This window comes from Crotalus tigris, unplaced genomic scaffold, assembly GCF_016545835.1.
Source record: "Crotalus tigris isolate CLP2741 ecotype Arizona unplaced genomic scaffold, ASM1654583v1 scf7180000018806.1695572, whole genome shotgun sequence".
NCBI lineage: Eukaryota > Metazoa > Chordata > Lepidosauria > Squamata > Viperidae > Crotalus > Crotalus tigris.
The window spans coordinates 931,502-1,075,680 of NW_024097205.1; the positions used below are offsets into that span (position 1 = coordinate 931,502).

At 39.0% G+C, this 144,179-nt stretch overlaps 3 protein-coding genes and 1 long non-coding RNA gene across 7 annotated transcripts; 3 read left to right on the plus strand and 1 right to left on the minus strand.

Moving 5' to 3' along the window:
• Window positions 1-601: 601 nt before the first annotated feature.
• Window positions 602-4,699, plus strand: LOC120313856 (GSK3B interacting protein). Its single transcript, XM_039356209.1, has 3 exons — window positions 602-819; window positions 2,435-2,687; window positions 3,041-4,699. Exons 1-3 carry the CDS (start codon window positions 767-769, stop codon window positions 3,200-3,202), a joined length of 468 nt encoding a protein of 155 aa, XP_039212143.1. The 5' UTR covers window positions 602-766; the 3' UTR covers window positions 3,203-4,699.
• Window positions 4,700-4,853: 154 nt separating this feature from the next.
• On the plus strand, window positions 4,854-35,406 carry AK7 (adenylate kinase 7). 4 transcript variants are annotated; one of them, XM_039356203.1, is made up of 20 exons: window positions 4,854-5,409; window positions 8,556-8,741; window positions 9,849-9,957; window positions 10,652-10,746; window positions 11,008-11,118; window positions 12,343-12,426; window positions 13,378-13,466; window positions 15,124-15,214; window positions 15,852-15,929; window positions 16,163-16,189; window positions 17,269-17,418; window positions 18,745-18,873; window positions 19,868-20,015; window positions 20,936-21,064; window positions 25,088-25,156; window positions 26,856-27,053; window positions 29,803-30,023; window positions 32,031-32,189; window positions 32,600-32,702; window positions 33,422-35,406. In XM_039356203.1, the coding sequence occupies exons 1-20, from the start codon at window positions 5,008-5,010 to the stop codon at window positions 33,442-33,444; spliced, it is 2,601 nt and encodes an 866-aa protein (XP_039212137.1). In that variant the 5' UTR covers window positions 4,854-5,007; the 3' UTR covers window positions 33,445-35,406. The 4 variants fall into 4 exon arrangements, with proteins under 4 accessions (XP_039212137.1, XP_039212139.1, XP_039212138.1 ...); XM_039356205.1 differs by lacking the exon at window positions 32,600-32,702; XM_039356204.1 differs by lacking the exon at window positions 16,163-16,189.
• Window positions 5,473-38,552, minus strand: LOC120313857. The gene is made up of 3 exons (XR_005558269.1): window positions 38,480-38,552; window positions 8,521-8,652; window positions 5,473-5,556 (listed from the first exon to the last, which is right to left on the minus strand). It is a non-coding gene; the product is annotated as an uncharacterized LOC120313857 (long non-coding RNA).
• Window positions 38,553-38,680: 128 nt separating this feature from the next.
• On the plus strand, window positions 38,681-97,900 carry PAPOLA (poly(A) polymerase alpha). Its single transcript, XM_039356208.1, has 22 exons — window positions 38,681-39,017; window positions 61,120-61,293; window positions 61,831-61,897; window positions 62,555-62,636; window positions 63,744-63,853; window positions 65,147-65,200; window positions 66,986-67,097; window positions 67,863-67,952; window positions 68,052-68,190; window positions 69,559-69,631; window positions 71,078-71,198; window positions 71,910-71,994; window positions 75,365-75,418; window positions 78,452-78,571; window positions 79,778-79,887; window positions 86,608-86,729; window positions 88,516-88,658; window positions 89,302-89,402; window positions 90,326-90,546; window positions 91,825-91,887; window positions 95,044-95,121; window positions 95,736-97,900. Exons 1-22 carry the CDS (start codon window positions 39,010-39,012, stop codon window positions 95,829-95,831), a joined length of 2,223 nt encoding a protein of 740 aa, XP_039212142.1. The 5' UTR covers window positions 38,681-39,009; the 3' UTR covers window positions 95,832-97,900.
• The last annotated feature ends 46,279 nt before the right edge of the window (window positions 97,901-144,179 follow it).

Genomic DNA, 144,179 nt, shown 5'->3' on the forward strand with positions numbered 1-144,179 from the left:
GAATTGGGTATGTCTAGTTTAATGAAAAGAAGGATTAGGGGTGACATGATAGCAGTGTTCCAATATCTCAGGGGCTGTCACAAAGAAGAGGGAGTCAAGCTATTATCCAAAGCACCTGAAGGCAGGACAAGAAGCAACGGGTGGAAACTAATCAAGGAGAGAAGCAACCTAGAACTAAGGAGAAATTTCCTGACAGAAGGATTAATCAATGGAACAACCTGCCTCCAGAAGTTGTAAATGCTCCAACACTGGAAGTTTTTAAGAGACTGCATAACCATTTGTCTGAAATGGTATAGGGTTTTCTGCAGGGAGTTGGACTAGAAGACTGGAAGGGTCCTTCTAACTCTGTCGTTCCGTTAAATACGTATAAAGACAACACTAAATGAAAAGTGGAGATTAATGCAAGTGTTAGTTTATAACGGCTATTTGTTTTAAAGTTTTTAAATGCAATGAAATATGCAGTAAAATCATCATGTACTTAGGTTATCCTTAATTAAATACATTCCTAGCTCCTCTCCATACGAATTCTCGTCTCTGCGGTCCTAGAATTCCCCTCCTAAACCACGTGGAAGCGCCATTGGCACCGGAAGTGCCGTTGTTGTTTTCCAGGCCAACAGTCGTTAGTGACCGTGGCACGTGACAGCTTGGAGAGTGGGAACAGGCGAGCAGAGTCGCCTTGCGATTTACCGGCTTTCCGTGGAGGGGTTAGCTGTTCGGAGCGGAGAGGCTTATCATCTCCGTAGTGAAGGGGCCAGGAGCAATTCTCATGCAAGACCGATTCGACGAGCAGACGCCGAAGGAGAATGGATATGCATATGGGTAGATATGCCGTCGCGATAGGAGCGCGCGCGCGGGGGGGAAATCATCTGGAGGGGGGTGGTGGTTACACGGGAGACCGCGGGGATGGCGATGCAACGGTTCAGTGCAATGTCGGAGAGAAAGGAGCATCCGCTGCCGGCATCTGCCCTGCGTTAGTCACTCTCCACCTGGGATCTTCCAGAGATGTTGGGACTACAACTTTCACGATTTCTAGAGAAAAAGGGAAGTTTCTCCGCCTCATTTGTGGTGTGTCGGCCCGAGAGTGTCCTTTATGCATTCGTATAGATGCTTTGCAACTGTACATGTGTTGCCAATGTATGAATATTCTCATTTAGTTTACCGACGCTTCACTGATAGTGTTACCTCCCTAGCTGGGTAATAAAACATCGGCAAGTCAACAACCAAGTTCAGAAAGCACCAGAGGCTCCCCCTGTTCAACCTTACTTACATATATTCCATTGTTCTCAGGTTGCATGGGGAGCGGGAGTTGTGCCAGGCAAGAAATGCTGAGAAAGGGTTATGGGGTTGATGAGAAATATGGGCCTCTGGATTGTAGGATATCAGCAGCTCTTGGAGAGTGATAATAATAATGATAGAGTTGGAAGGGACCTCGGAGGTCATCTAGTCCAACCCCCTGCTCAGGCAGGAAACCCTATACCATTTCGGACAAATGGCTGTCCAGTTTCTTCTTAAAAACTTCCAGTGTTGGTGCATTCACCGCTTCTGAGGCAGGTTGTTCCACTGGTTAATTGTTCTAATTGTCAGGAAGTTTCTCCTTAGTTCTAGGTTGCTTCTCTCTTTGGTTAGTTTCCACCCATTGCTCCTTGTCCTGCCTTCAAGCACTTTGGAAAATAGCTTGACTCCCTCTTCTCTGTGGCAGCCCCTGAGATATTGGAACACTGCTATCATGTCCCCCCTCGTCCTTCTCTTCGTTAAACTAGATATACCCAATTCCAGCAACTGTTCCTTATATGTTTTAGCCTCCAGTCCCCTAATCATCTTTGTTGCTCTTCTCTGTACTCTTTCTAGAGTCTCAACATCTTTTTTACATCTTGGTGACCAAAACTGGATGCAGTATTCCAAGTGTGGCCTTACCAAGGCATTATAAAGTGGTATTAATACTTCACGTGATCTTGATTCTGTCCCTCTGTTAATGCAGCCTAGCACTGTGTTGGCTTTTTTTGGCAGCTGCAGCACACTGCTGGCTCATAAGGGAGTGGCCTATAAAACAGAAGGTTGCAAACATGCCTGTACAGGAAATAGTAATAAACGATGAGGTTAAATAGAAGAAAGAGGAGGTAGCCTACTCTGTGTTGAATACACTGTTGGCTGATTAATTTGTTCAGAACCAATGAGTGCACCAAAAGCTTGCACTTTGAAATCATGAAATTAAAATTTAAGTGATTATTTCAAAACTTTAAAAAACTTTTTTTTAAAAAAAATCTGTGAGCTATTTGGAATATCATGTTGCCTAAATATTGTTGAATTATAATTAAAGTTCTAGATTTTCTGAAAATTCACATCACATTTAGAAATGTATTAAACGTTCTGGCTGAATAAATGCAAGAGGTCTTTAGATTTGTACTAAATATTATACATATATTTTTGTGTGCAGAATGGAGACTGATTATAATTCCATGGATGAATCCAATAACAGTGAGACTGAGAACCAGTCTGAATTCAAGGATTTTGAAGATGTGAAGGACATGAGAATAGAAGCAGAAGCTGTTGTGAATGATGTTTTGTTTGCTGTGAGCAACATGTTTGTCTCTAAAAGTCTCCCATGTGTTGAAGATGTAGCATACATCAATGTGGAAACTAGGGAAAAGAACAGATATTGCCTGGAGCTAACAGAAGCAGGACTCAGGGTAATGTTCCTTTTGCATATATATTTTTAAGTATTTGCTGCAGACTAGTAAACAATAGTACATTGTTACAAAAGCAGTCTACTTCCTTTTCCTTAAGTTCCAAATATTTTATATAGAAAATTTCCAGTAATCAGTAATTTGATGCAAATTACCCCATTTACTGTAGCTATAAAAATCCATGAAATATATCTTTAGTATTAGTCAGTTCTTGAGAATTCCGTGTTATTGGTTGTCTTTTAAATATCCAAAGGGGAAAAAAGCTCAGTAGAACATTTTATGTCATTTTACTTTATCCACGTGTTTATATTGTGTTGGATCCTTTCTTACTTTTGAAATGTATTTTTCTTTTGTAGGTGGTTGCTTATGATTTTGACCAAGTGGATGACAGTTTACAGAATCCCTACCATGAGACTGTCTACTCTTTGTTAGACTCAGTTAGTCCAGCATATCGAGAAGCTTTTGGAAATGCATTACTTCAAAGACTAGAAGCTTTGGAAAGTGATGGGCAGTCCTGATTGAATCTACAACCCAAAAATGTTGTAACTGAGAATTTTGAACAGCTTATACTGAGAACTGGCAAAGGAATACTTTATCTTGCATTTCTTGCTTTTAAAATACTTGTTCTACTAGTTGTAAAGGCACTACCTTCGTAATTGATGTTGTTCTCAGTAAATAAGTCAATTTGTTCTCAAAATTTCAAACAAAGTTATAGTTCTTGGTTAATTTTTTTTCAAGTGGTTGAATAACGTTTCAGTTTTAATCTGTATTAAATCAGTTCTTAATTTTATTAATAACTGCAGTTGACATTAAATATTTGTAACAAGATAATGCTTATTCAAAATTTGCACAATAGTGTTTTCCAAGACTAACTAGTTTTATGAAGAACAGAAAATTGCCTTGCCAAACTTAGTAAAATAGATTTTTCATTTACAATATTTATTTCAAATTTGTTGTGCATTCTCTAACTCACTAGGATATCATAATGAATGCTCTTAAATTGTATAATAAGATACACTCATAAACATTTTAAGTCCAATACTTATTAGCAGTAAAAAGCAGTGTTTATTGTATGGGTTGCAAACTGAATACTGAACAGAAGCTGAATTGTTGGCATAATGAATGTATTCATCAGTTGAAATACAAATGGTATAAGCACAAAGATAAGGAACTAAAAAAGTGCATTCTTCATAAAGCTCCATCTTTCTTACAGTTTTTGCTAAAATGGAATACATATTTACAGTTTAAATGTTTACATAATGTACAGTATATTGGAAAGTATTTTGCACGCCTTAATATATTCCCAGTTACTAAATATTTCTATATTACCTTTAAGTATTTTAGCCATTGTTTTAAATTAATGTACAAAACAATATTAACTCAAAACCAAAGAGTCAAGTTGGATTTGAATTGAGAGAACAATTAGGTACCTAAATATGAAATTTGCTAACAGTGCTGCTGTAATGTTTTGTTTTTAATTTTTACTGCTTACAAAAAAGGCCTGTTTTTAAATGAAAGTTTATGTATAACATAGTAGCACTGTGCAGCGATACATTTTGCTATATAATGATAACATTCCTAGTTCTCAGACAGATGAACTTCATAGTTTGAAGGACTTAAATGTCTTGCGCCTTTGAATCTATTTGGGTGTTAGATATCTTAGCTGAGAATTAGTCCAGGAATTTACATTTTTAATTGTTATAATGCTGTATTTCATTTTGTACATTTGTTTAAAAATATGAAGTGCACAAATGAGTACATATATGCTCACATTTAGATTTATAGGAGGAAATGTACTTTACATAGCTGACTTTGTTTTCCTTTGTGAATAACCTAGCCATGTTTATTGTTTACTTATTTATGTTAGAGGCTGTACATTTAAATAAAGGCACATAAATGATCTGTACAATGGGTCTTGTACTCTTAGGACCCCTTCCCTCTTTTAAAAATTGAGCTTTTGTTTGTATAGGTTATATTTATCAATATTTACGATATTAAAAATTACAATTGATGCATTCACTGCCTCTATCATTTCTCATAATAATTAGAAGGGATTTTAATACTGAATTATTTTTCAAAATAGACTGGCAAATAATTTTGATTTTGAGGACCTCTGAGAAGGGTGCTAAGATTAAGAAAAATTGATAACAGAGTAATAAATGTAGCCAGTGTTTCTGATTAGATGTACATACAAGGGTTGGACAGATGGATGGCTGAGCTTGTTTCTTCCCAATTATTATCCCTCTGTTTCCCTACATGCTAAAATCTGCACCCAAAATTAAGTTGGATTGATGTTTCAGAAGGATGCTCTTAGCTCTCGAGGATGGTTGGACTGCAGCTTTCGACCCTGGGCGTTCGGACTGCGATTGAGGAACGGTGCGGTCCATCGAGATATGATAGTTACCTGATTCCCCAACTCCGACACGCCGACTTGTTATCGAGGAGACCCCGCTTTGGAGGCTGGCGTAGCGGAGGACAGAGGTCCTTCCGTTTCAGTCTGAAGCCCCGCCCACTTCTCGTCTTTCGCTACTTGCCCTTTGCTCTTCCTCCCATTCCTTTGCCGATGCCAGCGCGTGACTCGGTTGCCCAGCAACCTCCGGGCACTTTGTCAACGGCAACCATGTCGGACGAAGAGGAGGCGGTGGCGGAGGCAGAAGAGATCATTCGCAGCCAGAGGATCTTCCTCAACCATTTGGACAGCTATGGCGGCAGAAACATTGGGAAGGTGGGGGCGCAAGGATGCATTGCTCAGAAACGGGAGGGGGGGGTGGTCGTCCGCTTCGGGGCACGCCGCGGACCCGCCAGATGCATCTCCATCGCAGCAAAGTTACGGGAAAGTCTCACTCGACTGAATGGATGACATCATCATTACCTGTAGAGAGGGTTGGAAAGGAGAGGAAGCACTGGGGAAAGAGTCCACTCGGCTTTTTTCTAGTCATGATATATAAGTTATCACTCTTTCAATAGGTTGATTGTATGGGAAGGAGTGAGAAAGGAAATGAGAGATGTCTGAATATTTGTTGGACTTTGATAGTTGATGGCATAAGTTCAATACAAAATATCCTACTTTTCCTATAGTCATTCAAAGTAGCCAATTTTTCCAATCCCCAATATTCAGTGAGATAGTCTGTAGTAATAAGATTAGGGATTGGGCTGACAGCATTCAAGGATCTTCCCAATGTTTTAATCTCTAAATCCCACTGTCTCTGTATTTGAAGTAAAATATTTATCTTCAAAACAGTTTACTAAGTGATTATATATCAATTAGAGTTTTACATGTTTTGGGAGCCCTCCATCTGCTGTTTATCTGCAGGAAGTCAGTTAGTCATCATGAACCCTGTATATTCTGCTCTAGGGGATAAGCAATTCTTATGAAGAGTGTAATTGTTTGATATGAATCAAAAAAGAGCAATGAAAAGAAAAAATCAACGTTAGACATCATATTTTCTACCCAAATTAGGCCTTTCTCTTATGTTGCTTTTAACCAAATACAGTATTTTCATGGCTTTTTCTTTTATCTCCTGCCAAATCCCTAGATCTTATTTCATTCTTAAAAACTTATTTATTAAATTTCATTCTTAAAAACTTATTTATTAAATGTATATGCTGGCCATCTTGCTGTCATATAACTCTGAGCTGCTTACAACTTAACAAAAATAGTATTGCGAAACATTAAAACAGTAAGGATAAAAACAGAATTAACACAGTTAACTAAGTCAAAAGGGTATACAATGGGTTAAAGGTGGAACCTTCTATTTAGTCCAATAACCACTTCCAAAATGGCACACCCATATCTGGACCACAGAACAACCTGTAAGCCATATTTTAAGGCCTTTTTGGAAGGCTAAAGAAGGTGGAGATGGATCTCATATTAAGAGGTACAGTGTTCCAAAGGGTGGGAGCCAGGATAGAAAAGGCTCTCCTCTAAGACTCTGCCAACCATATATTGTGAAGGAGATTAAACCTTGTGGCTTTTTCATATTCATATCTATATCATTGTGTTTCCCCCCCCCCCTTCTGGGACAGGATTTTAATTATTTGTATCTTTTATTTTTCACATTTTTGAATTGCCCATGTCTCTCAATATATAACATACTTGCAATGATTTATTCAATTAATTCATCAAAAGTTCTAGTGTTAATCCACACCCATTGACTAAAAACAGGGGAGTTTGCACAAGATTATAAGCTAAAATGTGGTTATCTAGCTTCTCATGCAAACATGCTATCCTATATATTCTCCAATACTTCATTAAAGCCAGGACTCAACTCCCCCTTAACAATGTACATAACTGAACGTGGTAGTGTAGGTAGCTGCAAGTTAGTGAAGATATAATTGTACAATGAAACACAGGTCATTCAGTTTCTTACATTACGGCAACAACATGATTGGAGGGAGTTTGATTGTGAAGGGGGGGGGTTTCTGTAATCAGGAACTGTTACTGAGATACTGTGATATGAATAGCTATTTGTTGAATTGGGCTATAGCTTGGGATATTGCTTTTGCACCAATTCTTGCTCCATATTCTTTTCTGAATTTCTGGAACTGATACTTAGGCTCAAAATACAGAATTTCCACTGTTGGGGAATTCTACCCTTCCTGTCTAGAGGTTGGTTCTTAGGAGTTCATGTCTTCCATGAGCTTATCTCAAATAATGTCAGGCCTATCACATGTAGTGGTCATATAGCCCTTTTTTTTCTGAACAGTTGTGTGATCTAGAGATGTTTTCTATCACCCCATTTACATCCTGATCATTTGCAATTGCTGGTCACCTGTGACTTTCATGGAGTGATGGCATTTATTCAGATAGTCTGATAGATCCATTTAATTTTCAAAGAGATGCTTGGGGATTTTCCCAACCTTCTGGTGAACAACCAAGATCTGGACATTATTGCCTTCAAATGACTTCTTTTTGGGATTCAGTTGGTTGATGCTTTGATTCACTGAGGCCTTCCAGGAAATGAAAAACCAGAAACAATGGCTAGAGTATGCCTACTCCAAAACAGCATTGGCCAAACCTATCACAACATCCAGGGAGAAGCTATGTATACAGTCACATTTGTCAGAGCTTTGGGAGAACTTAATTAGAAGATGCTGATTTTTTGGGACAATTACAGTGTTTTGGAACAGCCTCCCAACTGAGGTCGGGCTATCTTCTTTACTTCTACAAAAATGTTGAAGATGGAAGTATTTTGAAGACAGTTGCAATAATAATTATAATTGCTTTTAATCAGATTGTGGAATTTCAACATCTTATTTTCTCTATACAGTAGGCCATTCAGAAAAATTGATTACAGCAGGGTAGAGGTTTACAAATGATGGCTGAAGGCTTAATGTTTTTTTTATTGAACAAGAATAGATAGCAAAAAGAGAAAATAAGAGTGCATAAGATCTCGTATCAACTTGTTCTTTTGAGAGAGAGAGAGAGAGAGAGGGAGGGAGAGAGAATTTATTATTTTAACAAGGTTGCCCAGTTTATATATCATAACTCTGAGTGACTTACAGTAAAATAACTAAAACATAAAAGGAGGAAATATGTAAAAAGAAATCTTACGAAACAACACCTGGGACTCTAAAATACCATTCTGAAATAGAAAACAATTGTTGGGCTCCAATCAGACCCTACCCCAGTGTTCCAGGGAAAAGCCAGCTGTTTAAGTCTTTCTGGAAGGCTAGAAGGGTGATGCCTGCCAGACCTCAGGGAGAGTGTGGGAGGCACACTCCTAGGTTACAGCACTGAGAAAGGTAGGTAGGTAGATAGATAGATAGATAGATAGATAGATAGATAGATAGATAGATAGATAGATAGATGAAATAATGAATAACACTGAATTACCTTTCACCATCTTATTATTTATTGTACATTGTAAGTATCTGGCCAATTGTATTGTTGGAGCCTCCTTGGAAGAAATACCAGAGGAAGAGGAAGAAGATGAGGAAGGAAAATCAGTTGTTGAAACTGGGCCTCCTAAACCAAAAGAAGGAATATATCAAATAGTGGGAACTCTTTCACAGGCAGAGAATACAAAACCAGATTTTGCCACGGAAGTATATACAGTAAGTATTCAATTTGTTGAATAAAATTCTGGATGTGCATTTGATTCACATAGAATTTTTTTTAATTGCAGGATCTTACAATATAAAGCAGCAAAAGAAAGTATATGGTGAATATAGGTATTCTTGGGTAGGGAAAGGAGTAACAAATGATAAACAGTGTATTATGATAATACAGATTTCAGCCATTTTTTACATACACTTCAATATTACATGTCAATGAAAACCAGAGGGTAGAGTTTGTGTTGCAATTGCAAGCTTCATTCTGACAATTCTCCTGATTCAATGGACACTTGGCCATAAAGTCCTTATCGCCTGGTCAGTGCAAGGATTCAAATTTAAGTATCACATATATATGACTGCATCAGTGAAGAGGTACCCAGTTCCTTGATCTAGTGAATAATCCCTCTGCTGAACTGCTCTAATTGTTAGAGAGTTTCCCAAATGTTCAATTTTCCTAACGTTTTCCTAATGTTCAATATACTTTCTGTAGTTTAAGGCCTTAAACTTAAAACTTTTTAAGTTTAAGGCCATTATTCTGGATTTTGCTCTTTGAGACAATAGAAAACAGATCTTCACCTTATTTATGACAACAAGACAGGGTCTTAAAAGTGCCATTACATCATCTTCACAATCTGTTCTTTGCTCTTAGGAGGAGGGTGTTGGTGCCTTGAGTTTTATATAAAATATATATTAAAAGGTGGAAAATAAATAAATAAATAAATAAATAATGTGCTTTGCCAGTGGAATTATTATTTTTGGAAACTATATTGCACTTATACATGTTCAGACAATACATGTCTTTTCAGAAGTTGTTTCATATACAGCTTATTCATATGCTTATTTTATATGCATGCTGTGTTATGAAATTTTTAAAAATCCTGTAATTTGCATTCCATACCTCTGCAATGCTTTCCTTGTTGCATTCCATTTTATATTTCATACTGATTTGATGATAAATCACTGAAAAACTACAGTTTTAAAGCTAGCCATAATTATGCCAAATTTTATCTTTGGTAGTTAAATTCAGTTAGGCAATGAGAGATTTATATCAGATGAATATCAATGGGAAAAATCCACAATAACCTAAGATAAATTGCTTATTTTTAGACAACTTCTCGAGATGAGTTGCTAGCTCGCATGTTAGAATGTGATATCATTATTTATAACATTTCTGAAGACCCAAAAGAAATTGAGGAGGCAACCTGGGCAGCAACAGGTCAGTCAATTTGTTCTTTAAATAGTAGGGAAAATGTAATAATCTCATATTAGCAAACTTGTTTAGCTAATCTAGTTTAGCAAATAAAGCATTAAATTATAAAAAATTTCCTTAAATCCTTCAGAAATTCACTTGGGCGTATCTTGCTGTTCTTTTTCCTTATTTTTTAATTTGTGCTAAATGTATAGTATCTTAAGACATTAATACTGAGTGACTATTTGTCCAGTGACACTGCTGGATTAAATGGCTTGATTCAAGTGCACAGGTGAACTTTAGCAGTGCTTATCATAATGCTTAAATTGGAATGCATAGGATAAGTTCCTTGTGATGTGATAGAGGATTATCATATGCTACTTAAGTCATAGGTTTTCAAACTCACTCCAGCTTCAAAATTATCCTGTATAATCATATGAAGTACTGTAAGCAGAAAGCAGTCAAGTGTGAAATACTGATATGTGTGTATCATAGTCTTCGTGAATGGATTACAATATGTCTTCTGCAATAAAGCACTCTTCATATATAGCTACATTGACCCCACCAACAAGTGATGGGTGAGCATTATAGGAATTTGACAATACATTATTTAGTACAGTAATGCTATTCTTTGTGTAGTACTGGGGAAAGATAAAGCCCATCGATATTTGTGATAAGGTATAAATTTAAACATTTTCTATTTATATTAACCTATAAACAGCATTACACGCAGAATCAAAACACTTTGAAAAGCAGAAATTATTTATTCTTCTATCAACAATAATGACATGGGCACGAAGCAAGCCTCTTGATCCGGTGAGTGATGGAAAAAACAAACAAATAATACAATATAATTAATTTTACTGATTTGTTTTCTACCGACCTGAAAACTCAGATTAATTATTGCTATCACATACCATCTTTCAGATAAGCCACTGAGAGGTCTTGATAGTATTGAGCTTAAATATTTCTCCCCATTAAGATTTGAAAATCCTTCAGATGAAATGTATTAAAAACATGAGAGATTTTCAATGTTCACATTAAGAAAATCATCCTCTGTCTATGTATTCCATCCAGGAAGATCCAGAAATACCTTTTACTGAAGAAGACTATCGTAGAAGAAAACCCCATCTTAATTTTATGGAACACATCAATGCTGAAAAAACCATTATCAAACTTGGGAAAACAGTAAGCATTAACACAAAAGGTTGTATATTTCCAAGCTTTATAGAATCCAAGTCCAAGGATTCCATTGCCTCTAGAGCTGGGGTGTCAAACTCAATTTCACTGAGGGCCACATCAGCATTGCGGTTGCCCTGGGGGGGTCAGGTGGGTGTGGCCAGAGTGGGTGTGGCCTACTGGGTGGGTGTGGCCAGTTCTACATCATTCGCGTCAAGGGTGCCTATGGGGCCCTGGGCAGGAGTGGGACAGATCTGAGGGTCTCTCACAGAAGGGGGTGGGACCGGGGCAAGTGCCAAGGCATGGTCCACTGGGGCAAGTGCCAAAATAGCCACCATAAATTTGTACATTGGCTCCCAGCTAGCCTGGGCCAAGGCCAAGGCAGCGGGGGCCGTTCCCTCACTGTTTCCAGGATGGCTTCGCGGGCCACATGAAACCACTTCGCGGGCCGCATCCGGCCCCCGGGCTTGTGTTTGACATGTCTGCTCTAGAGGCTCTTTCTGACTCTTTCACTTAGAAAGAATAAATGCTATAAATATTTTATCTTCTGCAAGTAGATCAAGGGTCCAAACTTTGCAGTATCATGATCCCCTAAAATAGTAAATGGATGTGATCATCATGAATAAAACTATCAATTTCACTAAGATTAGGATTAGATAATGTATATAGCTTTTAATAATTAAATGGTTCCCAAACTTTCTGGTAGTAGGAACTATCCACTTACCCTCATGCATGTACAATTTTTCAAAGTCATCCTTGCAAAGTTCAAGACAGAAGTACTGTCAAAGGATTTAGTTTTGTAAGCTCCCTCTGATGTTCACAACTCCCTGCAAGACTGAGACCAATAATCTGAGAACCTCTAAAGAAGTCCCCCCCCCCAAAAAAAATACTGTGCAGTGATAGCACCATCCTTTCATTGGCTAACAAGAATAGAGGCTATTGAAAGTAAGGAACTGTCAGGAAGTAAAAATGATTGAAGTTATCTACTGAAATATCTGGTTATTTTGAAGATTGGCCTGACTATTAGCCCTTGCCTCTTAAATTGAACATTTTAAATTTCTAAACAGGACTTTTTTTTTCTTCTCAGCCCAAGTACTTCTTTTATCTCCATCCAGTTTGCTGTTCTAATTTATTCTCTTCTACCTTATTACATGGGTTGTTAAAGTAGAAATGAATTCAATTACTTTTCTAAATTTCTTTGAATAGAGACATTTTTTTAATCTTTCTCCCCAGAACAAAAACAAATTTGGCACATATGTTGTTGCTTCAGGTGTTCAGTATGGAGCTGAAGAAAGACTTCTCCACTACTTTTTTAAGGTAATGTATTACAAAATTAATATTGTACAACTTATCCAGAAAGAACATATCTAACCTAACAGATTAGAATGACTAGTTAATCCCAGCACAGCCTTCTAATGGAGCTTTTTTAAACCAGCAGATGGCAATAGCTATAGAGTGCATTCCCTGAAACTGCAGCCTCCTTCATCATTAAATGGAACCCTAGAGCAGTGGTTCTCAATCTTTTTAGACTGGCGACCCCGGTCATAAGCAGGCGGCGCGCATGCGCGGCGCCCCCCCTGCGCAGCACACATGCACGGCGCCCCTCCCTGCGTGGCGTGCATGCGCGGCGGTGCCCCATGCGCTCCCCCTGCACGGCGTGCATGCGTGGTGGCGCCCCCCTGCGCAGCGCGCATGCACGGCGCCGCCCCCTGCGCCGGCTGAGAAAAAAATGGCGGATCGCATTGTTTGGCGACCCCCGTGAAATGGTCGTTCCACCCCAAATGGGGTCGCGACCCACAGGTCGAGAACCGCTGCCCTAGAGGCTTTCAGAAATGTATTTATTATTACATTACATGTAGTTTTAATCACATTAAAACATTTATTTCTATCCTGGCTAAATCTATTTATTTTGGCTTACCTACTTTTGAAATATGGTCCATGACAAGTCATTCAATACCGAAGTGCTGCCTTCAACCCAAAACAGTTTTGTACTCCTTGTCTAAGGTATTCCCATTCATGGTTCCTAATCTACCTCACCCACCATAAAAAAGCCAAGATACATTTTGCAATCATGCATTTTCTCTATCATTTGTAGTTGTAATTTCTTGTCATTTAATGGCTGTTTATAATACAGCCAGACATAGTATTCAAGTTCTACAAACCTGTCATTAATGTGGTCCTTTTCATTGCTAAGCTACCTTAAGGGAATGATACAAAAATGTACTACTATATATATGGTAGATTAAGCCACTTTGTAAATATTTGCAGTTATCTTGGCTTGGGGAGACTCCTATAATACCATGTTTTGGAGATGGACGAAATGTGGTTCCAACCATTCATATTACTGACTTAGCAGCGTAAGTATACTTTTTTTCTTTTTTGCTGTACAGGTAGTTGTTGACTTACAACCATTCATTTAGTGACAGTTCAAAGATACACTGTTGTAGCATCCCTCTAGTCTTGTGATCAAAATTTGAGCACTTGACAACTGGCATGTATTTATGACAGTTGCACTGTCCTGGGGTCATATGATCATCATTTTGAATTTCCCAGTTGTCTTCTGTCAAGCAAAGTCAAGGGGAGAACCCAAATTCACTTAACAACTGATTCACTTAGCAACTGCAGTGATTTACTTAACAACTATTGTAAAATAGTATGGTATGGGAGCAGCTCTGTAGCAGACAAAAAAGCTCTTCAGAGAATTATTAAAACTGCCCAGAATATTATCGGACTCCAGCTACCAGCCCTGGACAACATCTTCGAATCTTGCTGTTTGAGGAAGTTGCATAACATTCTCAGAGACTCTTCCCACCCTGCTTACAATCTCTTTGGACCGATGCCTTCTGGCAGAAGATATAGAACATTTAAAACTTGGACCACACGTTTTCTGAATAGTTTTTATCCCAGAGCTATAATTGCACTTAATAATGAACTAAAAGGCCACCATTAGTGGACCGAGTATTACTTGGTCTGTTGGGTGGATGTTTGGGCGGTTTTAGGGGTGGGGAATTGTGGTGGGTGGGAGTGTGTTTGGGGATTATGTGTGTGGGACCTGGTCTTTGGGTATCACGTAAACTTTGTTGTACGTGTATACTGTGTATACACATACAATGACAATAAAGTTTATTATTATTATTATTATTAAAAAAGGTCATAGAATAGGGCACCAGTCACTTAACAACTGTCTTGCTTAGCAACAAAAATTTTATGGCCGTAAGTCAAGGGCTATCTGTATCCCAGAACTTCAGAATTTTGCTGATGTCTTCCTTGTGGCACTATTGAAACTAATAACATGTTCCCTTCATTCATGGTAGTGAATCAGTTACGATGTTCTTCACCTTGAGTTATGTGTAAAAATAATAAAGACGAGATACAAATAAATAAAATATAAACAAGCTTTAAGCCTTTTTGTAAGTTTCCAAATTGATTTATTTTAATTTACAGATCCCTGCACTTTAAAAACATCCATGAAAAAGAATGTTGCCTAATGCCAAATACTTCACAAAAGTAAAACTTTTATGTCTTTGGTTAAGACCTAAACTTGGATGAAATGATGCAATTGATTATCTGATTTAATTATCTATGAGAAATAGTAGAGAGCCAGTCAGATACAGTGGTTAAGTTATGATATTAGAAAATTAGAGACCCTGCCTTTGGCACAAAGCCAGCTTGGAGACCTTGGGTTAGTTACTTTCTCTCAGCCTTAGGAAGGAGGCAATGGCAACCAATTGTAAGAAATCTGCAGGAACTTGTCCAGGCAGTCTCTGAAAATTGGACTCAATTGAACAGAAAAAAAAGCAATAGTTACAGAGTGCTAATAAGGAAGGGATATCTTTAATTACTTTGGGTCAACTCCCCTCCCCAACACTGCACCATTACTCTTTTAAATTTACAAACACTATTGAATCAATTTTTCAGGAGTTATGTGGAAAAAACTAAATTATTGTTCCTTTACTTTTATATATTCATTGTATACTATAATCACTGTACATTCTGTGTATCCATTCACATCAGAGTGTTGCAGAATATAGCAGATCATAGACCACGGACCAATTACTTAATTGCAGTGGATGAATCAACACAAACCCTGGGTGAAATTGTGAAGGTAAAGTAGTTGAAGAATTTTAATTTGTCAGATTTATTTTCATGGTACACAACACATTTTCAAAATCTCTGTTCTAAGTACAATTAACAAGATGTTGCAAATAGAAGACAAATGAAATATATAATAACCACAATTTATAGAGCTAAAGGGGAGAATTTGCTATTACCAGAGGAATCAGAAGGTCACACCTACCTTTTTCAATTCTCCCCTGCCTGAAATGGGTTAGAGATTAAAATAATATATTAAACCTGAAACCAAATAAGAAAGAAATGATTATTGTCCTAGGATCACAATCCTTGAAAGATGATAAATCTCTTGAATAGAGTTATGCCTGTCCAAAAAGCAGATTTACAATTTAGGGATGTCTCTGGATCACATCTCTAACGAAAAATATAGAAAGAGGTTGCTTAGGTTACAGCTTCTACAATCTGCAGCAGTTCTATATGGAATTGCAGGGGTAGCACTGAGCAAAAAAAAAAAAAAAAATGGCAGATTATGCTTTGTTTCTTAGCACCATTGATTCAATATTAAGTGTTAATATTATAGCTTTATGGCTTAAAAATAATAAACAATACTTTGCACTTTTAATGATTGGCTATTTATGGTAGATTTAAAACTTTTTTTTTTTTCCCATAAGTGCATCAGCAAAAATGTGGGCCCAGGAAAAATGCAGAAGATTCCAAGAGAAAATGCTTTCCTGAGTAAAGATTTAACGGTACTATTACCTTTCTGAATAGTTTCTGCTAGAAAGAATAATATCTAGCAATAGATCATTTGAAAAAGAGATTTGTATCGCTCCCATATTGACTTCATTTAAATAAGGCCTTAAAATGTTTAGCTAGGTTAGGTCGTGGGTTGTTGGAATGTTATTATGTCAGATGGGGTGTTCGTTGTTCTATTTTGGATATTCTTCTCATTGTATATCTATTTCAATCTTTCTTTTAATAGTTTATGTTGCCCAGAATCGTCATGGAGGTGGGTAGACTTGTAAATTTGATAAAGTTCAACTGGTTGCAGTTTCCTTCTCATGTCATATAGCAGTTTTGGGCAGAGGTTGATCAAGGTGGAAGGATTACAACTGGCATTTACAGTGAAAGAAAAAGGAGTGTACTGCCATTTAAAAATAAGTTTTGGTGTTGCTCAGGTTATCCAATGTGGTCAACCTCTCAGACTGCTAACAGAAAAGGAGTGGAGGGTGGGGGGGGGAGATCAGTTTGAGAAAATGTGAATAATCAGTTAAATGTATAAGCAACACTTTCCATCTTTTATACTGATATTCCATTTATTCATGTATTACAAATCTCAAAATTATCAATCTTGTGTCTTGATAACGGTCATGTTGATATATTGTAATGGGTTTTGTCATAGCAGGTGCAGTTCCCAGCTAACTCTAAAGGGTCTCTAGATTAGTTTTAAATTATTCAGAAGGGGGGGAAAAAATCACCAGGAGTTTCCAGGGATTTAAGATAAATTAAGAAGTTGAAAAAACAGTGTCCAAAAGCAATAGCAAACCACTTCTGTAATGTTGCCAAAAATTAAAATGAAGGTATGCATGGATATAGTTTGTAAGCCTAAGTTAGTACATCGATAACATTGTTTGTTTGAGTTACAGAGAAAATACCCCACTGTAAAATATTCATTGGGTTCAGTTGAAACTTCTTTTTAAAAATTCATATACTCTAGCTGAAATTCTGAAACCCAAATGTCAGAAGCAATTATTGTTCTTTATATTATTCACTGTTTCATCCTGCCATGAGTTTAAGAACTGCCTGTGACATCTTGCATAAGTTCCATCCTGCTCTGAAGAAAGAGACATCTGCACTTAGTAGAACTTTTATCAGTTATAGCCTGGAGAAGGCTCGTGATTTTTTTCTGATCCCCAGATTAAGATATTTATAATTCATTGAGAATTTAGAAAAGTGTTATTTCACCTTTTTTGTTATTTATTTGTATTTTAAAATTTAATTTTAATTATGAAGTATGCTACTATATTATACTATGTGGAAAGATAGTTTAGAAATACAGCTAATAACAGTTTCTTGCACTTCCTTCAGCAAACATACTTGGATGAATTGTTTGTGAATCTACGAATGGAAGCTGTATTCTTGAAAGAGAACTTCAACATAAGATGGGTTGCTCAAGGAGGGATAGTAGATAATATCGAACAAGTTGTCAATGAGTATAAACTAACTCGCGGATTATTGGTAATAATAATGGAAATATATACTTACAATGAATGAGTGAATTGTGAACTATTATTTTCTGTACAATTTAGAGAAAACATGTATTTATATATCAGTTTGGAAACAGCCAAAGTCAATCAGCAGAAACTTGCCAACATTTAAAGCCATCTGCAAAAGAAACTTAATGACATTTGAAACTGCTGACCTTGTAGACAAAAAAAAAAAAAAAAAAAAAAAAAGAGTAGACTGGAACTATTACTATCATAGAGCAAATTGTGTTTGTCCAGACAAAGTATGAGCCTAAAGGCTTACATTCAAATCCAACTTCACACATGAGAGGTTCCTTACCACCTAAACATGTTTAATTCAAGAATATTGTGTGAATCAATTGTGTAGGCCCTCTATGGATTAACTGGTCCATTGAAGATCACCGTTTCTTGTAATTTGTGTGACCAACCTCTAATATTTACACCATTTTGTTCAATGGTCCAGCCCTTATAAATAGTTTCTTGGCCCTTCCTCTCTCCCAGCTATAAACTGAGTGTGACATATACATGTCTCAAAAATTATATAAATATGGGAAATCATGGCTGCATTGTCTATTATAATTGCCTTTTAAAAATATTTCTTTTAATCCACGGTCTTGATTTAAATTGTGAAGAATGTACTTAAACACTTCCTATTCCCTTTTTATGCAGATGGGAATGCCCTTTGTCCCTATCTTCTATTAAGTAAAATTCTGTTTTGTGTAAACTTTGATCCTATAGTATGTTTTTTTTATTAAAAAGTTTTATAAAAATTATAATATAAACCAAAATCAATCTATAGTATGGTTTTCCAACTATATCTGAGACAGGATTTTATTTATCAACAGAAATTGAGTGGGACCTCATCCAGTGGGGGGTAGGACTTGCTGCAGTTTTCTTCTTCTTTTTAACCATGAAAAGCCTTTTCTAAGGCTAGCACTGTACCTTCTTGTGTTTTCTATGCCCAGTGGGAACACTACATTATTTCCAGCAATTATCAGCAATCATGAAAGTCCTCCAAGGGCTACAAAAGTAGAGCTTGGCATACATGTGGTCCTTGGGCAAAAGTCGCTGAATTATACTATATCCTATGCTATCTTACAGCCATGGATGGACTAAATCAGTATGGGTAGTTATGAAGTATTCAGTGTTTTGCCAACCAATCTGCTATGATGGAGACAAGCCTATAATTGCACCCACAAAGAATTTTTCTAAACCATATCCTTCAGCCTTTAGAACCTGAGTAAAGATAATATATTTTTTTCATTTTAATTTTGGTCATGGTGCATGAAGAATTATTAATATACCCGTTTCCTTTTAGCCAGTTAAAATTTGCATACTTGGTCCTCCTGGAGTAGGGAAAACTTCAATTGCAGAAGAGCTATGCAAATATTACAAAGTGCATCACATTAAAATAAAGGAAGTGATCACTAAAGCCATAGAAAATCTGGTAAGTAGATCACTGATGTTGTGAGCTGTTATAAAAGATTATAAAAGTATGAGTAGAATTAAAAATAAGCCATACAATAATAGATTTAAGAATAAAAATGTCCTGCATTGTATGTTATCAGATTATGCATTTTATCTTTTCAGTCATGTCTGAAATAATTCATTTTGCATTCAAAACATGTACTTTATAACTTAGGTTCGTTCCATTCTCTGCTTCAAAATATTTCAATAGAAAAACTGGAACATGTATAGTTCTACTGTTAAATATTGTATTTCAGTATGGGTAGACTTCTGTGTATATTTCTCTTAAATATTTCTTTAAATTTAACATAGAAGTTTAAACTTAAAAAATCAGTTTAAAGTTTATTGGCACAATTTGTACAAAGTCTAAATCAACTGCATGATCATGGACTAAGGGCAATACAAACATGACAATTGATTTCCAGTTCAGGATGCAAAACCAAGCAGGGAATAGGAATTCAAAGTTTCTTTGATAATGTCAAGTTTCTAATGAAGATTTAGCTTTGCAGCATGATATACTGAATGAAAAGAAAAATATTTACTTGCTAAGCTTGTAGATTATTATAATTATTAATTACATCAAGGATGTCAAATCTAAAATTTGTCCAGTCTGCAAATCTTAGGAATAATAAATAATGAAGTTCAGGATAATTGATCATGAAGATCAGATATTCTTAATGACATATTTAGTGGTAAATTATTGAACAATTTGTTTCCACATAGATGCATTGAAAGACAACATACCACAGTGCATTATGATGATGGAGAAGAGACAAACTGAAATATTTTTCAGAAGGATATGTCTTTTTAAAAGCAAAATTTATTTAATACTTCTTACAATGTCTACTTTCTTGCAACCTTCACTCAAATATATCATAGACTGTAGAACAAACAGGGCAACATTGTTTTAATTTTTCTACAGCTGAACCAAAATTTAGTCCAAATTTTCTTGGCATTTTATTTTAACTCCTCAGGAGAAAATAGTTGCTCCTCGAGAGGGAACAGAGTCTGTGGATGAAGGGGAGGAAGATGAGGAAGAGGAGGAAGAAGAACAAGGAGATAATGTAGAAGAAGCACAGGAAATGTTAGATGCAGTTAAAGAAAACATGGAGCAAAATTCGGGTAAATGAAAAATTAGCAAAAATTTCCTTTTCGAAAGTAAATGCAGTGGTTTGCTTATAGTGCTTCTTCCACTTAGTTGGATTGGATTCACAAAAATATGGAACTATAACTGGTTTTATTGATTTTGTGTAAACATATTTTTTGGCTTGCAAATCATAATTTCAATATTTTCTAATCTCAACCATTTGTGGTTGATTCTATTTGCCATGCCATTAGATGATACAGTACATGAATCCAGTCATCATCTCCCAGCTTCATCAGTCTCATTTAGATTACTGTTAACACTTCAGAGGAAAATCAGACACAAGCATGAGATGAAATATGAATAAGAAATGATGAGAAGGAAAGAAATGATAGAAGTAATTGAAATAATATTGTTGTAAAGGACAAGCCACCAGATCTTGGCTACTGATAGCCTACATTCACACAATAGGCTGAATTGCAGGCATCTGTTAGAAGCTATGAAGACATAGAATGTGGCATGCACCATAACTTGCCCCTCCCTATTTATTTATTTGTTTGTTTGTTTGACTTGTAAAGCTGCCCATCCTAAGAAGCAGAACTCTGGGTAGAGTCACAATAGCAATAAAAGCCAAACAATAAAAAAAACCTTGACACCCAGCCTTCTCCTCCAGTGTAACTTCCCCAGCAAATGCTTATTAGCTAGCTATAAATCCATCCCATTGACTGGTTTGTGTAACAAACTGAGTCACAAACTAGCAAACCATGTTTTAGTGCAGCTTGTGAATTGCCAATCTTTGCAGTTTGTTTAGTGATCAGTTTAACTGAGCTAATTCAGCAAGCTATAAGTATGTAATTCTAATACACTGCAGGTGTATTAAGTATGTGTCCAGACAATAGTAATTTCAGTTTTGACCACTCAACTCTGCCTCAACTAATACTTCTCCCATTACAATTAGGTCGTCTAGATGATCACTATGTGATTCGGTTCATGAAGGAAATGCTAATGTCTATGCCTTGTAAAAACCAAGGATATATTTTGGATGGGTTTCCAAAAGTCTATGACCTGGCAAAAGATCTATTTAACAGTAAGTATTTGTAGATTGCTCTGTTAGATGTTAATGTACATTGCATTGCATTATAGCTACTTACTTGTGGCTAATTTCACAATAACAGATTTCTCATAACTTGTAAATTATGCTGAAATAAAGTATTCATCTTATAGCACCCATGTTCTAGTCACAATCAGCATTACTTTGGGTAGCTAACAGGCCCAGAACATGGCATATGATAAGAAAAGCTACTGCTGAGAAATTCTAAATGGTAATCTATTCTGCACAGAGGGCAACATCCAACAGTTTTACCCTATTTTCAGTTGAAAATATTAGCATGCACTTATCATAATATATAGTAACTCTCTATGCATAAATGTATTTGTTTATAGTCTGTATATGTATCTTTCTTCATCTATATAAAATGTAAGTGTTCGTTTGTTCAAAATCTTAAATCTCCGAAAGGTCTTCACCAATTGCTTTGAAATTTTGACACAACGTTGCATTTGAATACGCGTGTGTTTTTATATACCTATATTATATAGATGTCACACCTGTGACAGGTAAAACATGTTTTTTTGAAAAACAGCACCATCTGTTGGACGTAAAAGCAACACACACTACGATTTCAGACAATCTCTATATCTGCACAGACAATGGAACAATAAAAAATATTATATACCCACAAGCATTGTGAAATTAAACATATTACAAACGTGTGCTTTCTCTTTTCTTTCTTTTCCATTTAACCAGACTGAGCCACAGCAACGCGTGGCTGGGTACAGCTAGTATAGAATAAATAATAATACATTCAGATTTACAGCTACTATTATTGGCCATGCAGGTACAAAGATAGCCAGGGAAATGATTGAAGCCTGGGAAACGGGTCCCTTGTCAATAAACAGGACTGCTGATTGACCATCAGCTTATCAGGTATTTAGGAGTTGAGGACTTGGCAGCACAAGGAAACAACAGCCAATTGCCAGCCATCAACACAACAATCAACCAATAGGAAGGCAACATATAATACAACACATAGAATAGCCCCAAACATATATTCCCTGAGGATAGGCTCCAGCATGAGTCTGAAAACTCGGAAGAGTAATCCTCTGGTCCTGGTAACCAACCCAGATTGGATCTTGCAATAAATAGTAATTTCATGAGGCTGATGAAATAGGCAGAAATTTGTGTTTCTCAGCTCAGTTCATATCTTTTCCATTGTAGCTGCAGGAGATCTAATGATAGATATATTGTTTAACACAGTTTTGGAAACAGTTTGTTCTGAGCAAAAAATTTCAGAGTGCTGAGATCCATATGGATTGGCTCTGTTCCACTGCAAAATTAATCTCTTCACCTTACTTAATGGGGAAAGAAGCTACCCAAAATTCAAAGAACTTAACCCCTAATTTAGAGCTGGGCAACCATTTGTAACCGCTACCCATCAAATTTCAGAAGTACAAGAAGATTACATAATCAGTTTTGGTGGTAAAATGTTGAATTTAATTAGTATTTAGCATTCATTTGGGGACTGTGATTCTACTTTTGGGGGAGAAAGATGGGAAGAGGCTGTGTCTAAGAGTCTTCTCTTTCACATCCATATTTTAAGGTCTACAAAAAATGGGCCAATAACAGTTTAATCAGGGTATAGACTATATCAAGAACCATACAACTCTCCTATAGCAGTATTTAACTATTTAATGCTTAGGAATTATAGCAATCTAAAAGGAAAATGGAATACCTCCAAGGAATTTAGAAAGCAGTCATGTCTAACATAGGCAATAGTGGATTTCCATTTACATCCTTTATGTAATAGTCAGTTACATAAGGACTCAGAGGATGGTTTTATAAACAGTTATTTGCCAACCCTTTAGTTATGTATGGGGAATAAATTCATTCTGAATTGCAAATAGTTCATTTGTTGAAATTCTTGTAATATTGTCCCTTTCATCTTAGTAAATCTTGTCAAATTTTTGACTGGAATACTTTCAGTTAAGTCAATTGCCAAGAGCTTGACATAAAGAGTTAAATATACTCAGACCTTTCAATGATCCTCCTTTGGTGACTGCCCTATTTAGTGACTGTTCAAAGTTATGACACTACTGAAAAAATAACTTTATGACCAGTTCTTGAACTTAACAACCAGAGCAGCATCCTGAAGATATGTGATCGAGATTTGAGTTCCATGCAACTGGCAGCTGTTTACAACAATTGCAGTATCCTGTGGTCACGATTACTATTGGTGTGTGTCACAGCTGGTTTCTGACAAGCAACAGAGAAGCTGACAGTAAAATCAGGCAGTAGAAAGCAGGATGCCATGAGCCATGAAAGCCAGCTGGTTGACTTTGGGCCAGTTACTCTCTCTCAGCCCAACCCAGCTCACACGGCTGTTGTTATATGGAAAGTAAGAGGAAGGTGTATTGGACACGTTCACCACTTTGAGTTATTTGTAAAAATAATAAAGGTGGGATATAGATAAATAAATAAAAGTATAAATTAAAAATAGCAAGTTGTAGTCATGTGATATCCCACTTAATGACTGCAGGTGAATCACTTAGCGACTGGGGTAGAAATGAGGTCATAAGTGTGTCATGGTCATGTGAAGTCTCGCTTAACCCTGGAGCTATTGATCCCAATTTTGGTCGTTAAGCTAGGACCTCTCACCTTTATCAGCATCACTGGGGCACATCTTTGTAAAAATAAACTATACTGTATTTCACACAAATATTATGCTCTTGTGACCTGCAAACTGGGACATAGGAAAGCCTTTGGTACAGAAATCATGCATTCAAAGAAATGTAATTTCTTGCTTCACTGTTAAACTATGTAGCAGTATTAAAAATGAAGAAATGTAGAACATTTACATTTAGGAATGCCAAGATGGTATATATTTTTTTCTTCCTAGTGTTTTTCTGCAAGTGTATGATCTGCTGTTTTGGGATCAGCCTAGTATTGATCCATTTGATTGCAACAAGAATTAACTCACCTATTTGTCTTCAGAGCCCAAAGTAGGCTAAGAGAAACTGACCAGTCAGCTTTCAGCTAAATGCTGAGTTTGCTTGTTTTGGCTTAGCACAGAGATGTCCAACCCGTAGCCCAAGGGTTGCATGTGGCCTGGACAGCTAGTAATGTGGCCCCACAAGCTCATAAACCATTAGTATGTGATTTATATATATTAATTATATTGTACATTTTATATACAATAAAATATTATATATTTTGTATTCCTCTTCATTCAATGCAGCTCAGGCAAACCAAAAGGTTGGGTTGGACACCCATGGCGTAGCATGTTGTATGAATCCCATCACATGGTTTATGGCATACATGTTTCATGAATACAGCCCGGCTTTTTCATAAGCTGTGGTTAAGGAATCTATGGATTGATATGTTGGGGAACTCAGCCATAGAAATGGAATACTGTATGTATTTAGTCAAAATATGATACACAATCGGTTATCAAGACAATTTGTCTCCTGTTTTTTTTCACAGCCTAATATTTAATGTCAAACCTATTGAAATGCTAGGTGAAAACATTTTTCTAACCATACAGTATGGTTATGTAATTGTGAGAACCCATAGCCTCATACAGTTTTTCATCCTATCATTTCCATGCAACATCTGCCTCCCCTTTTAATTTTTGAGGCTGATAATGGGATGGAATTAGATCAATGATAACTGGTCAACTAAGACCCTAATTTTATGTATCTATAAATGAATTATACTGTATCAGAAATGCAAAAAATTAAACAAATACAGTATGGAAATAAAAACAGAAAAATGTCTTTCCTGCCTTCTAATGACTGTCTTAATTTTTTCAGCCTAGATACAGAAGGCCTAGAAAGATTGTATACATAACGTTATAACATGATTATCTACAAAAATGAAATGGAGAGAAGCAGGAGTAAGAGGAAGACTGGAGAATATATAACATGGCAGCTTAAGAGCTAGGGCAATAATTATATTTGGATTAAGCCTAAATATACTTATTAATACTAGACAATTGCAAACTGCAAGATACTAGTTGTTATTAGAACCTTGTTAATGTATTTCTTTTTAAATTAGTTGAAGAGGAGGAGGAGGAAGATGATATGAGAGGCAAAATGCATCGCTATGACAAATTAATAACTCCTGGTAAGTTTACTTGAAATATTTATTTCAATTCTATATATTTAAACCCAAATCTTTTGTAGTCATATGGACATTGAGAAAATGTGGATAGTTCCATAATAAAAATGTAAGTCATACTGTTCTCTGCCTTTAATTTTCCCACATTCTCTTCTGTTAACCCATATTTTTCATCTATGGCATTTATGGTGTGAGAGCTTAGCTGAAGATACAAATATTTGAGGAAAAGGAAGTTTTGATTTCCCCCATTCATAGTTTACACCAGTATATCTTGCTAGTCAGTTCCGCAAAAAATAATTGCAAGCTTAATGATTTCATTCCCCCAAATCCCAATATTTTAAACATTGATCAGTATAAAAAATTGGTGAGAAATAGAAGTATCAAGCCAGTACAGTTCTGTATCTACTATTCATTGAAAAATTGTCCAACAACATAAGGGGGTATGAAAACCAGATTGGAAATAGAGTAAAAATGTCTAAGAAGCTACGTCACACTCCAAAGTCTAATCACAGAATTGCTAACTGGACATTGATAAATTTAAAATTGTTCAAATGAAAGGGTCAAAATATTTCTTCAATAGTCTTAAATGCCTCTACCTTCAATACAATCGGGACAATACCTATCCTAAAAAAGACATTGGCAATCAAACTTAAAACTCAATATTGGCCAATTTCAGTAACCAGTGGCCAACAGCTATGGAATATATAAAATACTAAAATCAAATAACTTGGTTAAACACTTTTTAAATTCATGATTAGCTTACTGTATAACTGTCAAGTCATTTCCTTAGCAGGAGAATGGATTTCTAATAAACTTGAAGGCCAGAAAATGCTGAACATTCAGTGGAGAATAAAATGAAGGAGGATATGGCTGTTTGAAATTAAAATAGTTGTTTATGCTGCAACATTGTGGCTGAAATTATTAAAACGTGTGAATGGTTTGCATATTCAGTAAATACAATAGTAATTTATTAAAACTATCATAAATTATTAATTATAATTAATAATTCAACTGTAAATAATCTTTATTTTCAGACAGATAAAAAGGATTATATATCTAATGATAAATAAATAACAAAGAGTTTTGACTGATCAACTTCATATAATGGTTAGTTATCTATATTTGAATCCAGCCAGCATGGTTTGTAAAACATACTTTGTAGATTATCATGTGTGATTCTAGCTAACTCTGGATCCTTCAACACACTCAGCATCATCTGCAACAAACTACAATGATGCCAAGTAACAGACACACAATGATGTCATCATGCAACTGTCCATTATATAATTGTGTCCTGAAGTATGTATAGTATTTAAGTGATGAAATACTATTTCCTGTCACCCTATTAATGCTATGTAACAAACTATGACTGAGCAAATTATATCTTGAATAGCACAATATGTGAATTCAATCTTTCAGAAATGATTTATTCACTTTGATATTTTGTCGATGAATATATAAGATATTTTGAATGTAAATTTAATTATGTAAAGTAGGACGTCTGCTTGGTGGTTTCAAATCAATTTTGCCTCCATGTAAGCCATATTTCAGCAATCTTGTAATCTTTATATACATTTCTGTATTCTTTTAAACAAGATCTCAATACTACTAATTCATCATTATTCACAGAAAAGCAATTCAAAAGATAAACTAAGCAAGGCACTCTAATACCATTGTAATATCGGAAATGTATTTTACTTTGTAGACTATGTTGTTTCTTTGAATGCTTCTGATGAATTCTTGAAAAACCGAATCATGAATCTTCCTGAAAGCATTGTTGCTGGAACACATTACGCCCAGGATCGATACTTAAGATCCCTCAGTCTTTTTAGGGATTTAAACACTGAGGATGAAACAGTTCTCAACTATTTTGATGAAATAGAAATACATCCACAATATATTGGTATGATATAAAATACATTTAATTCCTTCATTCCATTTCATCTACTATTATGATATTTTGTGTCATTTTCATGTACTATTAATTTGTAAATTTAGATAACAAATAATTAAAAAATTACAACATGCACAGTATTATACATCAAATCTTGTTAACTTGAGCCAACTTGAAAATAGCAAATGAAGGGAAACAAGAAAATAGCTTAATTATTTTAATTATGCCTTCTGGTCTCAATTTCCCATACCGAGCCAATTTTCTCAACATGTGAAAAGGAAGTCATAAAAGAGAATTAAAATATAGAAAGGGATTATTGCCCTGCACAGTCAGTTTAATGTAACCTCAGCTGCATTGTGAGGTAATTAAGGAAACCAACACTTCTACAAAATCCAGACAGCATTTGTTTCACCACAACAATAATCACTAAATTATAAAAATAAAACTAGCATCAGATCAAATGATATGCTATTACTAGCAATGAGATAAATTTGGGTGACTTTTTTCATATGGAAGGCCACATTGATGATTGGAGAAGTGTTTAGTTATGACTGAGGAAACCAGCAAAAGATGAGGTAACAGTGGGAATAGGTTCCAGACTGGCAGAACTACATCTACTTTAGACCCTACCTGTTCATACATTTTTCCACAAGACATATTCTTTTTTCACATGTGAACCTATTCACACTTGTCAAGTGAATCTCTGAGCTGCCTTTGGAGAATCTTTTCACAAAATCAGGTACAGTTCAGATAGTCTTTCTAAATTATCTAATTATATGCTGCTAAACACTTTATTCAGATATATGGCAGTTGATTAAGTTATAGTTACCCTTATTTCTTTTACTATAGGTAGTCCTCAACTTATAACAAATTTTCCATTACTAAGCAAGGCAGCTGTTAAATGAGTTTTGCTCCATTTTATAATCTTTCTTGTCACAGTTGTTAAGTGAATCTGTTAGTAACACAATTGTTAAGTGAATCTGGTTTTCTCGTTGTTTTTGCTTGCTAGGTCACAAAAGCTGATCACATGACCATGGGGATGCTGCAGCAGTCATGTGAAACATGTTCATAACTCACTTTTTTCAGTGGCATTGCAACTTCGAATGGTCACTAAACAAATGGCTTTAAGTCAAGGACTACCTATATTAAAAGACTATTTGTTTATTGGTAAAAGTGGTAGACCAGAGAAGAGTAGGCCTGATTCAAGTCCCTCCTCAATTATGCAGTCTCAATGTGTGGTACAAATAAGTGTCTCAGCCCAAACTACCTCTTATCAGTGGATAGTGGGAATCCTTGCTGGTAAACTGCTTCCAAGGGTTCCTCAGTTACTGATGTTTATGATAGGATGCCACCAATCAAGATGGACCTCCTGATGCATCTTAATTGTCCATCCTGAATTCTTTAATGCTCAGTCAAGGCTTTCCCATATTAACCTACTATAGGAAAAAGAGAAAACATGTAACTCAAAACACAGAACGACATGTTGCATGTGGCAAAGGTTTTAATGAGAAATTCCACTATTAAACCAAATCTATAGAAACAAAAAATGGAATATGCTTACTTAGACTTTGGTTCTCTCTGAATTTGGTTGGGTTTTTTTGCAGACATTTCTTTACCCAATTAGGTAATATTGTTAGTTAATTACATGTGTTTGTTTACATCTGTATGCTGACCATTTACAATTTCCTTTATTGAGAAAAATTGATTATAGGAAAAAAAAGTTTCTTTCTCTGTCACAAACACAGGATTCCAAATAAAAACAATAGTTAGCTTATGTAAAATTGTTATTGAATAGAATCCTGAATTCCAGCACATGCTATAAAGAAGTATGGAGTGGCCTTGAAAAAGGAATTTAGTAGCCATTAAGTGAATGCCACCTTAGCCTTGGAAGGGAGGATGGAGTAAAAAAAAATTCAAGATTATTCACCTGGATTAGGGCAAGAGAGAATTTCTGTTCAGGCTTTCAAGATTGTTTTAATTAATAATTAATACATTGATAAATAAATTAATAACTTTACTGATAGAATTCCAATAGTTCTTCTGATATCTGTTTCCTGGCCTGGTCAATCTCGAAAGAAAAGTACCTATTCAGAATTTATTGGAGAGGATAGTTGGAAAAAGATTGTGTGTGTCTTCTGCTTGAGTGTTGTTAGGCAGGATCCTTTCCTCATTTCTTTTTCTCCTCAGAACTGTACATACCAAAATCAATTGATCACATTATTTCACAAGATAGTTATTATGGAAGAAAATTAGAGAAAGAATTATATATGTTGCCTAGAGGTCCTGGAGGAAAGATGTGATATAAATATGATGAGCAAATGAATTAAGTGACAGCTTAAATTTAAAGCTATCATAGTAGAATTTTCACAATTTTATATTTTCTTGTTGTTATGGATAACAGTTATAGAACCATAGATGTTTCATGTCTACATTTTTAAACTGTTTTAATGAATAGTTTTGTACATTTGACAAATTTTATTACTTTTGCTTCAAACATGCATTATTCTGGCTTGTATTATACAAAAATATACGGCCCCCTCAAATATCACAACACTATACATTTGCCTATATTAATTAATTATATTAATTAATTAATTAATATTGCTTTGGTGCCATTCATTTGGCACAATTTTTGCTCAATTTGCAAGGAGGCATTTTTAATAGTGAAAGAACTGGGTTGTTTATAAAAACTAAAAAGTAATAACACAATCTAATTTTATGTCACAATTTTTTTCTATCCTGCCTTCACACTTGAAAGATGTTTCAAAATTTGAGGGCCTGGAAAACAGAGTTATAACAAAAGAAATAATCAAAAACATTGGTGAACCTAGAAATTATGGTATGACGGAAGAAGAAAAGGAAGAATTTGAACGGAAACTAGCAGAAGAACGGCTTGCTAGAGAAGCGAAAGAAAAGGCTGACTTGGAGAAACAGGAGTTGGAAGAAAGGGCCCAAAAAATAGCAAATTGGGAAGAATGGGTAAGTTAATCCTAAATATAAAAAAAGCATATTTACAGATTTCTTACCAAAGGAGAAGAGACAAAAAATCTGTTTCAAAAAGCAGTATACAGATAGTCCTTGACTTACAAGAGTCAAAATTATGACACTGAAAAAAAATACTTATGAACATTTTTAACACTTATGACAGGGGTGTCAAATTGCTGGCCCGTGGGCCGGATGCGTCATGCTGAAACCGCGCCCACCCCATTGCCGGCAATGGAAAAAAAGTTGCGATATGTCGCGACACGTCACGTGACGCTGCAAGTTTGACACCCCTGACTTATGACCATTGCAGTATCTCCCTGGTCACGTGATCAAGATTCAGATGCTTGGCAACTGGTTCATATTTATGATATTTTGTGACCTTCTGGCAGGCAAAGACAATGGGAAAGTCAGATTCACTTAACAACCGTGTTACTAACTTAACAACTGCAATTATTCATTTAACAATTGTGTCGTAAAAGTTTTTCATCCCCCACTCTCTTGTATCTCCTATATCCCATTTACCTCCTATATATCTTAACACCAAATAACCAACCAGCACTTTAGATCCTTGCTCAGCATTCTGTTCAACCACCATTACATAACTGAAGAAGTTATGCTATTTTATATTAAAATAAACTGTTGAGAATAATTCTGATAACTATTCTTTAGAAACTGAGAATAATAGAATGTTTAAGCCTCACTGGAAAGCTTTTGTAACAAAAATAGTGTTGAGAAATCCAGCATTTGTCTACAAGCATGCTAGAAACAGAAAGCTTAAACGAGATGTGATTTTGCTCTTTGTATTAATTATTGGACAGGGAAAGAGATTTCCTTCTCCCAAAAGAACATTCTATGGTATTAAGAGTCACCAGAGTGCATTGCTTACTTTACAATGAGGTCATCAGAGACCGACTGGCATTTTGTAACTTTTATAACTAGAGGCATTTGCAGGAGAGGCCGTAGGGGCTCATGGTGAAAGCAGCTCTGCATCATCACTGTAAAACTTCAGCCTCTTTTCTATGTGCATCATGTTATAATTTGGGCTACATTTTGACAAAAGCATTGAGTAATGCGGATGTTGATTATAATTTACAAATACGCAGGTTGAGCATACTTCAGCCTCAAATGAATTGACAAAACTAGACATACTGTTTTAGTCATATCTTTTCTGTGTTCATTTGACATGTTGGTAAGAAACAATAACTAGAAAAGGAACATGACTCACTAATAGCTGTTGCACTTATAGCTATTATTAATTAACAAACTGTAGGTATACTGAACTTCAGACAAATCACCTCCATAAATATAATAGTTTCTTGTGCTAAAATTTGTGATGTGAAGTCCTCATACATTCAAAAATAAATAAAATGATACTAAATCAAGTCATTAAAAAACAAACGAATGGAAACTTCTGCATAAAAGAGAATTGCTCCTAGCTCTTTAGATGATTTCAACTTTCATAGTAGGATAAATAGTTTGGATTTGATATTGTACACAGCCAATGCTATGTACTTTTCATAATGTCTTTACTGTTTTATTGAGTCTTTGTGTCTGAAGAAACAAATTCTTGCAGCATCTTTCCTTCCTAGCCAGAGAGGCCTGATATATGATATCCTCTGGGTTTTTTGAGAAATAAATTTATACTGGGCAATTATATGCATTTTTTTGTCACCTGATATCACAATTACGATTGCCATCACTTCCTTTGCTTTAAAAATCTACAGAGTATATATGCATGTATATCTAAAACATGCCCAGCTGTTTTAGATATGATTTATATAGAAAGATATGTACAGGAAACATCACAGTAGACATTTTTTCTTGGGTGTAGGCATGATATGTACTGTAGGCTATACAAACTTTGCTACATTTTCATAACGAGTGGATGTAGATTTCAAGAGACTAAAGTCAGCTATATGATCTAAAAAGAAATTGAATGAATCAGTTTTTTATATTAATGCTTATGTCTATATACAATGTCATATATTTGTCTGTGTTTAGAATAAGCGTTTAGAAGAAGTTAAGAGGCAAGAACAAGAACTTTTGGAAGCCCAGTCAATTCCACTGAGAAACTACTTAATGAAGCATGTGATGCCAACACTTATGCAGGGCTTAAATCAATGTTGCATGGTTAGGCCGGATGACCCGGTTGACTTTCTGGTAAGGGAATCTCTCTCTCTCTCTCTCTCTCTCTCTCTCATCTATCTATCTATCTATCTATCTATCTATCTATCTATCTATCTATCTATCTATCTATCTATCTATCTATCTATCTTCTTATGTAGGAGACAAAAACAATCTTCTTTTATTACTTATTTGTAAACCTTAGTTGTGCATCTAACTCACCAATACCCCATAACTTTTTGTAATTTGGCCTCTTATTTCTATTCATCATGCTAAAGATGATACATATTCTGTTATCCTTTAAGCTGTTTTCTAACCGTCAAGTATAGTCATAAGCATTCTTTACAGTCCTAAAAACAGACTGTTGGTTGATTTTAGCTGTTGAGTCAGTCTTATTGGTATGCATAGAATATTATTTCTCTTATAGCAACATATTTTCCTCCCAGGTTTTATTATATACCTCAATTTGTAACTGCCTTCTACCATGGACAGTGCAATTCTATCTATTTAACATTACATCCCATTATGCAAAGGATTGCTTACTGCCAGGTATATATGGATATTTTTTTCTATTTGGAGACATGAAATGGGCAAGCATTAGCATATACAAGAAAATGATACAGACTTTTGTAACGCAGACTGGGCCCATATCAATAAAAAATAAAAATTAGAAAAGGGGCTGAGATGAAATATTAAGTCTAATTTAGTTTATTATGTTATCAACATAGAATAACAAGGGAAGGGGGACAAGCTTATTTAGCTGGCATATAGTTTACAAACATTTCAGAAAGGTTCAACAATAATGAAAACAGGGTTGAAAGTGTGAAACTTAGAAAAGATATAGGTAGAGATGTCAGGAATATTATTAGAAGTCGCTGAACCAGTAGAAGCAAGATATTTTGGGTTTTCACGTTTAGACTTTGATGATGAGATCCTTGTTTATGACCTTTCAACCACTATGCAGTATAGCCAAATTACAAGACAAGGTAATGTTGAAAATCACTGTACTAGCAATAATCTGTTATGAATAGACCAGTTCTAAGTGTATTTTTCTCCAATAGATCATAAATTTTGAATCAAGGATGTTATAGCTGAAGTAATATCCAAAGTATCTGGGATATTGGATCCCACCTTTAACCATTCCAAAAACAGGATGTAAACCTAACAATAATTCAGTCCATTTCCATTAATTTTAGGAAATGCAACGCTAGCTTTAACCTATAGAGACTGAACATATCTTTTTACATGGATGTTTTTTTAATCAACAGGCAGAATATCTCTTCAAGAATAATCCAGAATTTGACTAGGAAGTCTAAACAGTTGCCCTTATGCCTTGTTACATTTAATGTTAATGATTGTTGTGTAATATTCTTGTAAAATATACATTCACTTTTGATTTTTTTTTCAAAATTAAGAAATCTAAATTGTAAGGGTACATACATTTATCTACAATGAATGACAACTTACAAACTACCTGGTGAAGTGCAGGAAGTTCCTTTAAAATATTTAAAGAAACACCTTCAAAATTATTGTTCCTGTAAAAGTAAATATCTAGGTTATCTACTTTATGACAACATGTACTTAAATTGTGCAGTGAAGGAAAAGACTATTGGTCCTTGTTCAGTTAACACCAAAAGTCCTTTTACAATGCTGCTATATGGAAGATTATTCAGTTATTTCTCTGCAATTAATTCAGCATATATTGACAGAATAGAATTATAGTTTTAAGCCATTTTTTCCATGATATAGTATCATCTAGATATCCTTGAGGTAACATAAAGCAATAATGAGATCATGCTTTGTATCACCTCTGATAGCTGGGTGATACTATAATATGAGGATTGAATGAAAAGCAATGGTACAAGTGGCCAACAATTGACAGTACTGGCATGCTAGAAGCTTTCACATCTCCTTTAATATCTATTCTTTATTTTCATTTGTTGAGAAGTTGCTATGAACAAAACTTATATTGTTATTGCTTATGAAAAGGAAGCTACTAAGCCACTAAGTGTACTTCAATGATTAATTGAATTTTTGACTGCTAATGGAATATCTCCGTTTCTCTCCCCCCCCCCGCCGCCCCCCATTATATTCACCACCAAATTCAAGGTGTTTGGGTGATAACTGTGTTGATGTGAATACTGAGTAGCTAGACCAAAAAATGTAAAACAATGAACTGGGAAGAATTGATTTATAATATCAAAAATGAGGTGGACAACCTATTTTACAGCAAATGATGAGGTTGTTGAACTGATTAAGGACAATTGATGAAACCAAAGAAAATTGCTGTCAGGCTTGGCTTTTCATAGGAATATGTGGATCATATTAATAATATTCTCCAATATTGTCAGCCCTCTATTGTCAAAATCCAAGTTTTGCTTAGAGGCAGTCTTTGCTTACTGCAACCATTTGAAACTACAATGTTGCTATAAAAGGACACTTACAATTAATGCTCAAAGTTCCCATGGTCACATGATCACAATCTGGACTCTTGGCAACCAGCTCACATAATAGTTACAGCATCCTACAGTCATGTGATCACCATTCTCTACCTTCTGTGCCAGCTTCCCACAAGCAAAGACAATGGGGAAACTGACAGCGGTCACAAGTCACGCTGTTGAGCTGCTTGCATCCTTCCCCTGCCTAGCAGCACATACTCAGCAGCACTACATTGTGTTGTGACTTACCTATCTGCTGGCTATATACAAACAGCCAAGGACTCAATTTATGATGGCAATGGGGCATGCCAGGATTGTTGTCACTAAGTGATGTGGTCACATGACATCATGCTTTAAACCGCACCACTTGGTGATGAAATTTCAGTCCTAATTATTGTCGTTAACTGCCTGTACATATTTGTTGGGATGCAGATAATATTTATTCACATGATCTAAATCTGGCAAAACTACCATCCAAAGTGCTACTTTTTTAACAATACTTTGAAACAACAATCTGAAGGAAGGAAATGTTGCTGCATCTTGACAACCCCAGGCCTCAATCCTAATGACATATCCAAGAGGCAACTGTAAAATTAGATTTCACTGTCTTATCCTATCTGTCATACTAGGATTCATGTGATTTTCACCTGTTCCTCTAGCAAAGGGATATTTTAGTAGGCAACTGTTTGATTCAAATGAACAGATAAAAACAACTCTCAACCTGGTTGAAGGGATAAAGCATGCATTTCTTTCATGATGGTCTTAAGAATAGAGATAATTACTGTATGTGGAGAAATAAACAGATGGCAAAAGGACTCATAGTTTCATTTCAATTATTAAAATAACCCTATTTAAACTGAAGTTATGGAGGTGGAAGCATTACATTACTTCATTATATATTCTTAGTCACTAATGGAGAAATGCCCTGAGTTTTGCATTGCCTTTAACACTGATTGACAAAGTGCCATTGGGAAGCTCAGAAAGATGTAGTGTGTCACTTATTAGCCTTTGAATCTGGAAACAAAAATGATGTAGTTGGCCATCCATCTCACACCAATGACTCCAGATAGTGTGCAAGGATTAAAACAACTGTTACCAGCCATTACCCCCATAAACCTATCTGGAACCAGTGCTACTCAGAGAGCAATGGTTACATGGATGTATTGGGAAAAAACAAAAATTACTCATGCCAACACATTTTAGACCAGTTGCAGTTACCAAATACTCTTCAAGGTCAGTCCCATGCAGAATGTGTTAAAGTAAACCAAATGTAATCACTTTATTAACTTATTATGACTTTGATATGAGTCACTAGGAACAATGTCCAGAAATGGATGAAATTGGTACACAAAGCAACCTGTACAAAGACTCCTCCAGCCATGGGTGCCATCTACTCATCAAGCAGAATTCATGAGTTCAGGAGGACTCCCAAATTTCACACCCTCACTGGTGAAGTGCATCCTCCAGCCAAAATTAAATCTCTGGAATCAGGAAGGAGGGTCAATATCTGAAGCCAATCAATCTAGTCAGTGTTTTGAGCTAGAGCCCGTTCATAATATCACACCCACATGAACAAATGACTTCATTAGTTGCTTCATTTAGATCTTAAACAGGAGTGCCAAGAGAGTAGAAACCTCTCAAAGTAGAATTTGACCTCTCCTCCTTCCAACTCCAATTGGACTGAAATCCAAACAAAGGAGATCCACAATAACACAGTGCCTCCCAGTTCTCTAAGATGGGCCAGAAGAAATCCATGGTCAATGTTATCAAAGGCTGCAGAGAAATCAAGAAGGCAGGATGGACTCTACCGCCATATCGGTCTACCAGAGATAATCCACATTATCATTGCTGTCTCAGTTTATAACCAAGAAGGGTTCAGATAATTTGCTTCTTTCAGAACTGTATACCATCCACCTTCTCAGCTGGAGATTGGATAAAAATTGTCCAGATTCATTGGGTATGAAACTGGCAGAAATTGTCTGTTCATTGGGGTGGAAGCGCAAGACCAGACAACTGCCTCCTTCAAGGCAGATAGAATTATGCCCTTCTGCAAAGAAACATTCACCATTACCTGACCCAACCATCACAGAAGATTTCAATAGGTGATAGAAATCTAAAATACAGGAGATTGAACTCAAACTGCTGAGAACGCTGTCGACTTCATCATTGATGACTGGCTTGAACTCTTCTAAGATAACTGGGCTAAATTTTACCTTAGGCAACTTCAACAGATCTGTATAGCCAGATTTTGAATCCAAGTGATTTGATACAATAGATGCCTAAAATGGTTCTTATAGGGGGCCTGCAAGCATTCCTGTGAGCCATACTTACCCAGGAGGGACCATAAGCCCATCAATTGGCACTCTGTAGACACAATAAAGGCAGAAAAAGGTTGCACTGCCCTTATTGCTCCATAGTAAGCTGAGTGTTCAGTCAGGTCACTTTTGATTCAGATCTGAAGATCTTAGTTAGTTTCCACTGATAAGACTATTTTTCAGGAATCTGTCTCATCAGAAATAAAACTCACATAACTGCCTAAGTAAATGGGAATAACACTTTGGACAACGTCCATATTCTGTGGTCTTTCCCACTGTTTGAATATTAAAAAATACATTATCGTGAAGTTTAATAATACTTTATGAATCAATCATGCATAATACAAAGATTCTAGCCTTTTCGGTGGTATGACATCTTATTGAGGTGGGATAACTGGGATTTATATAAAGGATTCTCTGAGGATTTTAAATGTCTTTCCTTGATAATTTAAGATGTCTTTATAGTGTCACTCAAAATCCTGATTTCAAGTCTCATCAACATTTTTGGTGTGCTCCATTATTCAATTCTTGTACTTAGAATGGCACAATCTGAATGGGTTCAGATGTAGCCTAGAAAATAGGATTGAAAACATGCAGCTCTCCTGATACTGTTGATCTACAGCAGGGGTCCCAACCCCTGGTCTGTGGACCGGCACCGGGCTGTGGCATACCAGCAACTGGGCCACGCAAACAAGTGAAGCCCCATCCACTGGATGCAGGCAGCACACGAAACCACACCCCCTCTGGTCCACGGAAAAATCTTTCTCCACAGAACCGGACCCTGGTCCCCAAAAGGTTGGGGGCCTCTGACTAGAGTACAGATCCCAGAATTTTCTACCACCAGCTATGATAAGACTTTGAGGTTCAGACTTGCAAGCAATATTTTTTTCCCAGTGTTATCTGGTGAAACACATGATTTAAACTCTAAATATTTGGTTCTGCTCTAATATTAAACTACAGCCTTTGGTACACATTTCAAATATGAGTGTATGCCTCTCTAACTCATCCTCTTTATCTTATCCTCAGGATATAATGATTATGTTGTCCAACTCTTGGTGATTCTATGGGCCAGGTTTTTCTACATCTTCTGATCCCTCAAATATAAACATAAATATTTCATTTGGACATTATGGGCAATAACTATATACAGACATTTTGATAATTTTTCTTAGAAAATCCTGGCTTTTGTACATTTAAATAGTCTGCTCTTTTTATCCTTCTGTTCAGGCAGCTTATCTTCCCTTAATTACACAAGACTGGGTTCAATACTAATTTGTAAGCCATAAATGATTTGTTTGGTTTTAACTTAGTATGTTGCATAAATATATCTACTAGTATGTATTGTACAGCATATTTCCAATTCTAGTTTATTCACAAATCATGGGTAATAAAATAATGGCTCAAATATATATGAACCAAAGAAGACATTAACGAACCATAATTTATACAACATTCTAAGGAAAAACAGATTACTATGAAGTGCAAACTTTACCTATAAGTGCAAATGGGAGATTTCTCTTTCAATCTCCTCCCGTTGCCCCTTTCACAAATAGTAAAGGGAAAAAAGAATTACCCTATAAACAAGCATCTCTTGCAACACCAATCAAGACGACTAACTTCCGTCCCTTTCCATGGCGCATGCTCAGTCAATGCAGGAACCGTTATCATTAAACTTTAGTTCATTCAACTTCAAACGCCCGAATCGCCTGGAGGACTACATTACCCACAAACCATTGTAAAGAGGCGGCATTCAAGCGCATTACCCTGAGTCCTCTTTTGTCACTTGACGCAGAGGGTGGGAAACGCCGTTGCGTGAGCACGTCTACTGGCCTCTGCACCGCTGCCCCTCCTTCTCCTTCCCATCTCCAGAACGTTGCTGTGGTAGCGCCTCGGCGCCATGTTAGGAGGCCGGAGGGGAAGAGGAAGAATTAGAAGCGGCGGCAACAACAGCAGCAACTAGCAGGCCTAGTGAGAGGTTCTTTACCCTCTCTGAGAGGGCCCCAGCCAGGCCCATATCATGCTCACGGGGCCCGTTTTTCAGGGGCGGAAAGAGTGACTATTCCAGAAAAGAAGAGACGGCGTTTAACCATAGCCGGAGAGACGATGCCGTTGTAAGTTGAGGCCCGCCAAAAGAGGGAGAGGGGCTGTCTCGGGCATACTCGTGAGGCCTCGCAGGAGCCTTGGGAGGCAACCTGAGTGAGCGCTTCCGGGCCGTGCCGAGTTCGCGGCCATTTGACCGGCCGGCCGGCTTCTCGTGTCCACATTTCAGCCTTCCTTTTCTTTGCTCGCGAACTCACGCCGGCCTTTTAATTGCATCTTATTAGCCCGGACGGCATCTTCCCTCAGCCGAATCCATTTCCTCTTGCACAAGAGATGGAATCGGGCCGGGAGTCTCATTTAATCTCTCTTTTTCCTTCTCCCTCTTGCGACTTAACCGCACACCTTTGGGAGTCGAGATAGCTGGCGCTTTCTAGTCGCTGGCCGGGCCTCGGCCACAGAACAGGCAGCAACCCGTTCCCTGCGCCGTTGGTGGCACTCAAGTGGCGGGTTGTTGCCCCTACTCACGTGGTGTCTGAAGCCGTTCCTCTGTGGGGACTGACTGGGAGGAGGGCGTCTGGGTACAAAGCTCTTGGGTGGCTTGGTCTTGTGGCGACCCGGACGTTCCGGGCATCCATGCTGCCTTCTTGGCTGAATGGGCTGCTTGTTGTGACTCCGAGGGTGCTTGGCACCATCTCCGCCGCTTATGAAAGTTGCTCGCGGATTTCTAATGCAAGAAACATTCGGCAAGGGAGATTTTAATGTTATCTCTTAAAGAACGTTGGCTTACAGCTTCCCATAACATAGATCCTTACATTGAATTGTATGTGGTATTGAAGAATGGCAACTTACTCCTACCCCATCCTCTTTTCTCGCTTACTTCTGTTTGTCATTGGCGTAGTATGGCCTCAGACTACAGGCTTTCGGTAAATTTTGTAGTTTTGTTTTCCTCTATTGTGATATTTGTAATGTTTTGGTACGTTTAGGAATATTAAGATTTGAAAGTGCAACAACTTAAAACGAGTTGATTGACATGAGAATTTTCTTGGGGCTACTTTTTTAAAGTAGTTTCCAAGCAAGAATATTTTTGCTATCTTCTATACTTAAAATACATACAGATGTATAAACTGTAATACTCATATATGCTCGTAGAGCCTATGTAAAAATAGCATTAGGAAACAATTGTATGATTTTTAATAAATATTTTGCAACAATTTAAATTGCAGTTGCAATTTAAATTCAGTACTTCAGACTGGATTTAAAAAAAAGTGCATTGGAATGCCTTTGGTTGAGCACCTGCCATCTGTATGTATGGAGCTTCTTAAAGCAGCTTTAAGTTGTTGCAGATAAATGCTCTGCTTGGATCTCCATGCATTCCAAAGCATCTTTTTGGGAGCAAATTCAGAAGACTGACTTTGAGTTAAGGAAAGTATCACAATTATGACTAAAACTCTTGTTAGGTTTACTGAAAAATAACTGAAATTAGCTTGCTCTGTAAAGGTGGAAGAATTTGTCAATATCATTTCTTTTTCTTACTGAGCATTCCAAAATCTTCTATTTTTCCAAGTATAAAAGAGGTTATAACAAATAATAATTTGTGAAATAAATATAACATGCTCAACTATTTATTCATGGGCAATTAAAAAGGAAATGATTGTGAGCCATGGGTTATGGTTCACCATTTCTGTTGGTTTTTATCATTATCTTTATATTGGCAGGCTGGCTGATACTTCCTGTATCTTTTTAATGTTTTGATAATTTTGTTTAGGCTAATGGCCAGTCATGATTTCATATGAAATTGGATAACTGAAATCTTTTCCAGTGTCATTCAGGATAGCAGAGATGCTGCAGTTGGAGTGGCCCAATATCAGAACTACTTCTTTTCCATCTCTTTGCCTGGATGCCAGAAGAAGAAATTAATTGTAGTGAACTTGCATGTCTGTGGTTTGGGTTACGTGCAATACTCTCATTCATTCATATAGGATTTGTGGTTATTCTCTAGTAAATGGGAAATTTATCTCCTTAATAACTGGAGATATGGACGAATCTTTTGCTCAGGGCCTTTATCTAATTTATTTGCTGCCCATGTCACAGTTAAAGACAATGCTTTACATTGGACCTGGGCATTTTGCAATCTATGGGCTGTGTGTAGTCCCTGTCCATTTTACGGCATCAGTGTTGGGCAGGGTGATGGCAGCATTGGGGGTGGGGGGCAGCAGGGGCAGTCCTCCACAACAGTCTCAGTTTCTCATGTGGCTCCTTGAAAAATTAATTGCCCAGCCCTGTTTTACATGTTTCAAGCTAGAAATTTTTAATAATTATACCTGCCAGCTAATTTAGAAAACTAATCGGTATAAAAGTGGGATTTGATGATGGCTTAGTAGCTTGTAAATAGATGTGTCATTTATCTAACATAAGAGTTGTTGCATTATTGTGATGACATCATATAAGTATTATAAACCAACTCAAAGGCAGAATTCGTATGATATCATTTTGGAAATCCTGAAGATGCCTTACTCTCTCTCTCTTCAGTAATAGATGGACTGTCACCAAAATTAATCATTAATACAAGGTTGCGCTGTAGTTATTTTTAGTATGTGGTTTCTTAAAATCACATCTTCCTTTCCCCAATTATTGGATATGATATTACATGTATCGTAGTGATAAGAGTGTTACCCAGTTTTTTTTAAAAAGAAGACAGTCAAAGATTGGAAGATTTCCCCTCTTTCTCTTCTCCAGAGCAATGTATTTCATTTCTTAAAATAATTGTTTAATTTTATTTATTTTAATAATTTCATTTTCAAAATTATTTGGGACAAATATAGCCTTCAATGGCGAATGCACGTTCCTCATGAATTGTGGCATTTTTAGAAATACTTATTTTAGGAAAAGAATGACAGCTATTATTATACATTTTTCTAAATATTAATGTTTATAACAGTAATAATTATTGGAGAAAATTGTAGCAAGAAAAAAGAAAAACTTAATTGGGTATTTATTTTTCCTATTGAAGCATCTCTAAATTTAGGAGAATCCTAGAGTTCTTTAGTATATCAAAAGCCATTGCCATACTAGGAAGTAACAATCTGGTAATAAGGCCTTCAGGCATGTTAATTTACTTCTCTTTTTGTGAACTCTGGGTAATAGCCATAGCTACATAACATCTCCTTTATTTATTTATTAGATTTATATTTTCCCTTAATTTTATACAGCTCCAGCCAGCGTATGCTTTTATTTTTTCCATCATAATTACCTTGAGTTGTGGGTTGGATTTAGAGAAAGATTTCTCCGAGATCACCCAGTTTGCTTCCATGCTTAAGAGAGAACTCACAGTATCCTGGGTTTTGGTCCAGCATCTTAACTATATTCCAAACTGGCTCGTATGGGACCACAAAGAGTAGGGTAGCCTGTACAATAAAGGAAACTAGCAACAGAACATTTTAGCCTTCCACTGTCTATAAGCTGTGGAAATGATAACCAATGTCCAGGTTGCTTTGGTAGGTAATTAATAGTTCTTCTTTCCTGTTCCCCATGCTTCCTCTGAAAGGGGGTAGGAGGCTCTGAAACAATTAAACTAATTGAGCCCTTTACATTTTGAAGGGGAAGGGACCACCATTTTCCCCCAAAATAGTTTCTAAAGAATGCCATATACAAGATAGATGCCATTCTTCCACAGAGACAGGAAAGGCAAATTATTCAACTGTTGACAACAGATTTGTAGATCTTAGAAATGTTGATCCAAGGTTTGAGCTTAGCATTCATTAGGTTTCTTCACTTAATTCTTCTCTCAGATCCTACTAAAAAGAAAAAGAAACAGATCATAGGCATGTTTCCTTAAAAGAAAGCAGGCACACTAGTGTCATTAGTTGGGAAGTATTCAGACTCCTGTTCAAACTTTAGCTCTAAAAAAGAACAAGGGCCAGCTAAAATTTAAAATTTTCACCTAAAATTTATAAACTGAAACAGAACACTGTTGATGCTGCATGGCAATACTGAGATCGAGAAAGGAGATGAATTAGCATTCTTCACTTGTAGAAGGCATACTTACATATCCCCGTTCATCTGGCCTGAAAAAATTCCTGGGTTCAAACAGAGTATGTTAGCAGTATAAATATTCCTTTTGAACTAACTTTAGTCCCTATGAGTATTGATAAAGGTGGTCCTGGCCCATTGGACTTGTTCAGATCCCAAGGCCTATCTATCTATCTGTCTGTCTGTCTGAGCAAACTGCTATTTCCTGTCTCTATCACAAAATAGAAGTGTGCAATTAATGGTCAGAACCACCCAGGACTTGTACTTATTAGTCAGGAAGCAAAACATCCCATTGACCTTATTGTACAGACTGCAACATTTAGGTTCCATCCTAAAGCAGAAAATGACTGTACAAAGGAAATCTCTTTTATGGTAGTCCTTTAGTCTAGTCACCTGAAGGATAATAATTGTATATAGTTGGCAAGGTTCAATCACAACCATTGCAGTGGATACTGTTACCCTTCCACAGCCTTACAGAAAGTTGTAGAGGTATTTGCCAATCACAGTAAAGAAAAACATTATCTCAGATGGTGCTTCTTTACAGCAGTGCCCCCCCAGCCTTTTGGGCAGTGGACTGGTTCAATGAAGAGAGATTTTTCTGCAGACCAGAGGGGCATGATTTTGTGTGTTACCTGCATCTGGTGGATGTAGCTTCACTTGTTTGCATGGCCCTGTTTCTGGCATGTCATAGACTGGTGCCGGTCCACGAACCAGGGGATGGAGCTCTCTATTCTACAGCATTATTGGAATGTTAAACATTTATGGTCTTCTACTAATCCAGCTTCAGTGTAGAGTGTCTTGCCTAAGTGGAGAATCTCGGAAAGTCTGGCTAACTAGTGAAGTAAAGTGAAGCACTGCTTTCTTAGAAATGAGAGCAGCTTGACTAGTGCTACAAAAATACAGTGTGAATTAAAAAAACTAGAGTGCCATATTATTAGTATATATTAGGATAACAAGGATTGTATATAAGGTTGAGAAAGAGGACATAGATTATACGCACTCCTTAAAGAAGCAGTTATATATGAGCTGAGCTACATATGATCTCTCTTTTCTGTTTGGGCATAACAGTGGAATTAACAACTGAGAGTACAGTAGCCACAAAGGCTTAGATTCAGGCAAATGAAGTCTGGATCAAAATCTGTATTACATGATTCAGAATGCAGAAATCAACCTAGTAGTAAAAAGACAACTGCAAGGTGAAATGCTTACCATATTTCCCTAGGAAAGGGGCAGGGGTAGATAATGTCCTCCCAACAGGGACCTAGCAGTGTTTGGTGCCTCTTTCTGCTCCTGCTGATTCTCACTCTATTTTACCTAACAAAGGAACAGAACATAGAATTGGATGACCCTCAAATACTCAGGTCTGTCCATATAATTACTGTCCCAGTAGAATTTTATATTTGAGATCCTTGCTATTTAGAATTGTGTTTCTGAAGAGTGAAGAGAACCAGCTAGGTTATGCCTAATAACTACTGAAAATCATCTCACAGACTCACTCTACAAAATCAGACCTAGGAAGAAAGAAAAAATGTTAACATTTACTTAAGCTCTGATAATACCCCAAGCTCTGACCTCCCTAGAGTTGGGACAGTATAGCACCTAAAGAAAGGAGTGTGGTTCTTAGTCCCAATCAGTAATTGCAGAGGCCCACTTTTGCATAATAAGAATTCAAGTTAGCAAGTCCCCTGTACCTATGGTACTGACGGTTGCACTGCTTTCCCATCTGGTACTTAAACTAATCAAGGCATTAAGATACTCACACGTTAAATCTTTATGTACCATATCCTTCCTAATATCTGTCACCGGCCTTGGAGATTGGAACTTCTACTATGAGGAGCAACGCATCACATAATAGATATTTTAAATGGGTACCACTTTAATGCCAGAGATGAACTGTATAGTTCACCACGATCAAGAGTTTATTTTCTAGTCACTTGAGCCAAATGGAAGTTAGAGAAGGAATGGATAAGTTACATGTATGCTGGACCATTAAAAAAAATACCTAGATAGTTCATGCTCACAGACTATCTAGTATTCTTCTAATAGGTGTCCCTGAGACACATAGTCTCTTCAGCCATTAGGACAAGGTAGATCAAAGCTTCCACTTAAACTAATCTATGGGGGATAGCTTACATTATTGTAGTCACCTCATTCACCTTCAGTATAAATATTCCATTGGGGGAACGTATGCGAAGTGGGCACATGGTCATCCATCGTATCTTTATCAGTATTATATCCTTTAGCTGAAGCATTTTGTATCTATCAGGAGAGTACAAAACAAAGGTGTATCTCTAGGAATTAAATATAATAATAACAATGATAATAATAAAGTTAGAAGGAACCTTGGAGGTCATCTAGTCCAACCCCCTGCTCAGGTAGGAAACCCTGTACCATTTCAGACAAATGGCTGTCCAGTCTCTCCTTAAAAACTTCCAGTGTTGGAGCATTCACAGCTTCTGGAGGCACTGATTAACTGTTCTAACTGTCAGGAAATTTCTCCTTAGTTCTAGATTGCTTCTCTCTTTGGTTAGTTTCCATCCATTGCTTCTTGTCCTGCCTTCAGGCACTTTGGAGAATAGCTTGACTCCCTCTTCTTTGTCGCAGCCCCTGAGATATTGGAACACTGCTATCATGTCCTTCTCTTCATTAGACTAGACATACCCAATTTCAGCAACCGTTCCTTATATGTTTTAGTCTCCAGTCCCCTGATCATCTTTGTTGACTAAGATATTCCCCAAAGAGCAATTTCTTTATTATTGATTATGTGCTATCAAGTCTTTTTCATCTCCTACTGGCCACATTACTCCATGATGGTCTGTCTCTAATCTGTTCTTTCAGCTGTCCCAATGGTCATGGACTCTGTTACAATACTCATTGCATTGTAATTAATTCATCCAGCTTGCAACTGGACATTCTTTTCTTCTCTTTTGTTTCACCTTTCTCAGCATTCAAGTCTTCTCCTGAGAGCTAGGTCTTCACATAATAGGATAAATAGGATAATTTTAGCCTCATCATTTGTGCCTTGAATGAGAATTCTGGGTTGATTTGTTCAGTGAGCTATCAGTTTGTTTTTTTGACTTTTTTTAGTTTGCTCAAGACTCTTCTCCAAAACCAAAATTCAAAGACATCAGTGTTGTTCCTTTTCTGCTTTTTTAAAGTCCAACTTTCACTTCTATAGAGTCATAGGGAATACAATGACTTGTATGGTTCTGATTTTTGTATATATAGACACAGCATTTGAATATTTTTCCCAAGGTTTTCATAGCTACTGTACCAAGTGCTAGTCTGTGGCATATTTCTTGACTGCTTGTTCATTTATTGTTAATGGTTGATCCTAAAGGGCAAAAGCTATCACCACTTCAGTATCTTCATTGTCAGTTCTAAGCCTGGTTGTTATACTTGTTATTATTAGTTTGCTTTTCTTTATATTTAATTTTAGTCTCATTTTTTTTTACTGTGCTCTTTGATTTTTATACTAAAGTTTTCAGATCCTTTGCATTTTTGGCTATCGGGGTAGTGTCGTCAGCTTAGAACAGGTTATTGATGCTTCTTCCTCCAGTTTTAAAATCATTTTCTTCCAATTCAGCTTACCTCAATATATATATTCAGCATAAATGTTAAATAAATAAAGGGAGAATATGCAGTCTTGTCACCCTTCTTTGCAAAGCTGGAGCCAGTGTTTTTCGCCATATTCTGTCTATACTGTAGTGTCCTGAGCTCTATGTAAGTTTCTCCTGAGGACAATGAAATGTTCAGAGATACCAATTTTTCTGAGCACTTGATGTGATTGATGCAATCAAGCAATCAAAGGTGTTTCTATAATCCATGAAGCATCTATCAAATTTCTTATTATATTATCTACAATAATATGCTCTTAATTAATTAACCATCAGACCTATAAGAAAGAAGATAATATCTGGTTCTGCTTATAGATCAAGAGGGAGGAAAATATCCAGTGTTGCATGTCCTCTCTTTTTTATAGGTGTAGAGTCAAAAGTTCAATTTAATTAAGTTTAGTTTGATTCCTTTCAACAGTTTAATAGTAGTGTAAATGCAGGTATTTATCTGATTTTGAATGTGTATCCTCCATTACTTCTAAATATAAACAAATCATTTTTGTCTCAGATTTACATAACCAGTGGATAGCTGTTTAATTAGAAATTTATTCTAAATTTAACAGAAAGCTATTCTTTATAATGCACAAGTATTCTGAATTTCTTTTAAAACATAAAATCTTACTTATGAAATATGTTAGATTGAGATGTACCACGGGTTGAACTTTTTCTTAATGTTTGTGCTTTTAGATCAGGCATGTCAAACTCGTGACATTGCGCGACATATCGGAGCTTTTTCGCCATTGCCGGCAATGGTGTGGGCGCAGCTCCGGTATGATGAAACCGGCCCATGGGCCGGCAGTTTGATACCCCTGTTTTAGATCAACAGCAACTTCCAGTTTGATATTCTAAAATAGTGTTTTTGGCATGAGCTGATTTGAGGGAGACTGCCAAATAAAATAACATACAGGTAGTCTGGGTTACTACAGTATAACATTTGGAATTGAGATTGCCATTGGTAACCAATGTTTTTGTAAAGAGCAAAACATTGTCGTTTAGCAATGACAATCCCAGCAGTTCAAGTTGCTGTTGTAACCTAAGATGTGCAGGTTGTTAAAAGTACCAGGGAAAGCAGTGAAAGTACCAGTAAGTAGTGGGAATGCCACAGGGGGTTGAGAGAGGCCTTGGGGGGGCTAGCTGGGTATGGTTTAGGGAAGAGCTTGGGCAGGTTGCATACGAGCATTGGAAAGCTGGGAAATGGATGACAGGAAACTTCAGGAAGCTTTGCTTAGGTGACTTGTGTCTTTCCCTGCCTGCTTTCCCATTTACTGCTTGTGGAAAATTGGCAGGCAAGATCACAAATGGCAATCATGTGATTGCAGGATGCTGTAATTATCATAAATGGGAACTAGTTGCCAAGCATCCATATCATGATCACATGATCCCAGAGGTGCTGCAAAGGCTAGAACTTTGAGGGCTGGCCATATGTTCAGCACCGTCACAATTTCAACCAGTCACTGAACAAGTGATCAGTAAGCAAAGATTACCTATGTCAGTGGTGGCGAACCTATGGCACAGGTGGCACGCAGAGCCATCCCTGTGGGCACGCGTGCCATCGCTCCAGAGGGAGGCGGAGTCAGGTTGCTCCCCTCCCCCTCTCCACGTGCGCCAGCGCTTTTGCTCGCGGTGCAAAGATAGAGATGTTGAGCTCAAGGGCCAGGGAGGGAATGGAGAAAAAGATCACTCTTGCCACGATCTCTCTTCTGCTGGCCACCGCACAGATCGCTTGCTGCCGCTGGCGTTTCCCCCTACCCCTTGCACGGATTGCTTGCTGCCGGTATTTTCCCTCCCACCCCCTGCACAGATCACTTGCTGCCGCCAGCATTTCCCTCCCTGTATGGATTGCCTCACTGCCGCCAGCATTTCCCCCCCCCCACCCCTGCACGGATCGCTTGCTGCTACCGGCGTTTCCCTCCCCGTACGGATTGCCTCACTGTCACTGGCGTTCCCCCCCCCCCCCGCATGATCACTTGCTTCTGCTGGCGTTTCCTTCCCCGTACGGATTGCTTCGCTGCCGTTTTCCCCCACCCCTGCATGGATCGCTTGCTGCCGCTGGCGTTTCCCTCCCCTCATGGATTGCTTTGCTGATGCTGGCGTTTTCCCCCCACCCCCTGCACGGATCGCTTGCTGCTGGTGGTGTTCTTCAGCAGGATGGATGTAGAATCCACCGATGGGTAATTTCAGTCTTCCTGCTCAGACGAGACTAAGACAGAGATTTAGCCACGCCTCTCTCTGGGTGTGTCGTCCCAGTTTTTGTCTTAGTCTCAGCTCAGTAGGGCGCAAAAATTTTAGGTTCCATAGCTAGACTAGATTTATTCAGACTTGATTGGATTTTCAACTTTTAAATTCCTAAATTGCTTTAACTTATTGGATTTGGCTTAAATTGTCCTTTTAAACATTTAGAGCTCTTTTGGGCTCGGGGGTTGGAGGCTGCAGGCCTCAATTGGGTGGGGGCTCCCATCCCGACTGATTGAAGCTCTCCACGATTCAACTGATCAGCTGGTCAGCAGAGGACGGACGGTCTCTCCGGAGTGGCCACCGGTGTTTTCCTTTTACTGCGAGCGTCGAAATCACGAAGTTTTTTTTCCTGCAGCCACAACCGGATCATAGCGGAGGCTGCGCAACGAACTGCAAGTGATTTTTGCAAATGGGGAAACAGGGATTGTCCTGTTTAACCGTTTAATTGCTGGATTTATGTATTTCTCTGCCCTTCTTTTGCTAAAACTTGGTTCTTCGCTTCTTGGGAGGCTCAGAAGGGAGCACAGCTGCCATTTTGACTGCATGGTCATAGCACGGCCGCCATTTTCAGAGGCCCACAAGGCAGACGCCATATTGTTGGGACCTATTGTGCTACATAGCAACCTCTGATTTTGCCTTAGTGCCTTGGCCTGCGAGTCAGGCCCAAACCGGGGGGTAAAATAATTCTCATACACCCACAGCAAGTGTGGTAGAACTCTAGGGTGTTATCCCAAATTTCATGAGGCTTTGCCTCACCTTAAGTGTATCATTGTGTTAACTACTTATTGAGGAACAGACTCAAATTCTTTAAGACCTGTGTAAGTGGAGTGAAGAGGTAATCTTTCTGACCACCTGTTTCAAATAGTCAGTAGCCTTTAGCCACAGGGCCTAGACAGGCAGTATTAGAAGGCTATCTGACTGTTCTTGCCATTGCCATTGTTCAGAGCGAAGATTGGTTTTCCATCTCTGACTACTTGATCTGCGTGCTTGGGTTCCCCCCACTTCTAGATATCCCTGACCAGGATTATCTAGACTGCAATGGCAGACAGTTCCTCGCCCCAGGCAACTCAAGGTTCCGGTATCTCCCCTGCGCAAACAAAACGCAGATCAGATGAATTGGAAGTGGGGGGGGAAGCCAAAACAAAACATTTATCAGTCAAGGAGACTTCTAAAGCAGCCGAGAGAGAAGCCACGAGGAGACATCTGGCACTGGAGAAAGAATTCTCAAAGGCTCAAGTCCAGTGAGACTGAAGTGGTTTCCCCTGTCTCATTGGACACTCCCACGTTTGAGCCACCCTTTGCTTCTTCACAGGATGCCCCACGGGCATGGTCTCCTCAGGGGGAAACTGAGCAGGTTGGTCCTCTTCGCTCCTCTTCTTCCTCTTCACACCAGGGAACTGAGAGCAGACGTGCCCCAACGGAGGTTGGGGCCAGTTCTAGGGAGCAAGGAGAGATGTGGTCCTAAAGCCAATTCCAGGTATTCATGCATCATGCCTTTAAGCAATTTATGTCCTCCTCTAGGAGTAGTCAGGGGCCTTCACATCCTCCCCCTCCCCCATCTATTCCTCCTTCCCAGGTGGAACATGACACGAGACCCGGTTTCGGTGTCTCTGAGACCTCCCAACTAGGCGAGGAGGGATCAATAGACGTGGAAATAGCCGACACGCCCATGTCAGAAGATGAGGAGGCAGCACCTGAGCAGGTGGCTACTTCGGGCCTTTTTGACCCTTCTCTTTTCAGATCTCTTCTCTTAAAGGCCTGCGCCACGGCCAACCTGACATTGGCCCAGGAGGACAAACCATCCACCTCCACTAGCCAGGAGTCGAACCCCTTATTTGCGGAGAAGGTCGTAGAGGATAAACAAATTCCCTGTCTGCTAGTTTTTCAGACTACAGTAGAGAAGCAGTGGTCATCCCTGGCCACCACACCTTCTCCAAGCAGTATGGAAAAGAAACTCTGTAATGTCTCTTCTTCCTTTGCCTCTCTCTTAGAGGTGCTGGCCGTGGACGCTCCTTTAACCTCTCTGTTCTCCACCACTGCTATTCCAGGGGACATGGCTGAATTCCTGAAAGCGGAGGACAAAAAGTTTGAGTTCTCCCTTTGTAGAGCTCACCAGTCTTCGGCATGGGCAATCAAGGCGGCAACCTCATCATCTTTCTTTGCAAGATCATCAATAATGTGGCTCCAGGATCTTCAGGCGCTCATCCCGCCAGACCAGGTTAGGGCACACCAGACACTGGGGAAGCTTGTGGCAGCCTCAAAGTACATCGCTGACGCATCTCTTCATTTGGCTAGGTGCTCTGCCAGATCTATTGCTGCCACAGTTGCCTCTCGTAGGATGCTGTGGTTGAAACAGTGGCGAACTGACTTAAAGTCAAAGAGGCGCCTATCAACCTCCAAGTATAGTGGAACACACTTATTTGGTGCAGTCCTGGAACCACATGTCATTGAGGGCAAGGACAAGTGTAAGGTCCTGGCGCACCCCTCTAAAAAATTGGATAGGCGGCCCTAGCAGGAATACCGCAGACAGCCATTCTGTCCCAGTGGACCCTGGGAGTGGAAGCAGCCCTTTCAGGCAGGGCAGTACTGGGATTGGCCCAGAAGCTCACGATCTTATCCCCCCAGGCAGGATCGTCAACAGGACCGCCAGAATAGTGGAGCCAGGGGTCAGTTCCAAGTCAAACGTCCCTTCAGGGGATCAGGCAGTTATCCATATACGCGGTCCAAGTGATGCCAACGAGGACTACCCCATAGGGGGTCGCCTGGCACTGTTTTATGACGTCTGGGAGGGCACAACCACGACTCTTGGGTCAGAGAAACCATAAGACAAGGTCTCTCTCTAGAGTTTCAATCTTCTCCCCCAGATCGTTTCATACAGTGCCCGGTTTCAAGAAACACGACAAAAACACAATTAGTCACCACAGCCATCGCCCACTTACTAGACATCAGGGCCATAGAACTGGTACCACAGGACCAGATAGGAGAGGGGTTCTACTCCATCCTATTCGTAGTTCCCAAGACCTCAGGAGGATGGAGGGCGATACTGGACTTAAAGGGTCTAAATTATTTCTTAACCTACAGAAGGTTCAAGATGCAGACCTAAAGTCCATCTTGGCCAGCATCAGGAAGGGGTACTTCCTTTCCTCCATCGACCTGACAGAGGCATACCTTCACATCCCGATTCTACCAGACCACCGCAGGTTCCTGCGGTTCTGTTACTCGCACCGGCACTACCAGTACAGGGCCCTCCCCTTTGGACTCTCTTCAGCCCTGAGGGTCTTCACAAAAATCTTGGCCGTACTGGTGGCCCATCTAAGGATGATGCCAGTGCACTTACAGTGTTATTTGGACGACGTACTAGTGCAGTCCAGATCCTTCCAGTCAGCTCAGTCAGATCTGGAAGTCACGATTTGGACACTTCAGGATCACGGGTTCTCCATCAATTTCAAAAAGAGTCACACAACACCTACAAAACGTCTGCTCCACCTGGGAGCATTGATAGATTCGGGTCTATGCAAGGTCTATCTCTCTCAGGAGCGTCGGATCAGCATCCGAAAACTGGTCCAACAAGTTCGGAGGGAGAAGGTGGTACCCCTGGTATAACTATCCCAACTGCTGGGAAAGATGATCTCTTGCATGGGCATCGTTCCGTGGGCCAGGCTTCACTCCAGGAACCTTCAGTGGTTCCTTCTTCCCTTCCATAGATGGAATATCAGCGCTTCTAACAAGTACGTTAGGGTTCCTCATCACACACTGTCATCACTCCTATGGTGGGCTTTGCCCACCATGACCAAGGGCACCATTTTCAAGGAGCCCCCCAGGATCACCTTGACCACAGATGCCAGTCTGTTCGGTTGGGGGGCCCATCTTCAGACCCACCTGGCCCAGGGTCAGTGGTCCAGGTCAGACCTGGCTCACAACATAAATTGGCTTGAGCTCAGGGCCATTTACCTAGCTCTCCAAAGGTTCTCCTCCCTTGTGTCAGGGAAATACGTCTTGATCCTGACAGACAACATTGCAGCCGAGGCTCATGTCAACAAGCAGGGAGGGACCCGCTCCTGGTCATTCATGCAGGAAGCCCTGACCATAGGGCTTTGGGCAGAGTCTACTCTGAGCGCCATCAGAGCGGATCACATATCGGGGGAGGCAAATCGACAGGCAGACTCCCTGAGCAGGGCCACAGTGGACCACTCGGAGTGGAGACGGGACCCAAAACTGTTCAGGGAAATATTGTACAGATTCGGCCATCCATGTCTAGATCTCTTCGCCTCCCCGGGGAACGCACAGCTCCCCAGATTCTTCACCAGGTTTCCAGAAAGGGGGGGCGGAGGGAATGGACACCCTCCGGTGCAGGTGACCGGAGGGCGTGCTTTATGCCTTCCCTCCCCTCCTGTTGCTGCAAGCAACCAGACACAAGCTGATCCAAGAGCAGGCGGAGATAATCTTAATTGCTCCATACTGGCCAAGGCGTCCGTGGTTTGCCGACCTTGTGGATCTGTTGCTCTCGCCACCGTGGAGGATTCCCCCGGATCGAGTGGCTCTCAGCCAAGGGAATCTCCAACATCTGGATCCACAGTGGCTCCAATTAGCTGCCTGGCACTTGAGCGGGAGAATCTGACTAAGCAATCCTATTCCTCCGGGTGATCTCAATGATCCAAGCCTCAAGGCGCCCCTCGACTAATAGGATTTATGATGCCACATGGAGAAACTTCTGCTCATGGTGCAACAGGCAGCGGCTCTCGCCGCTCTCTATAACCATACCGGACATATTGGAGTATTTACTGGAAGGGCTAAATAAGGGTTTGTCACCCAGTACCATACGCAGGCAGGTAGCGGCATTATTGACGGTTCTCACCTGTGACAACCTAGTTCCCTTGTCACAACACCTAGCAGTCAATGCCTTTCTCAAGGGTGTGATCAACGCTAGGCCACCTATGGTACATTGTTTCCCGTCTTGGGATTTATCCAAGGTGCTGCAGGTCTTAACTTCTCATCCATTTGAACCGCTTAGCACTTGTTCCCTTCAATTTCTTTCCTTGAAGGTAGCCTTCCTAGTGGCTATCACGTCGGCCAGAAGGATCTCAGAATTGGCCACACTATCGGTTAGAGATGACCTATGTACCTTCCATGAGGATAGGGTGGTTCTCAGATTAGATCCTTCCTTTATCCTGAAGGTTAATACAGGTTTTCATAGATTCCAGGACTTTGTCCTCCCTAACTTCTGCCCTAATCCTTCACATCGTCTGGAAAGACAGTGGCATAAGTTGGACGTGCGCAGGGCTCTGCGCCATTACATTAAGCGGATCTCGGTTTTTCGAAAGTCGGAGACCTTGTTCGTGTCTTTTCAGCCCGCCGCGATGGGTAGGAAAGTCTCTTCTTCCACCATTGGCAGATGGATTCAGGCTTGCATTTCTAGGGCTTACCTTTCCCAGTCCCTTCTGGTTCCTTCACACATTACGGCTCACTCAACACATAGTGCAGCGGCTTCAGCGGCCTGGTCTACCCAGGCTTCAATTGAGATTTATAGGGCTGCGACGTGGTCCTCTCCCTCTTCCTTCATCAAGCATTATAGGATTGATCAGTTTGCAGTGGCGGAGGCTGCTTTTGGTAGGCGAGTCTACAGCAAGTGGTTACTTCTCAGGGGACACAGGCCTAGACTTCCCCTCCCTATAGGGACATCAGCGGCTTTGGTATGTCCCATCGGTGGATTCTACATCCATCCTGCTGGAGAAGGGGTGTTGTCTTACCTGAACGCCTTTTCTCAGCAGGATGGTGTAGAATCTACACTCTCCCTATTCAGTAGTCTAGGCATGTGTATTAACTTTTTGTTTGGAGCCTTGCGTCAGAGATACTTCGTCTCGACAAAAACTGGGAAGACACACCCAGAGGGAGGCGTGGTAAAGCTCTGTCTTAGTCTCATCTGAGCAGGAAGGCTGAAATTACCCATCAGTGGATTCTATACCATCCTGCTGAGAAAAGGCGTTCAGGTAAGACGACGCCCCTTTCCTTCTCTGTACAGATCGCCTCACTGCTGCTGGCATTTCCCCCCCACCCGCTGCATGGATTGCTTGCTGCTGCTGGCGTTTCCCTCACTTCTGATCAGCTGCAATCAGGCTCTTCATGGCGTGCTGCAGCTGGTTGATACGGGCAAGGCAGCGATGGGGTTAGGATTGCTGCAGCTGATCAGAAGCATCACTGAAAACAGGAGAGTCTGTGCGCGTCTGCTATGTGCTCACCTGTCAGCCGTGCTCTCCATGCTTCAGATCAGCTGCAGCGCGCTGTGGAGAGCAAGACTAATGCAAGCTAAGCAGGCTCGCAAAGAGACTCCACTTTTTTCGGCGGGGCTTCGGTGCCTGGCCGGCTCGGCCAATTTCCCTTTTTTATCCCCATTCCTCCTGCTTTTTTGACAGTGGTGGGGTTTGGGAGATGATCAATCCCCATTTGTGGCGTGGCTGCCAACCAATCACCGTGCCCTCTCAGGAGGGCAACACCAGCAGCCAATGCTGCAGCAGGAAAAGCAGAAGGCAACGCCGCCCACCAGACCCGCCTGGCGGCTCAGTAACTGCACTTCTCCTTAGCTCCAAGAAGCTTGTACAATGGAAACTGGATGGTGAGAGCAATGGGGCGGTTGCTGAGGGAGTTGCTGCTGGTAATGGAGCCGGGAAAGTGGGCTGGGTGGGGGGAGCTGCCAATGCCACTGCCCTGAGGCTTGGCAAATCCCCCCCCCCAGCAGCCATTATTCCTCCTCCCCAGCCAGCCAGCCACCATCCCCTGACTTACTCCTTGCCTGCCCGGCCGGCTGGCTCAAAACCTCACTACTCTTCTGCTTGGCGGTGGCAGCCTAATGGACCTGAGCAAGCTGCTGGTTGCGCCGACCTGAGGCACAGGGGGCAGGAGGAGAGGGAGGCAGGCAGTGCAGCAGCTTGGGTACCTCGACTCTATCCAAGTTGAAAGCAGAGGCACAACAGCAGGATTGCTCTCAAACAATAACAGCCGGGTGCGTTGCTCACTCCTGTGCACCCGCCTTATTGAGAGCAATCCCACTGTGGTGCCTTTGCTTTCTTCAATTCGGATGGAGCCCAGGAGCTGCTGGTGGCTACTTGAGTGGGGAGGATGAGCTTGGCTGCTGTCGCTGGACTGCGGTAGGGCACTCCGTCCTGGGGGGAAAGCAGCTGCATCCTAACCCTAATCCCCACCCTGCCTCTCCCTCGCCTCGCCTCACCCTGCAGGACAAACCTGCCCACCGCCGTACCTGCCAGGGACCCCCTGGATCTCCCCCGGCCTGGCCCCCACAGGCATCCATCTCCAGGAGCAACATCAAGGTGGCCATGCCCACCCTGGCCACGCCCACCCAGCCTGCTGTGACTGCTATAGCCACACCCACCCAGTGGACCACGCCTACCCGGCACCCAGCGATACATAAGTGGGTTTTGGTTTGCAGTTTGGGCACTCGGTCTCTAAAAGGTTTGCCACCACTGACCGATGTAAAACGGCTACAATTTTAAACTATCCATGATACTCAGATCTCAACTATATTAAATATCTCTATGGCAGGAATAATTTAGTAGGATACAAGACAGTGTTTTATGCTTGACATATATTGGAAAGAATAAGTTGACTGGCAAATGAAACAAAATTAATGAATATTTCTTAGCTAGTATATGCTTGTACTTTATTTTCCCTCCAAAACCATTTCATTAACAAGTATCAGTTACTAAATACATAAGCTTTATGAGCATATACCTGTAGGAGAGATTCTAACAGATAGATTCCAGTGGCTTAAATTTTCAATATATAGATGATAAAATCTTTGATTTTAGATAGTGCCTTTATCTCTGTTTCCCCAAAAATTTCTTCTGAGACTGTATGGAGTTATGGAAGAAGAATCAGCCAAGGGATTGTTAGATCTCATGGGTCACAGGTTGGAAACCATCTCCAAATCTTTTTAAACTGGCTATAACTGATATGGACTTGTGTCAAAATATGGTACAGCATCCAGCTGGACACAATCTGAATGGCATGGTTAGGGTGATAAAAAAAACTCATAGTAGGATGTGTTTATATTTACATTAATCTGTTTAAAAATAAGATGTTTTTGAATAAAGCATTGGACCGATACTAATAGGAATTATTTTAGAGGATGTACCCTGGTGGTGTGCTTAAAATTTGAAGTTACTCAAAGCTTGGTTTGGAACATTCATCCTTAGTGTCTGATTTGTGTTGTTTGGCATGTTAATTAAATATACTTAAATCTTCTGTGGAAACAGAAGGTCATATAAATTGAAACTACCCCTTTAGCTGTTGTTTTAATTGCCTTGGAAATTAAGAATGTATGGGTCATTCTGTATTTGGTCAATTTCAGTTTTGCATGCATTATGTTTTGTATGGTTGGGTTTTTTTTTTTTTTTTTGTATATGCGCCATCCAGTCAGTGTTGAGTCTTGGCAACTGTTTGAACTAATCCTTTCCATTTCATTGTCAAGATTTTTGAAAGTGGTGTGCCATTGTTTCCTTCCTATGACTGAAAGTGAATGACTCACTGATGTTACCCAGCTGGCTTCATACCTAAGGCAGGACTAGAACTCATGGTCTCCTACTTCCTATCCTGGTACCTTAACCACTAAACTGACTCTTGTGTATTGTGCTATTTTTCTAGAAAAATTCTGTAATATTTCATGAATTTTGTTTTTATTGTTTTGTTGTCTTTCGTCCTAATATATGGCTGTATGCAATTGCTAAGTTAAGAACTGCAATACAACACTCAGAGAATTCCAAAATTTGAAAAAAAAAATCTGATTAGAAATACTAAATTATATCACATTATTTAAAAATGCTGATCAACTATTGTGCAAATTCCACCATCTATATTGAGAACCAGGAAAAAAGAACTGTGACCTAATAATTAGTTTCAGGCTTCTCAAAAACTTTTGAAGGAAACATTAGAATGAAAGGAAAATATAAGTGGGTAGATATATTGTTAATCATACTGAAAATGTTTGATTCCCCAAAATGTTTTCATTTACAAAATGAAGTCAGTAGTACACTTTTGGTGTATTTCCAGATTATTAAATCCCAATGAACTGCAACCATTTTCTCCCTCCCTCCCTCCCTCCCTCCCCCCCTCTCTCTCATATATATATATATATATGTATGTATGTATGTATGTATGTATATGTATATGTATATGTCTTTGGTTATTCGGGTTTTCTCCAGCGTAAAATTGGAAGTGTCTTGGTGACATTTCGACGAAGTCTTATTCGTCATCTTCAGGCTTGTGTTTTCGGCTTCGTGCTTCTAGGAGCAATGTGTGATCGTAGCTGTTTCTCCCTTTTAACTGTCAGTGGGGGTATGAACGATTGGATGAAAGCTTGGCTGTGTTCTGATTGGATGGAGGTGTGTTCTGATTGGTTAGGAGCTTGGGTGTGCTCTGATTGGATGGGGGGTTGGCTGTGCTCTGATTGGTTGGGGGAGTGTTCTGTTTGGATGTGCTCAGGTTAGTCTGAGTTGCACGGGGATGTGAGATGGTGAACTGCATTGCTATTGTTTGGCTTCGCATTCGTGGTCGTGTCTCATCTTCGTGGTGGGTGTCAGTTTGCTTCATGTATGGATTGGAGGGATTTAAAGTGGCTAATGATGCATCTGTGGTTTGGCTTCTGGTTTGTGGTCGTGCCTCATCATCGGTGTGGTTTGGGTTTGCTTTTTGCGTGGACGTGTGGTGGTGACATCCTGTGTGGCTTTTGTGAGTGTGGGTCTGGTGTCATTCATTGTGTTAGGGACTCGTTTGTCAATAAGGGTGGGTTTCCAAATGGCTGGTAGGCGGGAGGTATCATCTCGTTTGTTCATGCTGTGTGGGAGTTTTTCTATCTCGATGGCTTCTCTGATTATTCTGTTATTAAAGTGTTCAGTTTTGGTGATAGTTCTGATCTTTTTAAAGTCAATTTCATGTCCTGTGATTTTAAGGTGTTGGACCAGGGAAGAAGTTGGTTCCTCTTTTTTGACTGAGTTCTTATGTTCTTCAATACGTGCACTTATTCTTCTGTTGGTTTGTCTGATGTATGTGGTGGGACAAGCGGTGCATGGGATTTCATATACTCCTTGATTTTCTAACTCAATTCTGTCTTTGGGGTTTCTTAGGATGGTGGATATTTTTCTGTTTGTGCAGAATGCTGTCTTAATGTTGTGTTTGTGGAGGATCTTACTGATTCTGTCTGTTTTGCCTTTTATGTAAGGGAGGAGGGCTTTGCCGTTTTCTTGTTCTCTGTCTTGGATTTTAGTGGGGGTTTCTTTTTGGATTAGTTTGGTAATCTTATTTCTTTGGAATCCATTGGATGTAAGTACATTAGTGAGAGTGTGTAGTTCGGTTTTTAAGTGTTGTTCATCAGCTAAGCGTTTTGTTCTAGAGATGAGTGTCTTGGCTACAGAGTTGATCTGTGCTGGGTGGTGGTGTGAGAGAGCGTGCAGATAGCGGTTTGTGTGTGTTTTCTTCTGGTAGATGGTGTGTCCTAGGGAGCCATTGGATTTCTTGTAGACTAAGACATCCAGGAAGGGAAGTTGGTTGTTAGCTTCTGTTTCCATGGTGAACTGTATTTTGGGGTGTAGGCTGTTGAGGTGTGTGAGGAAGTTGTCCAGTTTTTCTTTCCCATGTGGCCAGATTATGAAGGTGTCATCTACGTATCTGAGCCAGAGTTTGGGTTTGTGATCCGATTTTTCTAGAGCTTGGGTTTCAAAGTGTTCCATGTAGAGGTTGGCAATGACAGGTGAGAGGGGTGATCCCATGGGTGCTCCTTCTGTTTGTTTGTATTTTTGTCCATTATAGATGAAGTATGTGTTGGATAGGCAGTGGTTGGTCAGATCTAAGATGTGTTTGGGGGGGTTATATTTGTTTTGGATAGCTGTCAAGGCTTCTTTGATAGGCACTTGGGTGAAGAGAGATATGACATCGAAGCTCACAAGTAGGTCACTGGGCTGTAAGTTTTGTTTCTTTATGATCTCTATAAACTGGAATGAATTTTTTACGTGTGAGGTGATGGATTCTGCATAGGGCTGTAGTTGTTTGGCGAGAAATTTGGCTAGGTTTTGTAGAGGTGAGCCTATGGAGCTGACTATGGATCTGAGTGGGGTTCCTTCATTGTGTATCTTGGGGAGACCATAGAGTTTGGGGCATCTGGATGATTTCTTTCTGGGAATGATTCTTTGCTGGATCTCTTCGCTAATGGGGGAGGCTTTTATTTTGGATCTGGTGGTTTTTTCCAGGTAGGTGGTGGGATCTGTGTTTAGGGGTTTGTATGTGGAGTCTTGGAGTAGGTTGGTTAATTTGGTTTGGTAGTCAGATGTGTTCATAACCACTGTGGCGTTGCCCTTGTCTGCTGGTAGGATTATTATGCTGGTGTCTTCTTTCAGGTTACGTAGTGCTCTCTGTTCTTCTTTGGGTAAGTTGCTTTTGGGTGGCTTGCTGGTGCAGAGGATGTTGGTGATTTCGAGTCTGATTGTGTTAGCGTTGTCGGGGTTGATTTTGGTCAGGCTGGTTTCAATATATATATATCCGAGTGTGCTCTTAGCAAAGCATTATAAAGCAGTATTAACACTTCTCGTGACCTTGCTTCTATCCCTCTGATGATGCAGTCTAGGACTGTGCTGGCTTTTTGGCAGCTGAAGCATACTACTGGCTCATATTTAAGTGGTTGTCCCCTAGGACTTCTAGATCCCTCTCACAGTTATTGCCATTGAGCCAGGTACCACCTATTCTATACTTGTGCATTTGACGTAAAACTTTACTTTTCTTATTACCGATTTGCATTTTGTTGGATAGTGTTCAAGTCTGTCAAGGTCCTTCTGGATCTTGAATCTGTTTTCTAATCTAAAGCATTGGCTGTTCCCACCAGCTTGTTGTCTGCAAATTTGATGAGATCCCCTTTTATCCCTTCATCTAAATTGTTTATGAAGATGTTGAAAAAATTTGGGGCTAAGATTAAACTTTGAGATACCCCATTACATGCTTTCCTCCATGTAGACATACTTCCATTAAGGACTACATATTGAGTGTGGTTTGTTGGTTTATTTTAGTTTTATCTTACAGTATATTAATAATCTTTCTTAAGAACAAGCAAGGGTTGATGATGAACATAAAGAATATACTAAGTGAAATAAGTTACTTAATATAGGGGTGGTTTCATGTTTATTTTGTCATTAACTGTTTACAAATTTCTAGCTTTCTTCAGTTTATTTGTTTCTGTTGAGTATAGTAATTACTTCTTGTTAAAATGTTATTTTAATTTTGTTTTGCTTGCTTGCAGTCCAGTTACAACCCAGGGATCACAACAAACACAACAGCCGCAGAAACATTATGGCATTACCTCACCAATCAGTTTAGCTTCCCCTAAAGAGAATGACTGTATACTTACCCAGAAGCTAATTGAAACCCTAAAACCCTTTGGTGTCTTTGAAGAGGAGGAAGAACTGCAACGAAGGTGAATACAACTCTTTAGTTTTCTTGTGGAAATTTTCTCAGGAAAAATGAAAATTCATAACTGAAGCAACATAGAACAAAAATGTTCTTCCAATTGTCTCAGGCACCAGTTGTTGAAAATTTAAATTTCTGAACAGCATCTCAGTATTAGTTTAAAAAGTTTAGTTTTATGAAATTTACATTCATTATTTGATTTTTATTCTTGCAGTATAGCTATTTCTATCACATAGACATTTTCTGGTCATGCTAGTCACATATAGGAGGAGTACAATGGGAATTATATCTATTGCAGAGTTTTCAGCACAAAATTAACATAAAATATGTGCTAAGTTGTTAGCAAAATGGGAGTATTTTGTGTATTACCTTTCAAATGTAATGATATTTAGTACTTAGAGACTTTTTTTTACACGTGGGAGTCCTAAAATAGCTAACAACCTAGCAGAAAAACATCAATAACAGATTAATTGTAATGATGACGATGATAGTAACATTAGCAAATTATATAGATGTAATAATTATGTGTATGTTTTATCAACAGAATTCTAATTTTGGGAAAACTAAATAACTTAGTAAAGGAATGGATACGAGAAATCAGTGAAATTAAGGTATGAATATTTTTATTCATTTAAAAATGACAAAGCTTAAAAAGATCATCACATGTATTATGGTGTAAACTTGTAAGTCATGTCCACCAGATGGATAAAAGATATATTGAGAGGAATAAAGCAGGGAATAGTAAAGAGTTTCAAGGGGAAAAAGTAGACTTTCAGACATTTGTCCCTGCAGATTACTTTAAAAACTTTTTTAGCTCTATACAAGTCTTATTATCTCCAGTAGATAGAGCTTATGGATTCCCTAAAATGAAAGTAACCAAGGGTGATTGAATGTTGTAATGATTTTATTTGCAATTCTCAATTTGTTAATATTTCTGTTTCTTGTGATCCTCTAGTGGATTTTCAGTATATAAAGGAAAAACTTTTTATAATTTCTAATTAGATACATTAATGTATATATAATGTTCATATTGAAGTATGCTCAGTATTTCAGTATAGTTCTGTTGAGATTATAATTGGTGGGATTTTATATAGAGATGAATTTATTCTATATGTCTGAGCAATAAGCTACTGATTGGAGCTCAGAATACATGATAGCTAGTGTGTTGTCTACATGATAGCTAGCTTCTTTTCTCTATCCTTCAATACTGTGTTGGCTGCATGGTTTACAAAATTGAAAAAAACTCATTGTATTTTATCTTTCTTCAGAATCTTCCACAATCTGTAATAGAAAACGTTGGAGGGAAAATTTTTACATTTGGCTCATATCGATTAGGTGTGCACACAAAAGGTAATTTGTTATGTGTGGGATGGATGGACAGACAGAGAATGATGGGCCAGAAAATTTTTCATGGGGCCACTGAGTAATGTTAGCCCTATAATGTTAATAATTCCTATTTCAATTAAATAAACTAAAACTTTTCTGGTCAACTCAAATCTCTGTAATTATGTCTTACAATGAAGTATACAGTAATTTTTAGTCTTCGGTATTTTTGCCATCAGAACAATGAAGACTGTTGACCTATTGTAAAGATGATGTGTTCTTCAAAAATCAGCCTGGGAATTCTTCCATGTCTAGGTGACAGTTAAATATTTGTATATTACCCAAACTTTGGCTGTTTGGAGTCTGAAAATTAGCAGCATGATTTTGGGGGATTTTTCATGTTTTGGAGATTTCTCGAGGATTTCTCTTAATCAAAGAGCTCTCCTATTCCCATTTTTAAAATCTACAAAAAGATCTGCAAAAGTTGAGCCCTTCTTCCTTTGATGTCAGTGCAGCAGTCTGTGATCAGTCCAGAGCTTCAGGAAGCTCTGAAGCAGCTTTTGATACTTCCAATTTTAACTAGCCCTAACTGTTAGTTCTGCCTAGTTAATTTTATATGTGAATAGCACTTAGCATTAAATCTATATAAAAATATATAAACTTCATTAATTTAAAAATCTACTCTGTTTAAAATACTGTGTATTCGGAGAATGAAAAATATATCTTATTTTAGTTAAATAAACATAGTACCAAGCAGTGGGAATGTAGCTTTCTGTTTGGGCCATGTGGTATGAATATTATGAAACATTTGCTTAAATGTTGAATTAAAAATAACCATTTTTCACTAGAAGAAATGAGGTGCAAAATTATAGAGAATTTTAAATATCATGTTTTGAATTGATTATCTTAAGTTTGGGGGAATTAGAAATGTAACTGACAATTAGATTATTCGGGATGATTGTAAATGGAAGACTTGAAAGTATGCGTTCAAATTAACAAGAAAAACATGGTGAATATTGCCCAATGTATTTGAATATATTACACTAGAGAATATTGCCATTGAAAGTAGATGTTATAGCCTTGACATTTTGGCAGCTTATGTGATATTTAACAGTTTATGATTGCTTGCTTTAGGTGCAGACATAGATGCATTATGTGTGGCGCCAAGGCATGTTGACAGGAGTGATTTTTTCACCTCATTTTATGAAAAACTGAAATTACAGGAAGAAGTTAAAGACTTACGGGTATGCAGATTCCCTTTGAATGTATAAACTTTAGTTTATGAATCCAAACCAAACAATCCAAAATGTTGATTCTGTAGTGTATGATAAAGAAGTAACGCTAGTTTTCCAGTGTCCTCCAATAGTGCAGTTCTGTTTCTGTTGTGAATGCTTATTGTTTTATTGATATTTATGATAGAATTAGAAACAGTAGGAATCAAAAACAATTGTATCCATCCATTCTGATGATTCTGTTGCTTTTGTTAAGCTAATTCCACCAATTGTTAGCTAAGGACTACTCTAATCCAAGCCATTCTTGGCTTAGTCCTTCTCATCCCTGAGCCTTGGTAAAGTAAGGAACTGCCTCCAACTCCTCCCCCTCTCCCCCAGCTGTCTTTCCTCTGTCTCTTTCCTTTTGGCAACCCTAAACCTTGCCTTGTGATTCAGCAAGCAGTCACACAATTTCATGGCTCTGGAGTTGCTTGCCACATTCTGGCTCAACGGCTTCTTTTGCACTGAGGCTCTGGGACTTCAAGAAGCCTCCGAGCCACAGGACAGTGCAAAACCATACCTGTCACTGAAAGTTCAATTGTCACAGTCCAGCCCAGCAGCGTGGTGCACATTTGCCATGTCCTAGGAAGTCCCAGCAGCATGGTGCAACGTTGCTACATCTTAAGAAACCCCAGTAGCATGGTACAGATCTGCCACAGCCCAGGAACCAAGCAGCAGCACAAAGTCACTATATCCTGAAAAGCGCCAGCTGCTGCAGCCCAGTCCTTTGCTACCCTGTGCTTCGAGAACCTTCTGTCCTGCACTCCACTTCCTCAGCTGAACTTCTTGCTCCTACCGCTGACAATGCATGCCCACTCTGACTCTTCACAAGGAAACCATGTGAGTCCATCTTCCCCAGGAAACTGCCATGTGTGATCTTGGGAAGAAAGCCTTGTGTGGCTACCTCCTGAAGGACCAGGCTAGGCATAATTGGTCAGTAGCCGGAATAGGAAGATGGTAAAAATCATCTAGGGTATCGGGCCACAGAGTGCAGGGGACCAAAAGGGCATAGATGAGAAAGAGATAGGGGGAAGGAGGAGAGTTGAAGCACCACTGTAGTTGTAAGGGTGGACAGGCAGCCAGGTACCCAAATTTTGAACATGTGATTTGGGAGAAACTGCAACAATCATAACTTTGGAGACTGGTTATAAGTTCCTTCAGCAGTGTCATAACTTGAAATGGTCACTGAACAAAGGGTTGTAAGTGTAGGACAATCTGAAGCTGTTTCTGCATAATAGTTCTCATTGCAAAATGCTTATTTTTCAGGCTGTTGAAGAAGCATTTGTTCCTGTTATTAAATTGTGTTTTGATGGAATAGAGGTAAGATAAAATCCTTTTTTTCTTATATGTTACACACCCGCTCTTTAGAAAAGAATGAAGTCACACTTGGGTGCTCTCAAAGGAGTCCACAACTCTTCCCAGTTTAGTGGAATCATTGAATTAGAAGACAAGACCTAGGTCTCAAGGAACCAGAACTTTCCACTATTATGGATCTCATAATAGGCCCATTGATGGGAGAGGTGTTACTAGTAACTAATCATCTCAATTCCTTTTTCTGTTTCCTAAGACCTTTAACAAAGCCTCCAAGGCAGAATGCGGGATTTTAACTTTCAACGGTTAAAGAAGCTTTAGCTCTTTGTAAGACTTCCATGGATGGAGATTCTATATGGCAGAATACGTTGTGGCTTCAGTTATAAGAATCCATCCATCCAGTTTATATGGCTGGCCATCAGTCCAAGAACTCTGGACAGTAAGGAAACAAAAGCAGAGAATTATATTAAAACCACACCAACTAAAACTGCATCAAGATTAATTAAAAACAAATTATTGGATATATACACTCATGCCAAAGCTCCCAAACTAACATCTCACTTGCAAATGTCTAGATTTTTATGGCTTTGCAAAAGGTCAATAGAGTAGGTTGTGTTTATATTTCAAGAGGGGAGCTGTTCCACAGGCCATGTGATAAGGCACACTTTCTTGGACTTGCTAGATGACATTGTTTTTTCACTAGTCCCGGAACATGCCAATTCTGCCAAATCTGATGGGGTGAGCAGAGAAGCAGTCCTTTAAATAACCTGGTCCCATACTATGTAGTGCTCTAAAAACAACAAGCAGTACCAAGCCTACCAAAATGTTCAGATTGTCAGGGACACACACCTTAATATGGGATAAATTCATTTGATAGGAAATCTGTTTATTTACTGAAGTAGTAAGGGATGAAATCTCTTTCATTATTCAAGACTTTCTTCATGTATAATTTTACTTGCAATCAACATGTGAATTAAACTGCAAAGCTTCTTGAATTTTACCTTGCAATTACAATATCCAAATGCACTATTCAGAGGACATGAGAGAAGAAAGCAGTGTCACAAGACTGATTTGAAACAGAAAAGGTAGTAAGTAAAGGGTAATGAAAGATAGAATGGAAAAATGTGAGCAGCTACCTCTCAGAGGACCAATCTAAGCATGCTTGGTCAGGAGTGGGAGCAAGAAGACAGCAAAGGTCAGCCAGGGAGTCAGGCTGCAGAGTGTAGGAACCCAAAAGGGCATATTAGGCAGGTAGAGGAGTTGCAGTAGCCATAAATGCAGGCAGGCTACTAAGTGGCCAAATTTTGATCATGTGATCATGGTAATGTTGCAACAGTCATAACTTCAGACATCAGTTGTAACTCTCTTTATTTAGTGCTACTATAACTTCAAACGGCCAGTAAATGAATGGTTGTAAGTTGAGGACTCCCTGTATATTCAATAAGCCTGTTGTAAGGCTGATTGCCAAGACCCCAGATTATAATCACATGATCATGAAGGCGCTGCCATGGCCATAACTTGTAGTAAATTTTGAGGGTCATTGAATGAATGGTGCTTAAGCAAGGATTACATGTATCAGGTTTTATTGAGAAATAATGAAAGTATCTACTGTTTAGATTTCTACCTCATTTAAGCTGCAGAATGCACTATGGAAACTACTGATTATTCTGGTTGAGAGAACCTTGTAATAAAATTGTATTAACGTGCCTTTAAAAACTACAGCTTTGTAATATTTTCTCAGCAAATGGGATAATATGATTGAGAGCTTATTCTACCTTATTTATTTTTGTTTAGATTGATATCTTGTTTGCCAGGTTAGCACTGCAAACTATTCCTGAAGACCTAGACCTTCGAGATGATAGTCTACTTAAAAATTTAGACATTAGATGCATACGAAGTCTTAATGGTGAGTTTATTTTAATCAGATTTGTGTAATCAAAGCAAAAGATAATCCTTAGTTTTTAAGCAAGTGTGTGACTTTTCATAAGGATTTCTGCTCTTAATTGCATAAATGTTTTTCACAGTTCATTCGTCAGCCAAATAGGACATTAAATTACTTCTCATTCTCCTAAATATTGGAGTTACCTTAAATATAAAACAGTTGCGTAACCTGTTGTGAAAAGCCATGTGGCAGAACATTTTAAAAAGTTGGGACCATTTGTTTCTTGTCCCCACCCAACTCATTTTTAGCAAATTGAAAAAGATTTTTTTAGATGACATGGCTTGGGGTATGAAAATGGTAAACAGTCCTTTGAAGAGTAGCAGCTCTCTGCTGGAATGTTGGCTTATTATTTTAGCTTGCAAAATAATGCACATTTGTCTTGTCGGTTAAGAAGTAGTACATTTTGGAGAAATAACTTCTGGGAAATATGTTTCTTGCCCCAACTACTGCACATCTCTGTATTATAACTGGTACTTTTATTTAGGCTTTATTTATCATACGTTTTACCTGCCCAATAACAAAATTACTTGGGTTTGTGTTTAATAGTTTCCATTTGAACTTAAGAACTTCCAACTTGAAATTGAGTATCAGTTTGTGTATTATTTTGTCAACATGTGCATTAGATTACAAATATAAAATCTTACAGCTAGATATTAGAGTTGAGTGTTATTTTTGATTAATTTCCAAATATTGGAAAGAAAAATAAGATTCTGATGTTCTGTGTTTCAGGTTGCAGAGTAACGGATGAAATTCTCCATCTAGTACCAAACATTGACAATTTCAGGTTAACACTGAGAGCTATCAAACTGTGGGCCAAACGTAAGTGGAGTCTTATGAAACTAGATTTTAAAAAAGGATACTGTACTATCGAATGAAAGAAACTAAACTTATCTGTCTCTTTTCCCTTCTAAACAACAGGGCACAACATCTATTCCAATATACTAGGTTTCCTTGGTGGAGTTTCCTGGGCTATGCTAGTAGCAAGAACTTGCCAGCTTTATCCAAATGCAATAGCATCAACTCTTGTACATAAATTTTTCTTGGTATTTTCTAAATGGTATGTCTCTTTAGATTACACTAAAATAAAAATTATTATAGACCCTGCATTTTAGTGTTGTTTCTATGGCATTTATTCAGATGGTGTCAGGTTAAGAGTTTCACTTAAAGGAGCATTTATTCTCCCAAGAGATTGCAAAACACTCTAGCAGAGATGTACAGTTGCTAAACTTTATAGCTGCCAGTATAGAGCTTCTATTTACATTGAATAAGGCATTTAAACTAAACCGAACGTGGCTTTTGTGAGTCTAGAAGCTCGTGTCTTATAATGTCGTTCATTTTACTTTTAACTAATTAGGGGGTACACAAACATATGTAGCCAAAATGGTTTGATGCAGTAGTGTGGAAAACCTTAAAGATAGTTTAAGGGATAGTTAATCCACAATAACCATGCATGAGGTAATTTCCATGCTACGTATTTCATGGAATAATTGAGATGCTTAATGGTGCTCTGAATGCTTTTTAAGCCTTCCCCCTCAAAGATATTTTTGCAGGAGGGTGAGACTGAAATAATTCCAGGTACCATTTGGAAACAATTTCATTATTTCTTCATAAAAAGAAGGTTCTATGATAAAAAAACCATCACTGTTTTCATGGTCATTCTTAAAGTTGGATTTGATTTTTATAGTATTGTTTGAACTGGAATGACAGATAATACCTCTATTGGTTAGAAAATTAAACATAATCTTTGTGGTACTTTACACATATGCACCATTACCTTATGCTGGGGACTTTATAAATATTGAGTAATATGGATAGAATGGTGTGCATAAAATATGTGGCTTTTCAGATTTGTGTTGAAATTTGTTTCTTAGAAGAAACACTTTTGACTGAGTAGAATAAAAGAATTATTAAGGCTAGTTAACTCATTAAAACATAACGATATATTGGATAATTTACATATTAAATTCATTTTGAAATGATCAAGGTACTCTTCTGTGAGGATACAACTAACAGACAAAATGCTGAGTTCATTTGCCAAGTAATGTCAAATATTCGTACTATTCATACTCTTTACCGATGGCAATTCTTATCCATTCGGGCATGAGAAATGGAATATAAATGTTAAAATAATGTTCTCCATAACTAATAGTATAACTATATACCTCCACAAGGGCCCTTTAAATATGAATATTAATTGGGGGAGGAGTGATTTATTTAAAATAGCTTTTGCTGACTCTGAGGCCTGATAATGTTTTTAATTAAGAAAAGAACATTCCTTAATAAAAAATAAAAGTAGAGAGATTTCTTTTGAAAAAAAGCTTCAGCTAACACTGCATCTGTATAAAATAAAGGCTCACATTCAAACATGTTTGTTTGCTTTTTAATAAGTGCTTTTCTTACTCAGTGCTACAATCTCTCTAAACAGGGAATGGCCCAATCCAGTGCTATTGAAACAGCCAGAAGAATGCAATCTTAATTTGCCTGTATGGGATCCAAGGGTTAGTGTATTATTTTTTCCCCATATAAGTTCAAACTGTAAAGTAAAGCAAAGTGATGAAACCCCTGAGAACCTATTCATTACAATTCAAATATTAAGTAGTTTATCAGAACTTCCTGCTCTTTGTAACATACAGATTATGGTTACTTTTTGTCCTGAATTACACTTCAAGTCTGCTATAAAGTCTCTCATCAGTTGGTAAAAATTCACCAGTGATAAGCCTTAAAATGTAACTGTGCTTCAGGTTTAAAGTTATTTCAGTTCATTCACCATACAATTTGAGAATTAAGTGTTAACATTCCATAGCTTTACTAAAAATAATAGTTCTATGAGGGGCCAGTATTGTACACTTATGTCACACATGCCTGCTAATGGGCAGTTGCTTACAGTATCTTTTTTTCTGTGGATGATTGTGAGCATGGTTTTCTACTCCTCAGTTATTCCATTAGAAAACTCAGAGTGACTTTCATGGGACCCCCCAGTGATTTTTTTTTACTCAGTCCTAACCAGCTCCACATCCCTTAGTTCAGCAGTGCTGTAGGCTGGTGTACCCTTGAACAATTTATTGGGTTTTTCTATGGCTTACACAAGAGGTTAAAAAGAATAGAATATTTTTCTCCCTACTGTATGTGGCTATCTCATTTGAATTTGGGGCTTGCTGAAATCCCAGCTGGATTTAAGACCTATATCTACAGAGCACATGGAATCGGAGCTCGTTTGGTTCACCAAAACAAGCAAAATGAGTGTATATGAAGACTGTACAGTTTTTGTTTACAATAAATAGTTTACTTTAATAAAAGCCCTCATTAAATGTTATGTTATGCTTACCATTCCTATTGCCTTGTTACCTTTTGGCACAATAACAATGTGTACTCTAATAGATAAATAAAACAAATGTAAGGAAATAATAGGATTTAAAGTCTAAAAATGAAACTTTAAAAATATTGAAATGCATTTGCTATTCCTTCATCAAACAAACTGTTCTAAATAAAAGATACGTTATAAAAACATATGATCCTGTGGGTGCTTAGTCTTTTTTTGTTTGTGTTTTTTTTTAAAAAAAATAAAATTGGCCTTTTTCTTAATTTATACTACAATAAAATTTGGACCACGTATTACAAAGCAGATTCAAGTAGTAATGTGCCACCAGGTTTATCAATATTGTACTGCCTGGATTAATACCAGGTAATTTCAACATTCCTCAGTATTATTTAAGTACTTCAGTTTTATAATCATAAGAACATAGCAGGTTTTTTTTATTGCTAAAAGCAAAATACATTTTGTTGGCCATTTTTTATCTTTGAAATTGTTTAACCATTTAATATGATTCACAGTTACTAGTTCTTACCAGAATAATCATTTTGAAGTTTTTTTTTTCAATGGACAGATCCAAATTTTTTTACTTGAATGTGATTGAAGAAAACTGATTGGCTGTTGTTATGTATAGGTAAATCCCAGTGATAGGTACCATCTTATGCCTATAATTACACCAGCATATCCCCAGCAGAACTCTACCTACAATGTGTCTGTTTCTACACGTATGGTCATGGTTGAAGAATTTAAGCAAGGTAAGTAATTCTGAACATCTGTTCCTGAAAGTTTTAAATTCTGCCCTACTTCATATATGCTGTAAATGGATAACAGCCATGATGCACTCAATGAATAGTAGTAAGTTATGAATTTATGGATTTCCCAAATACTAAAACTTAGGAAGAACATTTCCCAAATGGAAAGTAATTGAGTATGGTATTTTATCCAGTCCTTGCTTTCTAAAATATCCTGAGAGCTCCTACCTACAGCTGGTATGTTTTCAGGTATAGTAGTAATTATATACCACAACATATATCCTAAGAAGAGTAAACTTTCAACTGTGAACTGGAAAAGTTGATAAAGATTGAATATTAGCAAATTATGCTTTCAGTTAATTATTATAGCCATAGTACAATTTGGTTTCTAAATACCTGATCATATATAACTCCTACCTAGCTTAATGACATGAAAACATAATTACACCAAGTTTGATCCCTATGTTTTCTGATTTTCAAGAGCTTGAGTGACAAAGCAGTTTTTGTTGAAATCTTAAACAGCAAACTGAGTAAAGTATATGCTTGTTAGTACAGAGTTCTGATACTTTGTTAAGTTTAAATAATAAACTGAAAAAGGTCCTCATAATGAATATATTTAATTGAGTAACTGTAGTCTTAGCCCTTGTAAATTGCAAATTGATGTTCAAACAGATACAATGTGTAAAAGGCTGAATATGTGTTTTTGTAATTCAGGTCTTGCTATCACAGATGAAATTTTGCTGAGTAAGGCAGAGTGGTCCAAACTTTTTGAAGCTCCAAACTTCTTTCAAAAATACAAGTATGTATTTTATGGTATGAAATATGCTTTCTAAATATATTAATCTCTAACATTCTTATGCTTAGTGCTATGATTTCAACTGGCAAATTGACTAGCATTGCTGTAATGGGCAAATGCTGAATTGATCACACACTTTGATTAAAATAAATTTCACCTAGGAGAAATAGGAATTGATTGTGTTCTAATAATTAGCAAATCACCTCTATAGTTACCTGGAGGATTTTTGGGGCTTTGCAAATAAGTTATTAGAAATTGAAATAGTATAATGGAGAATAGTTGGATTAGTTGAATAGTCAGAAGCCCTGATGGCGCAGTGGTTAGAATGCAGTATTGCAAGCTAACTCTGCCCACAATCTGGAGTTTGATCTTGACTGCCTCAAGGTTGACTTAGGCTTTCATCCTTCCAAGGTCAATAAAATGAGAACCCAAATAGTTGGAAGCAATATGCTGACTCTAAACTGCTCACAGAATGCTGTAAAGCAAGGATCCCCAATGTATGGTCCGCGGCCCGGTACCGGGCCATAGCCTCTTGGCCACTGGGTCCTGGGAATAGCTGGTGAGTCCCCCCACTCGTAGCACCACCTCGCAAGTGTTAGCGGCCCCATTTGCGCAAGTGTGCATGGGGTTACGTGTGCGCACATTTCCCTACTATCCCTTTCCTTCCGGGCTGCCAAGCCGGAAAGGTTGGGGAGCTCTGCTGTAAAGCAGTATGGAGTAGTATATAAATCTAGGTGTGATTGCTGTTTTTGTAGAAAAGATATAGCTTATTTAAAAAAAATTTTTTTAAAAAAAATGTGTATATTTTTATGTACAGATGCTCCCCATTCCCAGCAGTAAACTTTTTTTTTTTGTCTGTGCTTCATACCTAAAGCTTAAATTAATGCAATCCCTCCCACAATTAAAAGACTGGCCAGAGTTGCTTTTCAAAAGGCAACTAACTGGACTTTCTTTTCTTTTTTTTTTTTTCCTTGAAGAAATTTGGCTTCTCATCCAAGAAGCTTCTTCGGGTCTGGTTGAGTGGTGGGGAATGAAAGGATTTACATCCCTTAGTCATTATCTGGTCTTTAGCACTCTAAAGGTCAGTCGTTACCTCTCTGAGAGTAGTACCTCAAAGACTCAAGAGAGTTGACTGCTGAGGAATATAAATCCTTCCATTCCTCATCATTCAGCCAGAACTGAAGAAACTTCTTGAATGAGAAGCAAAACATCTTCAAAGAAAAAAAAAAGTAAGTTCAATTGCATTTTGAAAAGTACCTTAGGGACAAAAATGACCTGGATGATTGAGAATCTCCATAGACTTTTAATGAATAAGATATAAATTAGATACAAGATATAGAAATAAAAAAAATCATAGAATTCTACAAAATTCCATATATTGCATAATATTGTATACTGTATATGCCAGCGTATTAGGCGACCCAGCGTATAAGACGACCCCCGTCTTTGTCGCCGAGCTGCATTCCTAGAACGTCGTCTTATACGCCGGAAACTACGGCGTATAAGACGACTCAGCGTATAAGATGACCCCCATCTTTGGCGCTGAGTTTAGCGCTTGCGGAAGTCGTCTTATATGCCGGCATATACGGTATATTGTTTTGCTACTTAACAGCTTTGATTGTTCTGTTGCCAATTCAGAGACCTCCTATAGGCATATTCCTCCCTGCTTACCAAGTAAAGAATGAATAGTAATTTGGAGGGGAAAATGACTTACCTGAATAATCAAGCATGCTCTCTTTTATGAAAAGTTCTGTGTAAAACTGGGTTTGAGTAAAACACAGATGTTGTAGGTTCCCAAGAATGTTTTGATAAAGGTTGATTCCCCAAAATCTAAAATGCTTAGATTAAGCAAAATTCACCAGAAAATAGCATCTGTCCTTCAGATATAAATTATGCTAAGAAAATGCTGGAAAAAAACACGAGCTTAAGGTACAGTTGATTGTTAAAAAGAGTTTTCATTTCATTTGAAATAGCTTGGATGCTCAGTTTACTATTAATAAGCTTAAACAAATTAGAGACTATAACCTAAAATTTATAAGAATTGTAAAACAATTAAAATCAAACATCTATAATGTAGTATTATCTTGGACTAGTTTTGTGAATGATTTTACTGGAAAAGAAATTTGAACAAATTCTAACATTTGGGAAAGTTCATTTTAATATTATTTGCAGACCATCAAGAATAAATGATGCTTCTAGTTTTATTTTGCCTAGCGGTAATAATAAAGAGCAGAGTTTGGAGAGGACAATTAGATAGCAGATTACACCATTCTACATTGTTCATTCCCTATATCACTCAATACAATTTTCCAAGTCTGTTCTGGAAGTCAGAAATACTGTGATTTGCATATGTTGTTTATCTTTTTTTGTACTTGTAGTGATTCTAATCAAATTTCTATGTGCTGTACGACTTTGGCATATAGCTATACTGGCCACATGACCATGGAAAAAGTCTGACAACACTGGCTCCCTCGGTCAAGAAAAAGAGATGAACACCACGCCCTAGAGCAGGCGTGTCAAACTGCCGGCGCATGAGCCGGATGCCCATGTCGAAACCGCGCCCCACCCCATTGCCGGCAATGGGGAAAAAGTTGTGATACGTTGCGCGACATAAAGTGATGTTGTGAGTTTGACATGCCTGCCCTAGAGTCACACACAACTGGACAGGGAAATCTTTACTTTTATACGTGTGTGCACTCACCCACTGTAGATATTCACATCAAGAAATTGTTGACTTACAGTATGTTAAACGATCACATCTATCACAGAACTTCCAATAGACAAGGCAAAGGATGCCCACAAAATAATTCACTTCAGTAGAGGCAGATAATTGCTGTGAATTTTTCTTGGCACAGTTGCTGGTTTGTTTTTTTTCAGAAGCAGTTCTGCACACTCATCAAAGCACATAGTTCTGGATTGAGGCCATTATATTTAGCAGAGTTTTTTTGTAGAAGTTCAAATGGTTTGCTGAGCACATAAATGTAAAATATTTCAGAATTACCTTGAACATATTCCATGCTATCAGTATAGATATGGGAAGATGGCTCTGTTTTAGAAGTCAATTTCAGAATAACGGACTTCTAGAATACTATCTTTTTCAACTAAAGATAAATTTCTTACTTCTAATAATTTTTTTTAGTACATAACCTGAATCTCATTTTATCTCAACTTAAAGGACTTTGTTTTGCCAAGTGTACTGATTTTGTTAATATTGGTTTGACTGACAAAATTAACCACTATACGGTCTGGGAAGATTTTTAAAATAGTTACAGCAAATACTGGTGTTAATATATGAAGATACAATAAATGTTGTAAAATAGGATACAAAGCAAACTTTTAAAAGAAAATTATTATATTGTTTTTATTTTCAAAGGCATTATATTGTACTTCTAGCAAGTGCACCAACAGAAAAACAGCGATTAGAATGGTGAGTCACATTCTCCATATTGTCATCTTTTAGCATTTGAATATGATCCTTCTCTGATTATGGGCATATTTGTGGTTTAAGCAGAAAACTGCAAATGAATATGCTATACATAACATGGTAACCCACATCTGTGACTGTTACTTTTTTCTCCAATTGAGGAGTGAATGATCAATAAAGGAGAAACTCAGAAACAACTAATTTCTTCATTGTTTGGCTGATAAGCACATATTCTAAAAATGTGTTATGCAGAACTGGGTAAATCATTCTTTGGGATCATTTGATAACTATCTTTATTTCTGTTTTTCACTAATCAAAGTTAATAAAACTAAGCCTAACAAGTGGGATTAATATCATTTTAAACCCTCATCTCACTTTATTCAGGCTACCAACTGAACAAATTTGCTCAATTAAGGGAAAATACAACTAAAAAGAAAAACGAGGAAAAAATCCATGTAAAACCAGAGCACTTGATACTTATTTTTGTGGAATCTTGATGCTCTCTGAACTTGTTGTTTGTTAGCAGACATTTCATTACTTGAATATGTAACATCATTAGTACTAGTGAAGCTTGCCCTGCCAATGTTGATGGGGGTGTGTTTACTGCTTGGTATTTTCTTGATTGGGAGTAGGATATTGTTTTCTGCTTGATTGGAGTTTGTCTAGTGCAGGGGTAGGCAACCCAAAACACTCAAAGAGCCACTTGAACCCGTTTCCCACCAAAAACAAAACACCGGGAGCCGCAAAATCCTTTTGATATCTAAAATGAAGATAACACTGCATATATCCTTTTTTATCTTTATTATAGGTGTGTGTGTGTGTGTGTGTGTGTGTGAGAGAGAGAGAGAGAGAGAGAGAGTGTTTGTGTATGTGTGTGTGTGTATACACACACACACACACATACACACACACACGTTAAAAATAAAAGTAAAAATATGACTCTTGGGAATATCCATACTATTAAAACAATGATCACCGAGAGAATGCTTTAAGAGAATAAAATTACATACACACACAGGTAAAAAAAGGATATATGCAGTGTTATCTTCATTTTAGATGTCAAAAGGGTCTCTCTCTGTGTGTCTCTCTCCCTCCCTCCCTCTCTGCCCTTGGTCTGCCACTCCTCTTCCCCCACTCTCTTTCTTTCTCTCTCTTTCCCTCTCTCTCTCTCTCTTTCTCTCTCTCTCTTTCTCCCCCCTCCCCATCTGCTGCTCACCTGGCAAGCTTCAAGTTGTTCTCCAACAATCTCAGGGGTAGGCAACCTCGTGTCTTTTATGACTCATGGACTTCAACTCCCAGAATTCCTGAGTCAGCCTAGCTGGGCTAGCTAGCTCTCTCCTGCCCTTCCTGCTTCCTGCAGAGACGCAGCAAAGGGAGGAGCTCTGCCCAGTAAGCTTTTCAGCTCCTCGGAGAACAATGTGAGTGCACTCTCTTTTACACATACACACACACACACACACACACACACACAGAGAGAGAAGCAGGGAAGCGCAATTGCCTCTCTCTGTCTCTGTCTCTCTCTGCAAAGGCAGAGGAGGCTGGGAGCCACAAGGGAAGGCTCAAAGAGCCGCATGCGGCTCCGGAGCCGCAGGTTGCCGACCTGTGGTCTAGTGATTATCCCTGCTTATCTGGCTTTTGGCTGCTGACAAAATGTGTTTTGATCTTTCTGTTTCCTTCTTAGCTTTTTTACTGTCTCTTTGAATGGTGTATAAATGTGGTTTATCTCTATTTCGATTGATTGCTGATTTGTCTGTCTGCCAGGCTTCACACAACTTATTCTAATCAACTTATTCTTGTCTCTGTTTGATAGGGCTCTAAATAAACTTTAGAAAACTAGCATTACCAGATAATGCTACAATTAGAGTTTGATAGCTTCTTAAGCAAATAATCAGTATGTTTGATTACCTGACTACATGTCACAATCATATTGAGGTAACTTTACAGAAAACAATCATTCCTCCATAAGTATGCATAATTTTTCTTCTTTGATTATTGTATTCATTTACTTCCTAAAATCTGAATGTTACTCAGTTCTAAAAAGGCTATGACCACCTTACAAATGATAGAAAAATAAAAAGATTTAACATAACATTTGCTCCAGTGGTTAAGTCATCAGGCTAGAAATCAAGAGACTGTGAGTATAAGTCCCACCTTGACAGTGAAAGCCAGCTGGCTGACCTTGGGCCAGTTCCTCTCATCCCAACTTGCCTCAAAGGGTTGTGGGGGAAGTAAGATGAGGAAAGTATGCGGGATATCTGCACCTTATTTTAAAAATAATGAAGGTTGGGATATAAATAAATAAAATGTAAAATTCCAAACAACCAACTTCGTAGCTATTAGCACACTGAGAACAATAGCCCTAGCCCCAGAGTATTATTAGTCTCCAAAACAGTGGTTCTCAACCTTTTTATACCGGCGACCCCGGTCATAAGGATGCGCCGCGCATGGGGGCCGGTGGCACGCATGTGCTCTGCCGGCCCCCATGCGCAGCGCGTATGTGCTCCGCCGGCCCCCATGCTCCGCCGGCCCCCCATGCTCACGACCCACAGGTTGAGAACCGCTGCTCCAAAAGCTTCCTAAAACAGCTGGGTCCTGGAAATAACAGATTTTTCCCATGTAGAACTAAGATATTCAGCAAGAGATTCCAGTGGAGAAAAGAACTAGAATCTTTACCTTGCCTGTGGTTGAATAAATCTTTAATAATCGGTGATGGGGAAATTAGCCTGGAAAATTAGATGCCATAAATCTAAATCAGCATTTTCTAAAAATTATGAATTGTGAAATAGATATGTTTATGCTCTTTTGTGCACTGGAATCTCTTGTGAAGAAGACTATTTTTGCTGAACTTCCACAACTCTATTTTGCAACCCATGTATTTGTGGAAGGTTCTGCAGTCCTCCTGAGAAATAAAGGATGAAGGGGAACATGACATTGATAGAAATATTCTGTGAAATTTCATTCACAAGCAATTATGTTTTTAACTTATTCCAGTTGACTTACTATTTGTATTATTCAATATTACTTGTTCTCTTTTAGGGTTGGCTTAGTAGAGTCAAAAATCCGTATCTTGGTTGGAAGCTTGGAGAAGAATGAATTCATTACACTGGCTCATGTAAATCCTCAGTCATTCCCAGCACCCAAAGAAAATCCTGACAAGTAAGGCACTTAAATATTAATAAAACTACTGGAAGAAATGTTATTAAAAAGAAAGAAGGCAGTTTTTCCTATTAACTTTGTCAGAAGTTTGGCAGTTTAATTTAGGTCATGACTTGGAAGAAAATACGTTTCTTGTTATCCACAGGAAATGTAGAAAAACTGACAGAAAAAGATTAAAATTAGGATAATATATGCAGATGCAGCTCAGATTTAAAGTACCTTTACTGTACTACAAAAACTGAAGGTGGATCTGGAGGTGTACTTGCAAAAAACATTCTAACAGTTGTCTTGTATTCCACAAACATTGTGTGCTGATGTTTGCAAAATCATGTCTAAGATTTTGCCTTGCATTATTGTACATCTTGACATATTCTGTGAGACTTTGCACAAATGGACATTTACTTTTGAATTTACCCACAGAAGGTTTTTGCACAGTCTTCTATACATAGGATTGCGCCTCTGTATGCAAACTCCTATTCAGTGAATAAGATGTAAACAAAAGTAAACAAGACAATTACTATTAAACCTGCAATAGACCATGGAATAGGATCTCAAACTTAAACAGCTTACTTAAAGAAGAGACAAAGTAGTTGAAGTAGTTGTTTGGTACTATTTATAAGCCAAAATTTGTTGCATTTGACAGCCATTAAATGTTGAACAGGTAGAGTGCAGTCCTAATTCAAAGATGCACTTAGATGAAGTAGGTCTGTGTTGGCAGAAATGCATTTCTGTTAAGCTATTATTTATTTTTAAGAGGAGTTGAAAAAGTCTTGGTAGGTGGGCTAGGCACAGGAGAAAACAGGTTTGCCATACCCAAACCGGACTTGGTTTGCCTTCCTCACATAGTTAGGAGGGTTGAAATCAATGTAAGCTAATGTTTATTTGATTTGATGGGAACTTAAAAATCCATAATTTTCTGTTGCTATCATGAAGTGGTTGAAATTAGGCTAGAGCACAACTTTACTTACCCTGTTTTGGCAACAAGCCTGTGACTGTTTTAGCCTCTTGGGACTGAGCAATAGTTTCTGAGAATTCCAAGATCTTTATATAATTCTAAAATCACTGAACTGTTGTAACTCTGTTGAATATTTTATAACATTTTATACAAATGTTTCCATGTCCGATGTTGGAAATAGTTATTTACCAAAAGTTATATTTTAGGATTCTTTCTATTGTCCTTTTGATATATTATTATTATTCCCTCAGGGAAGAGTTTCGTACAATGTGGGTGATTGGATTAGTGTTTAAGAAAACAGAGAATTCTGAAAATCTGAGTGTTGATCTTACATTTGACATTCAGTCTTTTACTGATACTGGTAAGTTTGACTGATTGAAATTGTTCTGTTCCAACCTCTCTCCCAAGCTTTGTTAGTTGGGTAACTGCTCTTGCTTTGGATTATAGAAATATACTTTGGGAGTACTGGCAACTGTTAGCGAAATATTGGCCTTCATATTTATAAATTTGCCTCTCTCCAAGTTTTAAATATAAATGCTATAGTCTTCTGACTAGCATCAGCAGTAATTGTAATAGTACACCCAATCACACTGTTATATTTCCATAACAGCCTATACTTTTGTCTATAAAACACAGTAACATTCCACAAGAGTGATAAATGAATAAGAACAAAAGTTTATATAATCCAGCATTCTGGACTCATAGAGGGTGACCAGATGAATCCCAGAATCTCAAAAGTTAGCAACTGGCATTTAAGAATGCCATATTTGGTTTAGGAGGTAGTAAAAAGCTTTGTAATTCTATTTTTCATGAATTTTTCAGGATCTCTTTTAAATCTCTTAAATGGTGGCTGTTTCTATATCTAATAGCAGTTTATGCTTTGGTTTAATTATTTATAGTTTAAAGGTGTGCGTCCTTTTTGATTCTTTTCAGTTTACCTTCATTAGATAAACTTCAGTTCTCATTACGTTCTATCCCACATATGATGCTTCTGTCATATTCCTTTTTTTATTGGTGCCCAGGCACTATGGCCTTTCTTTTTATATAAATATTTTATTAGATTTTATAAGGATAATGGGAAAGTGGAGTCAGTGGGGGTATAACAAGGGGTGACAAACAAAAAGGGTTAGACCAGGGGAAGGGATAGGTATAATAGTGGGGTTATCCCCATAATAAATCAACGCTTTAGCAAGTAACCCTGTCTGGATATACATATTTACCTCATAATAATTAATATAAAATAACCATACTTAATATAATATTACTAATATATTGCTAACTAATCATTAAGATATTGATGTATTACTTATTAGTTATAATTACTTGTTATTAAAATCACAAATAGAAAGGGGAAGAAGAATTCATAACAATAAACATAGAATTTAAATACAAAATAACAACTATCCCATTAAATTCCATAAGCTTTTCTCATTCTATCGTGTTGCTGTCCATTGGCCTTTCTTTATAAAGAGCCTACTCTAGTTTTCTAATCATTTTGCTTATCCATTTGTGGTGATTAAATATTTTGGAATACAACTAAATTTAGTAACACTGAAAGGAGCATTTTAGAAATCTGTACACAGGTTGTTTACTTGGTTAACCAATTGTATTTGAACCTTCACCACTGTCTCGGCGATATTCCTTAAAAAGGGGTAGGTTGAAGACCGAACAATAAGAACACATAAATATCATATTATGCAGGCAACTTATGGATTGCCCTGCATACTTCAATGCTGCCAGGATACTATCAACTCTATCGTCTTCAGCAAGGCTCTAAACTACAATCACATTCATTCAGACCTACTTGACAGACATTTGCAATTGAAATTATATCAGGCATTCAAAAGACTGAGCTGCATGGGATAAACCACGGGTCGGCAACCCGCGGCTCCGGAGCCGCATGCGGCTCTTTGAGCCATCTCCTGCGGCTCCGGAGCCTCCCCTCCCCCCTCCTTCCTCCTGCTGCCCCCCCCCCAGGCTTCAGTCCGGGCTGGGGCGGCAGGAACATCACTTCCTGGGCCGTCGAGCCGGCCACGTGTCTGCCCGGGCCAGGTGGCAGTCCTGGCTGGGGCGGCGGCCACGTCTCCCAGGCTGGGCTGGGTGGCAGGGGGACATTGCTTCCTGTGCCGTCCCTGGGCCACTCACCCGGCCATATGTCTCCCTGGGCCAGGCAGGCTGCAGCAGGGGGGCATCACTTCCTGGGCCGTCCCCAGGCCGTTCCCTAGGCAGCCGAGCTCACCATGCATCTACCCGGGCTGGTCCGTGGGGTCCCGGGCACCTTTCAGCGACTTTTACCGCCTCCTGCCTCCGTCCCCTCCCTGCCCCTTTGGCGCCGTCTGCCTTTCTCTCTCTCTCTCTCCTCATCTGGAGAGAGGGGGGGGCAGAGGAAAGAGAGAGAAAGAGAGAGGGTGACTTGTTCGGGCAAAGAACCAGTGGGGGACAAGGCGAGCTAAGTCAAAAGACACGGAACTTTCGTGCTAGCTTCTCCCGAACCCTTGTTATCCCTGCCACAAACTCAGCTCATCCGCCCTCACTCTCTCCTCTCCTCTCTGCGAACGAGGCTGCTTGCTTCAAATGGCTTGCTACCGAGGTCCGGGAGCCAGGCAGGCGGGTAAGTCTCGATCGCAGTATTTTGTTGCTGTTGTTTTGCGCACGCGTGGCGCTGGCTGGGAACAGAGCCGAGCAAGCTCTATGGTTGGAAGTGCCTGCAGCTTAGGAGCCAGGATTTCCCCCCTCTCAGTCCCAAATCCTAAGCAGGATTCACCACTTTGGGATTGGAAGTGAGCTGCGAGGAGACGGTCTGTCTCTTTTCCTCCCCTGCTCCCTTCCGAGCCGGCTACTGAGGCTCCCTGCTGGGTCCAGTCAGCTTGAAGCGGAGGAGGGGGAGGGGCCTTTCAAAGCGTGACATTGCAATGGATGGGACAGCCTTTCAGGAGGGTGCGGATGAACTGTAGCTCTCCAGATATTGCTAACATACAGCGTTTGCTGTCCCTGCAGCAGAATTGATGAGAGGTGCTGGCATTTCTCTTGGTCAGAATGTGGTAAATCCACATTGCCCATCTCTAAAGGAGGAAGTTAAACGTTTTGGTAGGTGAACTGGTTCTGTGAGTAAAGGGGGGGGAGGTGAAGAGAAAAAGAGAGGGAGAGAGAGAGGAAAGAGGGAGGAAAGAAAGAGAAAGAGGAAAGAGGAAGAAAGAGAAAGGGAGAGGAAAGAGAGGGAGAGGGGAGAGAAAGGAAAGAAAGAGAAAGAGGGAGAAAGAGAAAGGGAGATGAAAGGGAGAGGGGGAGAGAGAAAAGAGGAAGTGAGGGGGAGAGAGGAAAGAGAAAGAGGAAAGGGAGAAAGGAAAGAAGGAGAAAGAGGAAGAAAGAAAGGGAGAGGGGGAGAGAGGAAAGAAATAGAAAGGGAGAAAGGGAGAAAGAGGAAAGGAAAGAGGAGAGAAAGGGAGAGGGGGAGAGAGGAAAGGAAAGAGGAAAGAGAGAAAGGGAGAAAGAGGAAAGGAAAGAAAAAGGAAAGGAGAGAAAGGATAGAAAGGGAGAAAGAGGAAAGAAAGAAAGGGAGAGGGAGAGGGAGAGGAAAGGGGGAGAGAGGAAAGAGGAAAAAGGGAGAAAGAGAGGAAAGAGAAAGGGAGAAGAAATAGGAAAGAGAAAGGGAGGTAGAGGAAAGGGAGGGGAAAGAGAAAGAGGGAGGGGGAGAGAGGAAAGAAAGGAAAGAGGAAAGAAAGAAAGCGAGAAAGAGAAAAGAGAAAGGGAGATGAAAGAAAGGGAGAGGGGGGAGAGAGGAAAGAAATAGAAAGAGGGAGAAAGGAAAGAAAGAAAGGAAGAAAAGAGAAAGGGAAAGGAAAGAGAAGGGGAGGGGGAGAGAGAGGAAAGAGGAAAGGAAGGGAGAAAGAGAAAAGAGAAAGGGAGATGAAAGAAGGTGAGGGAGAGGAAAGAAATAGAAAGGGAGACAGGAAAGAAAGGGAGAAAGGAAAAGAAGAAAGAGGAAAGAAAGGGAGGGGAGAGAGGAAAGAGGAAAGAAAGGGAGAAAGAGAAAGGGAGATGAAAGAAAGGGAGACGAGGAGAGGAAAGAAATAGAAAGGGAGAAAGAGAGGAAAGAGGAAGAAAAGAAAGGGAAAGGAAAGGAAAGAGGGAGAAAGAAAAGAAAGGGAGATGAAAGAAGGGGAGGGAGAGAGGAGGGAAAGAAATAGAAAGGGGGAAAGAGGGAGAAAGGAAAAAAGGGAGAGAGGAAAGAAAGGAAAGAGGAAAGAGGGAGAAAGGAAAGGAAAGAGGAGAGAAAGGGAGAAAGGAAAGAAAGGGAGAAAGAGGAAGGAAAGAAAGGGAAAGGGAGAGGAAAGGGGGAGAGAGTAAATAGAGGGAGAAAGAGGAAAAAGAAAAGGAGAAGAAAGAGGAAAGAGAAAGGGAGGGAGAGGAAAGAAAGGGAGAGAAGAAAGAGGGAGAGGAAAGAGAGAAAGGGGGGGAAGCGCAAGTGCCCCCCCCTCACACACACAGGGGGAAGAAGACTAGCAGACCAAGGGCAGAAAGAGGGAGAGGGAGAGAGAGAGAGAGAGATCCTTTTGACATCTAAAATGAAGATAAGACTGCATATATCCATATATATATGGATATATGCAGTCTTATCTTCATTTTAGATATCCAAAGGGTTTTGCGGCTCCCTGTGTTTTGTTTTCAGTGGGAAACGGGTCCAAGTGGCTCTTTGAGTATTTTGGGTTGCCTACCCCTGGGATAAACAATCAGATCAATACAGGTAGTTCTCAGTTAACAATAGTAATTGGAATTGGAATTTCTGTTGCTAAGCAATGCAGTTGTAAAATACAGTGTCACATGATCATGCTGCTTAGTGACAGTGGTTCTGGCAATCCCTTATAAATATTGTTAAACAAGGATCACACAGGTCATAAAGTGAGGATCTCATGTGGCTGCGACTTCTGATTTCCTGCCGGCTTCCATAATGAGTTTACCTGTGGGAAGCTGACAGGGAAGTTTCTTACATCATACTACTTGTTCAGTGCCATTGCAAGTTTGAATGGTTGCTGAACAAATGGTCATTAAATGAGGATGCCTGTAGAGCCAGATCGATTCCCAAGAAGTATCTATTAAAAGACAAACAGAACAATAGAAACAGAACAATAGAGCATTACTAATTGTCACCTGCAGCTCAGAGCTCAAATACATGAACTCACATACATCAAAAGCAGGGGTCTTCAAACTTGGCTCTTTTATGACTTGTGGACTTCAACTCCCAGAATTCCTCAGCTAGGCACGCTGGCTGAGGAATTCTGGGAGTTGAAATCCACAAGTTATAAAAGGGCCAAGTTTGAAGACCCCTGATCAAAAGATTCCAGGCAAAATCAGAAGGTCTCAGACACAATAGGTTTTTAAACATTACAGCTGTTAATTGATTATATACTTGCAATCTGTCTCACATATAAACTATATCTGTATGATCAACCAGTCATCGCCTCCATTCTCTTTCATGTAAATCCTATATCAGTCCAGTAACTCTGAACATCCAATATTGGAGTGCTATGTCTTTTACTAAAATTTGTTACTCAAGAGGTACCACAGGATCTTGATTTCTGTTTTTTTGGGGGGGTGGGGTGGGGTGGGAATCAGAGAAAATCTCTTTAAGAAAACTATTTAAATGAAATATTTGATGTAAATGGCAAAGTGAATAATGTTTGGTGAGGCTGTTTGCATAGTGAATTTAGCTCTGTGTGTAATAACTACACAGCCCAACCTTCTCAGCTATTTTCCCACTAGCAAAATCATTGGGGAAGCTGGCAGGAAAGGTCACAAGTGGTTCGGGTGGTTCTCTCTGCCCAACAGCCTTTCTTTGGTTGCATGCATCATGTCCTTATTTCTCCCCTTTGCCCCCTCTTTCCTTTGTCCAATTGCCTTTTTCTCTCATCTTGCTTTAGATTCCCTATTCCCCTTCATCTTACTCCCCCAGTGCAATTATCCATCTTGGCATATATCTCTCCCACTTTTCTGTTTTTCTGTTCTCTGCTAGGAGCAGGAAGAATGATAATGTGAAAGGTGACTTTAATTTATGTAATCAATTATTTTCTAAATAGGTAACATTTATTTTAAAGCAATTTTTAGTTATTAATTCAATTATTGTAATTTTTTTGGGACTCCTGGCCCTGTCATTTCTTTGGAGCGTGAGTCCTGACAGGTGTATATATACACTCATACATATAAGCATACCCATATACATGTGTCATGCACACATTTATTGATTGAAAGGAAAAAATCTTTAGGATTCGAATTGGTAGATTTTGCAAACTGGGCTCTATGCACTAAAGTAGGGGTTTGCCTATACTTCTTATAATTCTTTTTATCTACTATTTAAGATCAATGCTGTCTTCCTTTTGGGTAGATATAATTCTCTCCTAAATTACATAAGAAGAAATATTCTGTAGTTTTTAGAACAATTGTTTCCTTTCATATATGTCCAGAACTGTTTAAAGCAGTGAGTGCTGCAAAAAGGAGGGATGGTAAGTTTTTATAAGCTCATGTTCCTTCGATTCTTCCCATTATTTCTCTGAATTTTTTTTTTAAAGAAAAATAGAGGTTCTATTTGAAGCATATACATGCTGGAAGGTAGAGAAAGAAGAAATAATGTTTGAACCCCATTTGTTCCTTCTTTATGTGAAAAGGTTCTAATAAATTCTGGTTCTTTCCACAGACAGAAGAGAACATTTTGTTTTGTGGATGGGCAAACTAGATTAAATTCCAGGTTTTGGTTATAATATTAGGATTTATTTATTATTGAGTCAAATTTATATTAGCCATCCATTTCACAATGCGCAACACTGGATGCCATATGACAATTGGAACAGCAAATATAAAAACAGGAAACATAAAAAATATAAAATCCAGATTAAAAATAAATATTATAAATATATACATACCTCAGCAAAGGGAGGATAAGAATGGTATTGGGAATAACAATGATATTGTATTTTCTGAGAATTATGATTTTCCTTCTTGAATAAATATATGCGCAGAATTAAATTTATTTCAGGGGAAGTTTCAGTTTTCCAAAACAAAATATCTTCATTTTATTCTAATTACATAGTTTATAGGCAAGCAATAAACAGCAAGATGTTTGAAATGGATATGAAAATTGCTGCAATGCATGTTAGGAAAAAACAACTTCATCAATTGCTACCTAGTCATGTCCTTCAGAAAAAGAAAAAGGTAACATTTGAATTAATTGATATTGTGATAAACTCTCCCTTGCTCTCTTTGTATGTTCCAGTGCTGTGTTGTTTTTTTTATAATTAATTATTTTATGTATGTACTGCTTTCCTCCCCCCCAAAAAGTATTCTTACGCATGAATAAGAAATGAATCCATTTACATTTATCCCATCTACTGTCTTCCTGGTTTAATTTTAACTTTTAGTTTTGGGATGATATTTATTCAGATGTAATTATTGGTATTTTAAATAGTTTGCATTGGTTAATAGGAGTAATAATAAACATTTGTACTCGAGTATCACAGTTTAATGTCTGTTAAAGATGCTACAGTATTAAAACTACCAAATTTATGAAAAATAAGTTATCACGATTTTGTTTTCTTAAAGCACTACCCTGGTTTTGCACCCTTTTTTACTAAAGCAGGAGGCAGGTAATGGAGAAGAGACAAAAAAGGTACAGGTAGTCCTCAAGTTATGTTCATTCATTCAGTTACCAAAGTTAGGATGGGGCTGAATGAAGGGACTTATGGTCCTCGAACTTCTGGCCATTGCAACATTTCCATAGTCTCATCAACAAAATCTGGGCACTTGGCAACCAGCTCACACTTAGGACTGGTTCCATTGTCAGTCAAGTGACCACCATTTGCAACCTTCTCAGCTATTTTCCCACTAGCAAAATCATTGGGGAAGCTGGCAGGAAAGGTCACAAGTGGTTTGGGTGGTTCTCTCTGCCCAACCGCCTTTTATGGCTGCATGCATCATGTCCTTATTTCTCCCCTTTGCCCCCTCTTTTCCTGGCCTCTCTTTGCTTGCATGCACCCTCTTTCTCTAGCCTCTTGTGCTCATACACACCTCATGCCTTCTTTCCTTGGCATTCCTGCACTTGCATGCACCCCATACTCTCTGCAACTTCCCTTTGCTCCCATTCATTTCATGCCTTCTTTTCCTGACCTCCCTGCATTTGTATGCATGCAGCTCATGTCCTCTTTCCCCAGCCTTCCTGTGCTCACATGACCCCTGTACCCTCTTTCCCTGGTGTTTCTGGTTTTACACTTCACCACAGCACCATCCTCCCCCCAATCACACACAGTCTACACTGGGTCTCATAGAATCGTACCCCACACTCCTTACCGGGGACTCCCTCCACTTCCTGCTTAATGGCCTATGACCCACACATTTGCAAATGGGACTGCCCTGATTGCCATCACTAAGCGTTGCAGTCCTGTGAAATTGTTCTTCACGACTACATCATTTAGCAATCCCAGTCCCAATTGCAGTTGTAATTTGAGGACTAGCTGTATATAAGGCCCACTGCTGCACAGCAAAAGTGGATTATGTTATTTCTATTTTCTAAAATTAGTACTCTGCTCTTCTGTAATTTCTGACTGGCTAACTACAAATAATACAGGAATGTAGCATTAGCAATGTTTAGATGTTAATTATAAAAAACAAAGCTTGTAGAAGTTTAGGATTTTCTATATCACTTTTATACCTCATAACATAATTGTAAGAAAACAGTAAATATTTATTTAGTATGCTTATTTTGAAAGCAATATATTTGCAGTGCATGAATGTAGTCTAGAACATCCAGAAAGAATGAGAATTTGTTAGGCAGATGTTTCACTTAACTATGATATTTTTTTTTATCAGAATTTACTTTTCCTGCTGGTGTCCCTGAACAAACTATAAAATGTTAATACTTGATAGTGCTTTGTTTTTGTATTACAATATGTATTTTTTAGTTCTTCTGAATTGCTTCTGTGATACATTATCTTCTTGGTTGTAGCATTCAACAGAAGGAGTCAGGTTGACAGCGCTGAATGACAACAGCCTAGACTTATCTATGGATAGTGATAACAGCACTTCTGTGCCTTCTCCTACCAGTGCTATGAAGACAAGTCCTTTGAACAGTTCTGGAAGCTCTCAGGGGTATTTGTCTCCAATGCTTACCTTAATATTCAGAGCATTATTAATATCTATAATTCTTACTGTAATATTTACACAGAGAATTTTTTAACTTTATATAACATATAATTTGTTTCAGATTTTAAAGCACTATAAATTTACAAGTTATCTTATTTCTTACTTCAAACTTGGATCTTTACAAAGATTTTGTACTGTACCCTACCATACTACTATACATATCCTAATAAATGATATTATTTAATAGATGGGCAGGAATCTATGTCATACACTATGCCATGATGGGCTTTAAAGGTAATTTCCTGCACTTTGAATTTCATTGAGAAGCTCAGTAGTAACCAGGGCAGCTTATGAAGCTGTAGTGACACATGGGCATACCAAATCAAGCCTGTCACTGCCTATGTACCTCTCTAAGCCTTTGAGCAGAATTCTTGATGGAGTTGATGCATCGTGCTGTTAATTTAGACATGCAAACTAGTAATCCGCCTAACTTACTGTAGTTATCAGTCATGTGTTCTACTTCATCTGGCCCATCTTTGCCTTTCTGAGAGGTAGTAAACCTCAAAGGTGTTAGGTGGAGGAGAGAGGGAAGAAATCTTGGTAGTAATGTCTTCCTATAATTCCTGTTCTCTGTTTAAAAATATTTTAGCAGAAGCAGTCCTGCTCCAGCTGTGACAGCAGCATCTGTGACCAACATACAAGCTTCTGAAGTCACTGTGCCACAAATAAATTCAAGTGAAAGCTCAGGGGGTAAGAAACCCACATGAATCTTCAAATTTGTTCCTAGATTATTGAAATCCATTTGTCGTGGTTAGATTTACAGTAGCAATTTATTTGAAGTGTAGGGTTAACCTATCATTTGCAACTTCAGTTCATTGAAATAACTAACAAAGCAGCAATAATTATTTAATATTTTTTTTTACTAGTAATTTATTTGCATGTTGCTTGGTATTACTGACTTTAGCTATGCACAGGCTTTGAGTGAAAGTATGTAAACTAAAACTTGAAAAAGGCAAGAGGGAGTACAAACCAGTCTTTCTTTGCTTGATTAATTCTAAGTAGGACTTGCATATAAGACAACACTAGAGGGTGGGGCTTAAATGTATGGCCATATCCCTTTCTCACTTGTATTGAGTTCACATATGCTCATTTAAGCACATGTTGATGTTTCTCCAATTCAGTTCAGTTTATTCAGACTATACTTTGCAAATAACTCTGTTTTTTTTTCAGCCTTAATATAGACTTGGTATTTTCTACATTTCTTCTATACAGAATACAGAATATGTGGACTATAATGTAGACCTGCTTTATCGTATAGTTATTATTTGGTCATCATTTTTTAGTTTTGTTCAGCATTGTGCTGATATGTGTATTCCAGATTTTTTAAATTTAGAACAAAAACCAAAGCCACTCTTGGGTAATGTCATAAATTTGGTGCTCGCAATTCTCCTTTGCAGTTTTTGATAGTAAACCTTGCAGAATAAATTACGTCAAATAAGAAGAAATCATATATTTTGATTAATTTACTACAATTAGTCATAAAATGTAACTGCCCTTAGTGAAGAATATGATTTGCTTGAAGAAAAGAATTCAAATGTTACTTTGCTTTTTGCCCATGAAGTCATAAATTAAAAATTGGATGACATTGTAAATAGTAAATTATATTTTGATAGGTACTTCAAGTGAAAGCATTCCTCAAACTGCCACACAGCCAGCCATCTCTCCACCACCAAAGCCTACCATCTCTAGAGTAGTTTCTTCAACCCGTCTTGTCAACCAACCACAGAGACCTTCAGGAAACACTGCAACTAAAGTAACTAGCCCAGTAGCAGGTGTGAAGAGGACATCATCTCCCCATAAAGAAGAATCTCCTAAAAAAATAAAGACTGATGAGGTATTTCTATTTCTTTGTTGGGGAAGCAGAACATTTTCTTCATTTTGGTGCTCTGAGATCTTGGTCAAGAAAAGACTGCCCATTCTTGAGAGGGAGAGAGAGATAATAAAAGAGTTAAAGAAATATTAAACAACATTAATAGCTTATTGCATGTTTACATTATAAATAAGACAGTTAATCACACCTAACATTCTTTCAAAAAGCATTTAAAGGTAAATTAGAAATTTAAAAAAACTATTAATAACTAGTCATAATCTCTGTTTTTCCATAATGAGAGATAGTATATATTTTGATGTTGTAACACACACACTTCTTCTTCTTGTGCCATATCCGTTATCAGACGTTGGCGATCATATTGGCGATCCTGTTTTATCAGCAGCCGCACGAAGAAGTGCTGCTGAGTTTTGTGCAAACCACTTCCTTAGATTTTGAAGCCATGATATTCTTCTTCTGCCTGGACCTCGTTTGCCTTTAATCTTTCCCTGGAGGATTAAATGGAGTATGCCGTATTTTTCTGGGTGTTGCATCACATGTCTGAAATATTCTAACTTTCATTTTTTAATTGTTTTGATGATTTCCCTTGGCTTTCCCAAGTGACTTTATCACCTCCTCATTTCTGATCTTGTCAACCCAGCTTATACATAGCACACACCCACAAAAATGTTTTATATATAACATTTTCTCAAAATAACACAAAAGTATTAAAGATGATTAAGAACCTGTTACATTAAAGCATAATGCAAACACAAAATGCAGCATTGCAAGCTAACTCTGCCAACAGCTTGGAGTTTGATCTTAACCGGCTTGAGGTTGACTCAGCCTTCCATCCCTCTGAGGTTGGTAAAATGCGGACTCAGATTGTTGGAGGCCATATGCTGACACTGTAAACTGCTCAGAGAAGGCTGTAAAGCACTGTGGAGTGGTATATAAGTCTAAGTGCTATTGCTATAAAATAGACCAGTATGTTGTAGAGGAATGAGTCAGAACTCAATACCTGAAATAAATGTTATACAGATGATTGGCTATTTATGCAATTATTTGAGCATGTAAAACCATGATAGCTGCAATTGAATGCTGATACAATTTCACAATGATGCATTTATGAACACTGATTATGTTAATTTCCTTCATATTTGTTATGCTCAAGCTTTATGGATCCTTATGCTCTTAACAGGTCTATACATACAACATAATTGCGATTAAATTCTGGATAGACACTTTATTTTTGTATCTTGGGCAGGTATTCTATTTCCTTGTGGTTATTCTGCTTTATTACAGGATGAAATGAATGAAGATGTTAGTTGCATTGATATGAGTGATCATGATAAAATGGAAACTAAGGTACTTTTCTTATACTATATAGCGGCTATATGTATTGAACATCCTCAGTTTTTAAAACTAAGATTTCATTTTTACTCCAGCTGTATATATTGTGAATCTACTCTTTGACTGAAGACATTCTAATACACATAAGCCCAATAGACCAAATTAATTGTCCATCTTGTTTGAAAATTCACCTTCACCAAGTCCAAACACATACATACCTTTGGGAATCAACAATGAAATCATAAAACTATTTCCTCCACTTGCTTCCTGCCCTTCAAAATGTATTAAGAGATATGATATCTCTTAGTAAGAGAGATTTGACAAAGATAGGGAAATCAGCCTCCAAAGTTTGAATCAAATTGACTAATTTATTTCTTTATAAAATTTATTGGCTGCCCATCTTATCATAGGGTAATTTTGGGTGGCTTACAATTACATCTTAGTTAAAACAAAAATATTAAAATCAAACCTTAAAACCAAAGGCACATGGGGAGGGCGGAGGTGCAGTGGGAGAGGGGTAAGTGGGATCTGTTATCAATCAACCACATCCATTGTGCTGATCCCCTGCTGGTGCCCCAAGTCAACTGGCACAGCCATGTTTTACAGAAAGGGTTGGGACCAACCTCATATTGGGGATCAAGATGTTCCAGAAGGAAAGAGCAACAGCAAAGAAGGCCCTCCTCCTGGACCCCGCCAGCTGGAATACTTGGGCTGCTTTTTTCCTCCTCTGCTGGCACAAGTGGTACGGGCCAATCCCAATGGGGTGAGGCAGTGCCTCAAGTAGCCTGGACCCATACCATGAATGCTCCATGATTATAGGAGTTAGTGTTGCTTGGAAAAGGGCTTCAACAGCATCAGGAAATCTACGGTTTCCCTACCATTTGCTTTTAATTTCTGTATGCTCTAAATCAGTGGTTCTTAACCTGTTTGAACAAATCGCCACCTTGAGCCAGTGAGGAAGTTGTCATCGCCCCCTCCCCCAACATAACCTCTCAATCACAACATAGGAAATAATTCTTCAATTTATGCAAACACTTTTTTTTTCTTTAAAATTGTCATCAGGACATATCGATGCAAATAGTTTATTTCCAGTCTTTTTCCCATATCTCAACTGTGTGAAAAATTTTAGTGCCACCCGGCACTTTATTCCCAAACTTCATAATACATGTATTTCATTATTATCTTATTTATTCAAGACACTTAAATGTAATGACCACTGAAAACAAAATTCAGTTGCAAGAAAGTGAAATGCCCGAAAAGAAAAACAGTAACATTTAATGATTGAAATTTAAGACGCAAAAAGAAATATAAAAAGGGCATAAGAACAAACCGCAATGCAGGAACTAAGAATTTCAAGATGAAAACTCTGAAATTAAATTAAGATTTGAGGAAAATATATATAGTCCCGCACACTGTAAAAAGGATTAAAAAGACGCAAAGAAAATATAATATCAAACTGGAGTGCACGCTAAAAGTACAATACAAAGAGACACACAAAATGTTTTACAGAGCACAACAAAAATTAGAAAACGAAGCTGAAAACTCAAACTGTGACATCAACATTACAACTGCGTCACAGGGGATAGCCACTCAGCATGTGATGTTTTGAAAGAAGCGCTCTCCCCTCCATCACTGCCCATTCTGGCCAATGGCCACTGTGGGTAGAGGCTGCTGCACAACGCGCATGAAGATAAGCGATGCGTATTCACATATGTACTGAAGCTAGCTGGAGGAACATTTGAAAACACAATTCAAACCACTAATAGCGAGCGATCTGATGTTTTTGTACAACATACACAGCGATTCACTGTACAAAAAAGTCTCAAAAGTGTCCCCAAAACATCTTGCTCCATCGCCCCCATATTGCCCCCTTTTTGTTCCTTCGCCCCCCTGAAAAACAGAATTGCCCCCTGGGGGCAATATCGCCCAGGTTAAGAACCACTGCTCTAAATGATTAATATTTGTTGATAGCTTAATGATCTAAAAATAATAAATAAAAATAAAGTAGTGATAATCAGGGATGTGCCAGGTTCTTTGGCTCAGGGGATTTTTCTGGTGTTTCCTGGAGTTTTATCATTGGAACACAGTTTTACATTCAGTTATAGATCATGCATCATGACAATTTCTTAGTAGCAGAATATAAAAACAGTCTTATATTCTAAACTGACATTAACAGCAACTGAAAACAATTATAATAGTTTAAAATTAAAATACATTTTAGTCTTAAAAAATCCAGGACAATAAAAGGCTCTTTAGTTGCAGCTGAAAAGACTACAGCATAGTCTTTAGACAAGTCTTGGTAGGCAGCTGTTGGTTGTTACTTGGCAGAAGCACTGAAAAAGGAACCTACAAAAGGGAACTCAACAATGTGAATCCAGTTCTTACTTTCTGCAAAGGACTTTTTCAACTTGTGGATGGCCAGTAGAACAGTTTTAGTCCATTAGAGCAACCAAAAAAGACAAGTTCAATATACCAGAAAATAACAGAATCTTGGTAACCACCTTAACCTCAATTACTTCACCCCTTACTTTGCAACCAGAGTATCCTTTGAAATATGCTTGGGACAGCTACAGATCCTCCAAGGAAAGTGGGATTGGTGAAATACCCCCTCATTCTCAGTGACTTCAACAGAATCAACCTCAAGGAGTTACACAACTGGGGCAAATTGTATTCAACCCTATGAAATCATTTTTTCAGGGCTCTGAAAATAGATGTTAGGATGTGCAATGAAATACAGGTAGCCCTCGACTTAAAACAGTTCATTTAGTGACTGTTCAAAGCTACAACGGCACTGAAAAATGTGACTTATGACCATTTTTCATAGTTACGACCTTTGTAGCATCCCCAGGATCATGTGATCACCTTTTGAGACCTTCTGATAGGCAAAGTCAATTGGGAAACCAGATTCATTTAACAACCGGTTTACTAACTTATCAACTGCAGTGATTCACTTAACAACTGTGGCAAGAAAAGTCATAAAATGGGGCAGAACTCACTTAACAACAAAAAATGTAAATTGAGGACTATCTGTAATTGTGTTTGAACTACTCCAGATTCTTTTCTTTCAAATAAATTTAATAAACTTTGTTAATATTGAAATGTTAAGATTCCAAATAACTCATAATTGAATTACAGCAATCTACTAAGAAATGTTGGCATACTTCTTTTCAGGAACTTTTTGATACAGAATCAGATACGGCCTCTCAGCAGGAAACTCTTCAGACCACAGTATCTCTACAAGCTCCTCAGGTACTAGAATGAATCTATTTCGGCATTTTGTAGAAATAAAAGCCTTCAACTTCAAATTGACTCCTGACAACTACATCTTTGCATTTTCTTGGGAGCACAATAGAAGCGGTTGTGTTCTCTCTTAGATACTACTTTGCAGTCTAGCCAACCAACTTGAATTAAGGTCAACCCTGCTTAGTTGCCAAGGTAGGCAAGACATTGCCGCCCCCTGAGGTATAAAGCTCTGATCTCCATTCTGAAATGTGGATTGATACAGATTTCTTTGCCTTCTGTCCCCTCATAGTGAATTCTGTGTAGTAGCTTCTACAGCTTTTTGACATAATTGAAGATTAATTACATTTCTTGAAAATAGCAGATTAGAATGGGAGTTATGGAATAACTCAGACAACAGTTAGTGAAGAAGCAGAGGAACATGAATTTGTTGTTCTGTGTAAGTTTTCAGAAATCAATGTTAAGTTTATTAGCATCATTCTGAAATAAATTGGCACTAACTAAAATTGGGAGGAAACTAAGATTTGAAACAATTACAACAAATGGAAAGTTTCACGTTTAACTTTTTAATAATGTATAATCAAAATTTTATCTAATATTTCTTCCTTTTTCTCTCTACCCAGAAAATGCCCAGTACCGATCTTTCAGATATCCCTGCTCTCCCTGCAAATCCTATTCCAGTTATCAAAAATTCAATAAAACTAAGATTGAATCGGTAAAACCAACCTCAGGGGTCCATAAACAGTATCTGCCAATTTAACCTGTTGTCTTCTAATACTGGAAAGGAGAACAAGGTGCAAGACGAGAATGTGAACACAGATGGATTTAGGTATATTTTGTGCACTTCTCTTGCTGGGCTATAATCACTTGATCTGGAAGTCCAGGTTCGTATTTGTGGAGCCAGGAGTACTATTAATGTGTTAGCAACAGTTACATTAAATTCTTTAAAGGATTACTGCCTATAAAAAGGAATGGGAATACTATTTCTAGCCATATTTGATGTACTGATTGGGTTTGTGTTGATGCATTGTTTGGAAGAAAAGAAATTCAGCTAAAACTGGCAAAAGAATTCCTTAAATGCACTTTTATGTACTTTTTTATTGGAATATGACTAATTTTAGTGCTTCAGCTTGATAGATTTTATTTTTATTAAAAAAATTCTTCAAAATCTGCGACCTTCAAATTAGAAAATGGCTTGATATATTGTATACTGAAGGTAAAAGTATGCATTGTATCTAGCTCAGTCACCATTAGGATGCAGCAAGCCCTTATAAGAAAATGACAAATCTTGAAGTTCTAAGTTTGGGAAAATACATTTAAAATATTTGACGGGGCATGATTAAGAAATTGACTATTTTTTATTTTGGGAGTTATTTTATGGTGCATACAAATCAGCTATCAAAAAGCAAATAATTGATTCTTTCAGTTTAATCAAGCCTTCTCCTTATTACCTTCCCATTCCTATTACCATATTTTTTGGAGAGGAAAAAGAAATGTTTGCATTTAACTCATGTTTTGTTTGTATGCACAAAATTGGACTATTGTTGTCAGTGAAATACTGGTAGTTTTTTTTTTTTAAAGCTCTGTAGCCCTTAGCTACAGATGCTACTTTCTCCCAGAAATGAAATACAGTAAATAAAGCGTGCCTGTGAAGCATAGTCCTGTTTTGACTGCTTTTTCATCATTAAGTATAAAAGTTTTGTATACTCCAGAGGAGTCCTGTCTGCATTACAAAAATTACATATTTTAAGGCAGATCTTACCTACTCTAGGGTTTTAACAGTTTTATTTTTAGGTAGCTCATCTGAAAGTAGCTTTACATTCTGAATGTTTAATTTTTTTAGAATCACATTTCTAGCAGGCACTTAAATGATCTGATAAAGCTCTCCTTAACCAGTTGTTTTTGCTTTGTTCTGTAGAGCTATAAAATTATTAGCAGCAAGTTTGTTTAAAAATGGAAATCTCTCATGACTAAACAGAAAGTGTCGAATGCCAGTGATTATCAGATAGAGATAACAAACTACACGTAACCTTGATTTCAGCAAAATTAAGTGGGATGGTTAAACTGCCCTTCCCATTTTTTCTGATCAGCATGTTTAATAACTTCCTTCCCTGCATTGTGCTCAATCCTTCTACATGTGCATTTCCATCTTAAAGAAAAATTAATTGCTCTTTCCCTTTTCCCTATAAGTTAATTTTCCAAAGTCAAGAGAATGTAGCTTACTCCCTACCTATCTCCTCAGCCACGCAGTAACCGAGATCTTTATTTTCTGCCATTTTGTCTATGATGTCTAGTATAAAAAAATTCTTATCCCTGCCCTCTTCTGCCTCCAGTGATCCAGCTTCCACCCTCTTAAATTTTCCCACACCCTCCTTGCTCCTTCTCTTTCTCCTGCTGCCCAAACAAGAAGGGTATCAGTTGAAGTGTACAAGCTATCTGTGCATTTTGTGTAGCTATGGAGTTTAAATCGAACTTGCCAGGCACAAATTTAGTCTTGTTTACACATCAGGACATCTTTTTTCCCCCTTCATTTTATTAAACGTTTCATGTATCTGCACCAAGTTTTGCCAAGCTGGAAACTTGGAATCTTTCCTGTATAGTGACTTTTTAATTCTAGTTTTCATAACCTGGAGATCAGACTGTTGCTTTCGCATGATGTACGTAGGTGTCTCATGACTGGAGTTGCTTTGTTTTATAGTATCTGTACTCCTTGTATTTTTCAAGAGCTATTTTGTAAACAGATGATGTATTTCTCCATGGAAAACAATAAAAAAAAAACAGCACAATCCCACAGTTGCTTGGTTTCTTTTGAATGCATAAATAGTGGTATTCCACAATTACTAAATTAGTTTAAATGTCTTTTTCTAAATAAGAAAACTTAGATGTGAATACAACACTGCTAAAAGTAAAAGAAGCTGATTTAAAACCATCCACTAATAATATATATAGTTGGAATCTGTATTTTAAAAAAAGTGAAATATTACTTCCTGGCTTTTATTTTTCAAAGGACCAAAGGGTATCCGTTATTTAATGTTGCATATTATTGATCTAAGTATGGAAGTATGGAATAATGAGAATTTAATTCACTTAGGGAAGAGTATGGAATTTAAGCTTGAAACTGTTAATAATTTGAGATGTGTTTGTATATTAGAAACTCTGATTGGTCAAAATAACAGTCCAACTGTTAATAACATAGCTGTGTTTGTTATTGAACTGATCACCATATCATATTTACAAAAAAAATGTAAGTTAATAGTTCAGCCAGGAGATGGCACTGTTTTTTCATTTCAGTGATTAAAACTTGCACAATAACAAAGACATACCAAAATTCATGTACCACTTAATATTTTTGTAGCTTTGTAATTGGAACAAAACCATTGAAAAGTCTCAATTTTATCTACTCACTTTTATTTCAGATTTGAAAAAGCAGTCTTGACTTAAATAGATGATTATTTACATATCTATTTGGAATGTAGTTACAGTTTAAATTAAACATAATAGTTTATAGCAAGTTATTAAGAGTTGCATTAGCTTCTGATCTTTAGTTAGAAAGTGGTATGTTTCAAATATGATGCATTTTCCGGAAATTTTAGAATTTGCCCAGGTGCCACTGTTTGTGTAGTATCAGAAGCCACTGTGAAACTTAGGTAAGCAGTATAAAAGTCAAAGGGAACTTAATGCAAGTAGAAACTCCTGACTTTTCAAGAAACTTCTATCTGATGTTCTGAGTATATGAGTCCATCTTTAAATGACTAACGAAATCAGTTTTTAACTGAGAAAATACCATTCTTCATATATTTCTTGATATGTCCATGTATTTTATTTTGTATTTTTATTACATTTCTACATATCTAGAAATTTGGAGATTTCTTCACATCCTAGTTAAGAAAACTGAATCAGCTTGATGTGTTGTATTCATTTTTATTGCTAATTTAATAATATAAAAAACAAAAAACAAAGCAAGCAAAAAGTATGTTGCACATGTACTAGAACAGAACTTTATTAATTATTTTTGCTTGATTTAATCTTCAAAGCATTAGTTCATTATTCAGCAGAATCAGTGTATACAAATTTTGTTGATGGGAGCAGATGCAATGTGGAAGGGTTAAATGAATATTTAAAATCTATAGGCATCAAACACCTGTCACTATTATCACCAAAAGAGTGCTAAGTTTGCTATCAAACTTCGGAGTCAGGGTGTTGTTATAAAAAAGATATCACAATGAACCATTGCTGAATATTCCATCTGTTTTGGTTGATATTTAGAACCTTAATGGCTTTCAAGTGATGTTTAGTATGTTATATTGTTGATACTAAATTCCACAATGTTTGGCGATCATATTTAGATGAGGGTTGAATCATGATAAGCAGTCTATATTCCTTTTTCTATCCATGTTCACAATATTTATAGTGCTAAAGAGAACTGATTTTAATTTGCTTTAAGCACATTAGGAATTCCCATCATTGTTTCAATAAAGATAAGCAAAATAAACTCTAAAGCAAAGTGCAAAGAAGCTGAATTCAGATAGAATTGTTTAGTAACCAATTGAAAAGCTGTGCATTAATTAATCTATAGGGGCAAACATTAAAATGCCGCTTTTAAATAAGTGTTTCTACCCAATGAAGAGCTTTTTTTCAGTAAAAGTGGGTGGATAATTTTCTAACACAACAGCAGTATATAGGGGTGGGTTTTTTGGTTTTTTTTTTACTATAATTGCTCTGTAGGACAAATAGCATATGACCTCAAATTCCACCTTCCTACAAATTGAGAGATGTGTATTTTGTGTAATGAATATAACAGTATTACTTTGTTTATGACAGGCACCAGATTGAACATCTTACAGAAAATAGTTAAACATGCACATAAAAGGCACATTTTATGTGCACATTTGTAATAAAAATGTTTTTATATAATAGCAGTCATGTTTTTAAATGCAGGCGTTATATGTATGCATATAAAAGTGGCAGTTTGGAGTCATAATACTGTAGATACAAGTGAGTTACAGATACCTGAGTGTTACAAATGCCATAGTTGATAGTAGTGTTTGATTTTTAAAAAGCAAATATAAAGCATCTCTCCTAGAAAGAGTGTGTATAATATACTGGAAAACTAGTGTACTCCAAGATACCTACCCCCGCCTGTGTGTGTGTGTGTGTGTGTGTGTGTGTGTGTGTGTGTGTGTGATTGATTTTATTTGTTTCAAGTCAGTATTGAATCTTTGTGACTGTCTACACAGGTCCATGCAATTCACTTGGCAAGATTTTTCAGAAGTGATTAGCTGATGTAGGCTGAGAATATCTGGCCCAAGGTCACTCAGCTGGCTCTGCTTATGGCAGGACTAAAACATGGGGCTTCCCAGTTTCTAGTCCAGTGCCTTAACTACTATACCAAACAGATACTCTCAAGATATACTTCCCGCTTGTACAGCTACGGCAGGGGTGTCAAACTCGCAACGTCACGTGATGTGTCGCGACATATTGCACCTTTTTTCCCATTGCCGGCAATGGGGTGGGCGTGGTTTCGGCATGACACATCCGGCCTGCAGGCTGGCAGTTTGACACCCCTGGTCTACAGAGATTCTCAATCATCTGGGTAAAAAGCAGCTTTGGTATTCCCACTTGTACATTTAATAGGAGGCTTAAAAACTTGAAACCCTGAAAATTTGTATACTTGAAACCATGGCACATATGAGAGTGGACTTGTGGGGATTATATATTTTTCAGATTTCTATATTTGGTAAATCCATAGGTTGATGGTTTAGAATTTCTGTATTACCACTTTGTCTTATGTTGGAGGAAAAAATGTTTTTAAAAAGTTTGGCTCTTTCATTTTATGTACTGTGGTCCAATGTTAAATTCTATCCCGTGGGTGCCTAGTATAATATGCACTTCCTGGAATCTTCAATACAGATAATCCTTGACTTACAACAGTTCATTTAGTGACCATTCAAAGTTATAATGGCACTGGAAAATGACTTATGGCTGTTTTTCACACTTATGACCTTTGTAGCATTCCCCATGATCATGTGACCAAAATTCAAATGCTCGGTAACTGACTCATACTTAGGACTGTTGCTGTGTCCTAGGTCATGTGATCCTCTTTTGCAACCTTTTCACAAGCAAAATCAATGGGGAAGCCAGTTTCACCTTAACTGTGTTACTAACTTAGCAACTTAACTGTGTTACTAACTTAGCCACTTAAAAACTTAACAACTGTGGCAAGAAAACTCATAAAGTGGGGCAAAACTCACTTAACAAATGTCTCACTTAACAACAGAAATTTTGGGCTCAGTTATTGCAATTCGAGGACTACCTGTATCAGTTGCATCTGCATTTAGTCCATATTGGAATTGTTAGCAAAAAAAATGGTACTGAAATAGTCAAAAAAGTGACAGTTGGGAAAGTGTTCCCCACCAGTGGCAGAGAGCATGTTTTATTGTCACAGCCAAGAAGAATACTGTCCCCAACAGAGAAGTGACTTTGCTTAGATATTATGTGAAGGTTATCAGTAATGTGGAGGCTTTCAGAGCTTCCATAATAGTAATACTGTATCTTTTATTATTGCAGGTTGTTTTGGTTTTATACTGGTATTTCTTTTTAAGTAGGATTTGGATTAGGATTAGCTTCCTTGATCCAGGGGAAAGGAAATGTGAGTTTCATTATGAGCTCTGTGGCCTATTCATAATAAATTTATTAAATACTCAAAGATTCCCTGGCCTAAACGTTTATGAACATTTTATACTGAAATACTGTACATGTCTGCTTAACATTTAGGAAAATAAATGCTTAACCTTTGAGAAAATAAAGTTTTGTCATTTTGTTTTATGCTGGTGCTTGTTTTTAATGTAAGATTTGGATTACAGTTAGCTTCCTTGTATCTAGAAATCAAAATTTTGTTCTAAAAATCTCAGATCCATTATCTTTTCACTAAAATATTGCTGTAATGTATAATTCTTTAATTCTTTTAATGAGGAAATAAATTATTTTAATTGACTTATGTTGGGCGAAATACTTTTCTAGGATGAGGAATTGAAATAATTTTCAAAATTATTTCTCCCTTTAAGAATTTTAGTAAATACAAAAACAATTGTGCAAAATTAGGAACTGCTTAAATCATGATTAGAAATAATCTGTTTTTAATATTATTTCTAAATACTCTAGACCAGTGGTGGCGAACCTATGGCACACGTGACACGTGCCATAGGTGGCACTCAGAGCCCTCTCTGTGGGCACGTGCACTATGCCCCGTACATGGCAGCCGTCCCTCTTCAATCAGCTGTCCGCTGTCAAGCCCTGCGGGGCTTGCCATTCACTGGTGGGGGGAATTCGGAAACCAGTCTATTGCTGCCGAACATAACCGCGACGCTGCACAGCCCCCGCATCGGCCGGCACCAGGGAAACCCCCCCCTCGCCACGTCGCCAGCCAGCTGGATGTTGGAGGCCGGCAGAATACCGCTGAGCCCAGCTGGCTGTCACCCGGAAATCCCAAGCCTCACTGCTCCGCCGCCCAGCTGATTGTCGGACGGCCTGCGGCCGTTGCGAAGCCCAGCCAACATGCACAGATCGGCAGAAGGCCGGAACCGGGCGAGGGGCCCTTCTCAACAACGCAAACGGCCAATACGACAGCTGGACAAAGGGGGGAGGTGGAGAGCCAGGAGCCACGCAGCACAGAGCACTCACTGTTACCAGGAGAAATACCGACCAGGAGAAATACCGGTGGCAGAGCACGGGGCCTCGGAGGAGTCTGGAAGCAGCGCGTCAGCAGAAAGCACCATCTTGAACGGACAAGAGGCAGGGCAGAGGGGTGGAGTGAAGCTGGGGGAGGGCCAGGGCTGGACAAACAGACTTTTGAGGACAGCTGGGCGAATGGTGGTTAGTGGTTGGAGGGTGGGGTTGTGAGTGTGGCACTGTTATATGAAGCACTGGGAGCAAGCGATTCCCAGTGCTGACTTTATTTGTTAGGGATTAAAATACCTGACTTGCACTTCGTTCCTGCGTACCTGCATTTATTCCATCGGGATGACGATGGACAACGGGACAGTAAGTCAGCATTCAGGAGGCTGCAGTTACAAGAGAGGGGGGAGTGGTGGCAGAACCCTGCTTTGACTTCCTTGGATACCGGCCGGCCCTGCAATCCCCCAGCCAGATCATCTCTCATGAGTTGGAGGGAGAGGCGAGTGACGGGATGAAGATGAGTGGAGCTACTCGACCACCCCAGGCGAGTATACCATGGATGTGCTACGTGATTGCTTTGGGGAGGCCAGGTACCATGGGGTGTTGCCACAGCAGCGGACGGAGGAGCCTTCTGGACGCACAGAGACCTCCCGTTTCCGGCTTAGTAGTCCAAGGCTTCGATTGCCACTGTCGATGGGCATTGCTACAACGGGAGCCTCTGGGACTGGATCAACAGGTACACAGTCTCAGATAGCATGGCTGGGTGGTCCAGGGGGTGACGTCTGGGGACCACCCTCAGGCAGAACACCACGGGGCCAGGGTGCTGGGCCCGGACCTAGAGGCTCAAGCACTCCAGATGGGGTTGGCGGCGCGGGGCAACCTGTGGCCCAATGGGGGCCGGGACTTACATGGGGTCCACCACCCATACCCATCTCTTTCGATGGGAACCCTGACAGACTGGCCATGTTCCTGAGCCATGTGATCAGTCTTCTCAATCGTTATGCCCATATGTATTCCTCCCAGTGGGCAATGGTGGTGGTGGTCACAGCGGGGTTACAGGGAGAGGCAGCGGCGTGGGCTGCTGACCTCTACAGTGACCATGCCCAGGAATTGGGTAACATGGGAATGTTCCTGGAAGCACTTCATGCTCGGTTTGAAGATGTGTCACGGCTCCAGCAGGCAGAGGCGGAACTCCTATCGCTGAAGCAGCACGGCTGGACCGTAGCAGAATACGTCCGCAACTTCTGCAGACTGGCGGGCTGACTCAGCTCGTCATGACCAGCGAGGTTGTTGGTCCATCAGTTCCGGGCGGGGCTCGACCAGGAGCTACACCAAGCATGCATCTACAGAGGCGTACCAAACTGCCTTCGGGAGTGGTTCCGTGTGGTGGTAGATCTGGACACAGGCCTTAGAGGGTTCTGGAAAGGTCGGGACACCAATCGTTCTTGGCAACCAGTGGGGAAGCCACCAGAAGGTGGCCAGAGACAGCCGGTCAGCTAACTCGGGGTTTCCGGTCCCTCCAGCGCCCCTCTTCCGATGCAATCAGCCAGGCCACTGGGCGGCCGAATGCCCAGCCCCTACCCCACAGGGTTCGGGAACACCTGGAGGAGTCACTCCAACACCGAAAAAAGGGCCCGAATCATCAAGGGCGGCGAAGCAGCCGATGACACTGGCATTTCAACGAGTACTGCCAACAGACCAGGACGCCATGGCTGTGTCATGGTATCATCCAGCCGACGGTGACAGCGAGGACGATGTGGTGGATGAACCGATGGTGAGTGAGCCCGTGGCCCCCTTCGTCCTTCCCATAGTGTTAACAAGTCCACAGACCGTTTTGAGCAGGTCGACGGGTCCCTATTGGGAGGGGCCCCGGCTACCCATATCACGGAACCAGTCCGGCTGGAGCTTGGAGGCCTTTGGGAAGTCCTCCGTTTTGTTGTTGCTCCAGCTATGACTGAGGCAGTGATCCTTGGCCTAACATGGTTGGATAAGTGGGAACCCACCATTTGGTGGGAGGGTGGGTACCGTAAAGTACGCCTTGAGGTTGGGCCCCAACCACCTGGGCCGAGCCCGACGAAGCAGGTCCTGTTGTGTGGTCACAGAGGGGGGAAGCGCCTTTCCCTTCCAATGACCTGGATGAGGTGTTTAGCGAGAAAGAGTGCAATCAGCTACCACCTCACCATGGGACGGATTGTGCAATTGAAATCGAACCGGGAGCCAAACTACCGAAGCCCCGAATGTACGCCATGGCACCCAGGGAGCTCGAGGAATTACGGCGGTTTATTGATCTGAACCTGGCGAGGAGGTTCATTCAACCAGCCCGTTCCCGGGTCGCTGCCCCAGTCTTATTCCGGGAAAAGAAAGACGGGTCATTTCGTCTGTGTGTCGATTTCCGAGTCCTTAACGCCGTTTGTGTTGAACATCAATACCCCCTCCCGCTCATGAAGGATCTACTAGCCCAGTTGGGAAAGGGGCGAGTATTTACCAAACTGGACCTCCGGGAGGCGTATTACAGGGTACGGATACGGTACGGAGACGAATGGAAGACAGCATTTAACTGCCCACTCGGCAGTTTCCAATACTGGGTGATGCCGTTTGGGTTACAGGGAGCCCCCGCGGTGTTCATGCAGTTGATCAACCAGGTGTTGCATGAGCACCTCTATCGGGGGGTCTTGGTTTATCTCAACGACATCCTCATTTACACTGCCACCCTGGAGGAACATGTTTGCTTAGTACGACAGGTATTACAAAAACTCCTTGCTGCTAAGTTGTATGTAAAGCTATCAAACTGTGAGTTTCACCGGGACCATCTAGACTACTTTGAATACCGGATATTGGGAGGCGGGGTGGAGATGGACCCTCACAAGGTACAGGCAGTATTGGACTGGCAGGCCCCCAGCACTTGTCGACAGCTACAGAGCTTTTTGCGGTTCGCTAACTTCTACCGGCAATTCATCCCCTCATTTGCTGCCGTAGCTCACCCCCTAACAGTTGTTATGGACAAAACACTTGAAAAGCAAACCACGACCAATGGGATGACCATGGCCTGCCAGAGAGCCTTCGAAGAACTCAAAGCTCTTTTTCCCAAAGAACCTGTGTTACTCCATCCAAACCCCGATGCCCCTTTTGTGGTACAAGCCGGCGCCAGCGACGTGGCTGTGGGGGCCATGTTGCTACAACAGAATCACCAGGGCACATTGCAACCCTGTGCATACATGTCCCGGAAATTCACCACAACGGAAAGAGGGTGGGCTATTTGGGAAAAAGAGGTGTTCGCTGTAAAATGGGCACTTGTGACATGGCGCCATTTACTGGAGGGTGCTACGCAGCCATTTGAGGTATGGACCGATCACCGGAACCTCGAGGCATTACAAAAGCCACGGCGCCTGTCGCCTAAACATGTTAGGTGGGCTCAGTACTTTGCTCACTTCCGCTTTACTCTGAAGTACGTACCGGGGGGGAGGTAAGAACTTTCTTGCTGACGCTCTGTCTCGCCTGCCTCAATACCACAGTAGCAGGGAGGAGGTGGTACAGGTGATTATACCCCCCTGTACCCAGAGGGTAGCCCACATAACAACCAGTGGGTTGATGCTTCTGGAGCTACGGACTGCTGTAGCAGATGACAAGTGGTTACAGGACCATCCAGGCCTGTTGACACGGAGGGAGGGACTGGCCTGGAAAGGTGATAAACTCTATGCGGCAGACCGTCCTCCAGAGGTGTCATGACGCTAAAGAAGCTGGGCATTTCAGGTTCCTAAAGACTCTACACCTGGTGCGGCGACAATTCTGGTGGCCCCGGATGAAACCAGAAGTGGAGACATACGTAAAGAACCTGTGCCACTGCAAAACCACGGGTGGGTAAGCCAATGGGATTGTTGCAGAAAGTAGCTGATCTGACCCATCCCTGGGAAGAAATCGCTATGGACTTCATAGTCGAACTACCCCGGAGTTGGGGCTACACCGTGATATGGACAGTTATCGATCTCTTCTCGAAGCAGGCTCACTTTGTTCCCTGCAAGAAGTTACCGTCGGCTCGGCGACTGGCCAGGCTCTTCATACAGCACATCGACTGTCTTCATGGGGTGCCCCGACGTGTAATCTCGGACCGGGGGGTTGCAGTTCACGGCACACTTTTGGCGTACATTCCTTCAGTGGTAGGGTCGTCTCAGGGCCTCAGCTCCGCATACCACCCCTGTACTAAAGGGGCCGCGGAGCGAGCAAACGCCATGATAGAATGCTACCTTCGCAGCTACGTCACCTACCAGCAAACTGACTGGTAGACTTTTTGCCGTTTGCTGAGGTGGCGTACAATAATACGGTGCACAGTAGCACCAGGTTTGCCCCTTTCCAGGTGGTAAATGGAGTGAATTTTGTCCCCATCCCAGAATGGTCTCAAGAAGAGGGCATACCACACCCCCCCAGGCATGGATGTCACAAGTAGCGGGGTTGTGGGGACGAGTAAAGGATGCTCTAACCCAGGCTGAGGCAGCTGTAAAAGCTCAGGCTGACAAAAAGCAGATCACAAGCCTTTCCGGGTAGGGGACTGGGTGTACCTATCCACAAAGTACCTCCGGTTGCAACTTCCCTGTAAGAAACTCGGCCCCAAGTACATAGGACCTTTCCTGATAGTCCAGGTGATCAACCCAGTGACGGTACGGCTATGATTGCCTCCGTTATTGGGAAAGGTTTATCCTGTTTTTCATGGCAGTTTGTTAAAGCCGGTTCACGGGGCCCCAGGGGGCTGTACGCCACCGGGACCAGTAAACGGGTCACAATATGAGATTCAAGAGGTTCTTGACTCATGGATCCGCCACGGTAAACTGCAGTATCTTGTCCAGTGGAAGGGGTACCCACTCTCTGAGGCTTCCTGGGTTGGGGTGGCGGATGTACATGCTCCTCGGCTCCTACGGGCATTCCACCATCGTTGTCCGGGAAAGCCGAGTAGTGGAAGCTGTGGGATAATGGACTCACCCATTTCTCCTTACCTTCCAGGTAAAGACATGGTAGAGGGGGCCGCATGTCAAGCCCTGCGGGGCTTGCCATTCACTGGTGGGAATTTGGAAACCAGTCCATTGCTGCCGAACACAACCACGACGCTGCACAGCCCCTCGCATCGGCCGGCACCAAGGAACCCCCCCCCCTCGCCGCCTTGCCAGCCAGCTGGATGTCGGAGGCCCGCAGAACACCACTGAGCCCAGCTGGCCGTCACCCGGAAACCCCAAGCCTCACTGCTCCACCGCCCAGCTGATCGTCGGACGGCCTGCGGCCATTGCAAAGCCCAGCCAACATGCGCAGATCGGTAGAAGGCCGGAACCGGGCAAGGGACCCTTCTCAACAGCGCAAACGGCCAATATGACAGCTGGACAAAGGGGGAGAGGTGCAGATCCAGGAGCCATGCAGCACAGAGTACTCACTGTTACCAGGAGAAATACCGGTGGCAGAGCAAGGGGCCTCGGAGGAGTCTGGAAGCAGCGCGTCAGCAGAAAGCACCATCTTGAACGGACAGGAGGCAGGGCAGAGGGGTAGAGTGCAGCTGGGGGAGGGCCAGGGCCAGACAAACGGACTTTTGAGGACAGCTGGGCGGATGGTGGTTGGAGGGTGGGGTTGTGGGTTTGGCACTGTTATATGAAGCACTGGGAGCAAGCCACTCCCAGTGCTGACTTTGTTTGTTAGGGATTAAAATACCTGACTTGCACTTTGTTCCTGCGTACCTGCATTTATTCCATCGGGACGACGACGGACAGCGTGACACCCGCTAACTCGCTGAGGTCCCACATGGCCGGATGCATCCCAGCATGGCAGGTTTCCCTCCCCCCTGTTCCATCCCTCCTGGCCTCGCATGCTCTGCTTTTTCCGGGCATGACCCACTGCATCTATGTTTCTCTGAACTACTGGCAGCGGGCTGCGAAGACCCAGAGTGCGCTGGTCAAGGGGCCAGCAGGCTGTGGCTACTGATGGACAGCGTTGGCCCCCATGTGCTCGTTGCCCTCTATGTGCAAGGGCCGATAGTGTCAGGCAGCAGCTGCCCTGGCCCCTGGCCCGCATTGCCCTGCAGCAATGGCACCCCTGCCCTGCCTCTCTTTGCCTTGTCTCACCCCGCAGGGCGAGCCTCCTGCCCACGGCCCCACCTGCCAGAGACCTCCTGGATCTCCCCCAACCCTGTCCGACCCTCACAGGCGTCCCTCCCCATGAGCAACATCGAGGTGACACCCACCTTGGCCATACCCACCCAGTCTGCCATGACCACAGCCATACCCACCCAGTGGGCCATGCCCACCTGGCACCCGGCAATAAATAACTGGGTTTTGGGTTGCAGTTTGGGCACTCGGTCTCTAAAAGGTTCACCGTCACTGCTCTAGACCAGATATTATTTTTTTCTCATAGGATAGAAATATTTCTTTTCCATTGTCACTTAATAAAAGAGGGATTATTTTATCTTCAGAATATTTTGTAAGTAGTTTAAGAAGCAATTAATCTCACCAAGTATTTTTAATAGAAAGCATTTCAAAAGAACAAAATACATAAATATACATTTTTTAAAAAAGGCAAAAATAACAGCTATGCCAAAAGCACAAAAAAGGCCTGAAAATCATTCATTTCAGTTTGTGCATTTTATATTCCAAATCTTGAATAACAACACAGAAAGTTGCTCATCCCAATTCCTCGTTTGACTGGAGAGGACAAAGGAGAGGCACCCCCAACACAAAGGATTTCCCAAAGAAATATCGAGATAGCCTGTCAAGAGAGGAAGCAGTTGTGAGATTAAAATTCACACTCTTGTTTGGTCATGAAGTTTTTGGGGTGAACTTTGGTTAGTCTTGCATCTCATCAGTGGAGGTGAAACACATGATGAAAGCAACATTGTGCCTATGAGGTACAGGCTGGAACCCTTTTGTGTGTCCATTGTGACCTCATACATACAAATGGAGTGAGCTTACATTACAGCCGTAGGATACTGCCTCTATCATTCTGATGAAAGTCCTGGATCCTGATGATGCGCCTAAGCTCAAAGGTACAGAAATCTACATAACACATGGTAATAACAGCTCTGAGTCGCATGTGTGTGTTAGGGTAGAGGGGAGGATGCCTTAGAATGGAGGAGTCATAACATTGGGCTTTGGTCCAACTGCTGCTACCCCACATTCCTCTCCAGTCTGTTTATTAGGAAGTTGTATTGCTAACTGTCAGACAAATGGACAGGCTTGAGCCCTTTACCTAATTTTCTTTCCATTATTTTGTTTGGTTGGAAGGAACTAAATTATAATTATAATGTGAACATATATCCTGTCTTTGGAGACTTAAGGCAGCTTATGTGTGGATGTTCTTTAATTTTATTGTACCAGTTACAATAATGGGAAAAGTTTGGAGACACTTAAGATTTCTAAAATCTGAATTCCTTTATATTTAAACTTTAATTTCCTTTTTGCTGCTTAATATGGCAGTATTAGAAATACCTGACGTATAACACATTCGGCTTTTTGCTAAAGGTTATATGTAAAAAAAAGAAAAAGAAGCATTTTATTGCTTTAAATTCTGAAAGGTTTTGCTTGTTATTTGTGCTAGATGTTTGTCCACAGAGGATACAAGGTATGTAAAGCAGATTTTATTTACAACACAATGCTTAAGGTCTGATAGCTGATATTTTGCTGTTTGGTAGCTCTGTTTTCAAATCATATAAATATAGTCAACTGGTTCTATGTACAGCTGAATATGTTTGAGTCCTTATTTAAAGAACTTTGGATATTTTTAATTGATGAATTAGAAACTGAAATAAAGGTGGCCCTGATAATAGAAGCTATTTGGTCCAATTAAACTTTCTGGCACTTAGCCAAAATGTCCATCCACTGCCTCCCCAAAACACCTTCATTGTCTTTGTTATATTTTGAACTTTGTATAAGCACTTTCAATCATCTGATCTCAAAGCTTTTGGCAAACATTAATTAAGCTTCATAACAAACCTAGAAGCTAAATAAATATTGGGCCATAGGAGTTAGATTCATATTAGATGGATAAAGGAAGACAGAAAGGTTGCAATTTAACCAAGGTCACCCAGGGAGTCAGCAGCAGGGCTGAAAGATGCTTAATGATGGACATGGAATCTCTAATTCGGGATTCCTTCCCTCCCTCACTGTCCCTGGTTTCTTGATGGTGCATATGAATGATTAGGATGAAGTCATGTGCAAAATATTGAATAAGAGACAAATGCAGTAGAATATAACAGACACAAAAGTCACTTGATAATAATATCACTAATAGTCTGCAGGTGGGGTTAAATGGGAGGGTATGCAATTTGATACACTTTTAATTATAAGCTTATTTGCAGATATATATTGAAACTAGGGAGTTGTGGCCACTAGGCATCAGAAAAGCTGGATTTTGTGGGAGATGGTAAACACAGAAGTATTTTGGGAAGCAATGCCAAGGATTGAAATGTACTTTTAATATATTTATTTGGCATGTTTTTGGCACGTATAATTAAACTTAAAGGTTAATGGAAATCAACTGTCATGTCAGAAGATAGAGGTATTATTAAATAACATTTTTATTGTTAAAACCTTCAGGCTTCTTTTCTGCATGATTAATCAAAGTAAAACCAAATATGTGGTCTGCAACCAAATGTTTCAGTGTGGAGTTGTCCAGCTTGCTGTTCCATCATCCAGCCATGGCCTCCTCCATAATACACCATGTCATTCCTCCTTATTGTCGATTTGATAGCTCCTGAATATTATTATTTTACAGTAGTAAGTGATTTTGTGGGTCTTCTTTCCATTCTTTCTTTTGAACTGCACAGATGTTTTTTTTTTTTTCAGAAGCATGTTTTACCTAGTTGTATGCTTAATTTTTTATAAGTACCAAAGACCATGATTACCATTTCTAATAGTTCTGATCAGGAGCTGTCGCTAGACCCTGAGGACTAGATAATATTATCTCTTAAGATAAAAGCACCTTTGATTTCATCTCAGCTCATCTGGTGATGACTACATGGGCACAGTTCTGCAATTTGCTTGACAGTAGTACCACATTAGGTTGGTGCCATCATTTTTTGAGAAGGTTTCTGTATTCTCAGTCTAGCTACAGCCTAGGAATTCTCTGATGATCGCCTACCCAGGTATTAACCTTTGCTTTTCAGCTCTGACATAACTAACTAGGTGCTGAGATATATTAGGCTAAGGCCTTTTTCAGGGAGTGAATGAGCATTAAGCCTCTTTCCTAAACAAATATATTGTTTACATAGGTGTTTAAGCTTCTCAAGACTGAAATTCACTCCTCAAGAATTGCAATTAAAGAAGCTGTTGATTTCTAAAACTGTGTAATATTTCAAAGGGCTGTGCAAGTGAAAACTAAGTTTAATGAAGACAAAGAAGGTGCTGCCATTTAGTGAAAAGTCATCAGGGATGAAGAACACAACCTATATTAGACTTCTTTAATCCAACCACATCTGTAGGATCACAATTTACTCCTACCATGATTTTTTATTACAAAATGTTAGTATGGATTACATGTGAACATAGACAAATAGTTATTACTTTGAGACCTGTCCTCCTTTCTTGTTATATATTTATAGTATTTTCTCCCTTTGTTTATTTTATATGTTTTACAATGAAGCCAACAAGACTTTCAGTTGTATATAGCAATCTGTTTTATAGTCATGTTATGGGTGTCCTTGCATATAATATTGTGAAGTTTATGCTTCCAAAATGCAAAAAAATAATTGTGTGAAAAAGCCCACATATCTGCAGGAATTCTCAGAAAATCAGGTCAATGGCAATTTCCTATTGACTGCAAACACTATGGCAAACCTGGGTTTATTGTTTTGTAATGTGTGAAATGGCCCTAACATGCTAATTAAAATGTTCTCTCCAGTTTCTATTCAGAATCATAAGGGAATAACAAAGCACTCAATGCAGGCTGTTCTTTGACAGTGCTGTTTTCCCACTTGCCTCTAATTACACTGTTAACTAAATACAGAAATTTGAACGGGAGGGGAAGGAGAGAATTTGATTAATGATAATGACATCATCAGGGCAACTGAAAAGAAACCTGGAAGACTTCTAGACTTCAGCAATGATCTTGGGCAGTCATCTAAATTATTCTACCTGGATTTGAAATCATACAGAAAAAGTTAAAAGGGATGAAAAACTAAATTGTGAAGTTAATTGGCTGTACTGATCTAATTGTACAGAACTATTATTGAATTCCTGATAGAGAACTTTCACATTTCCTTCAGCTGAAGATGGTACGGATTGAATCTGGATGTAAAGCACACATTCTGTATGGCTCTATATCGGGGGCGTCAAATTCAATTTCATTGAGGGCCACATCAGTATTGTGGTTGCCCTCAGAGGGGTGAGGTGTGTGGCCAGGGTGGGTGCAGCCTACTGGGTGGGTGTGGATGGAGTGGGTATGGCCTACTGGGTGAGCATGGCCAGCTCTACATTGTTTGCGTCAATAGTGCCTGTGGGGGCCTGGGCAGGAGTGGGACAGATCTGAGGGTATCTGGCAGAAGGGGGTGGGACCAGAGCAAATGCCAAGGCATGGTCCACTGGAGAAGCCTCACTGTTCCTCTCAGGCCATGCTGGGGGGGGGCTAGATAATGGTGCGGGCTGCCAGGAGCCCTGGACAGCAGAGGTGAAATGCCCAGCCTGGCCCTCGAGCACCCACAGCACCAAGCCCAGCTCCACTTCCCCAAGGGGGCACCCAACTGCACTTACCTCCTCAAGGCTGCTGCTGCTGTGCTTGCTCTCCTTACCCAGGTTGCTCATGATGGGTACGAGGGCAAAGTCAGAGGGAGGCCCATTCCCTCTTCATGGGAGGAGACCCCGCTTTGTATCCAAAGCTTCCTTAGCAATAAGATGGGAGACACCCAGGATAGGCCAGGAGGAGGGGGCAAGGGGATGGTGGAAGGGCAGCAGGGCAGGACTAAGGCAGGACTTCCCTCAGACCCTCCCTCTCCTTCTTTCCTTCCTTCTTTCCTAAGTATACAGTGGTGGGAAAATATTTGAGATGAGGGAGGGAGAAAAACAGGCAAGAAACGCAGCTGGGGAGGTGTCACCCTTCGTGAGGAATGAAGAAATGCATCATCACCTGGAAGTGGCCAGTACATGGCCCGCACCTACTTCACATATCTGGCTTGGTGGCTCTGGGGGAGGAGATGCCATGAGCAGTGTGAGAATCAACATTACCTGCGCAATGCTGCCCATCCCCCAGCCTGTCCGGTTTTGACAGGCACTGGGGCGCTTTCCTCACAGCGCCAAGAGGCTGAACTGGGTGGCGCAAATCCAAAAAGAAGCACAATGCTGCCCAGCCCCCAGCATGCCCAGTTTTGGCAGGCAGCGGGGTGCTCTCCTCACAGCGCCGAGAGATTGAGCCAGGTGGTGCAAAGCTCACCAGCTTTGCACCTTACTGCCTGTTGAAACTGGGCAGGCTGGGGGCTAGGCAGCATTGCACGTCTCATCAGATTCGCGCCACCTGGCACAGCTCTTGGCGCTGTGAGGAGAGCACCCTGCTGCCTGCTGAAGCCGGGCAGGCTGGGAGTTGGATGGCCTTGTGTTTCTTTTTGTGATTTGCGTAGCCCAGCTCAGCCTCTTGGCGCTGTGAGGAGAGTGCCCCACTCCCTACCAAAACCCCTCCTCCAGAGCCTATCAAGCCGGATATGTGAAGTAGGCAACGGCCATTTGCTGGCCACTTCCAGGCGATGGTGCATTTCTTCATTCCTCCCAAAGGGTGGCCCCTCCCCAGCATGCACCCAAGGGGTGGGGCCGACGCAGCAGGGGCTGGTTCCTTGCTGTTTCCAGACAGCCTTTTGGAGCTAAGACTGAATGCATTTCAGCATAGATGGCCACCACAAAATTGTACATTGGCTGCCGACCGGCCTGGGCCAAGGCAGTGGGGGCCGTTCCCTCACTGTTTCCAGGATGGCTTCGCGGGCCACATGAAACCACTTTGTGGGCCACATCCAGCCCCCGGGCCTTGTGTTTGACATGTCTGCTCTATATGCAAAGCATCTGTTCTTCCACTGAGCCATCTAATGATGTATTTATGGGTTATTCGGTTCCATAGAGAAACAAGACATCTTCTAGTAGCAATCCTATAAATCCTGAAAGTGCACTCAGAAAATCAAATCTTAAAGCAGTTAATGCAACAAAAAAAAAACCCCAAGCAGTTCCTCATAATTAAGGAGAGCAAGTGGGATTTAATCAAAAGTTAATCTAGTTCTTCTCTGATTTGGTAGTAGATCAATGTCAAGAGCTATGGTGTTGATGAAGCTCTTTTCTCCAGAATTCATTTATTTTTCTAAGAAACCTCACAGGCCTTCCCCAAACCAAGGGATGTACTGGCTCTATTGGGCGTCACAAAGGGAAAATGCAGCTTTTGGGTGAGGTGAATTGGCTTATAGGTGATAATGCAAGAGTCTATGGAAGCTCCTCTGTTGTTCATAAATATTTTCAAAAACAAGTTTTTTTGACTGGCTAACTGGCTGGCCATCTTTTTGTCTATTCTCTTTGAATTTTGAATTGGGTAATCACATCCAGAGTTCTTTAGCTGTGCAACTGTTTTACATGTTGCCTCTCTAGCAATTATCACATGAAATGCAGGGAAGTCATAGAGAATAGTGGTTTGGAAAAGAATCAGATGAGCTGGTAAATTCCATGGAAGTTGATCTCAAACATTTTCCAGGAAACTAAAACTTCATCAAATAACAGATTTGTTTCTGGCAGAGTAATGACTTCTTTGTACAGTGATACAACAGCCCATCCCTTCCAGTTGATATCACTCTTCACTTTCCAAATGAATGTGAATTGTAGCGTCTGATTACCCCAGCAACCGTGTGAATGTCAATCTAAGTTTTGCAAAGACTGGTTAATATTCTGTATGTGAAGAGTATTTTGTATTATGCAGATGAGACTCCTGTTCATTCAGCTGATCAGGACACTGTGAGTGTGTGAGTGCATCTAAGCTTCCCTGTAATTACGCTGCACACAATCAACTTTGACATCCTTCTCTCTTCAATGTGCTGCATCTCATTATCGCAGCCTTCCCATGGAATGTGTGAAACTTTTTGACCAGGCCATAGCAATTGAAGTAAACACTCTTTGGTCTTGAGTTGGCATGAAGCCAGGAAAGCTATGTGGTCAGAGCTGGAAAATGGCCACAAACGGCTGCTGAGTGTTTGGCACGATCAAGCCTTCAAAAGAAAGCAGGTGCCCTCCTGGCATTTTATAAAGAGAGTCATTTCTGAATGCAAGAGACTTGTATTTTGCATATTAGCATGAGTGCCAATATAAACCCAGCTGTGTGCAACATAAAGTGAAATATATATTTCAAAAACTAGGACACAGCTTTTCTATGGAATAATCGCAAAAATTTGCATATGGATAAGCAATTTCTCTTTTAAATGTTGGCTTTTCTTTGTCTGGAGGAATTTCCCTCCCTCCTCATGTTTTCCATCATAAACATGGTAAATGTTTTAATGTTTATCCAAGGTGACAATAGAATTGCCTGGACATAGCTGGGTGTAATGTAGGCAGGTGCGCTGCAAGTTTAAGCACGAAATGCTGAAAGCGGCATCTCTGCAAGGCTGCTGTTTGTACTATCCCACACCCATCCCACCCTAGGCTTGATCATCCAGTCTAAAGAAAAGCTTTGTCTTGAATGGAGTGCAATTAATTTTAGGATTCACTTCATTATATTTCCACTGGAACACTGAAAAGAGAACGGGCAGAATTATTTATTTACCAAAACTGTATGCCACCCATCTTGTTAAGGCGACTCTAGGTGGCTTACAGAATAATATAAATAGGATCCTCTAACCTGCCAAAACTATACAGAAAAAGAAGATGTGCTGATGCCCTTGTAGTGGGCCACCCAGATCACTGAATCCCATGGTCTGTTCTCCTTAAAAGGAGAATAATGGGACAGACTTGTCTATACCTGCTGTGCGTACATGTATTTGACACAATTGGCTTTTGTTGTAGCATGCATTGCACATTCATTACAACCATAGCTTCACTAGATATTCTTCAAGCTACCTTTTTAAAAGGGATACTTCTGACAAACCATCTCCTCCCACACTCCGTTGTTGCTGTTGTTAGTGGTGCCTTCTTATTCTCTTGCTACTTCCCTCTGATCAGTACAAGCAACAATGAACATGAAAATTAACAAAAGCATTTGCCATCACCATCTTACTTGTCTAGCCTCTCTGGGCCACAGCAAACGTAAAATATATGACTGGTAAGAGAAGATATAAGTGAGAAAGATCAACAGAGAGCATCTGATGACACAGTAATTAAAGTGCAGGATTGCAGGCAAACTCTGCCCACAGTCCAGAGTTCGATCCGGATGGGGCTCAAGGTTGACTCAGCCTTCCATCCTTTTGAAGTTGGTAAAATGAGGATTGTTCGGGGCAATATGCAAATAATGCTTGCATTGTAAACTGCCCAGAGAGTGCTGTAAAGCACTATGGGGTGGTATATAAGTCTAAATGCTATTGCAATTGCTATCTTGTCTACGCTACCCTAAGAATGGGAAATATAAGGGCTGGAGTGGGGAGTTGAGAAGTGGTGGTTCTCTAGCTAGACCAAGTTCTTGTGTAGACATTGAGCAGGTTAGACCTAGTCCTAAGAAGAGAGGGGTCCTCTTTTCACTGAATCGAAAGATGTGGGAGACAAAAGTCTTAAGATGTAAACTCCAGAACAGACACACTGGCCTGATTTCTACATTCTGCAGGAGGTAGCTCTTCTCTATAGGTATGGCTTTATTTTGTCTGCAGTTAAGCAATTTATCTAGCAGTGTTATCTCTATCAGCTTCTGCTGTAATCAAGTCTCTGTATGCAGGATTAAGTATATGGCAAAATGTAGTGCTGAGCTTGGTGGGAAGTCTGGCAGGACTGACAGATCATCAGGTCCTGTATACCTAGGCCAGCCTTCTTGTCTCTGGAATCATTGCCATGTGTTTTGACTATAAATCTCAGAAAGAATGAATGGAACTGCAGCACAGAAGTGCCTTTTACTACAGGGGAAAGCTGGCCAGGTGATCTTTTGTCTCCTTAAATTATGCAAGTGCCAAATTTTGAGGGACAATTTGAAGACCCTTTCTAATGGGATTATTTTTTGGGGGGAGGGCTTTACACTAGTTTTGAACTGAACAGTCATGCAAAGAGAAAATTAACTCCATGATGTTGCTACTAATTTGAATAAAGTAGGATACATGAGGATCTTGCATTGTACAAGAAGCAGAAAAGTAATTCAGCTTGTACCAATTGTTCTAGCAGTTCCTAAACATTTATTAAGAAGTACCCTAATGAAATATTCATTCTGAACACATCTCCCTTTATCCACATTAGCTCTATCTACCAATAAGTGTGGTAAATTCACAGAGGGGACACAGGATCCTGTAATGGGCCGATATCACTTGCTTTTCTGCATGGGAATGAAAATCTTTCTTCATTAGTGAAAGTGCCAAATGCTCTCTCACTGAGCCTAAACAATCCTAGCTTGCCTTAACTTCTATTTTGATAATTTTGATTTGTTGACATTGTTGTTTTGTATTAGGGAGGGGGCATTTTTTTTTCATTAACAGGTGCTAGCTTTAACAATATTCATTGCCTTTTCAGTTCTGGTAGATTTAATAGCAGAGTAACTAAATGGAGTTTATATAGCTTATCCTGTATATATTTAGAGATAAGAAGTTCATTTAGGGATTAGGGAACGCTTCTTGTATATGCACCATTAAGCACAGCACATCTGCTACTGAGTTGGCAATCAGCAGAATATTGAGAAAAGTTATAAAGGAATTTTTTTTTTGCACATTTGAACATAGTCGCTCTCTCACACATTTATAGTAAGGATATTTGCATATTAGAAGAATTAGATCAGAGATATGCAGCTCAACTACATGAGAAGACCATCGAATTATAAATTTTTCATGAAGTGATTGGTGGAGGAAGGGGAGGAGGAATACGAGATCTGAACTTTGCAATGATCTCCCATTCTCAGTCTCAGGAAGTAGATCAGTAAAATTCAAGAACACAAAATCAGAGATAAAGCCCAGTGCTTCCCTTGTAATGTTATGACTAGCTAATTCATCTATTTTACAAGCAGCATGGTAAAGCAAAATAACAATAATGAAATGGCAGAACAAGTAATAGATTATAAGTGTCCCCCTCTTTTCCCAGTTCATAATCAGATGATGTGGAAGGTTCCTACTGTAGTAATTCATACTACAAGTAGTCCTCAACTTATAACCGTACAGTGGCACTCAAAAATGTGACATCCAACCTATCCTCACTCTTATGACAATCACAACATCCTCACAGTTACATGATTAAAATTTGGGTGCTTGGCAACTGACATGTATTTAAGATGGTTGCAGTGTTCTGGGTCATGTGATCACTACATGCATCCTTCCTAGCCAGTTTCTGACAAAGGGGAGAGGGGGTGGTGGTTCAACAAAACTGCACTATAGCCTTTTGTCCAAGATCCATTTTCTCTCTAAATAAAAAGTTGTATGCACAATCAGAATAGGTTTGGTAAATCCTTGGAGTAATTTCTCTAAAACTTGGCCCTTCAGAGCAAAAGGCAGAGGGTGGTGGGGACAGTTTAAAAAACAGATTTCAAGGATGCATAACTCAACCCCTTACACACTAATTTAAAAGAAATGTGGCCTGCCTTTACCGTTTATATAATTCTAACTTAATTGCAAATTTAATTTTTTCATGACAACAAATGCCATTGTCATGGCATTTATTTATTAAGCTCATAATATGGCTGAAGATATAATAAAGCTGCATAGTGGAATAACAAAGATTCTCTCATTCCAGATTCAAGAATAAGTCAGGCTCTATTATTCATAGACTGACACAAGTTGGGTTGGGCTATTTTTGAATTAAGGAGCCATTTGCAAAATGAGTTCGGCAATTCTTACCCTGCTTATTCTGCACAACTTTCCACTTAGGGAAATGTCTTAAATAGTAGCCATACAGTAGTATGTGCTTGATTATGTATGTGTTTCTAATTATTGTAATTATTTCAAAATATTGGTGTTACAACACACACACACACACACACAGCAAATTCACATCTCTTAATGTCCTGCTTGTGATAGTATATATAGGATTACTATCAGAGCATATGAAAACAGGAAAATCAGAACATCATTTGAACTTTTTTTTCTGTTTTATTTTATAAAAGGGGAATATATTTACCACAGATTTTTATCTTGTCATAGATGAGACACTCAATTCAAAGATTCAAATAGACCTAATAATAATTCCTCCTCCTTTCCCCCCCTACAACAACAACCCTCTGAGCTGAGAAGCCCAAAGTCATTGTGCCTAAGACTGGACTAGAACTGACAGTCTCCTGGTTTCTAAGCCAGAACCTTAACCACTACAGCAAACTGGTTCTCACTTACTTGTACCTACAGATGCTATAAATATGCTCAAAAGTTGCCTTCTTGTCTCCAGTACATAAGACAGACAGGCTTCAGTTCTTGTCAACTGTTGTGGTAGTATTTTCTGACATGGTCCAAGGATAGCCTCAAGGTGTGTAAAAACTGCTAGGCTTTGTCACAAATTACTTTGGAGGGAACTCTAGTAACTGTAGTAACTTGAAACAGATATAAGAGAGGCAAGATAGGGCATGATATGTTTTATGCTGGCATAGTTTTCTGCTGACTCAAGGATGGACTATTCTTCCACTTGGCAGCAGTAAAAAGTCCATAGTCGCTGAATTGATTCAGAAAACTGAAGTCTCTTTAGATGCAGCACTGAATAGCGCATCTATATGTGCCTCTTTGCTATTGGCAAGGCTTCAGTCTTACTCGCACATGTCTGATTTGTTTGCTAATGTTAAATGTTGCTTGTTCCAGATAATGGCCTCTTTCCCTCTTTTTTCTGCCCTTTTGCTAATTAAATACTATGCTAAATAGCAATGCAATCTGACATTGAGAAATTAAACAAACAACTTATCTTTGAGGAGTCAGAAAGCGATAAGGAAAGTTTTCCCTGCTTAATATCTTAAAGGTTATCTTAAAAACACTATCCAGAAATGTAAATTAAACCATCCACAACCATCCTGTTTCTGTTTGGGTATGTTTAAAAAAGAGAGACTTACTGCTTTTCAGATAATTTATTTTCTCAAGCTGATCCTTCTTTAAAGATATTTTTCCTAATTTTCCAATAGACCATTTGCTTCCCAGTAGGTTAAGATTATTCTGTGTCTTGCACCTTGGGATATACAAAGTCTGTGGCCTTTTTCTATGTGCTGCTTCCCTAATAGTTTAAGGCTATTTGTCGTGGTTCCGACATATGTTGTCAAAGCAAGAACATCTGATGTTAGCAACGTTGACACTATTATTAAAAGCACAGAAGCAGGGCCAACATAAATACTTGCAACACTGTGATATACTGAAATAGATGACTGGTTCATCTAGACCAGATTTTACAGAGTTTCATCAAGCAGAAGTTTTGTCCGGTCCGTGACTAAAAAGTTCTTTAACTGGAGACAGAAAGGTGAGAAACTTAAGTTCACGCACTATATACTACTACCGAATTGTGCTTGACTGTTCCTGAATATATTAGATGAATTAGATTAACAAGGTGAACTGCTAGTCACCCACCATGGACCATATGCCCAGGTTTTTCCTTATATCATGCAATACAGTTTTATGTTCCAAGTAACCGACAGCTTTGCGTTAATGCAAATAATGTAGATATTTGTCTGATAAGCTAAAGCTTCATTCATACCTTCTTTGAGATGGTCATTGTTCAATAGAGTTTTGTACCTCAATATAACAATATACCATAAATGTTGGCATGTTACTGAAGGCACAAGGGACACATTTATGCCTCAGGATAAAAATATCAATGTGTATGACTCAACTGCAGGTGTCACTGTAAGATTTGGAATCAGAGCTGCTATCCTTTGGAGTAATTTTTGTTTCCTTCTTCAAAACACAGTGATGAAAGCAACAATAAAGGTGGGGGGGGGGGATAAAGAAGGGACAAGTGGAAATATATAACAAATGCTTTCAATGTACAGTTGTGTGCTTGCATGATAAACCAGACAGTATATTTGGAATTTCGGAGCTAGAAAGGGGAAAAGAAATGGCATTACTTTTGAGTGAAAAATATTTCAAAATATTCATTGCTTAAAAGGTGGTACTAGCGCCTTCCTCTCCCCTCATCAATGTGCAATTAAGAATGAATGAATAAAAAATATATTGATTTGATTACGGACCACAAAAATTATTTTTGCTCTCTAAGAAAATCAGTAGCTGCAAATGCATATTCACAAATCTATTTTTATTCGTAGATTTTTTTCCCCTCTCCCCATTTCTAAAGCAAAATATGAAATAAGCATAGAAGGATGAAAGCATTACAGGACTGTGCTATTTGGAGTGGGTTTTTTTTTTTACATGGGAATAAACAAGTAAGAGTTGCACTTAGATTAAAATCTATCAACTGACATAAAAATCATGAATATCTTGCTTAGTTTTTAAAACATTGCTACATTTTACACTGAAGTGCTTAACAAAGAAACACTATGAGTATGTAAATAATTTTTTTCTCTTTTAAAAATAAAGTTTTAACCTTCTACTTTCTGGTTTAATGTCTCAAATCCCAAGAAGAAAAAAAATATCTTGTTGGAAGCAAAAGAAGTTAGTATGAGAGATTGAACGCAACACAATAGTTTTAATGTTTGGGTTTCCAAATCACACATCAAAAGCTTTTTCATAGAAGGAATTTACAACAGAATATTTTCATTGTGACTATTAGTTGCTGTCTCTTTAGCCTCCCTCCTAGATTTTCTCTGCTGCCCCTAAATACATACTTTCAGATAATTCTTTAAGTTATTAATCTTGATATTTATTTTCTTGCTTTTTAAATCTCACACTTCACCTAAAAGGGTGCTACAGCAGTTTACAGAAATCAATAAAAATACTTTACATATATAACTATACCATATTCCTCAGTGACATTTAAGAGCTGTTTGTTTGTTTGCTTTCCAGATGGTAATGCTGCTTCCAGTGCTGTTACTGGCATCTCTCCCTCCCTCTCTTCCTCCCTCTCCCCCCCCTTCTCTCTTTTTTCCTCCTGAGCATCAAAATTATATTAGTCTGCTTCCATGCCAGTGTTCATTTCAGAAGTCCCAAGTCTTGGTAGACTGTCATCATCTGACACATCTTGCCTCTTCCAGTTCTAAGAATAGACAATCTGGATTAGCACATTGCAAAGTATAGCCTCTTTGAATAATTGTTCAGCCTTTCCAATTAAATATACGAGTACTGTAGGGCAATACCCCTTGAATGGCAGTGGTGGGATTTTGCATAAGAAGAAAAAAAATAATAATACTTTTTTGGGAAGGGGAGGGGAGAAATGGCTAAAAGGAACTGGAGGAGGAAACTAGTACAATTTGGACTTGAAATGGCCCATGCCCTAAAACCAAAGGGTAAATGTAAATCTCTTTTTTCAAGCACTGACTGGTGAAATCTACTAGGAACGTGTGACTTCGCCTCCAAGCGCATCATTCCATATTTATAACTGGCAAAGGAAATAGGCTTTTTCCTTCGTCAGGTGTGTTCAGCTAAATGTGGCCCCTTTAATACTAAAGAACAGCTCATCTGGTATTTTTTCTTTAATTCCCAAATTGTTAAGGGAATAGGAGATAAAAGATGCATGCTTAGAAAAAAAAGAGGAGAAAAAAGGAAGAAGAGGCAGCAGCAATCCTTCACAAAGATCTTTTTAGTGTCAACGTAAATGCATACAAATAGCAGATGATGATCTCTTTTATTGGGCTAACATTTATCCAGTAATATCCACACACTCTTAAAACCATTTGAGACCTTCTCTTCAGGTGTTCATTTGAATAGAAATAGCTGAATGAGTGTTTTTTATAATTGATCCCCTGAGTACTGAAAGTCTAGTGCAGCATAACCAACATTTTCCCTCATTGCAGATTTTTTTAACCAAATTGCTACTCTGCAAAATTAGAATTTTTTTTGTACACTTTTGATAAAGAAAATTAACCTCCCAGATGCCAAAAATCCCTTCTTCAGAAGTAATTCCCACTGGTTTTAGTGGGGCTAATGCTCAGGTTAAATAGATATAAGATTGCTAGCTCAAAAATTGTTAAAACAATCCATGGAATTTTGCAACGAACAGCTCCTTCTGATTCCAAATGTTATGTTCACCAGTAAGCACGAGAAGAAGCCCAATGATTAAGCCATGTTTTAAATGTATGACTGCATAGTATCTCCATGTTGGAAGAAAGCTAGCAAACCTGTTTGCTTTGAAAACCAAGGCAGAATTTGTGTCCCCCCCCCCCCGTCTTTTCTTTCATTTACATAAAAAGAAATATCTTCAGAATTAGCACTGATGTGTCTCTTTCGTGCATATCTCCTGGGGGGGGGGAAACGGGGTTGCAAGTACATTTTAAAACTCTGCTTTCTAACTTGAAGTGTTTGTCAGCAAACCTGAATCTTCCAGCTAAACTTTCATTTTTGAATGCAAGTATCTGTGAAAGCTAGGGGTGATTTGAAAAGAGAGAATGATTTGAAAGATATAGTGATTTTCAATCTTTATCTAAAAAAACTTTTAAAATGTGAGAATAAAATAAAAGGTTCTATTATATTCTACAGAATGCTGTATTAAAGAGAGAGAGAAAAGAAATCTTGAACAGCAATTGTTATAAATGGCTATCCCCTTTAAACCTGAGATTTGTAGATGCTGAAATCAACCTCTTATAGCAAGGCTTGCCTGAATAGTTTTTAAAAAGTAGCAGAGGGAGAAGATATTATGAATATGTGAGAAAATCAGTTAGCATTTGTATGTTATGTAGAAAATGCTTGAATATAAAGAAAATACTAGGTAGCCACTAGAGAGATCCACTTATGTTCATGATACAAGCACTACAAACATCAATTCTATCAAACCATCATCAAGTACAAGATCCATCTTTAATTTAATCCTGCCAAATTGAGAGTCATTTTATTTGTGATTGTGCAGAGAGAAATTATGTTACTCTGCGCTTGCCTTGAACCTTACCCTCACCCCTCTCTTGCTCTGTGTATTATTGAATAGCACAAAAGCTTGTGCTTGCTACTACTGATTCTTTATTTTTTTCTTTGTGCCAGATTATTCAGATCAACCTTCATGAGGTTCCTTTCAGTGCCTTTTGCTAAAAAGAAGAAATTATGTATTCATTTCTCTATCTACCTCTCATCAGAGTATTTACTTGTACATTGATCTGGATTAATCACCATAGGAGAGAAGAGCATTCTATACTGTTTCGAGTATATTTCTGACTCATGTGAGAGGACCTACCTAAATTCACACAATCACATAACTACAATTGCTTCTTTCTTGCTTCAGTAATTCAGTACATGAAGCCTGAAATGATATGTGACTACCCCACTTTTCATTTTAGGGAAAGGGGAAAAAAGCCATTATGGCTATAGTAATAATTCTGCAAATGAAACGGGAACAGCCAAGACTGTAAAACCTTAGAAATGTCTGAGCAAAGGAAGGCGACAAGACCCTGTCATTCCGTTTCTATTTTTATGGCATCAATGGATGTATTTAAAATACATGGAAGGAGTTTCCTGAAGAAAACTTCTCCAAGCACAACTTACAAAAGAAAATGGAAAGTATAAAATAATGGTGTGTCCATATTAATGTACATATACACATTGTTTCCTTGCTATAGGCTGGATGGAATGGAGAACAAGGGAACAAAATTGTCAAGAAAAGGTGAAATTTCCTCTGAAATTTGCAATAGGGGAGGAAGAGAGGTTGTGAACATCTCATTGATGGTACAGAGTGAACCAGCAATTGGTTTTCTCTCTTTTTCATACTACAATGTCCCATGCCTGCTTATCTGATCCATCTACTAAGTGTTTTTGATTTTAAAATTATACTTCCCCTCACTGCTGCAAATATGCACAAGAAATTTTTAATGGAAAGGAGAAGCATTTTAATAGAGATGGGCAGTTCCTTTAGCCAGCTTGAGCTCTTAATAAGGGGCATATATAATTTCTCCTCTTCCTATTGCAAATGTTTAAAGAAATTCTTCCACTAAGAAAGAAGCATAGAAAACAATGCCTCTTTCACAGGAATGCAAAGAATTTCTCCACTGTGCTAGCCACATTCATCAAGCATTACCATTAGCAACTGTTTTTTAAACACAGGAAAAAGCAATATCGTTATCAACGCTAAAAACAGCAATAGTTGATAGCAGTTTAAATCCAACACAGCATGGAAATCATCATGAAATGGATTTTTGATTTTTGCTTGCTGTTAATGCAGAATATGGAGAGCCTTGCTTGCATGTGATCTGAAATCTGCTTATCCTGCAAAATAAATTATGGAGTTATTCATGAAAGGAACTCTTTTTATAAACTCAGTTTATTTGACAAAGTGGCCACTTAATACGCAGCTTAGTGCATTTTTTTTTCTCAACTCAGAACCCACCATATGAGTTGAACTTTAAATTATGCAATCCCTGGCCCTCAAAGATTGTCTTCCCACCCACCCCCATATCTACTTTAGATTTTATAGGAAAAATTGTTACCAGATGCTAACCTGCCAGAAGAAGCAAAAAACAGGAATTTAGAACCATAAGCAGACCCATGGTTCAGCAAATGGAGGAGTAGGAAAGGAGGACAAGAGAGAATCCTATATAAGGAGAAATATGATACTAAAGCATTAACAAGAAATTAGAAATCGCAACTCCAAAAGATTTAAAAAGGAAGGTGCCCTAAAAAAAAAGGGAGAGAACAAGGAAACAAACTACCTTGCTGGTTCCTGCCTTCCCTAGAAACCCTTTAGGACAGGTGCTCCTGCCTTTAAGAGAGCAAAGTACTATGAACAATAAGTGCTTAATAGCAGAATGCAGAAAGAAAGCCCCTGTACCTTGGAAACATCTTTAAAGACATTTCTTCATGCCCTAGTTCCCTCTACTCACCAACATTTTCTTTCTTTTCCCTTTCCTTTAAGCTTGTCCTCTAATTTTGCAATTGTTTACTGCATTTCAGATGTTCAATTTTGTAATTTCTTAGCTAAAGACACCAACTAAGGCTAATCTTATACTTCTCAAAAAACTGAAAGGAGTTATAGCTTGAGTGTTGTGGCATGGCCCAGCAGTAAATGAGAATGGGAAGTATGATTCAACAGTATCTGGAAGCAGAGTAGATGGGGTGTTACTGCAAATACCCTGGGGCTAGATTTGATAGAGTTATCCAGATAAAGGTAACTGTGTCTTGGGACCTGTTTTCTTGGAGAAATTCTCATGGTGTTTTGGCCTCCAAATTTGATAAAGCTTCCTGAGGATTTCTTAGTTTGATTCTCATAGAAACATAGTTGAAGAATGGAGCTCAAGCTACTAAATTGTGAAAGTCTAGAAATCCTGAGTGTTAAATTCAGGGACATACCCCAAAGCCCAAATTAGGTACAACACAACTATACTGATCTCTTAACATTTTTGACAGGGATTCCTGCATTCAAATTATCAGAAACATACATCCAGTAGCATCTGGCTGAAAATGCATCTCTAGTCCAAGATCCCACGTGGAATGGCAGGTAATCCTGCTTTATTACAGTATAACTCAAAGAGATTGGTAAATTCAACCTTATGCAAGTTTGCAATTGAGACTGGATCTTTTTCTGATCTTCTCTCTCTCCCCCTCCCCCTCTCTCCCTCCCATCCCCCCTCTCTCTCCCCCTCTCAGTGCAGTAACTATAGCTAGTAAGTGAGTTAAGAAATGGTCACATTACTTGTTTTTGTTAATAGACCATTCTGAACTTAGTTTATGTTTTTCAGGACATTATATATTACAGTTTGCTCTCAAGCAGGGCATCCTAGCCCCAACTCATGTTTCCCTTTTTTTGTCTAATTGATACTGTGTTCCATGGTCAATTAATATAGTGTCCACCAGAAAACCATGAGGAATGATCTCTGGCTTAAGTTCAAATCTTTAGCCAATACAATGTAAGAAAATATGCAACAGATGAGTTGAAGTCTTGCTTCCATATTCCTAAGGCAGCAAGCCATTAAAAGTATAGAACTTATACTGTGACACATCTGTTCAGGTTCAAGAAGGTGCTTCAAAGATGTTTCCTATAGGCACAGCCTAAGAGGAACAACTACATAGATATTGCAGAGTTCTTATCCTCTCTCTGATTTGTGAAGGTTTCTCAGTGGCAACAGAGCTTACCTTTAATATGGCACATAGTGAAGTAGCCATTTTGTCTGCCTGTGCAGAAAAATAGTATAACTATCTTCCAGAATGTCACTCAGAAAATCCTCTCTGAGTAACACTACAAAGTAACCAGTTGAGATAGCAAGACACTTGTAGAGAGCCGTTATTTAAATGTATTTATATAGAGACTGGGAGATTAATGAGTGGAGGCTTAGCTTTAATTTGCCAGATGTCATCAGCTGTTTGAATTGGCTGCTTACTGTTGAATTGTAAGGCTGGACTTGTTTTCATTCTTTATATAAAGTTCTTTCTGAGTTTCTCTTCAGCTTATTCATAAGAAATTCCTTTTCAGATAATGAGCAATCTTTGGACTATTTCATATAAAGACAGGTGTCCTCTCTTTCAGTGTTCTGATATGCATTAAGTGAAAGAGAAGCAGCATAGCCTCTCACTTGCCCCTTTTTACCTACAAACTCCTTCCCATTAAAACCAGTGGAAGGGAATTAATATGTATCAACTCCAAGGCTGGATACTCCCATTTTATAGACATGTCCAGATCAGCATTCATGCCCATTCACTCAGCACGCCAGCCTCATTTTACATTTCTTCAACACTGAACTTGGACGTATCTTTCTCTCTCTTTCACTGGGTGTGAGAGGAAATTTGGCATACTTCGTACTCACCTAAGATTAATGTATAAATATATATTATAATGTTCTGTTTTCTCTATTGTAGACTCAATGGTTATATTAAATAATTCTGAAGCATTTGTGGGTGACTTCACTGTTAAATCAGAATTATGAGTCTTTTCCTGTCGTGATGGCAGCAGTGATAGCATCAGCATCAACTCATCACATGCTAGCTTTCCAAAACATCTGTCCGGTGGTAGTTAGAAATTTGGCCTAGATATATATTTATATTCGTTTTTAAACAAAAATGAAATAACAGAAATACCATCAGGTCCAAATTATATAAAAATAAAACAATAATCCAAACTTAATCTGTGTTTTAATATTATCATGTGTGTGTTATTCAAAGAAGATATACATGTTCACATACAATGGTCAACAGCATCTTCATTTCTAGCTCTTATGCATAATCATTGTCTTCAAGATATTATAGAACTCTTTGTATAGCAAAGAGTAAAAATATAAATAAAAGAATAAGACATTCAGAGATTACCAGTACTGTATATATATATATCATGATTGTAAGAATCAGGTTATGACATATTGATGTTTCCATGTTTTAAAAAACATAAATACATCAATTCTTTTAATTCACTTTCCTTTTCTTATCATACCATGCTATATGCAATCTAATGTTTTTCTATTTATCTTATGAAATATTTTTTGGTGTTTTAATTTCCTGTATAACTTGTACAGCTTTTATTGACCTTATTTAACAAATTTATTTATTAAATAGACTTATACAATCATCCATCTACCAGGAAGAATTTTGGGATGCACACAAAATAAAACATGATATGATTTTAAAAAAAAGCTAAAACAATAAAAAATATTGCAGTCCTTTAAAAATTACATTCGTTCACCAACCACCTAGGGCCAAATTTATCAATATGATGGCCCCTATTGTTTATTTTAGTATATTTAGTATAAAGTCAACTTTTCAAATGCTAAAATTTTCTCTAAAATTTTAAATATTACATTAAAAATAAATTTATTTTAATACTCAGAGTCACAATACTGTAGCTCACCTATCAGTTCTTCCTTGATATAGAATTTCTGTAGTCCTATGGAAGAACATGAGAGGGAAAAATAAGCTCTTCCCTGTTGCTTTGATTACCATAGCTTTGGTGCTAGGATAGGGGGGGGGGGAGGCTAGTATGATTATTAAAATGAATGTGAGAAAAGGCTGCGAAATGTTGCAAACAATTGAGTAAGCAAATGAGAGGCACATGGGCTGATGAGAAGGGAACAATCCTTACCAAAAAGAGAAGACAGTAAGAGGTAGATTGGTTCACCTAGGAATTAGCCAACCATATCTGCCTTCACTGCATAGATCGTAAAGGCAAGAAGCAGGTTATACTGTCTATACCCGTCTGTCCCCATTGCTAACACGTTACAATTAATATTATAATTTCTGAAACTGGCTTAAGAAACATTTAACATGCAGTGCAGAATTGTCCTAAAACCAGGTTTTAGCATAGGTAGTCAGTAACTTACTCAAAGAAGAAATGCAAGATCGGAAGATGTGGAGAGACCTGGCCTATAGAATTGCCAAGAATTGGACACGACTGAATGGGATAACATCATCATCAGTCAATAGTATAGCTTTAGACTCTGGTCTCAGAGAGTAGATTGCAAACCATGAGGGAATAGATGTGTTAAAGAATTCATGCAGGAAGAATAGTGGATCCTCCTCCCATCTTAAATCACGAGGTTCCTGGGATTACTTTTTGACTGTGAATTTGTAGACCTCAGAATGGAAAGCAAGTTGCTCTACAGCAGTATTTCTCAACCTTAGCAACTTTAAGATATGTGGATTTCAATTCTCAGAATTCCCCAGCCAGCATGTTAAGGTTGAAAAATACTGCTGGAGATTTTTAAAGCTGCTACTTTCCCATTCCTGTCTGCAGGGACCAGGAAAGCTTTTTTTTTTTTTTTTGCACATAAAACGTGTATTTCCACCCACCTCTAGACATTTCCTATTCATTTTCTGTTAAGATAATTCTAAGGAAATAATCTTCCAACATTCAGAGGCAATATTTCTTTTTTAAACAAAATCAAAGAAGGTGTGAAAAACTCGTCAAGTCTTCATCTTCATAGATAGCATTGTCAATTCCTCTTTTGGAAGGGTTATCTTTTCCATTCCCTTACTTTTGGAAAACGTGCTGTTAGAAGAGGCCATAGCCATGTTGTCTGAGTATCACAATGTCCCATTTAAAAAATATTTTCAGCTGATTGAGCTGTCCAGTTGAGTGGAAAGGGCGGATGGGATTAAGGCCCTGGCCTGAGCAGACCCAGCTCCCAGCCAGCTGGCAAGAGAATGGGTCTGAGCCAGGTAATTATTGCCTAGTGCAGAGGTCGGAGCCTCTGTGAAGCTGATGTCCTAATGAAACACAAATGGGACATCTGTGTTCAGGAGTTCAGGAAAGCCAAGAGAACAGAACTTTGCCAAAGTCTATGTACTTCAGAAAGAAAAATCTCTTTTGTTGCCAAAGACCAGTATTTTTAAAACATGATTTTATTATCTTTTAAAAATATATGCTTTACGAGTTTTACAGTTTTTTTTAAAAAATATATCCAAGTTCTATTGTGCTACACAAAGTTAAGTACTTTACTGTTGATATGATCACATTGGATTAATATTGGATAGATACTAATACTGACTGGGTTCACACTTCATGATTCCTTTGACCTTAGCTACTGAACAAATAATGATTGACTGGGTTTACACAACAGCACCATGTTTTAGAAACCTCCCATTTGGATATGACAATAAACTCTATGTGAATCCATTCTTGAAGAGAATTCAAAAATTGCAACACTGACTTGAAAAATGAAACTATTTAGTTGCAGCTAAGCAAGTCTAGACTCTGGGTTTTTCTCCACTGCTTAATTGAAGTGCTATCTAACTGAGTTTTAACTGAAGAAAGCTATAGAAATCTCCCCATAAGTCAGGCATGTCAAACTCGCGACGTCACGTGATGCCCCACAATGTATTGGAGCTTTTTCGACATTGCCGGCAATAGGGTGGGTGCGGCTCCGGTATGATGAAACCGGCCCACGGGCCGGCAGTTTGACACCCCTGCCGTAAGTGGAGAGCTCTACTTATAACCTTAGAAGTAGATCAATTTTACTTACCTTGAAATTGTCATGAATTTCTATGAGCTTTATGGGGAAAACATTGAGGCCTAGTTCGGTGTAGTGTTTAAGGCACCAGACTAGAAACCAGGACACTGAGAGTTTTAATCCTGCCTTAGGCATGAAAGTTGGCTGGGGGACTTTGGATGCCTATGAACATACCATAGCTAGATGCAATTGAGAAGACTCAAAAAGTTGCAGTTCTACCGATTCTTTGCAATATACGATAGGCTGTATGTGAGAAATAATATTAATAGCCATTTTAAAAAATTATAATAAAAACTTAAATAAAGCCTACTCAAAGTGATTATTTACAATAGTCTTTGACTTACAACCACTTTAGTGTCCCTTTAAAGTTATGACAATGAAAAAAAATAAATTATGACCCATCCTCGCTCTTAAACCATTGCAGCCTTCTCACAATCATGTGAGAAAAATTTGGGCATTTTGCATCTAGTGTGTATTTATGAGAATTTCAGGATCCTGGAGTCACATGTTTGCTATTTGAGACTTTCCCAGCCAGCTTCGAACAAGTAAAGTAAGTTTAGGAAATCAGATTCACTTAACAACCATGTGATTCATTTAACTGCAGTGATTTGCTTAATAGTTACCTTGCTTAGGAATGAAAATTCTGGTCTCAGTTGTGTTGTAAGTCGAGGCTTTAATAAATGTCACTTCTACACAGTTCTTCACATACCTGTCCATCATGCTGTTTCCCCTTTTTGAGTAAAGCAAACAATAGCTCTCAGAGGAGCTATTCACACAGGATGGATGAACTAGCCACTACCCCAGTATAAGTGGTCCTTGCTCATTGACCACAAATGGAATGGACAACTAGGTTGCAAACCACTGTGGTCACTGGAAAAATCACATGACCATGATGGGCTAAGAAACATAGTTTCCATTTAGCTGTTAGGTGAAGCTATGTAAATCTTAAGTGAAATATCACATCACTGTGACTTTTAGTAGTAGGCTTGTTTAATCCAAACATATTTCTCAGTTGTTTGACCTAAACTGATGGAGTTGTGTCCCAAAGGTGCTTTTTTTTATGGAGTCATGGTTTTATGGCACAATAGTCCAATCCTGGATCCAGGTTGCAAACACAACCACTCAGTAAGAAACAAGACTGCCCCAAACTACCAATCTAAAAAGCTAAAAGAAAAAAAAATGATCCCAGAGAAAAAAGCAAGCAAGCACATTAAATCTTGAGCTCCTAAAGCAGTGGTTCTCAACCTGTGGGTCGGGACCCCATTTGGGGTCAAACGACCATTTCACAGGGGTCGCCAAACCACGCTGTCCGCCATTTTTTTCCCTTTTCCCTAGCTGTCCTACTCCCTCTTATTGGTGGCCACACTCACTTGGGGGTCAGCACAACATGGGGAACTGTATTATGGGGTCACGGCATTAGAGAGGTTGAGAACCACTGTCCTAAAGGTTACAGAATTCTTAAACAACTTGGTGCCCAACAGAAAGTGCTTCTCAGTAAACCCAGTATCTCCTACATCTTCAATCTGATGTAGGTTGACTCTATTATTCCTTTGTAATGAATAATGATGCTGTCCTTACTCTTGTAAGGGATTCTCAGTTAAGGAAAGCAATTAGTGAATCTCCTGGCTTTTCAAATCATCCTTCTTAACTTGTGATCAGACAAGATTGGGAGACCATAGGCTGGTGCTTAACATAGTTGGTTTACAATTGCCTCAAAACCAAATCACCATTGGTGATTGGTATGGCCTGTTTCTGAACATTGATTCTATTGTTTTTTTGAAAGTATGCTGTGTCCAAAGAGTCCAGCTGACAAATCCTAGGAATAGAACATGGGTGCAGAATGAAGAGGTGGGAATAATCAACCCCAAGCCAGCTCCATTCTTGATTATTGTTCCAAAGGATCAACACCACTAACAACAAGTAGCATAGTCAATAGTTGGAATTGGAAGTAGCTTATGGAGTAATCCAGTGGTGTACAAGTAAGCAAAACCACAATATCTAAAAGATCTAATGCTGTCCCTAATGCTGCTCCATCTTCAAAAAAGGAAAAAAATGGATCCAGGAAATTACAGACCTATCAGCCTGACCTCAATACCTGGGAAGATTCTGGAAAAGATAATCAAACAATGAATCAGTGAACATCTACAGCAATGTTTCTCAACCTTGACAATTTTAAGGCATGTGGACTTCAACTCCCAGAATTCCACAGCCAGCATTGCTGGCTGTGGAATTCTGGGAGTTGAAGTCCACATGCCTTAAAATTGTCAAGGTTGAGAACCACTGATCTACAGGCAAACAAAGTCATTACTAAAAGCCAACACAGGTTTGTGATACCATGCTCAATAGTAGTAACTGTGAGAGGACCTCGGAGTCCTAGTAGACAATCACCTAAATATGAGCCAGCAGTGTGCTGCAGCTGCCAAAAAAGCTAACACAGTGCTAAGCTGCATTAACAGAGGTATAGAATCAAGATCACATGAAGTATTAATACCACTTTAAAATGCCTTGGTAAGGCCACACTTGAAATAATGCATCCAGTTTTGGTCACCACGATGTAAAAAAGATATTGAGGCTCTAGAAAGAGTACAGAGAAGAGCAACAAAGATGATTAGGGGACTGGAGGCTAAAACATATAAGGAACAGTTGCTGGAATTGGGTATGTCTAGTTTAATGAAGAGAAGTACGAGGGGGGACATGATAGCAGTATTCCAATATCTCAGGGGCTGCCACAAAGAAGAGGGAATCAAGCTATTTTCCAAAGCGCCTGAAGGCAGGATAAGAAGCAATGGATGGAAACTAACCAAAGAGAGAAGCAACCTAGAACTAAGGAGAAACTTCCTGACAGTTAGAACAATTAGCCAGTGGAACAACCTGCCTCCAGAAGTGGTGAATGCTCCAATACTGGAAGTTTTTAAGAAGAAACTGGACAGCCATTTGTTCGAAATGGTATAGGGTTACCTGCCTGAGCAGGCAGTTTGATTTGATGACCTCCAAGGTCCCTTCCAACTTTATTATTATTATTATTGATCATCGCACAGTCAGCCAGATGTTCAGACTGGATTTGGCATTTTGTCTACCTATCGAGTTCTTACCCAGGACCTGGGATAGGCAGATGTGGATGTTTGATGGTATTACAGATATCGTCGCAGGATGGAAGCAGTTCCTAGTAAGGCTGCCTTTTGCACTTGACTAATAGCAAATTTGTCAATGCCAATGGTGTTCAAGTGGTGCTCCAGTTGTTTTGGGATTGCACCCAAGGCGCCTATGACTATTGGTACTACCCTTGCTTGCTTTTGCCACAGTCTTTCTATTTCTATTTGTAGGTCTTTGTATTTTGTTATCTTCTCCAGTTCTTTCTCGTCTATTCTGCTGTCTCCAGGCACTGCAACATCCACTATCCAGACTTTTTTGTCTTTCTTATCGACAATTGTTAAGTCTGGGGTATTATGTTGCAGGTGCTTGTCTGTTTATTATTATTATTATTATTATTATTATTATTATTATTATTATTATTATTATTAGCCACTCCTCTTGCAGCTCCACAATAGGGGAGGAGGAACAAATGTTTCTAGTAATAGTAATAGTAGTAAAGTTGGAAGGGACTTTGGAGGTCATCTAGTCCAACCCCCTGCTCAGGCAGGAAACCCTACACCATTTAGGACAAATGGCTGTCCAGTCTCTTCTTAAAAACTTCCAGTGTTGGAGCATTTACTGCTTCCGGAGGCAGGCTGTTCCACTGATTAATTGTTCTCACTGTCAGGAAGTTTCTGACAGTGTTTTTTTTTTCTTTCAGACACTTTTTAATCTTATAACTGGTTCTTCCTTTGTTCCCAGCTCTCTTCAAGGTTTTTTGCAATTCAAAGAAACAACTTTGTTTCTAGGCATTCTGTCATTTTCTGAATCCTTATTGTTAGTCTTCTATTCTCTGATTCTCCACTAGATTTCAGCAGTTGTTATTTTTTCAGTTTTTTTTCAATCAAAAAGTTATTTTTGTTATATATTTTTATAATTCCATCAAAAATTCTTTAGGGTATAATCTTGACAGTTTTTTAATCCCTAGATTTGTCCAGACTGTAATATTTTAAATCAAATTTTAGTATATCTCTTTCCTCCTTTAATATTAATTCATCACTTCCATCTGTAAGGGAATAGGGATATAGTCCCCTCCCTTCATCTCTGGAGGTTTTCTTGCTTTGGGGATCTTTTCAAGGATTTAGTTAGTAGATAGAAGAAAAAAGATCAGTACTCTCACCAATTCCAAGCACACTGTTCACTGATGTTCAGGTTTATGTTCTGGGACTTTGGCTGCAAGTAGCTTGGGCTAGACGCTGATCTCATGCTAGCCTTTCTCCTGTTGGGTCCGGAGGGCTTTTCCCAAATCAAATGAAGTGATTGCCATCACTTCGTGATCAACGGGGTGCTCCTCCTTCATGGTCACCTCTTCAGGGCGACATCAAACCCATCTAGGGTCCCCCTACAGGACGAAAGTAGCCATGGGGAGTGGAAGTCTGCTCTCACACGGCTATGCGCTATAGGCGCAAAACCGGAAGTCACGAGTGATAAACTCTTTAGAGAACAAAGGTGCTTTTTCATAAGGCAACTGGACTTTCTTTTTTTCTTTAAAGACATTTCGCTTCTCATCCAATAAGCTTCTTCAGCTCTGACTAGATGGTAGTGAATGGAAGGATTTATACTCGTTGCAGGCAGCTGGTCATTTGCATTCTTTTAGAGAGTTGTTGAGGCCACCTGGAGGTTTATCTGTGTCCTCAGAGTCACCTGAATAGTGCAGATGGATGTGGAGCCTTCTTAGAACTGGTAAAAAGACTGTGTTGTAGACCAGAAATAGATGATGTTGTATTCCTCCCCCTTTGTTGAGAGAGAGCTGTTTTGACATAGATGGCCTCTTTGAACCTCTTTCGAACCAGCAGTCCTCTCTGTCCAAAATGTGGACTTTGTTGTCTTCAAAAGAGTGCCCTTTATCTATTAAATGCGGATGGACTGCTGAATCTTGTCCTGATGGGTTTGTTCTCCTATGTTGTGCCATACGTTTATGAAGTTGTTGTTTCATTTCCTCAATGTACAGATCTGCACATGGTTTACTGCATTATACTGCATATATTACGTTTCTCAGTTTGTGTCTGGGTGTTTTATCCGTGGGGTGGACAAGCTTCTGCCTTAGAGTATTTTTGGGTTTAAAATGTGCATGTATGCTATGTTGGCTGAATATCCTCCTGAGCTTTTCTGATATTCCTGCAGATAAACCTCCAAGTGACCTCAATGACTCTCTAAAACAATGTAAATGACTAACTGTCTTCAAGGAATGTAAATCCTTCCATTCCCCACCATCCAGCCAAAGCTGAAGAAGCTTCTTGGATGAGAAGTGAAACAAAGAAAAACAAGAAAGTCAAGTTATTCTCCAAAGCGCCTGAAGGCAGGACAAGAAGCAATGGATGGAAGCTAACCAAAGAGAGAAGCAACCTAGAACTAAGGAGAAACTTCCTGACAGTTGGTAGTCTGAGAGAGACCTACAGAATGAGTAAAGATGTAAAAGAAATTTTGCTTTTCTACTTTTTCTTTTATGTTTCTGTTAGAAAAAGAAATAACAGAAGTTCTGTCTAAGAAAGGTAGAAACTCAAACATTCAGGAGACAGAAATGTGTCTTTATTCATTATATGGTTTGTTTCACTACTCCAGTGGTTCTCAACCTGTGGGTCAGGACCCCATTTGGGGTCAAACGACCATTTCACGGGGGTCTCCAAACAACGCAGTCCGCCATTTCCCCCCCCCCTTTTCCTTAGCTGTGCTACTCCCTTTTATTCTATTGGCTTTTGAAAGCCAATAGAATAGACTCTCCTGAATAGAGTCTAATTCTATTGGCTTTCAAAAGCCAATAGGAATTGTCCAGGCTGTCTCTGCCCTGCTGAGCCCACCAAAAGTCCCATTCTGCAAACGGTGCTGCACCAGTTGAGTAGTCCTCGACTTACGACCAGTTGAGTAGTCCTCGACTTACAACCGGTTGGGGGGTCACGGCATTAAAAAGGTTGAGAACCACTGCACTACTCAGTGTTCTAAGTAACCAGCTGATCTGTCGAATTATAAATTCTTTTTAAAGAACTCTCTTTTATTAGCATTGTTTGAAAGTATTTCCTCTGCCTAGGGCATTAGACTGTTTTGGCAGGGAAACATCAGGTACACTTTGGATTCATTTTATTCCTTCTGGCTTGATTTACTTCCAGCAACATTGAGGCAAAACTGAGAGCAGAATGAGACTGGGAATCTATAAAGCATTAGTGAAATGTTACATTCTGCTAACAGTTCCCTCAAAACTGAATAATGCCAATTTAACTGATTTTTCATAACACCACTACTTCCAGGAACTTTTTCTTGAAGAAAACCTCAAGGAATTTATTTGATAGCAAGGGACAGTCCATAGATCTTTTCTCAGGCTGATAAATGTGATGGTGCATGGAAGAATTGGAATTATGTTGAGAAACTGTGATCTAAATTTTCTAGAATTGAAACATTGCCTTAATTAAATTCCTGGACACACTGGTTTTATTGATCATATAAAGTCACCCTCCCAGATATATAAAAAAAGTGCTTGTGTTCTTGGTATATCACACCAAGTCATATAAACATACAGCATATCATTGCCATTTCATCTTTCCCAGTGTCCCAGTGAAGTTCCAGAAATGAGGACTTTTTCAGGATTGATTTCCTTCGGAGGAAAAGTCACAGAAGTTTAAGGCATGCAATTTGTAATAATTTATCCTTTAATTTTTATTCAAGAAAGTTTTATTATTAGTCTGGCATATAAATGTTGACTCAGTAAATTAAAAACCCTTTTAGTTGTGCTGTTTTATTGGTTTTCATTGCTTTTTTATTTTCATGTTATTATAGGCTGTTTTGTAAGAAAGCAGTTTTGTCTCAAAATGGTGTGTGTGTGTGTGTGTGTGTGTTTGTGTGAAATCAACTACAAACACTGCCTCCCCACTTCTTTCAACCTCACTGTTAGTACTACAGTGTAAATATAAGCTCAGCTGATCTTAATTAATCATTCAGGTTTCCCTAACTTGCTGCTGCCAGATAGTTTAGGACTAGAATTTCTTGCCTTCCTAACTAAAGTACTTACTTTATTCAGTATTTATTGTTAGTGCCCAAGACATCATGTCTAAGAAGGAACCAAAGTGCTGATGCAGAATGTTACATGCTTTCTGGAATTTTTCAGCTTCTGAAAAATTCCTGACACTGGCCTCACCTGAAGATCAGGTATCCTTTTTAAGAAGTACTTTGAGAAGTACAAGATGTTGGGTAAAATTACTGATTGCATCCCACAGCCACATGTATTTATGCAAAGTTTTAATTTCCCCTCCACTGGGGGTGACCCTCTCCCTGTGCACAAAGAATTCATTATGTATATGCACAGGTCCTCTCAGAGTTTGCAACGTTGCAGTTTATATAGTAAGAATAATAGGAATTTGCTAATTCACAGGCATTTTATCGTGACTGAGTCAATGGTTTTAACATTCCCAAATTATTAATATTATAACATGGAGTTGCTCTATATGGGAGAATATATTACAATGTTTGGCTACGGGCCGGTTTTCTTCTGTGATCAGAAAAAATCAGATGACTACAAATCAACTTTTTAATCTTAAATCAAATTTTCTGTAAATTTTCCACACATACATACATCCCGCAGAAACACACACACCTTTTAACTAGTGAGCAATTTAAAGACTAATAGGATTCATCCATAATTACACAGTTAAGTAAAATTTATGTATGAAGGAATTAACTGATTTCCCTCAGGGCAATATAAAACATAGAGACAGCGTGCTCTCTCTCTCTCTGGTTAGATGCAATGAAGGGGGCTGAGGGGGAAGAAAGTACCATCTCAGTGTTTAAAATACTTTGTCATCCTTCTGTAGAGTCAGTTAGGTGCTGGGAACCGAGAGGCACCCACATGGAAGTTTATTTACTGATCCTCAAATGACTGATACAACAGATCTTTGCTTTGTTTGGAATAGAAAACTTGAACAGCTTGTCCGCACCTCTCCACTCGGACATTAAATCAACATGGCTCTATTAGTGTCCGTAGGATGCCAGCTGAGCCATCTCTAAGCCTGTCACCGTGATGTCTTCATCTGTAACCAGAGCAGACGTGAGCTCCTGGCAGCTTCGGGAGGTGACAACAAATCCAATTAGCTACTCTCCATGGCGCCACAATGCTACTGTGAAACGGCCTGACAGGGAGGGTGGCTGCAATACCCTGCACAGTGGGGCATATCCTTCATAAGGGGGGAGAAAAATCACTAGCAAATGCTTAATTGCTGGAATGACTTTCCAGGCGCCTGTTGGAACCTTTACACACAATCTGGTCAGAAATGTGAGCTATCCTTGGGGGTTGATTGTTGCTGTTGCTGTTCCAAAGTGGGGCGTGGAAAGGGCAGGGGGGTTGCATGAAGAGGAGCACCACAGGCCCTGTACAGATAGTTCTCTGAACACATACTCAGCTCTTTCAAAAATGGGTTTGCTCTCTCAAAATCCTACAAAGAAACCCAAGAGCCCCTCTGTTCTGCTTTGGTGACGATGCACACGGAGATGACACCTTGCAATGTTATTGTTGGTGGGAACTCCACATAATCTGGGGCTTAAAGCCAAAAGACAGACGCAAACCCACTGTTCCAGATTTCATCTCTCTTGGAAATTAAGGAGGGAGGGGTGGGGAGGGGGAAGCAGAATTGGAAGGAAATGAGGCTGCTCCAAAGCTTTTAAATGTAGGATGTGAGAGGATGATGGTAACTTTCCAAAGCTGCAACTTGGCCGTCTGTGCTTGGACTATTGTTTAAATGCAGGTTTTTCTCTCAAGCAAATTAGCTAGCAGGAAAATAAAAAAGTTTGCATTTTCCCTAAGTTGCCAATTTCTCTTGAAGCATAAGGTATTAACCCTTGCTGGTATCATTATTTATCTCAAGTTAAGCTCCAAAACGTTCCTCCACATAACAGTAGGCTTTTAATTCACCATTTACATGTACCTTTACATACTCTAAATGTATTTACATTACCAAAATAATATAAATGATTTTACAACTTAATTGTTTGGCCTCACTAAATAATTATAGTTTATAGGATTTTTTTGTTTTTCTTTTTGTTTTAAAAATAAGCTCAGTGCACCTCTCAAGACTATTTTACCATGTTCTTGGACATAGAGAATCTTGTGACAGCTTATGTGTTCCTCAGTCATGTTTTCTTCACTCGACTCTAGATAGCATGAAGTATTATGCTAAATTTTTGATGTGCTAAGATATCTGTGAGGTAATTTTACCAGTTATTTGAACTGGTAACGTCAAGATTTGAAAGCAGATATTCATCACATGACTGAAAAATAGTTATTCTGAGGTAGCAATGGCAATCCCAAAGATTTTAATGAACTTATCTGGTCATAATAAAATGAACAATTTTGGAGAACAAATGGGTGCGGTAAGAAATAACCCAATAATCTTGCAATAATTACTCTAAAATACCAGCAACTGTACAAAAATTGGACTATGACAAACAAGAACAAAATGGACAAGAAAAGGAAGTCTTTTAATTTCAGTGAAGTCAGGTACTCTTTTACTGGTCATCTGCTCTGGAAACACCAAATTTGAATGAAATTGATTCTGCCAAAGGGACAAGCCTGTTAAGTCCTGGAAGCGGTGACGAATGAAGAATACATGTGTCTCTGGAACAGCTCTTTATTATGCTTATTTCAAACTCCAGCAACAACGAGCAAAGGCATGCAGGCCTCCTTTTATACGTACCAATTCCTCGGACAAGATGGCAACATCACTAGGCACTTTTCACACCTTGCGTATGCGTGCTTGGTTGGCGCCACTCAGTCTGGTTCTGGGCAGCTTTTGCAATTGCCTGGGAACCTTGCAATGTCCCAAGCCTGCATTTTCAGGCTCAGGGCACAACAAAGCCAACTTAGAATTGTCATAGAAATGTCACATAAGGCAAATTCAGAGCATATCTGGAGGACCTTTTGTTTGGGGCATAAGAAACTTTAAGAAGAGTTTCAATAAGACTAGGTAAATCTTTCAAGCACTTCTACTTACCTTTCTTCAAATAAGCAGAACTGATCAAGTCAGGGATATTTGTAGGAGGGTCATAAATTCAAGATAGTGACCATGAATGTGCAGGTAAAGTCCAGGCCCTTTTCAGTCATCCTGAATTCCTTTAATGTACTTAAGTAGTTAATAAATCAATGGAAAAGTTTGTGAAGACAGTTTTTTTCCTCAACATACTGGGTTTTCTCAAGTTTTTGGTTGAATCACTTTTTCTTATAGTGGACCAAAGACTTATTTTCCAGATATAAGAAAGTTATAAGGCTCTTTCCATTGGTATGTAAAGGATCTTTTCATTAAATAGTATTTATCTGAGTGCTAGGTTTTCACATCAGATACTGGGACCAGGAACATATAAGTAGTTTTGTCTGGGCTTTGAAACTAAGCACAGATAGATATGATCAATAATTGTATAGAAGCCCACCAGGAAATGTAAGCACCACTGGCTAAACGGGAAAGTAAAACAGGTCTGGAAGAAGATCAAGGTGAACAATGTTCTAGTTTCCAAGAAAACTGTATGGACATGTCACCAGCAGTTGAACTTGACTCAAAGGTCATTTTACTTTTTACATGCAGATTAAAGGAAAACATCAGTCAATTGTACCTGTTCATCCATGTTGCTCTTTCACAAGCCTGAATTACTTTTTTGTTTATATGAAAAAATAATCCCACTATTTTTTTATATAAAGTGCTAAGTAAAAATAAAAAAAATTGCAAATAATTCAGTCAAAGAGAGAAAGAAATTGGTTATAAGGGGCTTTGAAAGAAATAAAGTGCTTTTCTGGAAGTAGGTGAAGAGAGCTAAACAACAGAGTGAATAGAATTGGGACAGATTTAAAAATAAAAAACATAAAACTGAAGTGAGATAATGCTGAAAAGCAACTTTAGAGATTGCAAATAGTGGAAGAAAAATGAATTTTATAAATGTTAGTATTCAAGAAACAAAATTGTTGAAAAGGAAGTCCTAAAAGTAATGAGAATGCTGAAAAATGGCAAATCTTCAAATATATGTAAATGTAACTGGAGAAATGCTAAAATATGAACGTGGTTAATTTAACATGTTTGTCAAGATTGCATCTGTGTCTGATGATTGGAAGAATGCCATTATTGTTCCTTTACACAAAAGGATAGAAAGCAAGAATGAATGCAAAAAGTACATAGGGATTAGTGTGTTAAGTCTGCCTGGTAAAGTGTTTGGCACAGTTCTTATTGAAAGGATACAAGTGGTAGCAATGAAAAAAAAAAATCTGGCAAGTGCAGTGTGACTTTACTGTATGCTGAAAGTATTACATACCAATGGAAAGAGCCTCGTAACTTTCTTGTATCTGGAAAATAAGTGACTTTTACGTACCAATCAGATTTTGGCTCTTCCTCAGGGCACTGAAAAATATATGAAAGTGAGCAAGAACATTTACTGTATGTTTATTGCTTTGGGAAAAGCATGTGATAAAGTTAATAGAATTGAATATTTGCATAAATATGGATGGTTGGTTGCTAAATCAAGTAAGATGGATATAAGATGAAAATAGCAAAGGCATACGAGTAGATTCAATGCTCAGTAAATGATTTAATACCAAGGGTGACTTCCTTTTGGTTGTTTAATGCATTTATAGATAAATGTGTAAGAAATGCTGGTGTAAACATTAGAAATTTGTTGGTTGTAGACATAAATGTATGTGTACTTTGTATGCACATGATGTCCTGTTATTGGCTGAAAACCTGGATGATTTTTAGAGAATACTAGAGTGTGTGATGCAGAGAAGATTTGAAAATTATTGTATAAAATGTGATTGTGATTCCCAGGGAAAGAAAGAGTGAATAAGAGTAAGTTATACATAAATAGTGAAAAATTAGAGCAAGTAGATGGATTTGTGTACTTTTGCAGAATAGTTACTAAAGATAGAAAGGCTGATAGAGTAATTTCAAGATACATAATGCTGGTAGAAAAGGAGTGAGCAGTGAGTGGTCTGTTGTAATGAATATGTGATTGTTAAAACAAGCAAAAATGGCTCTGAACAATATTGTGTTCCTGCTCACTTTATTATATGGAAGTGAGAATTAGATAAATGAAGAAAAACTTAAAAAGAAATCAAATGCAGTGGGAATAGGATGCTAAAGAGTCTCTGTGATAAAACAAGAAAAAGATGGGCAAAAGAATGAATGGATGCTGAATGAATGTGGAATGAATACAAAAGAAAATGCAGGAATGAAAGAAGTGCATTGAGCTGGTTTGATAATACAAATAGAATTAGTGTGGAACGAACTGAA

Bases quoted from the DNA above. Each gene is read 5' to 3' on its own strand.
- LOC120313856 (XM_039356209.1), top strand. From the start codon at position 767: ATGCAAGACCGATTCGACGAGCAGACGCCGAAGGAGAATGGATATGCA. The intron at 820-2,434 runs GTAGATATGCCG...TTTTGTGTGCAG, and splicing joins GAGAATGGATATGCATATGG to AATGGAGACTGATTATAATT. The intron at 2,688-3,040 runs GTAATGTTCCTT...TTTCTTTTGTAG, and splicing joins TAACAGAAGCAGGACTCAGG to GTGGTTGCTTATGATTTTGA.
- AK7 (XM_039356203.1), top strand. From the start codon at position 5,008: ATGGTTGGACTGCAGCTTTCGACCCTGGGCGTTCGGACTGCGATTGAG. The intron at 11,119-12,342 runs GTAAGCATTAAC...CTTTCTCCCCAG, and splicing joins TTATCAAACTTGGGAAAACA to AACAAAAACAAATTTGGCAC. The intron at 16,190-17,268 runs GTGGGTAGACTT...CACTTCCTTCAG, and splicing joins TGCCCAGAATCGTCATGGAG to CAAACATACTTGGATGAATT.
- PAPOLA (XM_039356208.1), top strand. The intron at 63,854-65,146 runs GTATGCAGATTC...CTTATTTTTCAG, and splicing joins AAGAAGTTAAAGACTTACGG to GCTGTTGAAGAAGCATTTGT. The intron at 69,632-71,077 runs GTTAGTGTATTA...TGTTATGTATAG, and splicing joins TGCCTGTATGGGATCCAAGG to GTAAATCCCAGTGATAGGTA.